This window comes from Castor canadensis, chromosome X (assembly GCF_047511655.1).
Source record: "Castor canadensis chromosome X, mCasCan1.hap1v2, whole genome shotgun sequence".
Lineage (NCBI taxonomy): Eukaryota > Metazoa > Chordata > Mammalia > Rodentia > Castoridae > Castor > Castor canadensis.
In genome coordinates this window covers 93,159,374-93,262,542 of record NC_133405.1, presented here as the reverse complement: position 1 = coordinate 93,262,542, position 103,169 = coordinate 93,159,374, and the positions used below count along the sequence as shown (strand labels likewise).

The window sequence follows — 103,169 nt, the reverse complement described above, 5'->3', positions numbered from 1 at the left end:
ACAAATAACTAAAACCAGTAATGAAAGTGAGAAACTACTTTGAACCTTACAAAAATAAAAACGATTATAAAAGATTACTATGAACAATTGTATGTCACACTAGATAATGTCAATGAAATGGAAATTTCTGGATACACAAATTACATAAAGTGATTCAAGAAAAAAATAGAAGGGCCAGTTGTGGTGGTACACACTTGTAATCCCAGTTACTCTGAAGGTGTTTGTAGGAGGATCGAAGTCCAATGTTGGCCCTAGACAAAAAAACACAAGACTGGGGGGCTGGTGGAGTGGCTCAAGTGGTAGAGTGCCTGCCTAACAATCGGGAGGTCCCTGAGTTCAAACCCCAATCTCAGCAAAAAAAAAAAAAAAAAGGAGATTAAATTAGTAATTAAAAGCATTCCAAAAAAGAAAAGTCCAGGAGTAAATGGCTTTCATGGTGAATCCTACAAAAACATTCAAGGTAAAATTCACATGAAATCTTTCTCGAACTCTTCCAAAAATAGAAAAGCAGGGAAAACTTAAGTTGTTCTATGAGGCCAGCATTAACGTGACACCAAAGACACCTAAAGACATATAAGAAAACTACAAAGCAATATTCCTTGCACTTAAGAGAGCAGTAACAAATTGAATCCAATAGCATATTGAAAGGAACATACACCATGTCCAAGTGGAATTTATCCTGGGAATGCAAGGGATGTTGAACACAAAATCAGTCAACATTGATGTTGAATACCACATTTATAGAACAAAGAAAAAACTACATGATCATCTCAATTGATGCAAAAAGGCCTCGGACAAAATCCAACACCCTTTCAAGATAAAAACACTCGCCGCACAAGAAATAGAAGAGAACGTCCTTAACATGATAAAGGGCATTTAAGAAAAACCCAGAGCTAACATCAGACTCAGTGATGAAACACTGGGAGGTTTCCTTCTAAGATGAGTAACAAGACAAGAATGACCTCTTTCACAACTGTTCTTCGACTTTGTACTGAAGTTCTAGTCAGAGCAACTGACAAGAACAATAAATAAATGGAATTCAAAGTGGAAAGTGTTAAGGACTCAGTTGTGTCTCCCCCAAATTCATATGTTGAATTCTCACTCCCGAGTACCTTAGGATAAACCCTATTTAGAGATAGGGCCATTAAAGAAGTAAATAAAGTTAAAATGAGGTCGCTAAGGTAGACCCTAATCCAATATGGCTAGTGTCCTTACCAGAAAATATTAGAACACAGACACACACAGAAAGGAAAGACCATGCAAAGACACAGGGAGAAGATGACCAAAGAAAGAAACCTCAGAAGAAATCATCCCTGATGACATCTTGACCTTGGACAGCTAGCCTTCAGAATTTTGAGAAAACAAATTCTTGTTCTTTAAGCCATCAAGCCTGTGATATGTTATTATGGCAACCTTAGGAAACTAAGGCACAAAAGAAGTAAAACTATTTGCAGACTGCATGATTCTCTGTATAGAAAATTCCAAATAATCCACAGGAAAGCTACTGAAGTGGGTAAACAAATTCATCAAAGTTACTAAGTACAAGATCAACACATTACTACAAAAGAAAAAAAAAAGCAACATACCACACTCACATATTTTGTTTCTTCAATGGACAATCCAAAACAGAAATTAAGAAAAACAATTCCATTTACAACAGCATCTAAAAGTCAGAAATAAATGTAACCAAGGATATGAAAGACTGGTGTACTGAAAACTGGAAAGCATTACTGAAAGAAATGAAAAAAAAATCCCATGCTAATGAGTAAGACTTACTATTCTTAAGATGCTAACATTATCCAAAGAAATGTACAGATTCAACAATTCCCATCAAAATTCCAACAGCGTAGTATTATAGCTATAATAGATCTCTTTGAGGGAAATCATCTCAAGAAAGAGCTTTCCCAGCATAGAAATTTGAATTAACTGTTCTACCACAACAAGAGCACTCTAAGGCCAGGCCTGGTGGTACATGCCTGTGATCCCAGCTACACGAAAGGTACAGATAGAAGGATCATTGTCCAAGGCTGGTCCTGGTCAAAAAAAGCACAAGACTGACTGAAAAATAACTAAAGCAAAAAGGGTTGGGGATGTGGCCCAAGTAAGCAAGCACAAGGCCCTGGGTTCTAACCCCAGTACCTCCAAAACAAAGGAGCACTTTAGGCAGAGAGAGCACAAGTCCAGAAGTGAGGGTGCATCAGGCCTGTTTCAGGATCAGTGAGGAGGCCAGAGTAGCTGAACAGAAAAAGAGAAGAGGAAAATAGGAAGAAAAGTCAGAGACAACAGTTTGTGGGCTGTAGTGAGGACTTTGTCTTTTAAAATGAGTGAGGTGGGAGACAGAAAATGGTTTGCAAGAGAGGAGGGATGGGTTTTGAAGAGAAAGAAAGGGATTTGATTCCGGTTTCACCAGGACTTTGAGGAGGAGAACACAAGAAATACAAGTGAAATAGTTACTGCAGCCATCTAGGTGCAAAATGATGGGGGTTTGACCAAAGCAGTAGTGAGGAATGTGGTGAGAAAGGGTCAGATTTGGGATTTTTTTAAGGCCAAGGGATGCAGATATTTGAGTGCCGCTGACTTAAAGGCAGAGGTTGAGGGGAAGGGAGAGATGAGGCTGGAGAAGTTATCAGAATTGGTAATGACAGACATTAAATTTTAACCCCAGAAAGTTGGTCTTTATCTAACAGGCGATAGGGAATATCTGGATATTAGATTGCCTTACCAGCTCATATGGACGGTAGACGGGAGATCCAAGCTACAGATAAATGATATGGCCTAAGCTGGATAGGGATATGAGGTTGAATGAAACAGGAACAATTGGCATGCTCTTTAGTGTGTAGAAACCACACTTGATGGTAGTTATATGTGAATAAAGATTCAGTGATTTTTTTAAAAATTTATTTAACACACTCATTCAAATACCCTACTTAAAATAGGGTACTTAAAATAGTGTATATACTACCTTCTAGCTCCTTAACCTACATAATTTTTATCCATAGCAATCACCACTGCCTGACAGTCTATTACACACAGTTAACCCTCTCTATCTGCATATTCTGCATCCACAGAGTCAACCAACCACAGACTGAAAACATTTGAAAAAAAAGTTGCATCTATACTGAACATGTGCAGACTTTTTTCTTGTTGTTAATGCCTAAATGATACAGTAAAACAACTATTTACATATCATTTACATTGCCTTAAGTATCATAAGTAATCTAGAAATGATTTAAGGTATATGGGAGAGCCAGGTGGGGTAACACACCCCTGTAGTCCCAGCTACTTAGGAGGCAAACATGGGAGCATCACTCAAACCCAAGAGTTTGAGACTACCTGCGCAATGTAGACAGATCCTGTCTCAAAAAAAATAGATAAAATATGCAGGAGGACCTGCATAGGCTATGTGCAAACCCGTTTTATGTAAGAAACTTGAGCATCTGCAGATTTTGGTAATTGCAGGGAGCTCTGGAATCAATTCTCCATGGATACAACTACAGTTGTCCTTTGACAATTGCCCCTCTCAAATATAAACTCTACAAGAACAAGCAATCTGTCTATCTTGTTCACCATTTTCTCCTCAGTGGTCAGAATAGTGCCCAGCAGGTAGGAGGCACTTGGAAAGGTTGAACAACCAAATGAGGACTCCAAGATTTTTTCTGACATCCCTGAACCTGTGAGTGACCAATGGTCATATGATTAATCAACGTAATGTCATTCTGAAAGTCACTGGAGTAAAAGTCTAGCTGTATGTTTTGCTGTTGTTCCTGCTCTTACTGTCTGCTATTCTGGGGATGGAACCCAAGGGCACGTGCTAAGCAAACACTCTGCCACTGATTTCTCCTTGAATGTTTTACATGTCGAAATTCTATCAGTCAGTTAAAGTATAAATGTATACCTATGCCCACAAAAGAAAAGGAACCAAACAAGAATGCAAGAATTTCTTACATGGTTCCTGTCATCTTACTCCAGGGCACATAATGTAATTGGTGTGCATGTGATTAAAAACTGGAATGTGGATGGAAATCCACGATTTTCCTACAATTTTTTTTCTCGAAGGCAAGTTGCACCACTCCATTGCCACATTCCCACATCCAAGGTTTAAGGGTAAACTTTTTTCACTTGATTGTGTGAAAGTCAATGCATATAAACACATTAGAAATAAAAATCTTCAGTATACTTCTGAAAGTCTTCAGAGAGCATCTTTTTTTTTTTTTTTTTTTTTGCAGCACTGGGGTTTGAACACTTGCTAGGCAGGAACTCTTACTTCCTTGAGTCACTCTGCCAGCCCTATTTTTGTGACAGGTTTTTTTGAACTATTTGCCTGGAGATGGCTTTGAACCATGATCCTCCTGATCTCTGCCTCCTGAGAAGCTAGAATTACAGGCATGAGACACAGGCACCTGGCCAGAGGGCATCTTCTTCTAGAAGAACCCAAAACTATTGTGTGTGGCATTGCTTCAATAAAATTTCACCAGTGCCTCTGGCCAAATCCTCAAGTCAGAGAGTTTAAAAGGAGATACACCTTTAAGTTTTACAATACAGAGGAAGAAAATCTTCATAATTTGGTGACATCAACTTCATCATCAGTCCTCTACACTGGCAGAACAAGCCAAAAACTATCTGCTTAGCATGAAGCCCAAAAGATGGAATGTGGAGCAAATGAGACGCAGCCTGCCCTCCATAAACTCTTGAGCCCCGTGGCCTCTTTAGTGGACAATGTTTGTCATCTTTCCAATAGCCTTTTCCTTCTTCCTAACAGAATCTGACTTTGTTAGTCTCCTGCCTCTGTTCTATCAGAGTTTTACATAGAGAAAACAAGGCCCAGTTTACACTTTTGGACATAGCTTTCTGCATGTGTTACCTGGAACTGTCACAGCCATTGTAAGACCATGAGGAAACCCACCTAAAATAGGCAGACACATGCCAGATCATGAACTGGAAAGGTTGAAAGAATCTGGGCCTAAATGTTGTCATTAAACCTCTAAATCAACTAACCCTGAAGCTGCACTGCCTCCAATTCTTTGTTTTGTGAGACTCTTTCCTTATTGTTAAACAATGTTGTGTTGGTGTTTGTTTCTGCCAGTCAACAGCATCCCAAATAATCTAGCCTCTTTGATCAGTTCCTAATTCACTGTGATCTACTTCTTCTAACAATTCTTATGGTTATCTCAGTCTTGCTGTTGAACTCCCAGATCATGACTGGCACCGAGAAACATGAATATCTCTAGACCTGTCTCCCACCTAACCCCATCCCCATATCATAATTCCTCACCTCAGAAAATAAACATCCTAGATTGGTATTGTGGGCTGAATTGTGTCCCTCCAAAATTCATATGTTGAACCCCAGTACACCCAGTACCTCAGAATGTGGTTGTATTTAGAGACAGGGCCTTAGATGATGTGATTAAATTAATCTCAACTGAGATTATGGAGAGAGAAAACAGTGAAAAGTCACTGGATTTGACAAGTTAGAGTAGTTGGTCGGTGTTGGTAGAAGCAATTATAGTAAAGAGGTAGGGGGAGAAGCCAAATTACAGTGGCTTGAGGGGTGGAAACAAGGTGAGGAAGTACAAGTATAGACAGTCCATTGAAGAAATTGTTTTGTGAAAAGAAGCAGACACATGGGAAAATAGTCAAAGGACTGTGGGCTTCCTTTTTTCAATTGGAGAATCTTAAATATCTTCAATGCTAATAGAAGGATGCTGAGGAAGAGAGAGAGAGAGAGAGCAACTTCTTCAGAGAAAGGGAAAATTTATGGAGTGAAGTACCTAGAGAAGCAAAAGAAACTGGGATCCAAGCATAGATACAGAACTTGCCTCTTCCCCAGATTCTTGGTATTTGAATTGAGGTATAAATAACAGTCTCTCTCTTAGTTACGAATGAACTTTTCCCCTTTCCACACAAATAATGAGCTAGGTTAATTAGTGAACCAGTTATGCAGCTGCCTGAAATACCACTATACAAAGGAAAATTTAAATATCAAGGGATTAAATCTGTGCCAGTTAACTTAGATTTCCATAAAAAACTTCTCAACTAACTAGTAAAACAAAAATTAGTTCAAGCCTCTAGATAATGAAGTTAACTGCACCTTGGAGTGAAAATAAGCACAATAGTAACAAACCTCCTTGCAAATCCATACTGTTTATGGGGTATTGTTGGCAAATGTGAGTACCCACACCCTCCAGGCTCTGAGGCTAACACCATCCAATTGATTTGAGAGGAAGGGGTTAAGATCAGCAGTAGCCCTAGTCTGAGTCTAAAACAATATATGGTAGTCCCCGTGTGCTAATCCATGGTTTTGATTTCTGTGGTTTCAATTACCCATGGCCAACTATAGTTTGAAAGTATTAAATGGAAAATTCCAGAAATGACAATAAGTTTTAAATTGTACATCATTCTCAGTAGTAAAATCTTGTGCTGTCCTGGTCCATCCTGCCTGAAACATGAATCACTCCATTGCCCAGCATCTACAAACTGTATCTGCTACCTATCCATTAGTCATTCAGTAGGTGTCTCGGTTATAAGATTGACTACTACAGTATTCAGATTAATTCTGCTACTGTGTGGCAATGCCACAAGACATAGAGGAAAAAAACATAGCTTATGTAGGTTAGGTATTATCCATGGTTTCAGGCATAAAGTGGGGTCTTGGAACATATCCCCTCTAGATAAAGAGGACTTCAGTAACGCATAGTATAACTGTCTACAATAAATCATCAAGTTCATTATCAAAATTGAAATCCTTTAATGTGCCTTTTAAGAAGTTGCTAGACCCAACCTCAACACACCCAATTTCATCAAACATACCCTGAAGGACCTAAAAGCATTTATTAACTCCAACACAGTGGTTGTGGGAGACTTTAACACCCCATTATCATCAATAGATAGGTCATCCAAACAAAAAATCAATAAAGAAATCCAAGATCTAAAATATACAGTAGATCAAATGGACCTACTTGTGTCTACAGAACATTTCATCCAACTCCTACATAATATACATTTTTCTCAGCAGCCCAGGGAACCTTCTCCAAAATACATCATATCCTAGGGCACAAAGCAAGCCTCAGCAAATATAAGAAAATAGAAATTATACCGTGCATACTATCTGATCACAATGCAATAAAACTAGAACTCAAAGACAAAAGTAAAGACAAAAAACATGCAAACAGCTGGAAACTGAATAACTCATTACTTAATAAACAATGGGTCATTGATGAAATAAAAGAGGAAATTAAAAAGTTCCTGGAAGTCAATGAAAATGAAAACACAACCTACTAGAACCTATGGGACACAGCAAAGGCAGTCCTGAGAGGAAAGTTTATAGCCATGAGTGCATATACTAAAAAGGCTGAAAGATCCCAAATCAATGACCTAATGATACATCTCAAATTCCTAGAAAACAAGAACAAGCAAATCCCAAAACAAATAGAAGGAGTGAAATAATAAAAATAGGAGCTGAAATCAATGAAATAGTAAACAAAAAAACCATACAAAGAATTAATGAAACAAAAAGTTGGTTCTTTGAAAAAATAAACAAGATCGACAGACCCCTGGCAACCCTGACTAAAATGAGGAGAGAAAAAACCCAAATTAGTAGAATCAGGAATGCAAAATCAGAGATAACAACAAACACCATCAAGCTCCAGGAAATCATCAGAGACTACTTTGAGAACCTATATTCAAATAAATTCAAAAATCTTAAAGAAACGAACAGATTTCTAGATACATATGATCATCCAAAACTGAACCAAGAAAATATTAATAAACTGAATAGATCTATAACACAAAATGAAATTGAAGCAGCAATCAAGAGTCTCCCCAAAAAGAAAAGTCCAGGACCTGATGGATTCTCTGCTGAATTCTATCAGACCTTTAAAGAAGAACTGACATCAACCCTCCTTAAACTGTTCCACGAAATAGAGAGGGAAGGAAAACTGCCTAACACATTCTAAGAAGCCAGTATTACACTTATCCCAAAACCAGGCAAAGACACCTCCAAAAAGGAGAACTATAGGCCAATCTCTTTAATGAACATTCCACAATAAAATAATGGCAAACCGAATTCAACAACACATCAAAAAGATCATTCACCACGACCAAGTAGGCTTCACCCCAGGAATGTAGGGGTGGTTCAACATACAAAAAGCAATAAATGTAATAAACCACATTAGCAGAAGCAAAGACAAAAACCACTTGATCATCTCAATAGATGCAGAAAAAGCCTTTGATAAGATCCAACACCATTTCATGATAAAATCGCTAAGAAAACTAGTAATAGAAGGAAAGTACCTCAACATTATAAAAGCTATATATGACAAACCTACAGCCAGCATTATACTTAATGGAGAGAAACTGAAACCATTCCCTCTAAAATCAGGAACTAGACAAGGATGCCCACTATCTCCACTCTTACTCAACATAGTACTGGAATTCCTAGCCAGAGCAATTAGGCAAGAAGAAGGAATAAAAGGAATACAAATAGGTAAAGAAATGGTCAAAATATCCCTATTTGCAGATGACATGATCCTATACCTTAAAGACCCAAAAAACTCTACTCAGAAGCTCCTAGACACCATCAATAGCTATAGCAAGGTAGCAGGATATAAAATCAACATAGAAAAATCATTAGCATTTCTATACACTAATAATGAACAAACTGAAAAAGAATATATGAAAACAATTCCATTTACAATAGCCTCAAAAAAAAATCAAATACCTAGGTGTAAACCTAACAAAGGATGTGAATGAACTCTACATGGAAAACTATAAACTTCTGAAGAAAGAGATTGAGGAAGACTATAGAAAGTGGAGAGATCTCCCATGCTCATGGATTGGTAGAGTCAACATAGTAAAAATGTCTATACTCCCAAAAGTAATCTACATGTTTAATGCAATTCCCATCAAAATTCCAATGACATTCATTAAAGAGATTGAAAAATCTACCATTAAATTTATATGGAAACACAAGAGGCCATGAATAGCCAAGGCAATACTCAGTCAAAAGAACAATGCAGGAGGTATCACAATACCTGACTTCAAACTATATTACAAAGCAATAACAATAAAAACAGCATGGTACTGGCACAAAAACAGACATGAAGACCAGTGGAACAGAATAGAGGACCCAGATATGAAGCCACACAACTATAACCAACTTGTCTTTGACAAAAGCGCTAAAAATATACTATGGAGAAAAGACAGCCTCTTCAACAAAAACTGCAGGGAAAACTGGTTAGCAGTCTGCAAAAAACTGAAACTAGATCCATGTATATCACCCTATACCAATATTAACTCAAAATGGATCAAGGATCTTAATATCAGACCCCAAACTCTAAAGTTGATACAGGAAAGAGTAGGAAATACTCTGGAATTAATAGGTATAGGCAAGAACTTTCTCAATGGAACCCCAGCAGCACAGCAACTAAGAGATAGCATAGATAAATGGGACTTCATAAAACTAAAAAGCTTCTGCTCAACAAAAGAACTGGTCTCTAAACTGAAGAGAACACCCACAGAATGGGAGAAAATATTTGCCAGCTACACATCAGACAAAGAACTGATAACCAGAATATATAGGGAACTTAAAAAACTAAATTCTCCCAAAACTAATGAACCAATAAAGAAATGGGCAACTGATCTAAACAGAACTTTCTCAAAAGAAGAAATTCAAATGGCCAAAAACCACATGAAAAAATGCTCACCATCTCTAGCAATAAGGAAATGCAAATTAAAACCACACTAAGATTCCACCTCACCCCTGTTAGAATAGCCATCATTAGCAACACCACCAACAATAGGTGTTGGTGAGGATGCGGGTGAGGGGGGGAAGGAACCCTCTTACACTGTTGGTGGGAATGCAAACTAGTACAACCACTCTGAAAAAAATTTGGAAGCTACTTAAAAATCTAAACATCGATCTACCATATGATCCAGCAATACCACTCTTGGGGATATACCCAAAAGACTGTGACACAGGTTACTCCAAAGGCACCTGCACACCCATGTTTATTGCGGCACTATTCACAATAGCCAAGTTATGGAAACAGCCAAGATGCCCCACCACTGACAAATGGATTAAGAAAATGTGGTATCTATACACAATGGAATTTTATGCAGCCATGAAGAAGAATGATATGTTATCATTCGCTGGTAAATGGATGGAATTGGAGAACATCATTCTGAGTGAGGTCAGCCTGGCCCAAAAGACCAAAAATCATATGTTCTCCCTCATATGCGGACATTAGATCAAGGGCAAACACAACAAGGGGATTGGACTTTGATCACAGGATAAAGCGAGAGCACACAAGGGAGGTATGAGGATAGGTAAACACCTAAAAAACTAGATAACATTTGTTGCCCTCAATGCAGAGAAACTAAAGCAGATACCTTAAAAGCAACTGAGGCCAATAGGAGAAGGGGACCAGGAACTAGAGAAAAGATTAGTTCGAGAAGAATTAACCTAGAAGGTAACACACATGCACAGGAAATCAATGCAAGTCAACTCCCTGTGTAGCTATCCTTATCTCAACTAGCAAAAACCCTTGTTCCTTCCTATTATTCTTATACTCTCTCTTCAACAAAATTAGAGATAAGGGCAAAATAATTTCTGCCGGGTATCGAGGGGGTGGGAGGAGAGGGAGAGGGGCAGAGTGGGTGGTAAGGGAGGGGGTGGGGGGAGGGTGTGGGGGGAGAGGGTAGAAATGACCCAAACATTGTATGCACGTATGAATAAAAAAAGAAAAGAAGCAGCCTGTGCTTTGGAACCAGATGCCTGGGTGACATTGGGTGAGTGACATCACCTCAGGCCCCAGTGATGTCATTTGTATAATGGGTCCAAAAAAAAATAAAAATAATTTTTTGGCAGAACTGGGAAAAAAAAAAAAGAAACACTCTTGGCAAGCAAGGACTCACCCCTTTCAAATGTCTGTACGGCAAGCCCTTCCTAACCAATGACCTCCTTCTTGACCAAGAAACAGCTCAGTTAATCTCCCATGTCACTCAACTTACTAAATTCCAACAAACACTCTCAGAGATCAAACAAGCTACCCCAGGGAGGATAAAAAGGGACCCCCTCTCTTTTGCCCTGGTGACCTAGTCCTAATAAAGTCTCCAAATCCAACCTGGAACTTAAATACCCTTCCTTGAGAGGGGCCATACCAGTTATTCTGTCTACCCCAACAGCAATGCAAGTGGCTGGCCTGGATTCCTGGATCCATCACTCAAGAGTCAAGGGTTGGCCTTGTTCCTTCCTATTATTGCTTATACTCTGTCTTCAACAAAATTAGAGATAAGGGCAAAATAGTTTCTGCCGGGTAGAGAGGGGGTAGGGGGGGAGAAGGAGGAGGCGGGAGAGTAAGGGAGGGGGTGGAGGAAGGGGGGAGAAATGACCCAAACATTGTATGCACATATGAATAAAATAAAAATTAAAAAAAGAAGAAGAGAGTTCTAGTACTCATAAAAAAAAATAGAGTCAAGAGTTGGAATCCCCATGTGAACATCACATCTCCATCTCTGGACCCAGAATTGGAGCCTGCCTCCTTCTCATGAGAACCTTTGGATGGATTAAAACGCTGTTCAAAAAAAAAAAGCCTACAGATGCAGATAAGTCACCTCCATGAGCCTTCTTGACCCAAACCTCCAATATCTCCTAATCAGTCTATTCATTCTTCTTGTAATTATTTGGGAAGAGGACTAGCTGGTACAGCTCCTTCTAGTTGGACTGTAACTTAAAAGGAACTTATGTTCCTTTTATTTGCTAACTATATTGCTATGGGGCTTGGTCTTCTGGGTATGCCAGTGTCCCTATATGGAAAGAGCTACAGGCCTTCATGGAAGACCAATGGGTTTTTAAACCTCTCTCGAGCATCTGTCCTTCCAAGATCCCCACTACAGGACTCCTGAGTTTGCTATGAGAGACCAACAGCTGCTCACCTGCCAGCATGGGCCTTATTAAATTTTACTCAGCGTCCTTTCCTTTCTTTGATATTCAGGCCAGATAACTTCTCCTATGCCATGGTTCCTCTTACAGGGGTCCCATGGAAGAACCAGCCTACTATGTCTTACTCTTGGCTTAAGTTCATCTCTCAGACAAAAACTTGGATGTTTAATGTTTCTGTCCTCGACAGCTATACACCAGTTTGTCATCCATCAATAGAGGGCCTAGGGCCTACATACCGAAGAAAGGACATAGTTGACTTCACCACCTTTAAAGGAGACTATCATCTGATAACCAGCTGGTGCTGTATGAATAACTCTAAGGGCCCCACTTTTATGGGTCCCCGTGTGATTAGGGCTATTGCTTGTAATGGGAGCCTTGTTTCCAAGCTGACCAAGTCCTCAAACCTCACTGGTAAAAACTCTTATTGCATACTTACTACTGGTCATCACAAGTGTATCTTAACAAATATACAAAAGGGTTTTAAAAAACTGTATAACTCTACTTTTCCACCCCCTGTGCCTCCATCTTTTACAAGCAGCCTTAATGTTCCTGACTACCTGTTTCCAGGAGATACCTCTCAGTCCCAGGCTAACAACACCCAAGGTATTTTATGCCTTGAGGAAGGATATCTCTTTGTAGGGTGGTCATGGAAAAAGAACCGGATATGGGGGCTGCTATGTCTGCACCCAAACCATACTCGAGGAAATTGGGCAGTTGCCCAACTTATACCTAATCCTGAACATATCATTTTTGGAATAATACTATAATACAACAGACTGAATTTTCCCAACAAACAGGAATGACTTCCCATAGGGACAAAAGGGAGGTTACTTTAATAGTTTTAGGGATAACAGCACTAGTTACAGCCCTTGCTGGAATCAGCTGTGGGGTGATTGCCAATCATGTAACTGCAAAAAACCTAACCAAAGTGGTAGAGGGCACCTCAGACCAGGTAGGCCTTGCTATTAAGGACATGCAAAGGTCTTTGTCATCCCTTGCCTGTATGGTCATGGACCACTGCCTGGCCCTAGATTTTCTTTTGGCTAAACAAAGGCGGGTGGTATGGGCCATCACCAATACCTCCTGTTGCACACATATAAATACTTAAGGCATTGGAGAGGAACATGCAGATTACATTCTCCAAAAGGCTAAGTGGCTCTGAAACAGTCCCTTGAAACTCAGGTTTTTACAGAGGTATGGAACCAATAAAACCCTGGTTCCCCTCCAGGACATGGTTCCTACCCTTTCTGAGCCTATAGTTGCCATTATTCTCTTGCTTGGGTTTGGGCCTTGCATTTTAAACTTACTTGTCAAGTTTGTTTCCTCCCATGTAGAATCCATCAAACTACAGATGACCCTGATGGAGATGAAAATGACCTACTATTGTGGTCCCCTTGACAACCCCTCTCATGGTCAGCTCTGATGCTACCGCCCCTTCATCGCCCCCTGTCAGCAGGAAGCAGTCACTGAATAGATTTTGTTGTCCCTATTCCTAACAGCAGTTAGGGCAATCCTTGAGAGGGGGAACTTGAAGGACTTACTGCAGGAGGTCCCAAAAGGTGATAATTGGCCAAGGAGACACTTCTTCCCAGGAAACATCTGTTTGCACCTGAGAGACATCTCTGCCCTCAGGCAATACAAAAAAGGCTATAAAACCCAATTTCCAACCTGACCCACGTGACCACCGGTTTCTGGGTCCCACTGCATTCCCCCATGCAGTCTTTCTCTTCTCTTCTCTACAAATAAAATCTTTCTGACCTCTGCTGTGGGAGTCCACCCTTGCTTTCAATCTCAGGGTGGACCCAAGAACCCTCAACAGCTGAAAATTCCTGTGTATCACTGAGGCCATGGTAACATTGAAATCACATGAGAATTGAGAAGTTTCAAAGTGATGAAATCCATGAAACATCTAACAGACTACCTGGCACATAACAAATACTTACTGGAAATTTTTTTTACTTATTAATTTATATTCCCTAAGTTTCAGAAAAACCATTGCAACAGATTTTCCCTGGGACTCAAAAGAATTGGCTTCTGAGAAAACTCTCTTCATCTGCTTTTCAAGATAAAGGATTTTCTTTTACTAGAAAACAACCCCTACCTACAGGAAATGCACAGGAGGGATGAAAAGCAAATGTGGAAATAACTAGTGAACACATTAAGGGGAAGGTTTAGTCTCCAACGAAGTCTTTTAATATATGCAGCATTTATTAACACTTTTAACATTTTTTGGCCGTAGGGAGGTTTGAACACAGGGCCTCACGCTCAGTAAAATTTCTTATTATAAAGTATTATACGTAGACACTACTGATGAAAACAGTTTGACAGTCGTCTAAAAGTTAAACATGGAGTTACCATAGTTGCAGCAATTGCACTCCTAGGTATTTACCCAAAGGAAATGAAACCTGGAAATCAAATACATGTACATGTATGTACGCACAGTATTATCCACAATAGCCAAAAGGTAGAAAGAGCCCCGATGTCTATGAACAGATGAATAGATAACAAATTGTGCTATATATACACACAATGGAATATTACTTAACCACTAAAGGGAATGAAAAACTGATGAGTGCTACAACATAGAGGAAACTCAAAATCATCATACTGAGTAAGAGATGACAAACACAAAAGTTGCCGGGAGCTGGGGGGTTTAAGCAATGAAAATCAATTTCTTAATGGAAACAAGGCTTTCTTCTAGGGTAATGGAAATGTTTTGGAACTAGATAGAGGCAGTGGTTGCACAGTATTGTGAATATACTAAATGCTACTTTAACATGGTTAGGTTTGTGTGTGTGTGTGTGTGTGTGTGTGTGTGTGTGTGTGTGTCTGGTACTGAGGTTTGAACTCAGGGCCTCCACCTTGAGCCACTCCACCAGCTCTCTTTTTGTGTTGGATTTTTTCAAGATAGGGTCTCGAGAACTATTTGCCTGTGTTGGCTTTGAACCGTGATCCTCCTGATTTCTGCCTCCTGAGTAGCTAGGATTATAGGCGTGAGCCACTGGCACCTGCCTAACACGGTTAGTTTTGTGTTATATAAAATTCACCTAAACAAAAAATTTTTAATTTTAAATTAAATGTAGTTAATCAAGTAAATTAATTTAATTACAACTTAAAAGCTACAGAATATAATTTTCAATTTAAAATTTGTAAGTGTAAAAGCTATTAAAATCATGACATGACTACCCAGAAACTCAACTTCATATTACCTTGGAAATCCATCCAAAATCACACACCACTCCCCACTACCCTGAATTTTATATAGTTTCTTGATTTTATTTAATTTTCCAGTTGTAGTTGTATCTCTACATATTTCGTTTTACCTGGCTTTGAATTTTATATAAAAGATTATTTTATATATTCTTCTATGACTTCTTTTATATACTTAACATTAGGTTTCTGAGAGTCATCCATGTTGGTTCATGTAACAATAAATCATTCATTTCATTGTCATATGTGTTCGCACCATTTTTCCACTCTACTTCTGATGGACACGGGTTGCTTTTTAATTTTCTGCTATTACCAACAATGCTACAAGGAACACTTTTACACATGAGTCCTCATGTTAATAGGTGAGAGATTTTCCAAATCCATGCTGTCCAATGTAGTAGAACTTGAATTGTGGTTACTGTGAAATGAGATGCAAATGTGAAATACAAGCCTGATTTTGGAGATTCAGTATGGAAAAAGAAAAATATAAAGTACTTTATTGGTAATTTATATATTGATTATACATTGCAATTATATAGTTTTGCTATAGTGGGTTAAATAATATATATATATATAATAATATGTAATTAAAATTGACTTCAGCCAGGTGTGGTGGCACCTGCCTATAAAATCCAGCATTCAGGAGGCCAAGACAGGAGGATCCTGAGTTTAAGGCCAGGCTAGGCTACACAGTCGGACCCTATCTAAAAAAAGTGAACTTCAGCTGTCTATTTTTAACTGTTTTAATATGACTGCTAGGAGCATTCCTCATTTTATTTTATTGACATCTCTTCATTTTTCATCACTTTAAAGCATATTTTTCCAAATATATAATTCTGGGTTGACAACATTTTTCCCATATCAGGACATTAAGGATATTGTTACACTTTAGTTCTCCTTCACTGTCTCTAATGAGGAGTTTGCAGTCATCCAAATTATCTTTATCCTATATTTGATGTGTAATTTTCCTCTAGCTACTTTCAGAATTTTCTCTTTAATTTAGCTTTTAGAAGACTGACTATGGTGTGGCAATGTGTAGTTTCTCTTTGTTTTTAATCCTGTTTGGAATTTACTAAGCTTTTTGAACCTGTAAATTGTTTTGGGGTTTTTTGTTTGTTTTATTTTTTTGTGTGTGTGTGGGACTGGTGTTTGAACTCAGGGCTTCATGCTTGCAAAGCAGGCACTCTACCACTTGAGCCATACCTCCAGTCCATTTTGCTCTGATATTTTGGAGATGGGATATCAAGAACTATTTTCCAGGGTTTGGATTGGCCTCAAACCCCAATCCTCCCAATCTCAGCCTCCCAAGTAGCTAAGAATATAGGCTACTTGGGAGCCCAGTTTGAACCTGGAAATTTTTTTGGAGGTCCTGGAGTTTGAACTCAGGGCCTCATGCTTGCTAGGCAGGTTCTCTACCACTTGAGTCACTCCACCAGCCCTGTTTTGTGTTGGGTATTTTCGAGGTAGGGTCTCATGAACTATTTGCCTGGGCTGACTTCAAACCGTCATCCTCCTGATCTCTGCCTCCTGGGTAGCTAGGATTACAGGCGTGAGCCACCAGTGCCCCACAAACCTGTAAATTTTTGTCTTTTCACAAAATTTTTAAGAAAATTTTGACCATTCAAATATGTTTCTGCCTCATTATTTCTCTCCTCCTTTTCTGATACTCCAGTTACACATATATTAGATCATTTTGTATTCCATAAGTCTCCAAGAATCTGTTTTTTTTTTTAAGTTGGATTGGAGTTTGAACTCAGGGCTTTTTAAAATTTTTTTTTGGTGGTACTGGAGCTTGAACTCAGAGCCTACACCTTGAGCCACACTACCAGCCCTTTTTTTGATGGTTTTTTTGAGATAAGGTCTTGCAAACTATTTGCCCAGGCTCGCTTTGAAGCTTGATCCTCCTGATCTCTGCCTCCTGAGTACCTAGGATTACAGGCACGAGCCACCAACACCTACAAGCAGTAGAGTGCAAAGCAAGCACTCTACTGCTTGAACCACACCTCCAGTCCATTTTGCTCTGGTTGTCTTTGGAGATGGGATCTTATGAACTATTTGCTCAGGCTGGCCTTCAACCACAATCCTCCTCTTTCTGGTATTAATCCCATCCAGTGGCTTTTTTATTCACATTTTGTCTTTATTTCAGATTTTGTGTTCTTCCATGTTCTGGAATCTCCACTGATTTTTAAATTTTTATATTTCCTATTTCTCAGCTAAGATTTCCTATTTCTTCATTCCTTTACATCCTTAAGTAACATGTATGTGATGGCTAATTTGTAACCCTTTGCATCTAATTCCAGCAGCTGGGCCAGTCTCCCATTATCATCTCTTTGCTTGAATATGAATCATATTTTCCTGTGTCACTGTATGTCAAATAATTTCATCCTGGGGACAAGGAGACTCTGCCAGCTGAAGGAGAAGGCTCCGAGGCCCCCATTGCCAAGAAGATCACCCTGCCCATCCTCTGCTACACCTCCAACAGCAACACCCTGGGTGTCCCTGAGAGGACTGTGTCCAAGCTGGCCTAGGGCTCTCCAGCTATGGCCAGAAACACCCCTCAGAGGGCCCAGATCAGCTCCCCAAGCCCCAGGACAAGACCACCACCATGCAGAGAATCCAACCTCAACCACCAGAGCCCCCTTCTGTTGAGGTAGAGAACTACACCATTGCCAAGTTCCAGTCATTTCTGATCAGCTTCTGGAGTCATTGATAAGAAAGAATTCTGGTGGTTGGTGGTAAGTGCAGATTGGTCAAAAGAAAGGCTGGGCCCCTGCATCCTACATCGATAAACACAAGAAAGCCCAACCTGAGCTGCTGCACCAGACACTGACCCAGCCCAAGGTGCCCCCGCCTACCCCCCCCAGCATGCCCAAGGAAGCCCCTAGGAGGGTCCTGCAGGTGCCAGTGAGAGCCAGGCCTCCCCGCTGAAACTCAAGTACAAAGAGCCTGAGTATGACATCCCTGGCCTTTGGCTTTGACGGGGAACCAGAGCTGAGTGAGGAGCCTGCAGAAGACAGAGGCTCAGGGGACAGGAGGCCACCCAGCCCCACAGGCCCTCCCCTGCCTTCTCCCTGCAGCAGTCTGCTTCAAGGTGGGTGAGTCTTCTGAGGACGTGGCTCTGGAAGAGGAGAATGAGAATGAGGGCTTCGGGCAATGTGCAGAGGATGGTCTCTCAGCCAGAGGTTCCTCCAGGGACAGCAACTCCTCCCAAAGAGGGGTCTTCTCTGTCTTTTGCAAGAAAACTCCCCCAAATTCAGCTCCCCCAAGTCATCATAGCTCCTAAAGCTTAAGGCAGAGAAGAATGTCCAGGCAGAAGGGGAAGAACCCCCCCCTCCCCCTTCCCCCTTTGCCCTCCCTCTCCAGGGCATTCCCAAGATTGGAGCCAAAAAGGATGCAGACCTGAAGGCTGGGCTGACTTCCTGTGCTCAACCCAAGCCATCCCTCCAGTCCAAGCCGTTCCTGAACCAAGCCGAATCACACAGCCAAAAGAAAATGTGTATCAGCACTTTATAGTGCCAGCTGAGACCCACAGGACAGCTGGGGATGGGGGCTTAAGGGCTCTAGGAGAGAGGATTCAGAGCTGTCCCCACACACAGCCTCTGAGGGGCCCTATGAGGGATCCAGGAGGGGCTCAGCCGATGTCATCAGCCTCCCGGTCACCACTCTCCCATGTCCTAAGAAGGACTGGGAAGGGCAGGTTTTCTCCTATGTAACATGTAGCTCCTATCAGAAGGTCCAGGACTCAGAGATCAGCGGCGCAGAAGTACAGGTACTGGAGAAACTGGAAAGCAGGTGATGGTACGTGAGGTTTGGGGAGCTGGAGGGCTGGGTCCCTTCTCAATGTTTGGTGCCCGACCACTCTGGCAAAGAGGCAGCAAAGAGCAAGCAGAATGAGGGCAAGTCAGACAGCCTGGAAAACATCAAGAAACGGGTGCAAGCGCTGAACACCGTGAACCAGAGCAACAGCACCACGCCGACTATCACCTCCAAGCTCCCCAGGGGCTTCGGCAATGAAGATGAGGAATGGAGTGCAGCAGGTGGCAGTCAGGCCCCAGTCTGACTTGGGTGCCCCCACCACCCAAGGACAACAACCAGTCCCACGCCTTTCAGAGGATGACCGAGTCACTCGCAGCCACTGACAACCTCTGAGAGGTCCGCTGGAACTCCTCTTTTAGCACTGCGCACTCAGCGGCCTCGAGGCCAAGGGCCGCCGGGCAGAGCAGGCTCAGATTCTCCCCTGCTGCCTGCTCAGCTCAACGGTATTCCTGCGTCCCCTATGTGCCCCAAATCCATTGAGAAATCCCAGCTCATCCACAATAATCTCAAAGATATGAGGGGATATGACAGCGGGATCTCCAGGAGGGGGTGTCCATGGAGATGCCGGAGAGGAACCCCAGTGGATGGTGCTACTGCCAGATCCTAGACGAGGTGAAGCCCTTCAAAAGCTGGGTGCCCTCCAACTACCTTGAGAAGAAGAACTAACAGTGGGCCTGGGGTCCTTCTAGCTTCTGTGTGCCACCATGGCCACCACTGGGTGAACCGTGGCATGCACACAAGGGGAAAGACAAAATGAGAGGGGGCGAGGAAGGGCAACATTTTACGGTGAGAATGTGTGACCTCAAAGATGTCCCCCAGCTGGAAGGGAGGGTCTGATGAGGACCCAGATTAAGTAGGAAATAACCCGGTTGTCCTGGGACCCATGTGTGCACCTTGGTGACTTTGCTGATGGACTTGGGACAGGCTATGTGGGAAACCCCAATCGTGCCTTTGCTGCAAATCTGGGAAAGATGTGGTCCTGGGGGCCTCCAGTGTCCTGCCCCTGCTTGGCCATTGTGGTGGCTGGCTTCCTGCCACCAGAGGTAGCCCTTGTATTGTGCTACTATATGTTTGTGATTGTGTTGTTTCCAGGAATTGCCACCACCTGCCACTGATGGGTGCAGTAGTGGCTCCGGAGCTGAGTGGGATCTCATGTGTGCTCAGTCCTTCCCTGGGCCAGGCCAGTGTCCATGCCTTGTAGTTAAAGAAAAAAAAAACACCTTTCTTCACTGTCACTGTCCTGGCCTTAAGAAGAGAGCCCACCTCCTCAGGGTCCCGTGGAGGACACAGAGCTCACAGAAAGGTGGGTGATGTCGTTGGGCTCCTCACGATCTGCACAGATTACTTTAGGTGTTTCTGGGTGAGCAGTTCCTTTGCATGTTTTGGGAGAGGTTTATTGGTTTGAGAGTTATATGTTAGGTCTTTGGGCTTATTTTTGGAGTTGTTTGGGGGCCCAAGGTGGTTGTCCTCACATGGAAAAGGGGTGGTGATGGATGGGCTTTTCTGTTGTATTCCATGGAGGGGTACTTTGTTTTGATTGGGGTTTCACATTCTTACCATTCCATAAGCCAAGTCGTTTCGTTTGGTTTCCACTATGTAAACAGTGCCCGAGCATGGCACTTGCCAGAGGGATTTGGGGCTGGGTAAGTAAGACCAGGTCCTGGGCTCAGTGAAACAGAAAAACTGTTCTGGATCCTGTACAATCTTGGTGGGACAAAAACCTCCCCGAGAGGAGAGTGTGTTAGGAGCCAGATCTCTGGAGAGATGGCAGCTCCCACGAAGCTGGGGGACCACCATTCTGTGTATGTTCCCCCCTGGGTGAGGCCAAAAGAAAGCCTTACATAGGAACTATGAAGAAGCAGTCATGGTCTTGCTGTGAGTCACACTGGAGCAGACATCGCCTGCTGCCTCCTTCGGCCTGCTGGCAATGTCTGAGAAGATGGAGGACCCTGGTGTCAGGAGCTGGCCTGGTCCTCCTAAGGGGCAGTGCCCCAGTGAAGAGAGAAGTGAGAGAATGAAGTTTCCTGCAGGTCCTCTGTCAACTTTGGGTTGTGTTTTCCAATGGCTGACATTTCAGAGGGGACCTTCCAGAAAGAAACCCAGTCGGCTTCCCCTAGGACTCACCCTTTGCTGGGAGTGGATTCCCACATGTGCCTTTGATTTCAAAAGCCCAGGCCTCCAAGCCACTAACACAGAACTTCCAGAACCACTGGACTGAGGGCGGCATCTTTCTCCCCAACCTTGCCCTTCCCCAGGCAGGCCAGCCAGGACCCTTGTCTTGCAAACCCCCTTTCCCTGCCTCCTGGATCTCAGAGGCCTTGCTTGGATCACCAAGTCCCTGTCCCTTGCCACACACTGATGCCTGGGAGCTATAGCAAATAGCTTGCCTTCTTTGTCAAAGGGCAGCGATGAGATTGGTTTCCTTTTCTTTGTTCATGAGTTTGTATTAAAATTGAAATTAGTTTTTTTTCTTTTTCTGGACTGTATTAAGTGGAGCAGTATGTTGAATTAATCTGCTAAAAAAAAAAAGTAATACCTAACACAAAATAGGGCTGGTGGAGTGGTTCAAGTGGTACAGCACCTACCTAGCAAGTGTGAAGACCTGGAGTCCAAGCCCCAGTACCACCAAAAAACAAAAAGCATATTATACTTTCTCACACTATTAATTCACAATCTCTCTTTCACAAGTTCTATCTATTTCTCTGGACCATACTCTGGATAATTTTTTGGATCTATCATCCAGTTTATTAATTTCCTCTTTTTTTTTTTGAGACAAGTCCTCACTACGTAGTCCAGGCTGGCCTCAGACTTACAATCCTCTTGCTTCAGCTTACTGAGTGCTGGGATTACATACAGGCATGCACCTCTGCTCCTGGTAACTAATTTACTCTGCAACAAGGTTAATTTGCTCAAGGTTTAAATCTTTGAGTTTTCATTTTCAATTATTATCTTTTTTCATATACAACAGTCTCACTTGGTTCTTTTTTCAAATCTAATTGACTATTTTTCTTCTATGTACTCCTTATATCTTTAATCTCTTCTTTTATTTCTTTAAACCTATTATTAGTTTCTTTCTACATTTAATATTTTTGACATTTATATGTAGTTTGAATTTAATAATTATATATATTCTGGCCTTTTATGTTCATTATCACTCATGGTGTCTAATTTCCTTGCATGTGTTATGATTCTTTAATGGTAGATGTTTATTTTCCTGGGAGCTACCTCTGTGAAAATTCTTTGAGACTTGAAATAAAGTTGAGTTCTTTTTAGAGAAGTTCTGTACTTCTGACTGTCAAGTGGGATCCGTTTAAATTAAATTCTCTGAGATTTTTTGAAATACAAAATAAATGTAAATTCAGGACAGATGTATCAGGGATATATAGTCTATGGCTATGAATTATTTTGAGAGATGTTTTTAAAATTATTTCAAATTTACTTAAAAGTTGAGAGAATAGTACAGAGAATTCTCATACACCTTTTATTCACATTCATCCATTTTTGACCATGTATCGCATTTGCTCAGTCATTTGCATTCTATCTATCTATCTTTCTTTGTTTTTTACCCTTACACTAAGAACATGGTTCTTTGAAATTCCAGCTCATTTCCAGGCTCTTCCTATTACATTGACTACTTAGATTAGGTTCTACATTTTATCTTCAGTCCTCATGCCTTGTGAAGCCACCAAAACTTGAGATCTGCAAAGTTCAACAAAAACTCTCCGTGAAAAAAATTAGTGCTAATATTTCCATTGCTTCCTCTTTTTTAAAGTATTACATACATAAAAAATATTTCCCAATTGCTTAATTATCTTTGAAACATTTGAGAGTAGGTTGCATGTAAACTCATTTTACTCCATCCTAAAACAAGGATATTACCCTATATGGCCACAGTAGTTACCAAATTCATAAAATTTAACATGGACACATCTCTCTAATCTACAGTCCATATTTCAATTCAGTCAATTGTTCCAATAATGACCTTTATGTCATTTCTATTTCTCTTGGTATAAGATCAAAACCAAAACCACAATTAAATTTAATTTTCATGACTCTTCAGTCACCTGTAATCTATATCTATTCCTCTGCCTTCATCTTTCAAGATATTTTTTGGACAAGTATAGGACAGTTGTCTTCTGAATATCTCTCTTGGGTTTATTTGATGTTTGCTCATTATTAAATTCCAGTAATGCATCCTGAGTTGGAATATTACAAACATGCCTCTGTGTCCTCAGGCTATCACATCCAGAGGCTCACAATATTCATCTGTCTTTCTTGGTGATGTTAACTTTGATCATTTTATCAAAGTATCATCCATTTTCTCTACTGTTTTGTTACCATTTTCACTCTTGAAACTAATAAGTAATCTAAGGGGAGACCATTTGATACCATGTAAACATGTTGTGCTTCATCAAACTTTACCCACTGGACTAAGAACAAATTGCTGTTCTTGCCTTACTGAAGTAATTGCAAAATAATGATTTTTCAGGGCTGGCAGAGTGGCTCAAGTGGTATGGTGCCTGCCTGGCAAGTACAAGGCCCTGAGTTCAACCCCTAGCATCTGCCAAAAAAAAAAAAATGATGATTTTACAATTCCATTCCCTCCATATTTTTTTTTCATTTTTCTTTTATTATTCATATGTGCATACAAGGCTTGGTTTATTTCTCCCCCCTGCCCCCACCCCCTCCCTTACCACCCACTCCACCCCCTCCCGCTCCCCCCCTCAATACCCAGCAGAAACTATTTTGCCCTTATCTCTAATTTTGTTGTAGAGAGAGTATAAGCAATAATAGGAAGGAACAAGGGGTTTTGCTGGTTGAGATAAGGATAGCTATACAGGGCATTGACTCACATTGATTTCCTGTGCATGGGTGTTACCTTCTAGGTTAATTCTTTTTGATCTAACCTTTTCTCTAGTTCCTGGTCCCCTTTTCCTATTGGCCTCAGTTGCTTTAAGGTATCTGCTTTAGTTTCTCTGCATTAAGGGCAACAAATGCTAGCTAGTTTTTTAGGTGTCTTACCTATCCTCACCCCTCCCTTGTGTGCTCTCACTTTTATCATGTGCTCATAGTCCAATCCCCTTGTTGTGTTTGCCCTTGATCTAATGTCCACATATGAGGGAGAACATACGATTTTTGGTCTTTTGAGCCAGGCTAACCTCACTCAGAATGATGTTCTCCAATTCCATCCATTTACCAGCGAATGATAACATTTCGTTCTTCTCCATGGCTGCATAAAATTCCATTGTGTATAGATACCACATTTTCTTAATCCATTCGTCAGTGCTGGGGCATCTTGGCTGTTTCCATAACTTGGCTATTGTGAATAGTGCCGCAATAAACATGGATGTGCAGGTGCCTCTGGAGTAACAGTCTTTTGGGTATATCCCCAAGAGTGGTATTGCTGGATCAAATGGTAGATCGATGTCCAGCTTTTTAAGTAGCCTCCAAATTTTTTTCCAGAGTGGTTGTACTAGTCTACATTCCCACCAACAGTGTAAGAGGGTTCCTTTTTCCCCGCATCCTCGCCAACACCTGTTGTTGGGGGTGTTGCTGATGATGGCTATTCTAACAGGGGTGAGGTGGAATCTTAGTGTGGTTTTAATTTGCATTTCCTTTATTGCTAGAGATGGTGAGCATTTTTTCATGTGTTTTCTGGCCATTTGAATTTCTTCTTTTGAGAAAGTTCTGTTTAGTTCACGTGCCCATTTCTTTATTGGTTCATTAGTTTTGGGAGAATTTAGTTTTTTAAGTTCCCTGTATATTCTGGTTATCAGTCCTTTGTCTGATGTATAGTTGGCAAATATTTTCTCCCACTCTGTGGGTGTTCTCTTCAGTTTAGAGACCATTTCTTTTGATGAACAGAAGCTTTTTAGTTTTATGAGGTCCCATTTATCTATGCTATCTCTTAGTTGCTGTGCTGCTGGGGTTTCATTGAGAAAGTTCTTACCTATACCTACTAACTCCAGAGTATTTCCTACTCTTTCTTGTATCAACTTAAGAGTTTGGGGTCTGATATTAAGATCCTTGATCCATTTTGAGTTAATCTTGGTATAGGGTGATATACATGGATCTAGTTTCAGTTTTTTGCAGACTGCTAACCAGTTTTCCCAGCAGTTTTTGTTGAAGAGGCTGCTATTTCTCCATCGTATATTTTTAGCTCCTTTGTCAAAGATAAGTTGCTTATAGTTGTGTGGCTTCATATCTGGATCCTCTATTCTGTTCCACTGGTCTTCATGTCTGTTTTTGTGCCAGTACCATGCTGTTTTTATTATTATTGCTTTGTAATATAGTTTGAAGTCAGGTATTGTGATACCTCCTGCATTGTTCTTTTGACTGAGTATTGCCTTGGCTATTCGTGGCCTCTTGTGTTTCCATATAAATTTAACAGTAGATTTTTCAATCTCTTTGATGAATGTCATTGGAATTTTGATGTATTCCCTCCATATTTATCAACCAACATACTACAAAAAAGAACATTTACTTATTTATTAGATCCAAATATTTATATTTTATTTAATGATTAAATTTATTAATGTTTTTATTTATTATAATGGTCAAATTTTCTAAGATATGGCCAGTGAGAACGCCTTCAAGATAGTTCCTACATCCTTCTGACATGCCCCATAATTTGGAAGACATTTTCTTACTTCCTTGCATACTAAGGTGCTCCAAGATTATACATCCTCTGACCAAGTCCTGGAATCAGCTAGTCATCCAAGGTGACTTTGGCTCCTTTTTAGTAAGAAATGATGTTTAGAATTCACAATCTGGGTACTAGATGTGTTCTTTGCTACTGTGGGGATATTTTTTACTTCCATCCATCAACAAAGTCAAGATGAGCAATTTTTCTTTCTGTCCTTCTATTTTTTTTCTTTTATTTATACGTGCATACAATGTTTGGGTCATTTCTCCCCCCTCTGTCCTTCTATTAAGCAGTGTTTATTTCTACTTTACCTTACACTACAGTGCATTCTTTTGAAATTTCAGCTTTTTCCCACCCAGGGTTTCTCCAATTAGATGTCCCAGTTTGGGCAGACTCTAAGCACAAATAGTAACGACTCTATGAAACTGCTCATTAGATAGATAGATAGATAGATAGATAGATAGATAGATAGATGATAGATAGATAGTCCTTCACAACTCATACCAAGGTATAAAACATTTCCATCTTCCAAGAAGTTTCTCTCATCACCCTTCCCAGTCTTACTCCTTAAATGTAGATATTACATGACTTCTAATACCAGAATTTACTTTTGCCTGGTTTTTTAAGTTCATTTAAATGGAACCATATAGTATATATGCTTCTGTATCTGCATTCTTTCACTTAAAATTATGTTTCTGAGATTCATCCATGATATAATATGTTTCCATCTTTTATCCTTTTTAAATTCTCAGTGGTATCACATCGTATGATATACTCAATATTGCTTGGGGTTTTTTTTTTTGTTTAGAGTTTTGTTTGTTTGTTTGTTTTGCAGTACAGGGTTTGAACTTAGTGCCTACACCTTGAGCCACTCCACCAGCCCTTTGTGAAGGGTTTTTTGAGATTGAGTCTCACGAACTATTTGCCAGGGCTAGTTTCAAACCACAATCTTCCTGATCTCTGCCTCCTGAGTAGCTAGGATTACAAGTGTGATCCACTGGCCCCCAGCTCCATCTTATTTTGAAGATTTATCTATTGCTTATTCTGATGCTAGTTCAACAGAACATTTTAAGCTATCTAATTTTATTTCTATCCAAAATTTAATATTTTTTTGGGTGGGGCTGGGGTTCAAACTCAAAGCTTCACACTTGCAAAGCAGGTACTCTACCTCCTAAGACACACCTCCCGTCCTAAAATTTTACTTTTTTACATATCAGGAAAGTCATGCAGGTTATCATACTGTCAACAATGGAAGCCAGCCATACAATTATTTGATTATAAAGTTTATTTTCTCCATTTCAGGTAAAGTACTATTCAAATGTAATTTTAAGCCACCATTGAATCGGAATGCCAATGTTGAGCCCCTCCACTATAAAAAGTGCCCACTAGAAAGAATATCAAATGAAGTGTAAGGACAAGTTCAGAAGGCATTGGCATGGAATGCACTGGTGCAGAAACATGTCCTCAGGGAAGGACAGTATGAGCTGATCCTTGTCAGGTTTGGGGAGGTGATCAGGAGGAGGAGGCATTATAGATAAAGAGAAGCACACAAGGAAAGACAAAGAAGAACATCACATTGAGGTGAGAAGTGGGGAGTACTAATAAATGAGGGTCAGGCTAAGGAAAATTGTGAAAGCAGCATCCAAGATAATTTCATTCATCCCAACACTATGTTTCCTCTTTAAGATGTTAGGGACAAAAGGCGGGAAACTGAATGCTTCATAAGAAATGCTTCTGAATCCAGAATGACATCAAAACTGAAACTAGAACGGAGTGGGCCCTGTGTCAAGACCAAGGAACAGATTATGTAAGGATACACAGACCCCCAAAAAAGCTAAGTTTAGGCTTATTGGAATAAAATTCAGAGCTGAGCCAGCTCTGGTTCCAGCAGGAGATCTCAGATTGGTGGATTGGTCAGGATTGGTCAAGATTCAGGATTTCATTCGTATTTGGGACAGGGGTTAGGATTGGCTTTTATTTAGAAGGGCTCAAACAGGAGCTGGATTTGGGGCTTCCAGGATAAGGTGGTAGAATAGAAGAATCCTATGTGTGACTCTGCAAGTGAGAAGTGTCAAGATAACACAGGAGAGGAAGAGCTCTGGGAATCAAGAAAGAGGTGTCACAATGAAACTCCCTGTATAGCTATTTTAAATAAACAAAATTGGTTTTTTTTCAAAAATGGAGAACAGGAAGGTAAATAGGTCCTGTCGGGGGGTTGGCACCAGTGGGAGGGGTAAGGCTATAAGGAAAGGGTGTGGGAGGAGAATATGGTGGAAGTTTGATGTACTCATGTATGAAAATTGAAATATGAGACCTGCTGAAACTATCCCAGGAATGGGGGGGCGTCTTTAAGGAGAATACTGAGGGTATGAATTCAGCTATGATATATTGTAAGAACTTTTGTAAATGTCACAATGTACCCCAGGACAACCATAGTTTTTTTAAAAGGAAAAAAAAGAGAAAGAGGTGACAGGAAAATTGAAATGCACAGAGAAAAAGAGCAAAGTATAAAGAAAGCCACAACTCTAATCCCACAGGTGGAGATGGAACTTAATATGGCAAGCACAAGATAAGCTGGAGAATTTGGCAGCTCCAATGATAACAGCAGACTGGCCATCATACCCTCTAGACTAACCCGTATTTTACAAGCTTAAAATCCAGTATGGGGAGAGCGGGGGGAGGGGAATGGAAATATAATGGAAGAGGCAAAGGTATTCAAGGTATACTGTACTCATGTATAAATTTTCACAATGAAATGCCCTCATATTATTAGTGTATGAAAATTTAAAATAAAAATTTAAAACTCTCTGTGAGGGTTTGGTCTGAAAAATGACTCCTGCATAATAAGCTAGATTTAGAGAATAAATGCATTACATCACTCCCCACCTCTCAAAATCTTACGACTAAGAACTGTCTTCATAAGAGTCCTATTGATAGGGACTAAACTGCTCTGGGGATCAGAACAACCTCAGTTCAGTGCCTGGAAACACTCTGCTGTGGTGACAGTGAGAGAGAAGGTCATGACAGACAGTCATGGAAAGGGGGAGGGTCTGTCACAAACTGACTCAAAAGCTTAAGCCACAGGGAGTGTGGGCTATGGAGGGACAGTGGTCAGTGGTCCCATCCTCTGTGGCAAGGAGTGAGACCAGTCCTGTGTGGTTTAGTGTGGAGGGCTGAGTCTGAGAGTGCCATCTAATACAGTTCCTCCGCCTCCAGCCCAGAACTTAATGATTTGTTTGCTTCCCACACTCCTTTGCGCTATTTGGAGATATTCCACGGTTTGGATGTTTGTCGCACACACAAATATATAGGTGCACAAAAACATCTGGAGTGAGGAAGCATCCACCCAGTGCACAAACCACCAAAGTTCCTTTGCTCCAGATGTCCATACCAAAGGCCTCTAGAGTGAATACAGGCTGACCTTGGATAGCATATCCTCAACTGGTCTGCCGAGAACCATGAGGCAGGGCTCAGCCTACACTCAGGACCAACCTGATTGGTGGGAGCTAAGAAGAATTACATTACAACAAGCCTCAGCTGTGTCCCACTTGCCCCTCACACCTGAAAGATTCCAATATTAGAGGACGCAGAAAAAAGCTGCTCCAATACAAGTACCTTGACTAGGAGCAATATTTTGCTTTGTTTTGTTTTTTTATTTTATTTTCTCTTTTTTTCTTCTTCTGTGGTACTGGGATTTGAACTCAGGTCATCAACTTGCAAAGCAGATGCTCTACCATTTAAGCCACACCTCTAGTCCATTTTGCTCGTTATTTTTTGGAGATGGGGTTTCCGTAAATATTTGCCTAGGCTGACCTCAAACTGTGAGCCTCCAGATCTCAGCCTCTCAAGTAGCTAGGATTATAGGTGTCAGGCACTCAGCTCTCATTTTTTTTCTTTTATTGAGTTTTATTACCTTATTTTCTGTTCTATAATTGGATTTTTATTTCTTTTCCCTAATTTCTCACTTTTGCTTTTTTCTTTCTTTTTTTCCTCTTGTTTATTTTTCCCTTTCTCCAGCCAATTTTTATTATTTTATTGTTAATTTTGCTTTTACTAAAAAAAAGAAATATATTCCTAAATCTTGTGTTTGAAAATAAATTTTACTTTTACTAATGGTTATCTTTCTAGCTTATTGCATATTACTTTTGTCCTTTTCTGTTCTGTCGCTATTGGTGGTACAGTTGTTCTTTTAAATTGGCTTTTACTATATTATTACATCTGTTCTAGTATTTTTGCTGCTTAGGCTGTTGTTTTATCCTCTGAATGGTACTAGAGATCAAGACCTCAAGAGGAACAACTGATTTGAATGGATTAAGAAAATGCGGTATATATATATATGTATATATATACAGAGAGAGAGAGAGAAAGAAAGAGAGAGAGAGATAATGGAGTTTCATTCAGCCATAAGGAAGAATGAAACCATGTGGTTTGAAGGTAAATGGACGCAATTGGAGGACATCAAGTGAAGTTAACCAGGCCAGACTGAGAAAGATAAGTATTGCTAGTTCTCCCGCATATGAGGAATCTAGTCTTTAAAAATTAATAACCAAAATGTAAAACAGTTTCTGTTTGGAATGGGTCTCCATTCACTCTCTCATTTTGTCATCCCCTCCTGCTGGTACCCATTCATATGTGGAATACAGGTCCAATACAAACACAAGCAATATTATGACAAACAGATCATGCTGGTTGATGTACTTCCTATACAAGAATGAATATAGAAATTTTAAACCTGTTGAATTCACCATAAGAAAGGGACTAAGGTAGAAAGGAGAAAAATGGAGAAGATGGACCAATTTGGGAAATATATATATGTGGAAATGTCATAATGAAACTCTCTATATAGATATGTTAAACAAGCAAAAATGTCTTTTTTCAAAAACAAAGGACAGGAAAATAAAACAGGTCCTATCTAGGGGTTGGTACCAGTGTGGGGAGGATATAAGGAAAGGGCGTAGGAGGGAGAATGTGGTGGAAATTCTATGTACTCATGTTTGAAAATGGAAAAATAAGACCTGTTGAAACTATTCCAGGAATGAGGGGATAGGGGATAAAGGAGAATGAGGGAGGGGTGAATTCAATATGACATATTGTAAGAACATTTGTAAATGTCTCAATGTACCCCCAGTACAACAATAATATGATAATAAATAAATATAATTAAAAATTAAACAAAAAAAACAGAATCTGCCTCCTGGCCAGGCAAGGCTAAGATCTCTGAGCACAGGCTCCATGAATCCCTAGCCTCCCCAACCCCACAGGGTTTTTAACTGCAGGGTAGGTTCTGAAAGCACGGAGACTGGCAAGCAAGCACTGGCTCCCTTTAATCCACCCCTCGTGTGCAGAACTCAGCACTCTGTTTGCTTATCTCACACTCTGGCACATTCAGGAGACACTCCTGTGTGTGGATGCTTGCTATCCTTGGAGGGACAAATAGGGTGCCTTGTGGAGTAAGAGGGAACCTGCCCAGAGCACAGACACCAAAGCTCCTTGTGGCCACAGCAGCTTCCCAGACACAAAGAAGTGAAGCTTCCAAAGTGAATGCAGCTCTGGAGCTGACAACTGACATTTGAATGGCTCCATCCTCAGCCTACATGGAGCACTAACTTGTACACTAGAAATTCCATGACATTCTAGCTAATATTCTAATCTCTAAGTCATGCTGGGGATTGGGTGTGGTTCTGTGAGCGTGTGGGCAAATATGTGGCTACTGAGCTATACTTCCAGTCCAGTGGTGAGAAATTTCACCACAACCATGCTCTACATACTCTGCCTAAACAATGAAAATACTTCAATGGAAAGAATATAAGTGATTAAAACACCCTAAATAGCCCAAACAATCCTGAACAAAAAGAGCAATGCTGGAAACATCACAATACCTGACTTCAAATTATACTACAGAACATGTAGTAACAAAAACAGTATGGTACTACAGACCCATAGCAACTAAAACAACATAGTACCAGCACAAAAAAGACATGCTGATTAATGGAATAGAATAGGAGAGACAGAAATAAGGCCACACAGCAACAGACATCTGATTTTTGACAAAGATACCAAAAAACCTACATTGGAGAAAAGATAGTCTCTTCAGCTGGATGCTGGTGGCTCACACCTGTAATCCTAGCTACTTGGGATGCAGAGATCAGGAGGATCATGGTCCAAGACCAGCCCAGGCAAATAGTTCATGAAACCCTATCTTGAAAAAAAAAAACACAAAAAAGAGCTGGTGGAGTGGCTCAAGCGGTAAGAGCTCCTGCCTAGCTAAGCATGAGGTCCTGAGTTCAAACCCCAGTGCCACCAAAAAACAAGGTAGCCCCATTCAACAAATGAGGTTGGAAAAATATATTCATATGTAGAAGACTGAAACTCTGCTGGGTGCCAGTGGCTTATGCCTGTAATCCTAGCTACTCATGGTTAGAAGCCAGCTGGGCCAAATAGTTCATGAGACCCTATCTTGAAAAACCTACCACAAAAAAAAGGGCTGGTGGAGTGACTCAAGGTGAAGGCCCTGAGTTCAAACCCCAATAGTGCAAAAAAGGAAGACTGAAACTAGACCTCTATTTCTCACCCAGTACAGAAATGGATCAAAGATCTTAATGGAAGACCAAAATCTTTGAAATTGCTAAAGGAAATATATAATAAAGCGCTTGACGGGACTCAGGGCATTGCCCAAGTGGTAGAGTGCCTGCCTAGCAAGTATGAGGCCCTGAGTTCAAACACCAGTTCGGACAAATAAAATAAACACTTGAAAATTTAGGCATAGGTAACACTTTTCTGAATAAATCCCAATTGCTCAGAAAATAAGAACAAGAATTGAAAAATGAGATTGCATCAAATTAAATAGCTTCTGCAATCAAAGGAAAGAATTAATAGAATCAAAAGAAAACCCACATGTTGGATAAAGGATTACTATCCAGAATATATAAAGAGCTCCAAAAATTAAATAACAAAAGAACAAATAATCCAATTTGTAAGCCAATAAAACAAAAAACAAATTCTGAAGAGGATGTGGGGAAAAGAGAACCCTTAAAACAATGTTGGTGGGAATATAAATTCCTCAGAAAACTAAAAGTATGATCCTGCTATAGCACTTGTGGGCATACATCCTAAGGAATGTAAGTTAACACAGAGTCAAGATACCTGTACACCCATGTTTGTAGTGGCACTATTCACAATAGCCAAAGTATGGAACCAGCCTAGATGTCCATCAACCAATGGAGTACTATTCTTCTTAAAGAAGAATGAGATTATGTCATCTGCAGGAAAGACCATCATGTTAAGCAAAATAAGCCAGACTGAGAAAGATAAGTATTGCTAGTTCTCCCGCATATGAGGAATCCCGTCTTTAAAAATTAATAACCAAAATGTAAAACAGTTTCTGTTTGGAATGGGTACCAGCAGGAGGGGATGACAAAATGAGAGTGTGAATGGAGACTGAGTATGAGCAAAGTACTTTATATACATGATTGAAAATAGAAAATGATGGGCTGGTGGAGTAGCTCAAGTGGTAGAGTGCCTGCCTAGCAAGCAAAAGGCCCTGAGTTCAAATCCCAGCACTGCCAAAAAGAAAATAGAACAATTAAACCTGTTGAAATTGTTTCAAGAAGGAGGCAAAGGGATTAAGAGGTCAAATGGGGGTTGAGTTTAATTGGAATAGGACTCTAACAGCTCAGGAAATAAGAGCAAGAATTGACAAATGGATTACATTAAAATGCTTCTTCACTTGTATGCACATATGAATAATAAAAGAAAAAAATGCTTCTTCACAGCAAAAGAAACAATCAACAAAATGAAAGGACAGCCTATAGAATGGGAAAAAAATAATTGCCAACAGACAGTTAATATTCAGAATATATAAAGGACTCAAAAAATTAAACACAAAAAAAAATAATTTAAACAATAAGTGGGCAAATGAACTGAACAGTTTGGGAAATGCAAATCAAAACCACATTGACATCCTACCTCACCTCACTCCACTCAGAGTGGTTATCATAAAGAAAACAAGTAATAACAAATACTGGAAAGGATGCGGGAGGGGGAGAAAGGAACTCTTAATCACTGTTGGCGGGCATGTAAATTAGTGTGGTCACTATGCAAATCAGTATGGAAGTTCCTCAACAAGGTAAAAACCCAACACCCATATGATCCAGCTATACCACTTCTGGGTATATGCCCGTAAGAATCAAAGTCAATGTACTATAAAGATAGCTGTGGTACTGGAGTTTTAATGAAGGGCTTCATGCTTGTTAGGCAGGTACTCTAGCACTTGAATCACACCTCCAGCCCGACCCATGTTTCTTGTGGCACTATTCACAATAGCCAAATTATGGCATCAACCTCAGTGCCCATCAATGGATGAATGGAAAAAGAAAATGTGGTATATACACAATGGAGTTTTACTCAGCCATTAAGAAGAGTGAAATTGTCACTGGCTGGAAAACCTTTATTGTGTACAATATATGCTAGCAAACAAAAATAAAAAGCAGAGAAATTTCAAATAAATAACCTACTGATACATCTCAAGGTCTTAAAGAACAAGAACAAACCAATCCCAAAATTAGTAGGATGAAAGCAATAATAAAAAGCAGAGCAGAAATAAATTAAATAGAAACTAAAAGAACAATACAGAGGGTCAGCAAAAAAAAGAGTTTGTTCTTTGAAAAGAAAAACAAAATTGACCAATCTAACCAAAAGAAAGATACCAATATTCCCTACTATTCCATAAAACGGAACAGGAAGGAATGCCTCCAAACTCATTCTACAAGCCAGTATTACCCTGATACAAAAATCTGACAAGAGCACAATAAAAAAAACTGTAAGCCAATTTCTCTGATGGACATAAATTTAAAAAATGCTCAATAAAATTGAATTCAACAACACATTAAAGTGATAATATATCACAATTAAATTCATTTCATTCCATGCATACAAGGATGATTCAATATATGAAAATCAGTAACATACACTACTGCACATACACAGATTCAAGGATAAAAATCATCGCAATAGAGGTAGAAAAAAGCCTTTTATAAACCAGGCATAGTGATGCACACGTGTAATCCCAGCATTCCGGAGGTAGAGGCAGGAGGATTGCCAATTTGAGACCAGCCTGAACTACATAGCAAGACTCTGTCTCAAAAAATATAAAGCATTTGATAAAATTTAACATTCCTTTATGAGAAAAACCCTGAATAAACTAGGTGTAGAAAGATCATAGCTCAACATAATAAAGGCAATATAGGGGAAATCCCTAGCCAATGTCATATTGAATGGGGAAAACTGAAAGCATTTCCTGCAATATCATGAACAAGACAAGGGTGTCCACTCTCACCATTTGTATTCAATATCATTTACTTCAAATTTAGCCAGAGCAATCAGAAAAGAAAAAAAATTTAAAAGAGTACAATTAGGAAAAACTAGGAAAGAAGGAAGTCACGTTACCACTCTTTGCAGATAATATGATTCTCTATTTAGAAAACTCTTAAGACCTCACCAAAAGACCCTGAGAAGTGATAAATTCCACAAAGTAGCAGGATTCAAAATCAATATACAAAATCAGTATCTTTCTTATACACCAATAATGAATTCACTGAGAGAATTCAGGAAAATGATCTCGTTCATGATAGTCTCAAAAACAGGAATAAAGATAACCTAATAGAGCCGATCTAGAGAGTGAAAGGTCTCTACAATGAAAACTATAAAACACTGAAGAAAGATACTGAAGAAGACACTAGAAGATGGAAAGACCTTCCATGTTCAGGACCCTGTTATACCTTTCATGGTAACTCCTGGCATGAAGGAATGTGAGTCAGCATACAATGGAGATACCTGCACACCCATGTTTACAACAGCACAATTCACTATAGCCAAGTTATAGAATCAGCCTAGGTGTCCATTGATGAACGAATGAATACTGAAAATGGGGTGTATATACACAATGGAGTGTTATTCAGCCATAAAAAACTAGGGGATGGAATCGAGGGCCTTGCACATATTAAGAAGGTCTCTACCACTGAGTTATACCCTCAGCCCCATTCGTTATTTTTAATTAACAAATGAAAATTCTATGTTTGTGGTACACAGCATGATGTTCTGATATGCATACAGGGTAGAACAGCCAAATCTAGCTGATTGACATGTGTTCCCTCACATGTTTTTTGAGGCAGAATCTCCCTAGGTAACCCCGTCTGGTACTTGTGAGTCTTCTGCCTCAGCTTCCAGTTGCTGTACTTATCATTTTTTTGTGGTAAAAACATTTAAATCCCACTCTCTTAGTAGTTCTCAAATACATAGTACATTGCTCATTTGTGACCACATGTATGAACTTGCAGGACATTATGCTAGGTGAAACAAACCAGGCACGGAAAGATATGCACTCACAGAGGAATCTAAAAGGGTCATCTTCAGAAGCAGGGGTAGAATGGTGCTTACCAGGGGCTGGACTAAGGAGTCATTGGTCAAAGGGTACAAAATTCCAGTAAGACAGGAGATCTAATGTACAACACGATGACAAAATGCCTTTAATGTATAGTTATTGTTGATTGGTTTCTTTTTTTTTTTTTGAGACAGGGTCTTGCTATGTAGTCCAGGCTGAGCAGGTACTCTACCACTTGAGCCATGCCCCCACTCCATATAGTTTTTAAGTAAATGCTTACAAGGACTGTATAACATGCATACAGACAAATTCACACTTTCTAAATGTGTGTAGCAATGTAACTAGTACATAGAGGAAGAAATAAAATATCAGATTTTGCCTAATCTGTTAAAATCCAGAGATTATCAGACGTGGTGAAAGTTCAGGCTTCAACTACAAAAGAAGGAGGAGGAGAAGAAGGAGCAAAATGAAATTATGTCATTTGCAGGGAAATGGATGGAACTACAAATCATCATGTTAAGCAAATAAACTAGAGACAGAAAGACAAACATTGCATGTTTTCTCTTATATGTGGAATGTATATTTTTGGGGGGTGGGACTGGGGGTTTGAAATCAGGGCTTTGATGATGGTGAGTATAAGCTGGGCAGGCCAGGAAGAGCAGAGAGGGCGTGTCCAGTGTGTGTGCAACTGAGGAAGGGGCAGACCCATATCCCAGTACATGAGGGACTTGTGGGCCACAGAAAGCCACTGAGGAGTCTCATGGAGGGGAATGGTATGGTCCAGCTTACTTTGGGAAGATTAATGGGTGAACTGGGGGAAGGGGCCCGGCCTGAGGGAAAAGGGAAGTGATGGATGGTGGCCTCTACTAGGCCCAATCCTGGTGTCTAAGTGGAGCAGGCATAGGCCATTACAGAATCACAAGGACTTGCTCAAAGATGGCACTTGGGAAAAGAGAATGGCTGTCAAGCAGTAGGCCAGGATTTTGGTTTTGATAGCTGAGAGGATGGGAGCCCCAAGGATGAGTGGGATGGGGAAGGGAGTCCCCAGGGACTTGCTGAGGGTGTGATGTGCAGAGTTCCCAAGAGGAAGGGAGACGTTTGGGAAGAATTTCAGCCACATGTGGCTGGTGAGAAGAGGGAGGCAGCCCCACCGCCATCCAAGGAGAAAAGACGAAACACCTGGAGCTGGGATCAGCAACTCCCTGGTTTAATTCCCATAACAATCTGAGGAGGCATCAATTGATAATCATTCCCTCGGTACAGATGAGAAACTGAGGCTCAGAGAAGACAGAGATGTTCCCATCTCAGAGGTTCCATGATGTGGTGCGGGCCAAATGTCAGTGTTCCCTCCATGGGAAGATGGATGGCTCAGAAGGTTGCTGTCTTCTCTCTTCTCCTAGGTGGCTAGCTTGAGGGGGAGGAGGCATGGCTCTCCTCTGCACTCAGCTGATGGCCTGAAAAGGGAAGCTCCTGGAGGGAGGTCAGGCACTACTCTGGGCTGAACAAGCTGATCTGTGGCCTGGGCAAGTCTCCTTGCACCCTGGAACCCAGTCCACCCCTGCAGCAGCTTCATGGGTGGGAGAACCTCCAATGCCCCAACAACCGAAAGGCTCAGAGCAATGTACAATTGCAGCTGCCTTCCTCTGTGTCCACCAGCAGACCCTCAGGTTGTGCAGCAAGTAAGGCAGGTAGCAGATATTAGATGTCAATGCAGGAGAAGATGTCAAAGGAGAACTTGCTATGTTACCTGCCCATCCTGCTGGCCCCTGTACGGTAGAATAGAACACAGGTGATCAGGCCCTCATTGGTCTGCTAAGGATATGTCAGGCAGACTCAAGTTCTGATAGGTGGGCTATTTCACCCCCTCGGTTTCCTCATCTGTCCAGTTGCTAATCATGAGGCACTGTGGGTAAAGGGCTGAGCCCCTATCCCGGCACCAGCTCAGTAAGTACTGGGGACACTGGGTGCTGGAGCCAGATAGGCAGACAGTGATCAAGGGTGTGTATTCTGGAGCCAGAGTGCCCAGGATTGAATCCCAGCTCTGCCATGAATAACAGTGTTACTTGGGCAAGTGACTTTGCCTCAGTCTCCTCCTCTATGACTAGTATCCTAGTGGCACCCTAGGGTTGTGGTGGGAACTGAGTGTTCAAACCCATGGATTCGGGAAGCACTGTATCATTATGAGTTCCCAGTGTTGGGCTGGTGTAGTAACTCAAGTGGTAGAGCGCCTGCCTAGCCAGCATGAGGCCCTGAGTTCAAACCCCAGTGCCGCCAAAAAAAAAAAATTGCAAAAAAAAAAAGAAAAGAGAAAGAATTTGCTGAGGATTTGGCTCAAGTGGTAGAGCACCTGCCTAGCAAGTACAAGGCCCTGAGTTCATTTCCCAGCACTGCAAAAAAAAAAAAGAGTTCCCAGTGTCTTAGGAAGTGGGGTAGACAAGGACCCAGGCCAGGGAAGTCCAGGGGACACACCCTGGGTAGCATTAGGGGGTAATGAATGTGGGTTTCCTGGAATGAGTGAGGCCATAGTGTTGTAAAGTGGGTGAAGAAGGTGGACAGGGATGAAAAATTTGGGGGTTACCTCAGAGTGCTTTGAAAGTGGGGACATGTAGCATATTAGGACCACACTCAGTGGCTGGAACCGCAGCCAGGAAGGTGCGGAAAGGAGGCCAGAACAAGACCCTTCTGGCCAGACCGGGAAGGGCTGGCCTCAAGATGCTACAAATTAGGCCAGACTTGATTCTGGGGACATGGGGTCTTCAGGGGAGGAGCAAGATCAAATTTTCCCACAAGCAGGAGACAGATGCCCATTCTTTCTGGGGCAGAGGAAGTGGATGAGGGCCTGGGACTGAAGAGGGACCGTTAGGTGGGGACTGGCAATGGCCAGGTGAGAACTGAGGCTAGAAGAGGCTAGAAGGGGGAGAGGGGTCCAGAACCAGGGAGGCAGTGAGTGGGCCTACCCAGCTAGACCTGCACTGCCACAAAGTTGGCTCTCAGCCCCTTGTGTACTGCTGTGGTACCTGGTGCCCTTCAGGGAGTGTCCAGGCTCCATCAGGTCCTTGCTAGGCCCTGTTGTCACTCTGGTGCTGACTATGAACAGGTAGAGGGACCTTGAGTTACTGGCTCTGACTCCACACTTTCACTGACAAATTGGGCTCAGAGACAGGAATTGCCCTGGGTCATACAGCTGTCAGGGGCTTTCTGGGGTTTTCTGACTCAGAGGCCAGTTGTGTTGGGGGCAGGCAGGGCATCCCCATGTCCCTGGCCTAGTGGCAACAGAGGTCCCAGGGTTAGACTTTGAGGACCTGGCAGGTGGTGAAGGAGTAGTGTGCAGCTGTGCCGTGGAATGTGGGGATGTATGGGTAGACACCAAGTCATGCTATTGGGAGAAAGACAGGGAGCAGGTTGTGAACAGGTGACCACAATTATGACAGGCTGGGATGGGACATGGTCAGTGGAGATGGCCTCCTTGTCGGCCCCTCTGCACTGAGGTTGGGCTCAGGTGTATTGCAGCAAGAATGTAGTCAGTTAATACCATTGAGACACAATGAAGTAACAGCAAAGGGCAGAGCTCTGCCAGCATTTATCCACTCCTATGAAAGGCAGGCTGGCCAGGGTCATGTTCATGAAGCCATTGTTACCGCAGAAGCTCTTTGTGCTGGGCTAGTCCCTGATTGATCACCTGAGAGAAAGCAAGAAATATGCAAGGCCAAACTTTATTACATCCATCTTGTTTCAGAAAGGGTGGGAGGGAACTATTAGCTGAGGGTCAGTGTGGTGGGACAGGCAGGGCATGTGGCTGTGAAGCAGCCTTTTATGAAGCTCCCACACTCTGGACTTGTTTTCTAAGTGTGTGTTCATGTGTGGGCCATGTGGGGTGCTGGGACACATGCTCAGGCCTGAGAGGCAAGCAGAAGACCCTATGTCACCCAAGGATGTGCAGAGTGGGGTGGAAGCAGTGAGGTGCCTGGGAGGCATCCAAGAAGAAAGGGCATGTACCTGACAAGTCTCAGTCAGGGGTCAGGAGTCATACAAGCAGGGAGGGCATCCCAGGCAGAAGGTAGAAGCAAAAATGCTGTGTGAGGTGAGTACAAGGACACTAAGACGTGACATGCAGTCATATTTGTATTTAGAATCATAAGCTTGGTCCTTGCTTGACTTAGTGAGCACATTCTTCTTTGGTCTGTGGGTTCTCAGTATGGCCCTGAGTTGATGGCTGGGTCAGGGATTATCTGATGATGGGTAGAGTGGATCCTCACCAGTGATTCAACCATTGCTTTTATCACTTTGAGCTCAGCAGTAACAACAATGGCTACACTGGAAGATGAGCAGAGAGCACCAAGTGCTTCTAGAGCAGTAAAGTTCATTCCGTGTTCTAGGATCATTGCTAGATGGTCAGGTAAGCTTGAGGGCCAGCTGACCCACTGCCAAAAAGACCATGCATGGTTTTCAAAAGGTAAAAGAATCCTGATAAACAGGACTCCATGGAGGAATGGCTAGTTCTAGAGTAGGGGCATGGGAAGTACAAGATGAACCTGGAGCTTTTTGTAGAATCAAAGATGTCTCAGAGTCAAGACTGGCCATGTTGCAGGGACAAAGGCACTCACACTACCCAAGCCTGGGGAAAAGGACACAGCCCACAGAATTGAATAAATACAAGAGTCCATTCTAATCTGAGAGACAAATCTTTCTTGAAGAGTTCCAAATAGGGGGTTGGTGGAGTGGCTCAAGTGGTAGAGCACCTGCCTAGCAAGCGTGAATTCCTGAGTTCAAACCCCAGTACCACAAAAAAAAAATTCATTGTTTTACATTTGGTATATCAGTGTCTACTAGTACAGTTAGCATTCTCATTTTTCTGCTTGTTTGCTCAGTCTGAATTAAAATTAGACTTTGAAAATTAAAAAAAAGCAAAAGACTGAGGGCATGACTCAAATGGTAGAGTGCATTCCTAACAAGAACAAGGACCTGAGTTCAAACCCCAGCACTGCCAAAAAAATGGTATCATATTTTACTCTTGCTCAAGAATTGAATAGCTTAAATTGTTGGGCTGCACTTGCTCTTCATTTACTGGCATAACTCCCCCTATCCTTCAGTTCTCAACTCGCAAGGGTCCTCCTCTGCAAAACCTTTCTTTGCCAAATTAGGCCTTCTTTACCCTTGGTTCTTTGTGCAAGCCTCTTCTGTAGCAGTGACCTTATTGGAATTGTTACTGTAGGTTTGTCTCCCCATTTAGACCAGGAGCTCCTTGAGGGTAGGGACCTTCTCTTTTCATCTTTGTGTTCAAAGTGTGAGCCCAGTGCTAGGATCATAGTAAGTGCTTTATAAATTTTTGTTGGGTGAAGGAAAAGAAATACAACAGGCATATGAAAAGTGCTCAAACTCACTGTCAGTGAAACGTAAATTAAAACAAAATGACATACCACATCACATCTATTAGGATGACTACTATAAAAAAGCCAACGAAGCAAAGACAAAAACCACTTGACCAGCGGGCGCCAGTGGCTCACGCCTGTAATCCTAGTTACTCAGGAGGCAGAGATCAGGAGGATTGCGGTTCAAAGCCATCCCTGAGCAATTAATTCCATGAGACCCTATCTCGAAAATACCTAACACAAAAAAGGGCTGGTGGAGTGGCTCAAGGTGTAGGCCCTGAGTTCAAACCCCAGTACTGCAAAAGCAAACAAACAAACACTTGATCATCTCAATAGATGCAGAAAAAGCCTTTGATAAGATTCAACACCACTTCATGATAAAAGCTCTAAGAAAACTAGGAATAGAAGGAAAGTACCTCAACATTATAAAGGCTATATACGGCAGACCTATAGCCAACATCACACTTAATGGAGAAAAACTGAAACCATTTCCCCTAAAGTCAGGAATGAGAAAAGGGTACCTACTATCCCCACTCCTATTCAACACAGTCCTGGAATTCCTAGCCAGAGCAATTAGGCAAGAAGAAGAAATAAAAGGAATACAAATAGGTAAAGAAAATGTCAAAGTATCCTTATTTGCAGATGACATGATCCTATACCTCAAAGACCCAAAAACTCCTAGACACCATAAACAGCTTCAGCAATGTGGCAGGATTCAAAATCAACTTTCAAAAGTCAGTAGCCTTTCTATACACCAACAATGAACAAATTGAGAAAGAATACAGGAAAACAATTCCATTTACAATAGCCTCAGAAAAAAATCAAATACCTAGGAATAAACTTAAACTTAACAAATGATGTAAATAACCACTATAAGGAGAACTACAAACCACTGAAGAAGGAGATCCAAGACTACGGAAGGTGGAGAGATCTCCCGTGCTCATGGATTAGAAGAATCAACATAGTAAAAATGGCTATACTACCAAAAAGCAATCTACATGTTCAACATAATTCCCATCAAAATCCTAATAACATTCATCACAGAGGTTGAGAAGTCTACCCTAAAGTTCATTTGGAAACACAAAAGACTGCAAATAGCCAAGGCAATACTCAACAAAAAGAGCAATGCTAGAGGTATTACAATACCCGACTTCAAACTGTATTACAAAGCCACAGCAGTAAAAACAGCATGGTACTGGCACAAAAAGAGATATGAAGACCAGTGGAACAGAACAGAGGACCCAGATATGAATCCACACAGCTACATCCACCTTATTTTTGACAAAGGCGCCAAAAACATACGATGGAGAATAGACAGCCTCTTCAACAAATGTTGCTGGGAAAAGTGGTTATCTGCCTGCAGAAAACTGAAACTAGATACTTGTTTGTCACCTGTACTAATATCAACTCAAAGTGGATTAAAGACCTTAATATCAGACCCAAAACCTTTCAGTTAGTACAGGAAAGAGCAGGGAATACTCTGGAAGCAACAGATACAGGCAAGGACTTCCTCAGTAGAACTCCATCAGCCCGGCAACAAAGAGAAAGGGTAGACAAATGGAACTACAGGGAATTAAAAAGCTTCTGCACAACAAAAAAAATGGTCTCTAAACTGAAGCAGACCACCCACAGAGTGGGAAAAAATATTTGCTAGCTATACATCAAAGGACTGATAACCAGAATATACAGGAAGCTTAATTCCCCAAGAATCAATGAACCAATAAAGAAGTGGGCAACTGAACTATACAGAATATTTTCAAAGGAAGAAGTCCAAATGACCAAAAAAACACATGAAAAAATGCTCACCATCCCTGGCCATAAAGGAAATGCAAATCAAAACCACACTAAGATTCCACCTCACCCCTGTTAGAATACCTATCATCAAAAACACCGAGAACAACAAATGTTGGTGAGGATGCGGGGGAAAAGGAACCTTCATACACTGCTGGTGGGAATGTAGGCTAGTACAACCACTTTGAAAAACAATATGGAGGCTCCTTAAAAAACTAAACATAGATCTGCCATATGATCCAGCAATACCACTCCTAGGGATATACCCAAAGGAATGTGATTCAGGTTATTCCAGAGGCACCTGCACACCCATGTTTATTACAGCACTATTCACAATAGCCAAGCTATGGAAACAGCAAAGATGCCTCACTAGTAACAAATGGATTGAGAAAATGTATTTATACACAATGGAATTTTACTCACCCACAGAGAAGAATGAATTTTGTCATTCATAAGTAAATGGATGGAAATGGAGAACATTATCTTAAGCGAAGTTAGCCAGGCTCAGAAGGCCAAAAATCTTATGTTCTCCCTCATATGCAGACTATAGACCTAAAACAAATGCAGTTATATTATTGGACATGGGTCACACACTAAGGGGAGAACACGCATGGGAGGAATAGGGAAAGGGAAAATAACCTAAAACTTGAATGTGGTTGATGTGTTCACGTAGAGGATTGAATATAGTGATCTTAAACTGGCAGAGGTCACTATGGGAAGGGGACTAGGAAGTAGTGAAGAGGTCTGGCAGAGATAAACCAACGTGGGTTGCAATACACAAGTGCGTGGAAGCAAAGCTAGGAATCTCTCTATATAGCCATCTTTATCTCAAACTAGCAAAATGCTGTATCTTTCTTATCTCTTGTGTTTTCTCTTCAACAAAATCGAAAAACAAGAGGGCAGAACAGGTTGTGCCTGGGAGCAGGGGGTGGGGGTGAGGGAGGGGAGGTGGCCTAAACAATGTATACACATGCAAGTAAATGCAAAAACAATAAAATAAAATAGAGCCAGAGACCAATTTTAGAGAGGATGCAGAGAAAGAGGAACTCTTTTATTTTGGCAGTACTGGGGTTCGAACTCAGGGCCTCATGCTTACTAAGCAGGTGTTCTACCACTTGAGCCACACTCCAACCCCTAAGAGGAACTCTTATACACTGCTGGTGGGAATGTAAATTAGTACAGCTATTATGGAAAACAGAATGGAGATTCCCCCAAAAAATAGAGTTATCGTGTGGTTCCAGGTATATGTCCACAGGAAGTATAATCCCTAAGAGATATCTGCACTTTCACATTCATTGCATTGTTATTCACAACAGCCAAAATATTAAAACAATCTGATTTCCTGTAGATAGATGAATGGATAAAAAAATATGGTTGGTGCATGTATATATGTGCATGTGTATACATGAATATTCTGCCATTCATGACAACATAAGTGAGCCTGGACAAGATTATGCCAAGTGAAATAAGCCAGACACAGAAAGATAAATATTGCAGGATCTCACTTATATGTTGAGTCCTAAAATATTGAACTCTTACGGGCTAGAAATGTAGCTCAGTGGTAGAGTGCTTGCTTAGCATGCATGAGTTCTAGTTTCATCCCCAGCACCACTTAAATAAAGCAATCACATCATAGGTCTTAAATATATATTTGTAAACTATACCTTGGAAGCTGAACAAGGTGATATACATACAATGAAATATTATTCAGCCTTAAGAAGGGAGTAAATTGGCTGGCAGAGTGGCTCAAGCAGTAAGATCACCTGCCTAGCAAGCATGAGGCCCTGAGTTCAAGCCCCAGTAATGCGCCACCCCCCAGAAAAAAAAAACTACAAAAAAAAAACTTCTTATAAGCCAGTGCCAAGGGCTCATGCCTGTAATCCTATTTGGGAGGCCAAGATCAGGAGGCTTGCAGTTTGAGGCCAGCCAGAGCAAATAATTTGAGAAGTCTTATCTCCAAAAGAACCAGAGGTGGGGGGGGGGACATGAATAGGAGGTATGGTTCAAGTGGTAGAGCACCAGCTTTGTAAACACGAAGGGCTGAGTTCAAACTCGAGTACACCAAAAAACAAGGGAGGAAATTATGACATAGATTATATGGATGAACTTTGAAGACATTATGCTAACTGAAATGTGCCAGTCACACAAAGACAAATATTATACGATTGCACTTATGTAAGGTTCCTAGTGTAATCAAATGCAGAGACAGAAAGTTGCTAGGGGTTGAGTGGAAGGAAAGTGAGGTCATTATTTAATGGGCACAGATTTCGGCTATGTAAGATGAAGAGTTCTAGAGATGGATGCTGGAGATGGTTGCACCGTAACATGGGTTCACTTCAGTCACTGAGCACTTAAAATGGTTAAGATGGTAACTTTTATGTTTTGTATATTTTGCCACAATTTTAAAAAATAAATGTCAATAAAGCTTTTCCATAATGAAAAAAGAAAGTTTAAAGAATGAAAAGATAAGCCACACAAAAAAGGTAAGCCACAGACTGGGAAAAAATATTAAAAAACATGTTATCTGATAAAGAACTTTATCCAGCATAGAATCTTCAAAACGCAACAGTAATAAAACAATCCAATAGAAAATAGGCAAGAGAGGGGTAGGTGGTGTTGCTCAGTGGTATAGCACTTGAAAAAGGACCTTGGGTTTGATCCTCAGCACTGAAAAAAATAAATGTGCAAGAGATTTGAACATTTCACAAAAGAAGACAGATATCTGGATGGTAAATAAGCACATGAAATGTGCTCAGTATCATTTATCGTTAGGGAAATGCAAATCAAAACCACCATGAGGGCTGGTGGAGTGGCTCGGGGGTAGAGTGCCTACCTAGCAAGTGTGAGACCATGAGATCAAACCCCAGTACCACTGCAAAAAAAAAAAAAAGAAAACCACAATGAGATACCACTGCATGCCCATTAGAATAGCTAATACCAAAAACTGACAATAGAGCCGGGCACCAGTGGCTCATGCATATAATCCTAGCTACTTGGGAGGTAGAGATCAGGAGGATTGTGGCTCCAGTCCAGCCTGAGCAAATAGTTTGTGAGACTCCCACCTCTAAAATAACCAGAGCAAAATGGACTGGAGGTGTGGCTCAAACAGTAGAGCACCTGCTATCTAAGTGCAAAGCCCTGAGTTCAAGTTCCAGTCCCACACAAAAAAAAACCTGGGGATGTAGCATGCTCAAATTCCTGAGTTTCATTCCCAGCACTAAAAAAAATGAAACAACCTGAGGATATGGAACTGAAATGTTCATACCCTAATGTCTCAGCAATTCAGCACTAGGTAGTTACTCTAGAGAAATGAAAACACAGAAAGTCATAAGTAAATATTTATAGCAGCTTTATTCATAATCTCCCCAAACTCAAAAGAACCAAAATGTCCTTCAATTCGGGAATGGATAAATGGTAGTATGTTCACACAATAGGGTAAGACTCAGAAATACAAATTATTGGTACAACTAACAGCATGGATAAATCTCAAATACATTATTCATAGCAACTTATTCTCAAAAAGTTACATACTATATAATTCCACTTATAGGACATTCTTCAAAACAAACTACAAAGTCAAAGAACAAATCAGTGATCGTCAGAGGTTAGGTGGAGGGAAATGGATTTGACTAGAAAGTAGCAAGAAATTAATTTGGTGTGATTGGGTTAATAGAACTGTTCTGTTCCTTGACAGTGTTAGTGGTTACACAGCTAGAACTATACACCACAGGAGATTTTACTCAAATGTGTATTTTAAAATAAAAGTTTAAAAACCTACTGATATCAAGTAAGCTTACCTGACCATGATTCTATTTATATGCCATTTATGCTAAAGCAAAACCATGGGGACAGAAAACAGTAACTGCCAGGATTTGAGGATAGGAGGAAGGGTTGACTACAAAGGGGTCCATAGAGTTTTGGGTGGTGATGCAAATACTCTGTATCTTGATTGTGGTGGCAGTTTACCACTGAATACATATGTCCAAACCTACAGAACTTAAAGGATGAACTTTACTATATGTAAAGTATACCTTAATTAAAAAAAAAAGACTGAAAAACTGCTTTTTTTTAAACTTGAGGGCTGACAGTGTAGCTGTGGTAGAATGTGCACATTCTAGGGTTCAATCCCCATCACTGGGGGTAGGGAGTGAGTGGGAGGAAGTATGAGATTTAGCCAGATGTGGTGGGATACACTTGTAATCCTAGCACTTGGGAGGCTGTAGTAGGCCAGCCTAAGCTATAGAGACCCTTGAAATAAAACGTTAAAACGTGAGATATGCTGTAGATAGAACGTCTGGAGTCCCAAATTCTTATCCTGCCATAACTACTTTAGTTCTTGTTTGATTTTGGCCAAATCCCATGCTGTATCTTACTCATCTACACACTTCTGTTAGTGGTATTTATTAATACTACTTAATCATAGAAAATTGTATGTTGAGATGTAATCTCACCAACTTTTTGCCCAGTCTGTCATCAAACCATGATCCTTCTGAACAACGCCTCCTGAATCACTAGGATTAGACCCAGAAGCCTCCATGCCTGGCCCCAGTAGTAGAAAATATTTTAAGTCTTAAATTAGGATACTCCATACAGTTGCAAAGTGGCCTTGGCTTTCCTGGTATCCAACTGTTCATTTTAACACTATTAGCCACCAGGAGATTTTGATGATATAGTGTAATATAAGTTTGATCCCATTCAAGGAGACTCTTGAGAGCACAGCTCTAGCAAGACACTACTAGTTTTTTAAAAAAAAATCAAGAAAGAGAAAATGCATTTAAAGGACTCAATAACAGGGGCTGACACACAGATAATTAATCAACATGCCTTTGTTTAGAAGGTAGTACAAAGCAGAAGAAAATGCTGGCATAGGATTTTAATTAATTTGTGTTCCAAACCTGGCACCACCGCTTAATGTTGTCTTGAGAATATTCTGTCAACTTTCTGAGCCTAATCCTTTACTGGCAGAACTGTACGATGGGTTAATGGAGGTACCGAAATCCTGGCGCTCCATGGTTTGTGCTCAATCAGTACACAATTTTCCTTTGGCTGCCCCTGAATGCAGAAGTGGTTTGCACTTCCCTGCCTGAACATCCTACAGCCAATGGCTTCCTAGTTCCTGTCACATTTGTCCTCATAAGATCTGGTTAGATAAATTAGGAGGTGTCAGCCTGAGAAACAAAGGCAAGGCCAAAACTAAAGTGTATGCATGGGTCCAAGAGTGGTATGAAAGTCTGGGGTAGGTGGCAAAGACTGGAGTAATGTAATGCCCACCTCCTTCAAATGTGTCAACTCTGAAGAGAAGCTGTGTACATGAAACAAAAATCCCTAGTGAAGTGGGACTGTTATTACAAAACAATCTCATGCCTTGCTAGAGTTCGGATCTCAAGTGTTCCCCAAAGACCCATGTGTTAAAGGGTTGCACCCAGGGTAGCACTAGTGGGAGGTGCAGGAAATTAAGAGGTGAGGGCCTGGCAAGAGACCCTTAGGTCACTGGGGACATGTCCTTGATGTGGTACCCCAGGCCTTTTTTTTCTATGCTTCCTGGTCATGAGGTAAGGGAGTCTGCTGTACCACACACTGCCTTATCACAGGATCAAACCAATGGAGCCAATCAATCATGGACTGGAACTTCTAAAGCTGTAAGCCAAAATCAACCTTTTCTCTTTATAAGTTGGTTACTTCCAAGTATTTCGTACAGATGACAAGCTAATACAAGGCCCCTAGTACTGCAAAGACCTGCTGCCCCTTCCTGATGGGGTAAGATCTCCCAGAGTTGGTAGCTTATACTCCAATGGGATGGCTTGCAGACACTTGGAAGAAGAGTTGGCTCATACACTCCCAACTATAGCAACTCTCTTGAAGACCACTCTGAATAAATGGTACCAGAACCCTCTTGAATCATGGAATTCAAAATGCTGGCATTGGATGAGACAAGGTCACATAAAGATGAGGCCCAGCCAGATTACTTCAGTTAAAGGGATTCCTCCAAATTCACACAAATGACAATATGGGACTTGCCCCTAAAGCACCCAGTCTCCCTTCCAACAGGTGCCTTGTTTTTTAACACATACAGCAGCATTCTCTTCTTTCCCTCTATTCTATCCCCAGACCTGCCAAAGAAAGAAGGCTCATCACTGTTCTCCTCTTCCCCCAACTGCCACCCAGGTAAGGACCTGTGGACCTGGAAAGAGATACATGGCCAGACCATTGCAGAAAGGCTTGGCACTGAGCTCGCTTGTCAAATAGTAAAAAAAAAAAAAAAAAAATCTTCCCAGGGATGCCCAGGTCTATCAGCAGTCTAGTCTCTAGTTTGTACATACACCTGTCCAAGATGGTTATGGGAGGTCAGCCCTTAGATCAAGCTACAGAGTGGGACACTGGGATTGAGGGTAGGGCTACATTGTAAGCGCTTGGGTTCTACTGATGTTTCTCTTGGAAAACACAACAGGAATTAAATACAGGGTACTGGGTCTGGCAGCTCCAGCCTCTGGGAACACTTTTTACTGGAGATAATAATGGGAACAGTGGTGTGGGAGATGTGGGAGAACCAGTCCCCTTCATCTGAATTCCCCCATACCACAGGAACCCTTGCTTGGAGGGAGGGGAAAGATCAGCCATTCAGTCACCAGCACTGTCATCACCATTGCCAGAAAGGTCGAGGGCAGACATCATGGAATCAGACAGCTTGCTGGCAATTTTATCTGCAGATGGAGAAATACAAGCAATCTTTTAGTGACTAGTTTGCCAAAAGAAGGCCTTACACAACTGCCCTACAACTAGCTTGGTCTACACAAAGCTCCCAAACTGGCTCAAGTACCCCCAAACACTAAACAAAACAACTAGTGGGCTGTGGGCATTCAACTTCACAGGAAGATACATTTGTCTATCTGTGAATTGATCACATAGCTTCTAACTCAGGATTTCAAACCCCTAGTGCTACAAGTACTTTTGTGCCTTCCAAGTAACAAAATAGTAGTTTTCCTCTACCATATGAACTTGGCACTCCACCATTATCCCCCAAAGCTCTCACAGCAAAGGAGCAGCACTGCAGTACTGGCTTTGAACCTGAATGTTCACGCACTCACACATCCCATTCTCTAGACACACCTGTTATTCCTCAAGATTCCCTAAGACTACCCTCTCCAGGAAATCTTTTCTGATCACTCCTACCTAACCACCACCCAAGGCTAAGTTAGGTTCCCTCACACTGCCTCCTGTGTCTTCAGAGTAACCACTCTGCACTGTCAATGTCTGTTCTGTCTCCTCCCCACTTCCTAACAAGAGAGTAGGAGTTAAAGGGCAATTCATCCCTGGATTCCCAAAATTCAGTGTGGAGTCAGGCCACAAGTAAATGTTTAGTTATGAAATATGGCCTAGTTAAACATATATAAGGTTGACAGGGTCAATCAGTCCTACCTAGGTATGCATTTTGTCTTCCATCAATTACTAGTTATCTTACCTTGAATTTGTCACTTAATGTGTGTGGGCCTCAGTTTCCTCACTTGCCAAATGAGGTTAACATTTTTGCAATGAGTTAGTGAAGATAAGTACAATCATCACTCAGGATCCATGGGGAATTTAGAGGGTAACAAATGCACAGATTCAGTATAAAATGGCAAAGTATCTGCGTATAACCTGCACACACTCTCCTGTATACATTTCTAGATTACTTCCGATATCTAATACAACGTAAATACTTGTTACACTGTGTTGTTTAGGGAATAATGACAAGAAATATATTCTGTATATATTCAGTACAGATGCAATTTTTAAAAATATTTTTGACTTTCAGTTGGTTGAAGCTGTGATACAGAAGTCAGGCATATGGAGGACCAATTACATAGTATAAAGACCCTGAATGGGCCAAGTATATAACTGATCTCCATTAAAATGAAGGGGGAAAGTTTTCCTGTGTATTAACGTGGAAATAATCCTAAGACAAATTGAAATGATGAGGCAAAACTGTGCTCAGTGGACTAGAATATATAGGTATTTGTTTATGCATCTATTTCGGGAAAGTGATACAAGAAACTAACTGGTTGCCTAAGAGGGGAGGCCTGGAGAGAGATTTTAGTGTATATCCTTTAAGATTTTGAGTGTACTACCTATTAGTACAGCAAAAATTATATATAGGCTGTTACTACCTAACACATAGAAAGCACCTGATAAACGTGGCTATATGACATGGCTAGTGGTTCTCTAACTGTGGTCCCCAGAAATCTGTGGAGTATTTTAGTTGGTTGTTTTGTTTTATTTATTTGTTTGTTTGGGCTGGGGATCAAACCATTCACATGCGAGAGGCAAGCACTCTACCACTGAGCTACATCCCTGGCCCTTGAAATCTGTTTTACCAAACCCTCCTCCTGGTGATTCTGATGCAAGCTTAAGTTTGAGAACCACTTGCTAGTAGTTGAGCATTCCTGCACCCTAACCTAAGCCTGGAACTGGACACACAGAGATGCTTATTCAGGAACCTCTAATCCAAGCCCCAGGTAGCCCTTTCCAGAGCATAGGAGTGGTCAGGTACTCCCACCTGTACGCTTCTGCATCTTCTTCTTATTCTTCAGGGCGGATGCTAGAGCCTGGCCTTGTTGCAGTGGGTCTGTCTCCATGATCCTCTGCAGCATCGGGCGGCGGTCCACTGAGCTGACATTTACCACACCATTATTCTTGGGGCAGTGGTAGTCTACATTACGTTTAGCCCACCCTAACTGTTGACGGTTTGGATTTGTGCAATACCCAGTAAGGTCTCCAATCTGGGGAGAGAAAGAGTATAATGGTGAGGTCTTGATTTCCAGAAGACATGCAAAGACTTCTGCAGAGGAGGCAGGGGAAGGCTTGGATAAAAAGAGGGAACCTAGAGCCATACAGAAAATAGGTTCCAATTCTGGCTCCACCACATACTAGTAGGTTCTTAGTTCACCTCTCAGCCTCAGTGTGTTCAACTATCAAATGGGGGTGGGTGCTGGGTGCTGGTGACTTACACCTATAATCCTAGCTACTTGGCAGGGTGAGATCAGGAGGATCACAGTTCAAGGCCAGCCTGGGCAAGTAGTTTGCAAGACCCCACCTCCAAATTAACCACAGCAAAATGGACTGGAGGTGTGGCTCAAGTGGTAGAGCACCTGCTTTGCAAGCACAAAGCCCTGAGTTCAAACCCCAGCCCCCTTCCACACAAAAAAACTGGGGTAGATAATGGATAGCTTACATGGCTTTTACAAGAATAAAATTTTTAAAGTAGAGTTGCTTAATCAATGACAACTGGTTATTAAATGATCCTTTGCTAAGTGACCCTTCAAGGTCTTACTCAACAAATATTTTCTGACACTTATTTTATGCCCAGCTCTATGGGGACAATGTTGGAGGTGGAGAAATGAGTCAGACTCAGTTCTACCTTTAGGGAGCAACCACACTAAGGAGGATGCAACTACAATCATACAAGTCAGAGTATACTATTTGCCCATTAGGGACATGAAAGATGAGTGACTAAGAGGCTGGGGGCAATGGTGGTGGTCAACATAGTGGTAACTGGATGAGGAGGGTCACTCCTGACTGAACACTGGGAAAACACAGGGTATCCATGGACACCAAAAAGGGTATCTGTGTGGCAGGAGTCAGAGGAACATATGAGTAGTAAAAGCCAGTATTAACAGGAAGCTTAGTATGTACCAGGTACCATTCTATGCATCTACATACATAAGTACATATGTAGTCATGTGCCATATAAAGATGGTTCAGGCAACAATGGGCTACATATACAATGGTAGTCCCATGAGATTATACTGCCTGTTATAGCTGTCTTACTTTGTGCAAGTACACGCAAAGATATGTGCACAGTAACGAAATCACCTAACAATGCACCTTTCAACATATTCTCATTGTTAAGCATTGTGTGACTGTATTAACTCCTTCGTGCATAGGTATTAATTAATTTAATCCTTGTAAGAATGCTATGACAAACAAGACATCTGAGGTCACACAGCTGGTAAGCAGTGGAATAAATTAGAACCCAAGCAGTTGGGCTCCCAAAGCCTATGTGTATGACCACCCAATACCCTGTAGTAGGGAAAAGACAATATGGGTGTGTCTGAGCAAAACTACCACACTGTACCACATTGGGGTTGGTAGCATTGACACCATTCACAACACAGTATACCTAAACAGTATCGTGGAGTTGTGCAATGAGTGGCCCTGTTGAGGGACCTAGACTAAGCCTAGGATTTGTAGTATATAAAAGAGGAAACCACTTACTGGTTTATGAGATATAATGATACATTCTCGGTGAAAAATATTAACCATAAAACACAACTTCACACTTGTTTTCCTCTGAGCAGTGGAGAAACCTCTGAAATTATGTGAGGATGGGAATGTTGTGATTTCTGTCACTGCTCAAGTTCAGACTTCACCTTCTCTTATGGACTGAGGAGGGGCTAGCTTCCTTCCTGAACTCACTGACCCCACCCCAGCCCTCCTCTTTCTAAGTTATTGTTCTAATATACAAGCCTGACCTTATTACTTCCTTGCTTAAGAAAGCCTTCCAGATATCATGTAGCCATGAAAAACAAAGGACAGTTCTTAATGTAATCATGTGGAACAATCTCCAAGATGAAATAAGCGAAGTGCAGAACAACAAGAATCCCATGCTACCATTTTGTGTCCTTTTTTTCCCTCCCACCTCAGAAGCTTTACCATTTGAGCCACAACTCCAGTCCAGGATGCCACCATTATAATTAAAAGTTATCTGGTGCAGGGGATGTAGCCTGGTGGCACAGCATTTGTCTTAGGTTCCATCCCAGCATGGCCAAAGCAGTAAAATAAAATAGTTATCTGCAGCTACTTTTATGTGCATATAAGTATGGAACTGCACTGAAAGGACATCCAAAAGCCTGCTAATAGTGACTGTCTCTAAGGAGGGCACAAGAAGTAGGATGAAAACTTACTTTTCACTATCCACCCTTTAGTACACATATTACCCAGTTAAAAAAGAAAAAGAAAAAAACAATAACCAAAATGGGGAAAAAACTGTGACCCAGAAAAAAATAACTTTTAGTGTTTTCCTGCTGCCTGTGGTGTAGTCAAAGTCAAGGCATTCTGTAATCGGACCCCAGACTCCGCGTTCCCATTTCCCATTCCAGCCACTTCATAGCACCAGTCATTTCCTTAAAACCCCACACTCTCATCCATTTGGGCCAATGCATAAGCATGGTCTAACCCCCTGCCCAGAGAACTCAGCCTTCAAAATGTGGCTCAAGGAGACTTCCCTGACCCCCAGGTATTGTATCAGAGCCCTTAGATCCATGCTGTCCTAACATCCACCCCCACAGCTGCCACCACCCCAAGTGCATCAGAGTGCGGATGTCTGTATCTAAAATCTACTAAAACCTGAACTTTGGAAGGGCAGAGATGAGGGGGGACTGTCAGAAGTAATGGCTACAAAAAAAAAGCCTGGAGTCACATACAGGTCTTGAAGAGTAGGCCTCAGACATAAGGACTTGATTATGTAGGTACTGGGGAGCCAGGAAAGAAGTTTAAATAGGTGAGGTAACATGGCCAGTTTGGGCCATTGGAAACCACGGGGCAGCCAGGACACAGTGACTCACACCAACTATGTGGAAGGCAGAGACTACAGTTTGAGGCCAGCCTGGGCAAAAAGTCAGCAAGACCCCATTTCAACAAACAAGCCAGGCATAGCAGTCCACTTCTGTAATCCCAGCTATACAAAAAGTGGAGGTAGAAGGATTGTGGTTAGAGGCTGGTGCTGGCAAAAAGTATGAGACCCAACCTGAAAAGTAAAACTAAAGCAAAAAGGGATGGATTTGTGGCTCAAGTGGTAGAGTGCCTACCTACAAGTCTCTGGGTTCAAACGCCAATATCACCAAAAAAAAGAGAGAGAGACAGAGACACCAAAAATCCAGGTAAGCTGAAGACTAGAAGCTTATTCTATGGTTATAGGAATGGCAGAGATGAAAAGGAACTGACAGATTCTCAAGAGCTTAGGGAGGGAGAAGCCATGGGACTTGGTGACTAACAATGTATGGGATCTTAGGATACCAGGTGAACAACTGGGTGATGAGATAGTGTTACCTGTTCTATGGGCTGCAACCAGCACTGAGGGAGTTGGCACCACTCATACCTCACTAACTCGTAGCTCAGTGGAAGGGACTAACCACCTCCCAGAACCCCAGGTAGAGGGCTATCATGAAGAAGCAGACAGGTACCTTGTAGACAGTGGTTTTATTTTCAAGGGCATCTGCTATTTTCACCATCGGGGAATGGAGCCACTTGATTTCCATTTCGAGAGGATCTGTGTCACCCAACAGCTCATCAGATTCTCCTGTGGCCAAACCTTTAACACAACCAACATCATTGTCAGGGACCTTGCTGCAAGCCCTCTGGTCAGGCCTCAGCAAAAAGGATATGTGGGTGCTGATCAGTTGGGTGGGCAGCCCCATTTGTTCCTGCTCAGAGGCTACATGACAAAGGATTAAAAACGTGAGTTTTGTAATGGACACATGCCTGCTGGGAGCTGGTCCCAGATCCTCAGCTTGCTCATGCAAAAAATGGGAGTTCCAATGCTGGGCACTGGTGGCTCACGCCTATAATCCTAGCTACTCAGGAGGCAGAAATCAGGAGGATCATGGTTCAAAGCCAGCCTGGGCAAATAGTTCGTGAGACCCTATCTCCAAAGAAAACCCATCACAAAAAAGGGCTGGTGGAGTGGCTCAAGGTGTAGGCTTTGAGTTCAAACCCCAGTACCACAAAAAGGTGGGGGGTGGAGTTCCACAAGCCCTATTCACAAGACTGCTGTGAGACTCAGCAGAAAACACCTGAAATACTCTGGCCCAATAGCAATGCTGCTCTGTAAATGGCAGCCAATGAGATTCTCTTCCTAGGACCAAAAAAGACTCCTCCTCCCTTTGGCCTCTTGCAGAGAGTGGGCCTCCATCACAACCCTCAGATATGCCTGCTGCCTTGTGCCACACTAGCTATCCTCACACCTGCTTTAGCTTTACAACCTTGACCCCAATCGACTCCCTGAGTCTACTCACCCTTCAAGATCCAGTGCTAGTACCAACTCCTCCCAAAACCTTTCACCACTAACCTCTTCCCCACCTTCTCAATTCCCCACACCTCAATCTTTTGGTAAAACATGTTCTCAGTGATAGAGTCCCTCTTGCCCTTACGTTCAGGGTCAAGCTTCAAAAGAACATGAGCTCTAATCTCTCTCAACTGTCCACTTGATAAAAGCAGAAACAAAAGTTCAGCAAGGGGCTGACTTGCCCGAGGCCACAGAAGCAATAAACTAGGAAGCAGGCAAGTCCTCTTAAACTTATTAGTAATCCAACGACACAAGAAGACTCAGAGAAGGAAAATGGCTGGCCCTTAAGAGAAACAGAAACCAGAAGCCAGGCCTTTCTCAACCACCACAGAGTGTCTACACATAGGCCCAGGGAACAATGGGTACCTTTCTTGGACAGGGTAGAGAAAGAAGCAGGAGCCATATGCCAGAGCTGCAGGGGTAGTGCCTGAAGAGAAGAAACTTTCTCACAAGTTTCTATATACTCCAGCAAATAACAGCTAACATTTACGAACATTTCTTTACTTTACGCCAGACTGTTGTTCTACATTTTTTTTTTTGGTGCCAAGGTTCAAATCCCGGGCCTTGTACATGCTAAGCATGAATTGTACCACTGAGCTATGCCCTTTGCCCCTCTTTTACACATTAAATAAATCTTCAAGACGACTTATACAGTAGGTTCTATTGCCCCTATTTTATAAATGATGTCACTGAGACAGGGAAAAGTGAAATACTTTGTTCAACATCACATAGCTAATACAGAGCAAAGCTTGGATTTGAATGCAGGCAGTCCATACTTTTAACCACATAGCTACTCTGAGCTAGGAGTCTTAAGACAACGGGGCAGAAGAGCTGGTTCCAAAGCTAACCCTGCCTGCCACTATCTATGTGCCTTTTGGCCAATGCAACCTTTCTGTGACTTGGAGACTTCACTGACCAGTACGGATAAGAAGGAAAATCTAGGAATGCATCTGAAGTGATTGTGAAGAAGCCTAGGGCAACAGTAGAAAAAAGGAGTTTTCTGTTTGGTTGGTTTTGGAGACAGACTCTCACTATGCAACAAGGGTGGCTTGAACTTGGATCTTCCCACCTCTGTCTCCTGGGTGCTGAGATTATAGGCAGGAACCCATGCCTGCAAAAGGGGGCTATTGAAAGGAATATTTTGGCTGGGGGCATAGCTCAAGTGGTAGAGCACCTACCTAGCAAGCATGAAGCCCTGAGTTCAAACCCCAGTACCACAAAAAAAAGGGGGGTAGGAATGTTTAAATCCACTCCAGGTCCCAAGAGACTGGAATGGAGCCTCTTATTTCCAGAGCACCTTAAGGGGTTAACCAGATACTTTGTGGACTTTCCTATCTACCAAAAGCTTACAACCATCACCACCAACAACTCCTCATGGCTCAGATTAGAACACTCTACCTTACAGGAGATTAAATTAATCCTAAAGCTGGTTAAACCTATCCAGAGCCCAAGTAGGGATAAGGGAGGGGAGATCAAATGTGGGATCAGTCATCAGGTCTAGGTGGTTCCACTAGGATAAGACCAAGTGCACCTAGCCATTCACACTTACATTCCATTGTGTCTTCATTGGCCTGCTCGGTGTCCTCTATGTCAAAGACCTCAGTCATCTCCTTAACAATCTCAGCACTGAGATGGGCGGGCAGAGTGTGGGTAGGTGGTGGTGGTATATAGAAGCTGATCTTCCCACTGCATTAGGAGGTGGTGGGAGAGTGTTGGTGATATCATTAAAAGAACAAATGACCAATCAAAAAGAGGATGAATGTGCAAAACAGAAAACACTAAGGAACAAGAAAACACAGACAGTGGCTTATGAACAATAATGGGCTTAGTTGCTGGATAATCAATCACTGAGTATAAAGCCCCGAGCGAGACATGTGCTAGTGCCTCAGCTGTCTCTGACCACTGGACCCTGGAAGTCAGGCAGCCCCACTGGCAGCAATGAACACATATAAGCCCTGGTAGAGCCAGCCTCCCAACAAGCCTCATGCTAGCCCCTTCCTCACCTCACCCAGTCAGCCAGGACAGCTTTGGCAGCCTGCTCCTGACTATATATTCCTCCCTTCTTCTTCTTCCCCAAGCGGTGAGCTACTGCAGTCAGAAAGTGCTCAGTGGTCTGGAACCCAGATACACCATAATAGTTGGAAATCTGGTAAAGGGAGGAAGGAGAGAAGTCATGAGGAACAGTGGAGTGCTATAAGGCATGGTGGTGCATGCCTGTAATCCTAGCTACTCAGAAGGATCCCAGTCTGAGGCCAGCCTGGGCCAAAGCACAAGACCCTATCTGAAGAACAAAAAGCAAAAGGACTGGGGACATGGCTCAAGTGGTAGAGCACTTGCCTAGTGAGCTTGAGGCCCTGACTTCAATCCCCAGTACTGCCACAAAAATTTTTTAAAAAAGAATAGAAAAGAAAGAAAGAAAAAGAAAAGTGGAGTTCTCTGGGAACAGTAAGAAAGGACATCCACCAGGGGCCCTGCTGCATACCTCCTCTAAGTTGCAGCGTTGCAGGATGGTCTCCACCGGGGTCACAGGGTCCGCCAGCTTCTGCACATGTATACAATTGCGCAGGATAGCGCCCACCTCTGAGTTGGGTCCTGGGACAATGCCTGGAGCATCCAGCAGCCTGATGAACTTGTCCAGGTGAACTTCCTGCATGAACCTGGGAGTAAGAGAGAAGAAAGGAGGCCTGGATGTTTCTGGCATCCAGCCACAAAGGATGGACCTGGGGAGGTTGGGGGAAGGTAAAGGAGTGAGGGGAGAGAGCCTTACAGATGAGGTAGAGAGAAATAGAACCAGGGAGTTCTGGGGCCCCACAGACCTAGGACTAATTCTAAAATCTAGCCTCTGCCATTGAGGACTAAGCTGTGGGAGCTTGGGAACTCTTCTGACTCTCTGGGCCTCAGCTGCTTCATCTAAGCAATATAGCTATGCACGAGTGGTCCAATCTTGCACAGTGCTTAGGGGGCTTCAAGAAGCTAATGAGGAACCAGGAGCCAGTGGCTCAAGCCTATAACCCTAGCTACTTGGCAGGCAGAGATCAGGAGGATTGGGGTTTGAAGCCATCCCAGGCAAATACTTTGCAAGACCCTATCTCTAAAAATATCCAACAAAAAAAGGGCTGGTGGAGTGGCGTGGTAGGGTGCCTGCCTAGCAAGTGTGAGACACTGAGTTCAAATCCCATCATTGAAAAAAAAGAAGCTAATGAGGAAGCACCCAGTGGGGAGCCAGTACCTACCACCACTAGGAGGTGTCAGGTACATGAGGACTTTTAGTGGGATTACCATGCCAGGGGAAGAATCAGAAAATGGTCCAAAATTAGCAAAGTAATGGGAGCTGAAGACATGAGGGATGGGAGAAATGGTAATTATCAAGGAGTTGTATAGTAGGGAAGTAGCAGGTGTTTACTTGGTGATGCCAGGAACAGCTCCCACACTGCATGCACGGCTGCGCTTCAGACTATTGATCAGACTGCTTTTGCCAACATTGGGAAGACCTGCAAAGTAGCAGCAGATAGCTCAGGGCAGAAAGAACCCCCAGGAACATTCAGGCCAGCCTGTGTGAGTAAGGCCCTGGCAGGGGCAGTGACCAGGCCATGAACAAGTCAAAAATAGAGCCTGGCTTCTGCCTTCCATCCCAGGCCCTGCCCAAGCCCCTACAGGATCATTCTAGCTCTTTCCTCTTTTAGTGAACAGCTAACTGAGTAGACCTGTCCCTCTAAATGTGACACTGACCTCCCACCAACAACCAGCCTGGAGAAATGTTCAATACAAGGTCTCACAAACATGATCCAATAGAAGGTAGACTTCAGGAAGAGTCTATGAAAAAGAAAACCATCTGTTCTGGTGCGTACTCCCCCTGGGGAGAAGGGATTCATGTCCAGATGCTGGTCTCTCTGTGCAGCTGTCTTTGCCTATGGTCTGTTTTTGTATTTAGGCACCTATGAGCTGCTTTCAGCCCATGATATCTTTATGTGTTTCTCCCTCAATGGATCTCTCATTCTCATTGTTTTCAATGTGAATGAGAATTTAACAGTGTCTACTACTACTACTCTCTCATATATGTGCCTGGAGTTACCCATCCCCAACCTGGAAGTCTCTCTACACCTCTCTCTTTCAGTGTGTCTCTTGGTCATTCTCATTTCAAATATGATGGCTTTTATGTCTCTAGCAACTCTATTTCTCTGTGTATGTCTTATCTAAGCATCTCTTTCTCATTCTGGCCATTGTCCTTTCTTGCCACCCCAATTCTGCCTTTTTTGTAATTCTTTCTATGCTAACTCCTGTCAGTCTCTTGCTAACCACGTTCCTCCTCTCTGGGGCCCATCTCTCTGTGTGTATACTCCCTATACCTGTGTCACTGAGGCTCTTTTTCTCTTTGTGTCTTCCTATCCCTCTCTCTCTGTGCCTCAATCTCTCTCTACACAAGTACATTCATCTGTCTTATCATAGACATGTGTATTTGTATCTCTGTGACTCTGGGTTGTGTCAGAGGATAATAGTGTATCTGGGCACATGTGTGGCTCTGTTTGCTTTGGTGAAGCAGAGCTAGGATGAGTATTGTGGATAGGACTTGATGTGCATGCATTTTGCCTCTGAGTCTGTATCTTCACATGTGCCTCCTCTGGTTCTGTACATGATGCTACGTGTGTGTTTGTGGATCCGTATGTGTATTTAGTCTACTTTTATGTGTTCTTCTACATCTATGTCTACCTCTCTCAAATCTCAATCTGTGTCTAAGTTCTTTCTTTGGGTACATATGCCTGCACATCTATATACACAGGTTGTCTCTATCCTTCTTATGTCCCTGCAGGTCTCCATGCATGCGCCTTTCAATGTCCCTTCTAGCATTTTTTTGGGTTGTATCTCCTCCCCTCTCTCTCCATGACTCTGTAACTTGAATTTGTCTCTACTTTCCATTCCCCCGCCAACCCTGCCATCTGGCTTCCCTGTTCTTTTTCTGCCTTCCTGTGTGTCTATTCAAGTATGCATATCTATGTATTCCCAGTGTCCAACTCTCTCTCTGATGTGTCCCTCTCTTAGCTTCACTTTCCCTGATAATGCCTCTGCCTCTCTCAATTTCCTTATTCCCCTCTCATGATCCCTCTCTTGGTATCATGGATTTCAGAAAGGCCCAGATTTGAGCCTCAGCTCTACCTTGTCTCACATAGTGCTGAGCTCCACAAGTCCCTTTTTCCTTCTCTTGGCCTCAGTGTTCATATCTGTGCAAGGAAGATGGTCATGCTTCCCTCCCATTAACTCTGACAGGATGAGACAGTACCAACTCCAAACCTGGCACTATGTATTTGGCCCATGGTTCTAACACTCAATACACAGTGATGATTCTAAGTATGCCTTCCCATGCCCCCCTATCCAAATTATAAATCACAAAACCCTCCTAGAACCACTCCCTTCTTCCATAAAGAGGCAACACACAGTTTCCAGGATCCTTTCCCCCAATAAAGTATATGCTGAAGAAGGAGAACAGGCCCCGTGACTGTTTTTACTAGGCCTTACCCACGACACCCACACGGATGTGGGTTCGTACTTCACCCAGGCGGCAATAGTTCCCCAGAACCCTCATGAGGTTCTCAGCTCCAAAGCAGGCTTTGCTTTTCAGCAGTGACTCAGAGGCCTGCCCCACTGGCACAGTGGACTGGTTCTGGAAAACAAGAGATAGTACAGAACAGGCATCTGAGCCCAGATTTCTCCTGCAGGGAAACACTCAGGATCTCCTGGCCTCGGTACCCTCATGTGCACAACAGGAATGCCTGCCCTCCCTCCTACTTCAGCAGGGATGAGATGGTACTCAGCTTACAGGCTACTTTCCCTGACTCCTCACACAGTACAAAACCATCCCAGTCTCCGTATTTTTATTCCTAATGTGACCTCCTCTGCCCAGGCTGCCCTTCCTCTTCCTTTATCCTCCACAGCATTGTTTCTAATATCACAAAATTGAAATTAACCTAAATATCCATCAATAAGAAACAGGCTCAAAAGGCATACCCTTAAGGAACACAAATGGAATACAGTTGTTCGAAAAGGATGTTTACAACATGTTTGCAATCAAAAGGGCCAAAAAATTAGGCTGGGGTGTGTAGCTTGGAGATAGAACACTTGCCTGAGCATACACAAGACCCAAATTTGATCCCTGACACTGCAGAGAAAAGGCCAAAAATTTATAAATGATATATTGTGTTTCTCAAAGACTTAAAAGTTTCATGCCACTGGGCGCCAGCGGCTCAGGCCTATAATCCCAGCTACCCAGGGGACGGAGATCAGAAGGATCATGGCTCAAGGCCAGCCCAAGCAAACGGTTTGCGAGACCCTATCTAGAAAATACCTGACACAAAAAAAAAGGACTGGCAGAGTGGCTCAAGTGGTACAGCACCTGCCAAACAACTATGAGGCCCTGAGTTCAAGCCCCAGTGCTGCCAAAAAAAAAAGTTCCATGCCATCTAAATAAATTCAATGTAGACTGACCCTGTTTATATGGAAATTTCTGTCTGGAAAATGTTGATTTGAGAGAGAACCAATCACATGACCCTGGGAATAAAAAGGTATGTGCTATAAAAGTAAAAAGTTTAGGGACTCAGTCTTTCTGTGACCCCTCCCATACAGGGCTTTTCTTCTCTTTTCCTCTCTGTGTGAGCAAGGGTGTAGGGAAGAGAGGCCCTCTCATACATTCATCTACCCACTGATGGAAGAACAAACTGTACAGCCATTATGAAGAACAATTTATCAGTCTAGAAAAGTGTAAAATGCATAAAGCCTATGGATGACCCAGTTGTACCATCTCTCAGTACCTAACCAACACCAACACTTGCCCACATGCCAAGGACATATGCAAGGATATTTGTAGAAGCGAAGCCCTGGTTATAATGATGAAAAATTAGAAACTAGGGGTTGAAGAATAGCTCAGTGGTACAGCACTTGCCTAGCATACAGAAGCCCTGGGTTCCATCCCCAGCACTGCAAGAAGTAAGTTTAATACCTAGTACAAAATTGAAACGTGTCACCCAACACCCAATTTCTCTCCCTAGAAGCAACCAATATTTCTGCAACACTGAAATATTTTATAATGAAAATGTATTTCTATAGTAATGATATCATTAGGAAGTATTATAATCTATTCTCAAAAGAAAAATAAACAGAAGTATGTATTTTCAGAAAAACTAACAAGTACTTAACTATATTTTCCAAATTTCCTAAGATAGGATGTATTATCCTTACAGCTGGGGAAAAAAACATACTTCCTAAAGGGCAATGATACAGGAAGAAAAGAAATTAAAATGAAGACACAAAAAGCTCAAAATTGAAGCCCAATTCAATTACTACAGAGCTGGAGGGCCCATTCCAAGTCATAACCCCCTTCCCCCCAACCCTGGCCCCAGGCTACATTGAAAGAGGTTACATGCCCCTGACCCCAAGCTTACCAGGTTTTTAACCTGATGCTGGGTGCTAGCCTTGAAAGCCACAGTTGGCAGCTCATTTCGAAGGTAATCCAGCCACTTCTCCACAATGTCCTTGGGAACCAGGTCTGGGGAAAACAGGAACATGTGGGACTGTTAAGGAGGACAGCCCCTCCATGGTTCGCTCTAAAACACAGGAGGCCAGGCCCACCTCCTGCCAACTGGTTTCTCCACTGGCCCTTTCACTCCCCAGCCAGTTCCTATGCTGGAGTTACAAAAGGACAGTCTTATCTATGGGAAGTTGGCTCTCCCTGAGGTGGCTTATTCTCTCAGGGAAAATGCACAAACTAGCTATTTGGTCCCAGATGTCTTCCTTCCAAGTTAGTGTGCCAGAGACCTCCCAAAGACTGTATTTCCCATCCTCTCTCTGGATCACTCTAGGTTGGGCCAAATGTCAAGAATAATCATCACAGAATGGCTATTGTTTGTGAAGTATTGACCACATACCAAGCACTTTGTCATTAATTTTCACAACAAATCTATGAGCTGAGACCATTTACAATTAGAGAAAACAGGAGCTCTCAGAAATGACACGACTTGTCCAATGTTAGAGAAAATAGCACAAGTATGAAAAGACCCAGACCTCAGTTACTCCCAAGTCCATATTCTTTTTTGCACCAGTCTTTGGGTTCTAGCTTAGGAGGAGACAGGAGGCCACTGGGATTGTCCAGTCACAGGAATGGCTCAATGCCAAGAAGAGGGAACTGAAAGGCAGACAGGCTTCAAGCCCACCTTGTGCCGAACTCTATGTGTCTTCAAATATTCCGGGCTTTGAAAACTTGAACAAGAATTCCTACCTTACGTGACTATTATGAATACTACTAAGTTTCTGGGTCTCAGTGTCTGGTCCAAGCTACTCTTTTGAGAATGTTTGGCCCCTTTGCTGCCTTATCCATACCTGCCCAACACCTACCAATTTTGTTCAAAACCAGGACGAGCTTCTTGTTGCCTTCTGCCCGCAGGACAGCCTCCTCCATTTGGAAACAGCGGCAGCCCAAAGGATCTCTGGCATCCAGAACTTCCAGAATCACATCAGAGTATTCCACCACCTGCAGGGCAGAGGATGGGGTGGGGAAGAGACAGCAGACAGGGGAGATAAAGGCAGGAAAAAGACTGGGTAGCAGTCACACAAGACCATGAAAAAAAAAAGGTCCATCTCAGTCAGTAAAAAAGAAACGGAAAGGAAGTGAAAATAGATTGGGATCCTGTACCTTTCGGAATTCCTTGTAATAAGCTTTCCTTGTGGCTTCATCATCCAGCTGAGGAAACATATTTAATTCCTGCAAAACTTCCTCCTAAAGGAGAAAAGAAAATGATCAACAGGAAGAAGGAGAGCATGGGAAGAGAGGTAACATAAGCAAGGAAGGACAGAGAGGAAGAGGAAGAGGAAGAGAGAGAGAGAGAGAGAATATACCCTGATTTTGAAAACCACAGGAGTCTCAGTCCACCTAAAAGTAACTTTGACCACCAAAAAAAGCTGGAATCTGGGTCGGGAAAGGTGGTTCAAGCCTATAATCCTAGCTACTCAGGAGGCAGAGATTAGGAGGATCTTGGTTTGAGACCAGTCCAAGCAAAAAGACTGCAAGATTCCCCCATTTCAACCAATGGCTGGGCACAATGTCACATGTGCTTGCCATCCCAGCTATGGGAGGGGGTCGGGGGTGGAGGGGATGGGGGTGGTGGGCACGAATAGGAAGATCATAGTCTAGACCAGCCCCAGCATAAAGCTAGAGCCTATCTCAAAAATAACACAAAAGGGGCTAGTGGAGTGGCTCAAGAGGTAGATTGCTTACCCGAGCAAGTGTGAGGCCCTGAATTCAACCCCCAGTATGGCCAAAAGAGAAAAAAAAGCTGGGATCTAAAACAGGAGTATATAGACCCACATGGTGCACAGACATATGTGAGAGAAGGGTGTGAGAAAAACAATCTATGGGGAACATGGGATGGGAGAGGCAAATCTGTACTGTAAATCAGAGAAGGGAATCTGAATTGGCAAGTGCATATTTTGTGTGTGAGACAAGAACAGATGCCAAAAGGCAGCAAGAAGGCCCAGAAGGAAGGTGAAATCCCTCACACATGTTCCTCTGTTTCTCAATCCTCCCTTCATACTCTCACTCCTTCTCCCCAACAACCTCCCCTGGTCATACTTCTCCTGGCCACCGACTCCACTGCCACTCCTAGTCTTTAGGTTCTAGTTTGGGAGAGGCAGTCTCGAGGGATATTCAGTCCCAGGTAAGGCTCAGAATAACCCTTTATCTCCCTGTCATCCACCCCTGCCTCCCAGTGTCCCCAGTGTTTTCTTCTTCTCTTCACTCATTCTTTCCTTTCCCTCCACGAACCTCACACTCTTTCTTTTCATTTAGCATTACAACAAACTCATACTAATCCCACCCAGGCGCAAGGTTGCTCTCCTTACCTTGCGTTCAAACTCCTCCTGGCGTTTCAGGACATCATGACAGTAGCTCTCAATGGTCCTATGTCTATGCCTCTCTTGTTCCCGCGCAGCTTGCTGCTTCTCCCTCATCTCCTCAACCTAAAAAGTGAACACACACACAGACTGTAGCTGACTGGGTCTGCAGCCTAAGGAATGAATGGGTGACATGGCAGAGGTAGGAGGAGCAGGAGTACAAGGCAGGACAGCAAGAGACAAGAGTATTTGAGAAGAAGAAAAAGAGATGAAGGAAGGGAGGGAGTTTCAGAAAAAAAAAATAAAAAGAGGATGTGCAAAGCAGAAGAATGCATTCTAGGTGGAGAGAACCACTTGAGGGATGCAGAAAGAGGACAAGGTCCTGAGATGTTCCATCATTTTAAAAGCAAGAAGAAGCCAGATGCAGTGGCCTACACCTGTAGTCCCAGCTACTCAGGAGGCTGAGGTGAAAGGATCACTAGAGTCCAGGAATTCAAGACCAACCTGAGCAACATAGTGAGAGCCTACCTCAACAAACAAACAAAAACAGGAAGGGGAAAGAGCAGCAAGAGACTAAAACAGGCTGGTGAAGGAGAGAGGAGACATCCAGAAGCATGACATGACAAAAGTCAAAAAATCCAAGCCTCAGAGAAAGCATGTTCTCAAACGTTGAGAATTCCACTAAAATGAGTAAAAGAAAAGTATGTACTAATGTGATACAAGGGGTGGCGGTGGAGAGGCCAGGAGGGATGTTTGCAGTGCATCAGTGGGAACAGAAGCCAAACAGCAGTGGATAGGGAGTTGAAGGGGAGGGGAGCAAATGGAGACAGAAATCTAGAATCAAGGTGATCTCCCTCCCTCCCTCCCTTCCATCATCCACAAACTGCCTATAGAATCCTAATGACTCTGGCCTCTGCCCGTCTAGCAGTCTAGCCAACACTTCTGCAGACCCAACTTTCAAGCTAGGTCCTCTCTCTCCCCCCCAAGGTAAAGGGCTCACCCTCTTCTTCTTCAACTCAGCCTCCCGACTGGCATGATCATTGCCATGAACGAAGTGGAGAGCAGAGGACACTTTGGAGGTTGCTTTCTTCCCATTTTGCTTTGCAGGCTGGTCACCATGCAAGAGAAGAAAATCAGAATTAATGAACTCATGGAAATCACGCCACCCCCTCCTCCCCAGTGGTTAAACCTGCCAGAGAAGTATAGTTGTAGGGAGGAGGGGAAGAAGTAGGCAAAAAGGGCTATGTCCCCAGAGATCTGCTTGTCTGGCTGGAGAGTGACCTTCTTTCCACAGCAAGGGACTAACTGAAGAACTCCAGGAAAGTGGTGTGGGCAGGGGCAGCTTGGGAAGGTTTCAGAAAGCCAAAGGAAAAGCCCTCTAAACATATAGCTCCCAAAATGTGATCCTTGGACCTAGGAACTTGCTAGAAATACAAATTATTTGGTTGAGGGGTGTAGCTCAGTGGTACAACACTGTCTAGCATGGGCAAAGCCCTGGATTTGATCAGCACTGGGGGAAAAATGGGATGACAATAATCCCTACCAAGATAAATCAAGCACAAAGAAACAAATGGCTTGTACGGGGAACTTAATATATGCTGCTGACTCTGCTTTGGTCACTCAGAGAGGGAGAAAAGGCCAGATGTACTAACTACAGTGTGGTGCTCTGCCCAGAGTGACCCAATATCTACTGACCTGACCCCCAATAATGGGCATACCTCATCTGAAGGTAGAGCCAACTTACCTTCTTGCAGACTTTGGAGCCTTTACCTGTCTTTTTATTTTCTACAAAAAAAAGAAAAAAACAAAAAAGAGCCATCACCCATCTATCCAATGTTTGTTGACACCTTAATCAAGGCCATGCCACACTGGAAACACCTAAGAATCCTCAGACAAGGTACCTGTCTGGATCCAGCACAAGAGACATAGATGGCAACACCAGCAGCAAAGGAAATGCTGGATACAATTTAGAGAATTATTTCAATGTAAACTCAAACAATTCTAGAGGGAATTGTATAGAATGGCCTGAATATGTGCTTATGACTCTCTTTCTCCCACCTCCAAATTCCTACTCTGGGCTCCTCAAACAATTTCAGTGCCAGGTTGAGGTGAGGAGCTGGCAGCATAGGAAGGTGATCTGAGGAGTTCTAGGCTAAGCCTGGGTAGATGCTCTCAGAACATGCAGGAAGAACTACCCCTCCTCAGGCCACTGCTTCCAAAGGATCTTGACCTACTTAGCTCAACTGCTGCCTCCCTTGGACCCAAGGCAGAGAGAGCTGCCTCTTCTACAATCATGCCCTAACAAAGCCCAGGAACTCAGGCATTTCCCTGCTTGAAAGAGAAGTCTCATCTGTCATTCCCTTCACAGCTGGCCTCCTGGGGAAGAATGGTTTCCCTCAATTCTCCCACCCTTCCAGGGGGCTAAAGGAGGAGGGAGGTTCTAAAAGGACAAGATATACACAAACAAGTACATGTGCAGCTTGAGATTACCATACACACAAAAAAGACTCCCACAATCACATCAAAGCACCAAAGCAGAGTTAACATAGGAAACAGAACTCAAGTACTACTGCAAATTCTTGAGGAAACTCAAGAAGATATGTCAAAGAAACTGTGGGAGAAAAAGATTCCCAAAACTTACAGCTGTACTTATAGGGATCATTCCTATATTCTATTACTACAGAAGTTTCTCTGAATGTACAGCAGTCTTAACAAATAAAAGACCACAAAACTTGATACTGAATAAAAAAGCAATAGATGAAGTGAAAAACAGAACAGATGCCACTAACAACTAAATTAATAAGCTTGAAGACCAAGGGAAGGAGTTTACTTGGAACAAAAATCCAAAGAAATAGAAATTATGAATGAAAATAGAAAACTTTAAAGTAGAGAATAAAGTTAGTATCTAAATAACAAGAATTCTTGAAAGAGAAAAATGTACAGATGAAGAAGCAATAATTAAGACAGGCAGGAAATTTCAGATTGGAAAGGTGCACAGAGCATCAAGATTAACCCAGGGATGGGAATGTAGCTCAGAGGTAGAACACATGCCTAACATGCACAAGGCCCTGGGTTCGATCTCCAGCACTACCAAAAATTGAACAAAAAAAATATATCCAAAGCATCTCCTGATAAAACTTCTGAACTTCATGGATAAAGGAAAACATTTTAAATGCTTTCAAACAAGAGTTTCCAAGAAACAAAAGAAAAGCAAACAGCATTCTGAAATCTACAACTCTGAATACTTATTCCTTATGTAAAATAGTTGGGATCAGAAGTGTCTCGGATTTGTTTTTGTTTTTTTTTTTTTTTTTTACGGATTTTGGAATACTTACATACACACAATGAGGTATCTTAGGGAAGGAACCCAAGCTGAAACATGAAATTCATTTATGTTCACATATATCTTATACACACAGCCTTATGGTAAATTTTATATAGTATTTTTCAGTAACTTTGTGTATAAGACAATTTCGCAGTGTAGAATTTTCTACTTGTAGCATCATGCTGGAATTCAAAAAGTTTCAGATTTTGGAGCATCAGATCAGGGATGCTCAGCTTGTACAAAGTTCTAAGAAAAGGAACTATTCTCAAGCCAAATCTTTCTATCTGACCAATGATCACTTTTTTTTTTTGACAGTACTGGGATTCGAACTAAGGGTTTTGCACTTCTTATGCAGGTGTTCTACCACATGAGTCACATCCCCAGTCCCTAGATCACTCTTATGTGAAACTGAAAGAGAATCTTTAGATGTGCAAAGATTACCACTTGTGTTTCCTCTCTGGTAAAATTACTGGGAAAAAAATAAGGGCTGGGGATGTAGCTACAGCTTAGTAGTAGAGTGTGTGCTTAGCATACACAAGGGCCTGGGTTCACTATACAGCACTAAAAGTGAGGGCCGGGGATGTAGCTCAGTAGTTTAGTGTTTGCCCAGCATGCACGAGGCCCTGGGTTTAATCCCCAGTACCATAAAAATGATAATAGTAAGACAAAAGTAAAAATTAAAGACTGCAAGGTAAAGGAAACAAATAGTGGTAGGCAGGAAATCTATTAAAATTTATCAATAAAACAAAGAAAGCAAGCTGGTGTGTTAAGAGAGTACTCTTAAAATCCAGGAAGCATATCTAAGGGAATAGCTCCAAACTAAAACACCAATTTCAGCAAACTCCACGAATCAAGCTATGGGCATAGGAAAAGCAAAAGCATGCTAAAGGTTTCACTCCGGAAGGCTAGGACCAAAATAGCTGGTACTTAACTTTGGTAACATGATACAGAAATACAGGTTTAATTAAGTGTGACACATAAATGAATCTAATTCCTAATGTGACTTTAATTACTGGTAGAGGATTATTTGAAATTTTTTTCAGCTTAACAAAAATAAGAGAATAAGAGGAAACAAACAACAAATATAAAATAAGATGTAGAAATTTAATCAGACAAAAATAGAAATTTGACACACATATTAGTTACCATAACGAATACGAATGTGTCAAATTTCCTTGCTTCAAAAAACAGACCCCAAGTTTCCTTTTCTTTCAAAGTACTCATGTTGCAACAAAAAGGAATGGGCCTACGTCTGGCCATTTAATTCAACAATTTCCATATGCCGAACTTCCCTGGAAACTGAGCCCCTGCACCGGACACAGGCACACAATGAAAGAAAATACATCACTCAGAGAGGGGGGTTAAGCATCTGCTTCAGAAGGAAGAAAGGAAGGGGGGAGGAGAGAAGGGGAGGAAAGAAGAAGAGAGATGCAGTCAGTCAGTCATCACTCACAGCACTGTAGTACTCAGGAGTCTCTGATCATTGGCTTTTCAAAAGCTTCAAAAAGAATACAGCTACCTATCTATACGACCTTGAAGAATTTTTTTTTACATGAGGTTCTGTGTGGCCCAGGAAGGCCTTAAACTCCTGAGCTCAAGTGATCCTCCTGCCTCAGCCTCTGGAATAGCCAGAACTACAGATGCATGCTACTACACTGGGCTGAACAAATGTTTAATCTCCTGAGCCTCAATATCGGTCTTTATCAATATCCAGACCTAAAATCACCAACTTACATCAATACTCAAAGGCAGATTTCACCATTCATTCATCCCTCAGCCCCATACTCTCATCTCCATGTCCCTGGCTACCCATAGTTGCACTGTGTGTATCTGCCCATACCCCCTGGGCCCTGGCATCATACTTCCTGTCTGATCCTCTGAAACTCCCACACGGGTGACCAGCATACCCCTAATTCTTTAACCTCTCCTTGGAAACAATTTCTCAACTTCCTGCCTTCAGTCTTGGCTCTCCCAAGAACAATGCTTCACTTACACGCCTCTCAAAGGGTGGTTGTTCTGTCTTGGGCCAGTAGGTAGAGGAGGTATCCTCCAAATTCACCACTGTCAGACTGGACCTATTTCTCCTTCTTGTTAAAAAGTGAAAAAAGAAAAAGAAAAAAACTAATGTGTGTGAGTGTGTTTTTTTTAACTGTTGCTCTTTTGAGGCCCTTGCCATGCTGTAGTGTCTGTTGCCTAGGTTATCTCACTTCCTTGATATCTTCACTTCTAGGGATCCCCATTCCATCTCAAGTCACCCAACCATTCATTCAAATGGCTGCATCACACCTAACTGCTCAATCTTCTGAAAGCAGTCTCAAACACCCCTCTCGTATCTTCGAACTCATCTGTCCAACCTCCTGGAGACCCAAATCCATTACTCAGTTCCTTATTCACCAGCCACTCCCACCCCTCCCTGTCCAGTTAACATTCTACAGTTTGTCATTAACAATACACTCTTGCACAAAGCCTACATTCCCTGCCCTTCTCACCCCACTAGGATAATTGACTGACCAGTGTTTGTCAATCAACTGGCAAGCAGGCCAGGATGATAAACCTGTGCCACCAACACTGATAGTTGTAAGCTTTTGTGGAGGGGGCTTCTTTTTTTAAGACAGAGTCTCACTACATAGCCCAGGATGGCCTCAAACTCACGATTTTCCTGCCTCAGCCTCCTGGAGTGTTGAATGTGCTGGGATTACAGGCATGTGCCACCACACCCAGTGGTCTTAAGATTTTTAAGTGATAAAACACTCCCCCTTTAACACTCAAAACTGTTCAATAACTAAAATTGTATTTAGGGGGGGTCTGGGAATATAGCTCAGTGGTAGGAAACTTGCCTAATATGCCTAAGCAAAACCCCAGCACTCCAAAAAAAAAATACATTTGAACACTTTGCAAGACTACCCAATTACCTTCACAGATTTAGTCATTATCATTATTTGGGCCCTAGGTATCCCCAACCCAGGGGACAGCTGTACTCCCACAACAGTGCCACATAGCACCTCTCTCCATCTTCCCCAGCAATTGTCCCAGATAGTCTGGTCATTACTTTAGTTGCAATTTACCAGTAATGGTCTTCATTTTGTGTGGACCTATAAAATTTTTCTACTTAATTTTTCCACTAATGTAGGTATATAATACTTCATTTTGTTGTTTTGTTTAATTTTGCAGTACTGGGGTTCAAACCCAGGGCCTTGCACATGCTAGGTAACTATTATCTTTAACAGATCACAATCATATCAAAATCAATCAAGTGTTTTTTTGTTATTGCTGCATTTTTCTGGCAGCACTGGGGTTTGAACTCAGGGCCTCACACTTGCTAGGCAGGCTCTCTTACTGCTTGAGCCACTCCACCAGCAAAAACAAGTATGTGTTTTTGAGGCTGAAGACATAGCTCAGTGGTACAAGGCTTTTTCAGCACAAGGCACTGGGTTCAGACCCCCAACACCAGAAAAAACAAAGTGTATTTTGAGAGGTCTCCCTCCCACACTGCCACAAAAAACATTCTTTTGTTTGAGTACCATTCAGTTTGTTTTATGCAAATTCAAATATATATTCTAACTTCCCCCTATTTTCTCCCATAAACGGTGACATAATGTAGTCCTGTTGGCAACTGGCTTTTTTTCATTTAACAAATCCTGGAACTCTTTCTATCTAATGGTCTTTCCATACAGCACAGTTTTTCCAAATTGTCTTTCCATACATTACTTCCTCATGTATATGTGGGTGTACATATGTATAAGTGTATGTGTGTCCTACTTTAACAAGTGAATTATTGTTTTTTCCATCATTATTAGTAATTTCTTTTTTTTTCAGTTTTTCTGTCTATTCCAGGTTTATCCTTATTCCCAAAAAAATTAACTAAAGAGAGCACAACTGAAAAAAATATATAATTCTTTGGAAATGGTCCCTGATTTTTACACAAGTGATATGCTCCCACTGCATTTCAGAAATATCCATGTTGAAACCTGTCTGTTCTTTATGCGTTGCTCAAGTTGGTGATGCTCTGCGGGCGGATGTTCCTAAATAAAGTACAACTGATTTTGTTTTTCTCGTTACTTGTAAAAATGATTATTTGCTTTTGTTATTAACATAGTTTTCTTTTTTTTTTTTCCTTGGTGGCCCTGGGGTTTGCTTAGGTCTTTGTGCTGGCAAAGCAGGCGCTCTACCACACGAGCCACACCTCCAGTCCATTTTGCTCTGGTTATTTTGGAGATGGGGATCTCACGAACTATTTGCCTGGGCTGGCCTCAAACCATGATCCTCCCAATTATCAGCCTTCCAAGTAGCTAGGATTACAGGTGTGAGGCACTGGTGCCCAGTTAGTTTTATTACTTGATGAAATTTTTTTGGCAGTACTGGGGTTTGAATTCAGAGCCTTACACTTGCCAGGCAGGTGTTCTACCACTTGAGCCATGCCCTCAGCTCTTGATGAAATTTTTTAATTATTATATAAAGCAAATGTATTGTATTTCCTTTTTACTAAGCTCTACAGAAGCCCTACCATTCACACAAAATACAGGGTTACTGAGTTGTGCAATTCTCATTCATTCTAACAAGCATGCTACTCAAGTGTTATTGTTTTTTTTGTTGTTGTTAACCATGTTAGGATAAAGATAAAGAAGCCCAGATGTAGAACTGTCCTAACATAGTTGCCTTCCCTTTTATAAGGAAGAGTCTTTGAGTCATGTTTGTCTTTTTCTAGGCTGCATGCATCATAGTGGAAGGAGGAAAAACTGTGTCGGCACTACTAACTTAGATTCTCCACTGCTTGGCATACAGTAAGTACCAAAAAACTGCCTGGTTAAGCTGGGCCCTTGGGACACAATGATGAATCAGATGTGGACAAGAAGTTCATGGCGTAGTAATAGAGACAGATTTAATCATGCAGAGTCAAGAGCCGCAGTTTCTGTGGGTGCACAGAGTGGAAACCCCAGTTTCTGTGGGTGCACAGAGTGGAAACCAAGGAAGTAGTTTAACAGGAATTCCCAGAACAAACAATGTGTAAGTTGAAATCAGAAAAGCAAACGTTATTCAGTTGAAGAATAAGGGGAAGGAAAGAGTCATAAAGGCAAAAAGAACACCAATTCACCTACGTGATTTGTTTTATAGTTAAGAAAAATCCAAAGCTCAGAAGAGATCAGACAAGTTGGTAGCAGCACATTAAAACTCCAAAGAGAGATAAAAAGACTGACTTTTTTTGTCTTTTCATTTTTGATGCTGGAGATTGAACCCAGGGCCTCAAGCACACTAGACAAGCACTCTACCACTGAGCTACATTCCAGCTCAAGACACCGAATTTTTTTTTTCTTAAATTATCCTCTCGTGCCTTTAAGAGCTAGCCCTATTCTTGGGAATACCCTCCTAGTAGGAGTGGGAAATTGCTGTGTGTCCTGCCAGACTACCCTGTTAGAGCTGAGCCAAGGGAGCAGACAAAGCACAGACAAAGACAAAGGACACTGCATTTCTTTTACAACATTCCAGCAACTTTATCAAAAAGGAACATAATGAACAGTGTCTTCTGTTACTATCTTCTGAAATTTCTTTGAGTCTCCTTGATTGATAGCTTTACATATTTCCTTGTTTATAACTAGGGGCATACACTGTTCTGGCTCCTGCTTTTTAATCCCTTAACATGATTTCATGCTTAAATTTTCATATATTGACACAATCTACATCCCTGTGGTTTTTGATAGCAATACAGTTTTCCCTGGTGTTGATAAGGACACTGCATTTTTTTAAGCCAATATTTGCAACACAGTTGGCCCTCCATATCCATGAACTCAACCAACTTCAAATAAAAAATATTTTAAAAAGTCTCATCTGTACTGAACAGATTCCCTAAACAACATGGCATAACAACTACTTCCACAGTTTACATTGTATTAGATATAGTAAGTAATGGAGAAATTATTTAAAATATAGAGGAGAATGTGTGTAGGCTATATGGAAATACTATGCCATTTTATATAAGGGACTTGAGCGCCCACTGATTTTAGTATCTGCTGGGCACCCTGGAACCGGTTTCCAAAGGATGCGAGGGGATGACTGGACTTACAGAGAGCGCTTACAATGTGCCAGGCACTGTTACAAGCATTTTACCTGTTTGAACTCATTAAATTCTCACAACTTCAGCTACTCAGGGGCTGAGGTAGAAGTTTGAGACCGCCTAGACAACACAGTTTGTTTTTGTCTCAAAAAACAAACAAAAATCCTCACAACAATGCTATTAGATAGATGTAATAATTTGTATATAAGGAAAATGGAGTTAAATAACTTCCCCAAGGCCACAGTGAGGGGGAAAGCTGAGATTCAAACCCAGTGTGGTTCCAGAGTACAACTGGTACAACTTTTTTTTTTTTTTTTTGGTAGTGGTACTGGGGCTTGAACTCAGGACCTCACACTTGCTAGACAGATGCTTTAGCACTTGAAGCCATACTTCCTGCCCTTTTTTGTGTTGGGTATTTTCAAGATAGGCTCTGAAGAAGTATTTGCCGTGGCTGGTCTCTAACCGTGATCCTCCTCATCTCTACCTCCCAAATAGCTAGGATTACAGGCATGAACCATCAGCGCCCAGTTCAACTGGTACACCTTATGATACCAACTTAAGCATAAAGGAAAATGTTAGGGCATATTAGGTAGCATCACATAGTATTTACTACTATTCACCTCAGATCAATTTCTCATCTGTAAAATGGGAATAGGGATAATGGGAACATTACCTTATAAGGAAGTCAGGACAACAATAACAATAACATCCGTAACAGGCCCAGACTGAGAGATCTGGAACATACTCAGCCATCTTTAAAAATTGTTATGATTGAGCCGGGCACCAGTGGCTCACACCTGTAGTCCTAGCTACTCAGGAGGCAGAGATAAGGAGATTGCTGTTCAGCCAGCCTGGGCAAATAGTTCCGCAAGACCCTATCTCGAAAAATCCTTCACAAAAATAGGACTGGTGGAGTGGCTCAAGGTGAAGGCCCTGAGTTCAAGCCCCAGTATTGCAAAAAAAATTGTTATGTTTGCAAATTGATCATGTGGTTAAAAAAATTATTGTGAGACTGGAAGTGTGGCTCAAGCTATAGAGTGCCTGCTTTGCAAGTGTGAAGCCTTGACTTCAAACCCCAGTCTTACCAAAATAAAACTGTTGTGAGCCAGGTGTGGTGGTACATGCCTATAAACCCAGCACTTGGGAGACTGGGGCAGAAAGATCATCGGTTGGAGGCCCGCGTAGGCTACCCAGTGAAACCCTGTCTCAAAAATACAAAAATCAAAGTTGTTGTAAAATACTATGAACAGCCACTGAAAGTAGAGGATTAGGAAGGGGAGGGGGTAAAGGAAACTCACTGTGTCTAAGCTTCATCATGACGACCAATCAGTTTGGAAATAGGTATGTTCAAATCAGCCCACTTTCTTCCTGTTATAATGGGAGAAGCAGCAATTTTAGGACAAATCTGGAAACCACAATGCCCTTTTACACCCCCTAAAGGCAAAATAAAATGTCAAAGAACATGATGAGGAAGGCCTAGCAATTAGTTACACTAAGAACTGGCTATAAGGAGCTAGGGCCTGGTATGGCTGATGCACACAGAGAAGGTAGTGTCACATTGCCCAAAGGAAGGAGTAGATTTGAACCTCTCTTTTTGGGTGGTGTTGGTGCCTCAGTGTATTGAGTGGGGTCCTTGATCCTTATTCCTCTACATTGTAGTGTTATATTCTAGGTAAGGGACTAGTGCTAAATCCATCCACACATGAGGGGAGAAGAGCATACAAGGATGGTCTGTTTCTTCATGGGCGGGGTGATAATAGCGTCTCTTTTCCCAAGTAGGGGGTCCTATGTGCCATCTACTCTGGGAGGAGGGGAGAAATCCCAAGAGTCTACCCTAGGTAAGAAGCCTCAGAACAGGGCTTTTTACCTGGGAATGTATGTGGACTGAAGTCAGTGCAAAATGAGGTGGGTGGGGGAAATCTGTGCCTGCATATGTGGCTGCACCTTGACAAGGGGGGGGCAAGAGATTTTCCATCTGTCGTATTCTGGGGTGCAGAGTAACTGGGGGAAAGAGTATAATGGCTGTGTACATCTCTGCTGCATGAGAAACACAGGTTTATATAGCTCTAACTGTTGGGAAGGGGTCCTAGGTCTCTACCCTGAAAGAACTGTGAGACAGGGCTACTATGCCTGATTCCATGAAAGGGTGACCTAAGTGCCATACAAATAAAGAGGGAAACTGTGCACCTTTGAATGAATAGGGGGGAGCTGTTCTGAACAGTTCTGTAGGCGTTAGGCTGGGATGGGATGGTATATGTACCTTTTTTCTTTTTCTTTTTTTTCTTTGAGACATTGTCTCACTATGCAACATGAGCTGGCATGTAATTTGAGATCATCCTGCTTCAGCCTCCCAAATGCTGAGATTACAGATGTGCACCACCACACCTGGCCAATACATGTATCTTTTATGTGGGCTGAAGTCAGCAGCACACTTAACATTGAAGGGAATGGAGCCTCTGTTCTCTGCGTGGGTAGGGGATGAAGACAAGGGCAATACAACATAAACTCAATAAATTTTCAACTACATGGGATGGGGAACAGCTGCCATTTTACCCTGGGTAGGAAGAAACAATCTGAACTCCCCTACCTTGGATAAGGAGAGAGTTCATAAGTACTGCAAGGTAGCGCTATCAGTGACGTCACTGCCTCTTACCGAGGTCTCCGCCTTGGCTAATTTGGAGGTCTGGGTCTACCTCAAAAGGAGAATAAATCTGAGTCCCTCTATCCTAGGGACTCCTTGAGAGGTAGATCTGATCCTCTCTTCTCCCTATTTTCTCTGAGGCACTTTTGCAGAGGGCCTTTACAAATTCAGTAAAATAGTCCTTCTTCATGGGGTAGAAAATTCTCCCAATAGTAACACTCTAGCCCAGGAAGAGGAGTAAATCTGAGTGGTTCTCCATAGGCAGCAGTCTGTGCCTCTAATCATTTACTGTGAGGGTGATCAGCCCCTTTACCAGTTGGGGTAGAGCTTCCAACAGTTAGTTTCTCTGCTGGAGTGGGAGAGACATGGGGAGAGCTCTAGGTCCCTACTTCAGGGAAGAAGGTTCCCTCCCTCCTGATATTACACGTTTCTGGGCTCCTTTATACTGGTATGGGGGTGGGGGGATATAGCGAAGCCTCTGTCCTGAGGGAAAAGGTGCCTCGATGCGGATCTGTGAGTCTTAAATCGGGATAGGCCTGTACCTCTGAGCTTGTGTTGGAGATTATGTCCCCAAAGGGTGGGGACCATGTCACCACATCTTTCGTGAGTTGTCACCTGTCTTACACCATAGGGAGTAACGCGAAAACGGAATATCTCGACACAAGTGTTGTCTGTCTCGCTACAATGTGTTCGGGGCCTACACCTTTCTGGGAGCCTTGTGATCATACTCCTCAACCCCGCGAGAGTGCAGTTCCGCGCATCTCCACGTGAGGAACTATCTCTGCCTCTCTTCCGAGCCTTTGTACCCAGGAAGGGAGCCAGCTGTTTACTTCACTATTCCAGGCTGGCAGTCATAAAGGTTTCACCTCAAAAAGATGATCCTTGCTGCACGGCCAGCTGGGCGAAAGCTCACCAGGAGAAAAGAGGAGAGTAGTCTCTTACCTACACTTCCGGCGGGGATCAGAAAAGACAGGATGGCTCCACAAGGCTGGCAGAGGAGGCGCGCTCGTGCAGCTAGGCTCCCCTTCCGGATCCCAGCCTCGCGGCGTATGGCCCCTCCCGCTGCACGCCCCGCGCGGGGGGCGGGGATTTTGATTGACGTCTCTCGCCTGCAGCTCCCTTCCTCGCTCCCACGCCCGCCCCGCCTCCTGGTTGCGGGATAGGCGAAGAAATAGAGGAGGTGGGAGGAGGAAAGCGGGAAGTGGTAAGAGGAAGCGGCTTGTGTACTCGTGTAGCCGTGTAACCTACTTGTAGGATGAAATCTTGTGTGCGGGCCTCTGTCCGGGAGTAAATGTGCATGTTCTCAAATGTTAATGACCAGGCGATCACTCTGCCTGCATCAGACGACGGTGGGATTTGGTGTCTTTGTCTGCCTGGAAGATGGCGACAGACAGGGTGTGAGAAAATGGCTGCCTGGATCACATGTCTGGCCGAGTATTTACCACCTAAAGCGAATATGTTAGCTGTTCCCAAAAACCTACCCGCTCGTGGGGCCCCAAAGCGTAAGGCAGCCACTCACAGCACTTCCTGCAAAAGCTCAGATCCACGGCCAGGCCCAGGGAGAGCAGGAGCATAAACAACTGGAAATCTCACGCACCCGTTTGCCCTCTTCCCCACCTCTTTTTCCCTGATGCCGAGGGCAGCGTCAACCATATATGTAGGCCAAAGTGCCTCCACATAGGGAATTAATTTCTATCTCTGAAGTAGGATCAAGTAAGGGTTTTCTGGATACCATCACGAGGAGCTCCTGACTTGGCTAGGGAGCGAGGTGTATCCCTAAAAACAGTAGATGTTTGTCTGAAAATTTTCTGATTGTGTTAATTCCACGCCTTTTCTTCCGCAAGCCTAAACCTTGGGGGGTGGGCTACTGAGTAGGTGGAGCTGCACCCTGAGGTTATGTACTTAAAGCACGCCCAGGCTAAAAATGACTCCCTCTTCTTGCCTTCCCTTTACACATACAGTGCTCACTACTCTATCTGTGAAGTGCGTAGACCTAACTCCTGTCATTTCTTTTATTTTTTATTTTATTTTTTTCTTGGCGGTACTGGGGTTTGAACTCGGCTTCGAGCTTCTAGACAGGTGTTCTGCCACTTGAGCCTCTCCGCCCACGGGCCTCCTGTCATTGCTATGAACTTTCCTTGAAACTCTCCCTGACTCAGCTGAATAAGAAAACCAGAGCACCTTGTCTATACAGATACGTAGAACTTAACCACTTAATACTCTAGTGTAGTTCTTTATGTTGCTGTATCTCCACAAAGTGGATTCCTGAGAGCAGGGGCTATATGTCCTTGACCATATACAACCAGCTGGCTTCAAGCAGATTTGTTACTGGGTGAATTTCAGGCCTGTAGCACAAGTATTGACAGTCTATCAGATAGCTTTGGGAAATTTGGCTCACCACAAAGAGAAAAATAAGACTGGATCCCTACTTATTCTACATAAGAAGATGGACTGTGATTGTGAAAGGTAAAACTATAAAACTAATGTAAAATTTGCAGGAAAAATACCTTTTTGAGCTATAACTGGGAAAGGATTTTTTAAACGAAGTTCTTAATGCACAGAGAAAATAAATAAAGGAAAAAATGTAATTAAATCTTTAACAGGAATGATAATTGGTACCCTACTTTGGGAAACAATTACAATTACAAAGTCTCCAGAAAATGGGCTTACGACCAAGCAGTTCTACTGTTGGAGATAGAGATCTTTCCTAGATAATAAGTCCTAGAGAAATTCTTACACATGTGCTCAAGGAGACCTGTACAAGAATATTCATTGCAGAATTGTTTGTAATAGAAAAATTTGAGCAACCTGAAAGTCCACCAGTAGGACAACGAATAAATAGTAGTATAGCCATACAACAGAATACATCATTGAAAAAGAATGAATCAGAGTTGTATGCATGAACCCAAATAAATTTCAAAAACACAATGCTAAGATAACAATTAGAGGCAAGATAGATTGATGAGAAATCAGGGAAATTGTATTTGTTTCTAATAAATATAAAAAGGGCTAGACTCAGACATTGGAATAAGGAAGTTAAAACTGAAATGACAGAACAAGTAGACCCCCTCCCACCTCCTTTTTTAGATGGTATAAGAACAGGATGACAGCCAGGGCACTGGTGGCTCACCCTGTAATCCTAGCTACTTGGGAGGCTGAAATTGGGAGGATCATGGTTCAAGGCCAGCCTGGCAAAATAGTTTGGGAGACTCTGTCTCAAAAATATCCAACACAAAAAAGGGTTGGCAGTGGCTCAAGTGGTAGAGCCACCTACTTGGCAAGTGTGAGACCCTGAGTCCAAACCACAGTACCACATAGGTAAGTAAATAAATAAATAAATAAATTGATCCTACAGATAACCATCATTTTGAGTCTTTACACCCATTTCCTGCCGAGGGAACAGTAAATGTTTCTCCCATTTTTCCCCACTGCTCTCTACTTTATCCTGTCATGCTAAAATAAATCCTTGTGAGGAACTTTAAAATGCTTTTCACTTGTGGATCTCAAGTACCTGTGATTTGGGGTGGCAACTGGGAAACTGGGAGCCACCTCATCGCTCATCAGGTAGCACAAGTTGCAGGGCATGTTAAATATGGGACCATTTTAAAATCTAGAAAACATTTTTATAGATTATATAGATACACAAGCAATATTTTTAAAAGTACCAAATACAGAATGGTGATTACCTCTGGAGAAGAAAATAAAGGAAGAGAAAGAGATACACAGGAACTTCAACTGTTTGTCTAATACTTTATCTTCTAAGCTGGATAGTAGTTACATGGGTGTTTGTTATGTTACTCTCTACACTTATTTGTGGGTCTGAAATACTACATAATTTTTTTAAAAACAAGGTTCTACAACAAAATATTAATAACAGTTAAATACAGATCACTGGTTCTCTGACTTTGACCAACATCAAAGTCACAGGGAGAGCTTGTTAAAATAGCAATTCCTGGGCCCCATTCCCATAGTTTTGATTCAGTAAGTCCAGTTTAGGGCCCAGAAATTTGCATTTCCAACAAGTTGTCAAATGACCATGATCATGATGAAGCTGTTACTGCTGCTTGTCCTGGTACCACATTTTGAGAACTACTGATGGAGAAAATGAGATTATCAGTAAATTTAATTTTCTTTCTTGTGCTTTTCTATGGTTTCCATGGATTCGATGAATATGTATTACTTTAAGAAAGGTTTTTGTTGTTTTAAAACTCACTTTCATCTATACATCCCACTTTAATTTCCGTCCTGTAGACAGCCATTTTTAGGTGTTTTTTTTTTTTAGACAGTACTAGGGTTTGAACTCAGGGGCATGCTCTTCCATATGAGCCACACCTCCAGCCTTCTAAGGTGTTTTATGTGTATCTTGCAAAATATGTACTTTTTTGTGTGTGTGGTTCTGGGGCTTGAACTCAGGGCCTTCACTTGAGCCACTCGGCCATCCCTTTTTTTTGTGATGAGTATTTTCAAGATAGGGTCTCGCAAACGGTTTCCCCAAGCTGGCTTCGAACCTAGATCCTCCTGATCTCTGCTTCCTGAGTAGCTAGAATTACAGATGTGACCCACCAGCACCTGGCATTAACCTGTTTTAATCTAGAATTTGTGCCCCTATATGTTTGGGGGGGGGATTGTGTTTTGTTCTCTTAGTTCTTGTATCTCTCCCATATTTTTGTGTGTCTCAAACACATTGATAATTCTGAAGAGTACTGGCTAGTTGTCTTATAAAATGTCCCACATTCTGGATTTATCTTTTTCTTCACATGATTAGATTCAGATCAAACATTTTCAACAGAAACAGTGCATAAAGGAATATCATTTACTTCATACTGTATCACCTCAGGAGGCACATAACATCAAGTAGTCTCATTACTGAGGATACTCTGTGTATTTTTATTTAATATAAATGATATCTCATTCTGTTTTTTTTATTTAGCCTTCTGATTTTTGTTGTTGTTTTGGTGAGACTGGAGTTTGAACTCAGGACCTCATGCTTGCTAGGCTGGCACACTACCACTTGAGCCACTCTACCAACCCTGTTTTGTGTTGGGTATTTTTGAGATAAGGTCTCACTTTTGTTGCCCGGGCTGGCCTTGAATTGCAATCCTCCTGATCTTTGCCTCCCAAGTTGCTAGGATTAGTTACTGGTGAACCACCAGTGCCTGGCTCTCACTAATTCTTGATATTCTAACTTTCTAATTTCTCCAGTCTAACAGGTATAAATCGATATTTTATTTAGCTTGTATTTCTCAGATTACTAATGAATTTTTAGCATCACTTCATATATTTGTTAAACATCTCTTCTGTAAAGCATTTGCTTTTATAGTTTAGTTTCCTTACTTTTTCAATTGGGGTTCCTATCTTTCCTGTTGACTTGCTATTGATTTGCTGCTGTTCCTTAGAGTCTAGCTATTAGGTCAGTTTCAGATATTGTAATTATTCTCTTTCTGTTTTAACCTTGCCCATGATGGCCTTCTTTGAAGAGAATTGTCAATTCTGATTAAATCAAATTCATTAATTTTTTACTTTGTAGTACTTATTTATTTGTTTAGGTGGTACTGGAATTTGAACTTGGCTGCATACTTGCTAGGCAGGCACTCTACTACTTGAGCCACACACCTCCAGCCCTTGGGGATTCTATTTTTTTTATTGGCAGTACTGACATTTGAACTCAAGGCCTCATGCTTGCTAGATAACCACTTTTCCCGCTTGAGCCACTCCACCAGCCCTGTGTTGGGTATTTTTGAGACAGGGTCTTGCTTTTATTGCCCAGGCCAGCTTCAAACTGTGACCTTCAACTTCATAGTTTTACCCTTAAAATTAAGAGGTTTTTCCATGTAGAATCACTCTTATAAGTGGTAATAGGTAGGGGTGCAGTTTTATTTCTTTTCACATAGTGAGCCAGATTCCCCATCATCAAATACTAACCAATTCCTCATTTCTCATTGAGTCACCATACCAACCTCTGTCATATACATATTGATATACACATATGCATAGATCTCTTTCTGCTTTTGCACTGCTGCCACTTGGTTTTAGTACTTTGCAATGTATTTTAATATTTCATAGGGCATTTCCTCCTCTTTAGCCTTCTTTTAAGGTTTACTTAGCTGTATCACCACATAAATTTATGTATATATAAATATATGTGATATATATAATTTCACATATGTATGTATGCATACAACACTGGGGTTTGAACTCAGGGCCTCACACTTGATAGGTAGGTACTCTACTACTTGAGCCACTCTGCCACCCCATTTTTGCATTGGGTATTTTCTCAATAGAGTTTCTCGAGCTATTTGCCTGGGGCTGGCTTCTAGCCAAGATCCACCTTATCTTTGCCAAGTAGCTAGGATTACAGGTGTGAGCCACCAGCGCCCTGCTAACCACATAAATTTTTGAATAAATGTATCAGGGTCTTCAAAAATCCAACTGAGATTTTTATGGGAGCTTATAAATTAATTTGTGGGAGCTTACATTATAACAATAGCTCATTCAATTGAAGAGCACAGAATATATAATTTGTTCCTTATTAAAGTTTGAAGTTTTCTTGTTAGAATTGTTGTATATTAATTTATATTTGCTTTAGAGTTTTTATTACTATTGTATTTTGGTTTTAGTTACCTTCTAATAGCTAATACACATGTATTGTAAATGTAAAAACTATTTAAAATTATACTTTGAAGGAAAGGGGATGAAGGAGAATGATGGACAGGGTGAATTTAACTACGATATTCTGTAAGAACTTTTGTAAATGTCACAAAGTACTCTCAGTACAATAATGATAAAAATTAAATAAATAAAATTATACTTTAAGACATTTTACTCACCTCTGTCCACTCTACCCAGTTGACACCCCCCTATACACATATCCTTCCACAAGTATTGGTTTTGTAAATTTATTTTGTATGCTTCCAATGTTTCTTTTCTTTTAATTTATTGTTGTACTGGGGGTACATTGTGACATTTACCTAAGTTCTTACAATGTATCATAGTATTCCAATGTTTCTTTATGCTGATATAATCTAATCCATAACATATATAAACATTATATATAACAGGTATAAACAGATTATAAATAATATAGCCTATTCCACCTCCCCCTTTTCTTACACAAACATTACCACATTATACATGTATACATATACCTATATGTGTTGCATTTTCACATAATAAAACACCATGGAAGTCTTTCCATATCAGAGCGTCGGAGAGTTTCCAGTACTTAGAAAGCAACTATATAAAAGCACATAGAGTACTGCCTCCAAGTGTTAAATTATGTGTACAGTCTTTTATTTAATGACTATAGTTCCCTATTGATGGACATTTGAGGTGTTTTTAGTCTTTGGCATTCCAAATAGTGCCACAGTGTATAGATATCTCATACATATGCAGATATTTCTAAGAATGAACTCTAAGAATTACATTTGTCGCTTTTGTTAGATGGCTGCAAAAACCAACCTCCATAGTTGTTTTTGTCATTTTGTGTTTCTGCCAGCAAACTGTGAGTGTATCTGTTTCATCACAGCTTCACAAGCAACAAAGTATATTGTTAGTATTTGATTTTTGACAATGTGACAAGTGAGAAATACCATCTCAATGTACTTTTAATTTATATTTCTCTTACTGTGAATGACATAGTATTTTTCTTCTGTTTAAGATTCATCTTTATATTTCTTCTATTAACTATTTGTATCCTCTCTCCCTTTTTCTGTTGGGTTGTTGGCCTTTGATTTCTAGAATGTTGTTATATACTGAGAAAGATCACACCTTTTGTCACTGATACCATAAATGTCAATTTTTTTTGAGTTTGTCATCTGTTTGACTTAATTAATGGATTTTCCAATAAAATCTTATATTTATGAAAACAAATTAATCTATGTTTTCCTTCTTTTATTTTTTCTGAATTGGACTATGTTGCCCAGACTAGTGTTGAACAACGGGGCTCAAGGATCCTCTTGCCTCAACCTCCTGAGGCAAGATTACATATGCTCAGATTACAGGACTATGCTACTGTGTTTCCTTTTATGGATTCTAGATTTTGAGTCATAAATTTTAGGATATATTTCATTAGTGACCCCTTATGTCTATATCCATGTCTTTGGTAGTACCCTCCCACGTGACTTGATTTTACTATTGGGATAGTAGCAAACTTGATATAAACTGCAATTTGAAAAAGCTCTTTCATATTCCCCTTTCTCCTTTGACTCTCCACCTCAGCTATAACAGCATACCCAGGCTAGCCTGCTGGAGGGCTGTGAGAGACATTTAGAAGTAAGCTTGATCATCCCAACTGATACATCCTATAGCAGCCAACCACCAGCCAAGCCACCAACTGAGTGCAGACATCTGAGCTAGCCCAGTTGACATGAACAGAGCCTGGGCCAGATCACAGAAACTCCCAGCTGACTCATAAACTCTAAGTTTTGGTACCTAAATACTCATTTTATTTTTTTTTTTTTTACAAAACATTAACATAGCAAGAGTCCCCTATTCATGTACTTCCTCTTCAGAGATATAATGGCTGTACTTGTTTACTATTTTTTCATATGAACTTGAGAATTAGCTTGTCTAATTTCAGACAAAGAAATACTGGTATTTTAATGGGCTTGCACTAAATTTATAAATTTGAAAGGCAAGTACAACAGTGTACACCTATAATCCCAGCTCCTTGGGAGGTTGAGGCAGGAGGATTGCTTGAACCCAAGGAGTTCAAGACCAGCCTGGGAAACATACTGAGAACTCCATCTCAAAAAAATTGATTTGAAATATTTATAATTTTGAGTCTTCCTATCTAAGAATAAGGTCTTTCCATTTGTTCCTTCAGGGTGTTATAAATGTTTCTTATAAAGGTTTTGGACATTTCTTTTTAAAGTTCTTTCCAGGTGTTTTATCTTTTTTGTTGCTGTAATAAATAGAGCCTTTTCTTCTATATATCTTCTAACTGAATGATTTCTATAAATTTTATATCCTGCCACCATACTGAATTTTCTCATTTCTATTGGTTTGTTTGGGCTTTCTGGCTACATAATCTTATCATCTATAAACTGTGATGGCTTTACCTCTTGCATTCCAATTGTATACTTCTAATTTATTTCTCTTTTCTAATTGCAGTGATTTCTACCTCCCATATAATGTTAAATTATAGTGGGGAGAGTAGACACCCCTACCTGTTTTCTGATATGTTGCTAGTAATTCCTGGTTAAATAAAATGCTGGATTTTGACAATCTATTCATCTATCTAGAGAAAAAAATCATATCAATGAAGAAACCTTATGTTTTACTTTTATTGAGCGTTTGTATAAAGAATAGGCATTGAGGGTTTTTTTTTTTTTTGAGTCTTACTGTGTAGCCCAGACTGACCTCTAATTTGTGATCCTCCTGCCTCAGCCTCCCAAGTGCTGGGAATACATGGATGTTGAATTTTGTCAAACACTTCTTTCGCATGATTGGAGATGCTGATATGATTTTTCTACCTAGATTAAATAATATGATATATTCTATTAGTTGACTTCTTAAAATTGAATGATCCTTTCATTCCTGGAATAAATCCCACAGAGTCAAGGATTCTGCTTGTTAATATTGTTATTTAGGATTTTGCATTGGTATTCATAAGTAAATATTACTGTATATGATTTACTTTTGCTTGTGGAATCTTTGTCAGATCTTGGCATCAGTGTTATGCTCCCTTCATAAAAATATTTGAAAGTGGACTGGAGGTGTGACTGAAGCAGTAGAGTGCCTGCTTTGCAAGCACAAAGCCCTGAGTTTAAACCACCACCCCCAGTCCCACCTCCCTCCAAAAATTCCAGGGCTAGCAGAGTGGCTCAAGTGGTAGAGTGCCTGCCTAGCAAGCATGAGACCCTGAGTTCAAACCCCAGTACTGCCACAAAAGTATATTTAAAAGTGTTCCTTGGGCCAGGTGCTGATGGCTCCTGCCTGTAATCCTAGCTACTCAGGAGGCAGAGATCAGGAGGATCACGGTTCAAAGCCAGCCAGGGCAAATAGTTCTCGAGCCCCTATCTCGAAAAAAACCATCACAAAAAAGGGCTGATGGAGTGGCTCAAGGTGTAGGCCCTGAGTTGAAACTCCAGTACTGCAAAAAAAAAAAAAGAGAGAGAGACAGAAACCATTTGCATAGAGTTGTGTGAAGCAGTTTTTTGTGTCTGGGCATGGTGGCAAACACCTGAAATCCCAGCACTCAGGAAGCAGAGACAGGAGGACTGAAAGTTCAAACCCAGCCTGGACTACATAGCAAGACCCTGTCTCAAAAAAAAAAAAAGAATCTTTAATGATGTTTAAAATGCCCTTTTATTATAGTTATGTGCAACTTTTCATTTCTTATTTTGTATATTTGTGCTGTTTTCTTTTTCTTGATCACATGATCTAATAGCTTATATAATTGTTTTTCATCAGTTCTTTTACTTATTTATTAGTCCTACTATTATCTGGGACTTTATTTAAACTTTTATGTAAACCCAGCACCAGTGCATAATACCCATTATCCTAGCTACTTGGGAGGCTGAGATCAAGAGGATCGCAGTTCGAGACCAGCCTGGGCATAAAGTTCAAGAGACTCCCATATCAACAGAGAGTAACTGGGTGTGGTGGCATGCTCCTATGGTACCAGTTATGGTGGGAAGCATAAAATAGGAGGATTGCAGTCCAGGCCAGCCTGGGCAAAAAAGCAAGACTTTATCTCCAAAATAACCAAAGCAAAAAGGGCTGGAGGCATGGCTCACACAGTAGAACACCTGAAGTGTGATATCCTGAGTTTTATCTCTGTTAATTCTTTCCTCCCACTCTCCTTGAACTTATTTTGTTTTTCTTTCTTTAACTTTTTGAGTTCAGTGCTTAAACACTTACTTTTTTCTTGTTTTCAATATAATATTTTAAGGCTACAAACTTTCCTCTGATTACTGCTATGTCTGTATGCACAGATTTTGATATGTAGTTTTCACTACCATTATTGTCTAGAAGTCTGGCAGTTTGGGTTTGAATTTCTCCTTTGGCCCAAGAGTTGAGAATTTTTGCATATTCAGATAGAAGATCCATTTTATATTGACTTCTAGTTTCATCCTGTTGTGAACAGAGGAAATTGTATTAGTTTTACATTTTGGAATTTATTGAGATTTTCTTTATGGCCTAATACTGATTTTGTTGTTTAGGTTTTCTATATTGCTACCAGAGCGGTTGTTCTTTTTTTTTTTTGTACCTGGAATGAGAAAGGTGACTTAAATGTCTTCTGTTTGTATGATTCCAATCTGCTATCTGTTACTCCCTATGTCTGATTCTTTCAGCTTCATGAAAACTGCTATTATTTGGTACAAAAATATTCAAAACTTAGTATGTTCATCGAGAACCATGGCCTTCTTTGTTTCAGTGCTTTTTATAATAAACTTTTTATTTATATATATTGGTGGTACTAGGGTTTAAACTCAGGGCTTTGTGCTTGCTAGGCAGGCACTCTACCACTTGAGCCACACCGCCAGCTCCATAAACTTTTTATTTTGAAATACTTTTAGATTTACAGAAAGTTGCAATATAGTACAGACTTTCCATATACCCTTCACCTAGTTATCACACACACACACACACACACACACACACACACACACACACACACACGTTTTTTTTTTTTTCTTTTTTTTTTGGTTTTGGTGGTACTGGAGTTTGAACTCAGAGCCTCATGCTTACTAAGCAGGCACTCTTTGTCACTTGAGCCACACCCAAGCCTAGTTCCTGTGTTAACATTTTTTCTAACTACATTTATCAAAACTAAGACATTAACATTGGTGCGTTGCTATCAATTAAACTCAGACTTCACCAGTTTTTCCACTAGTATCCTTTTTCTATCCGAAACTCCAATTCAAGATACCATGTTCCATTTAGTCATCATGTCAGCTCCCGTATGACAGCCCCAGCCTTGTTTTTCATGACTTTAACAGTCAATTAATACATTTGGTGGGGGGGTCACTGGAGTTTGAACTCAGGGCCTCATGTTTGCAAGCCAGGTACTCTTACCGTTTGAGTCACTCCACCAACCCTTTTCTGTGATTATTTTTTTTGAGATAGGGTCTCACAAACTATTTGCCCAGGGCTGGCTTCAAACCATGATCCTCCTGATCTCTGCCTCCTGAGTAGCTAGGATTACAGGCATGAGCCACCAGCGCCTGGCTTCGATTAATACTTTTCTGAGTTGCTAACTTATTTGATATTAAGATTACTGTTGGTGGGGATGTAGACTAGTACAACCACTCTAGAAAAAAATTTGGAGGCTACTTAAAAAGCTAGACATTGATCTACCATTTGATCCAGCAATACCACTCTTGGGGATATACCCAAAAGACTGTGACACAGGTTACTCCAGAGGCACCTGCACACCCATGTTTACTGCGGCACTATTCACAATAGCCAAGTTATGGAAACAGCCAAGATGCCCCACCACTGACAAATGGATTAAGAAAATGTGGTATCTATACACAATGGAATTTTATGCAGCCATGAAGAAGAACGAAATGTTATCATTCGCTGGTAAATGGATGGAATTGGAGAACATCATTCTGAGTGAGGTTAGCCTGGCCCAAAAGACCAAAAATTGTATGTTCTCCCTCATATGTGGACATTAGATCAAGGGCAAACACAACAATGGGATTAGACTATGAGCACATGATAAAAGCGAGAGCACACAAGGGAGGGGTGAGGATAGGTAAGACACCTAAAAAATTAGCTAGCATTTGTTGCCCTTAACGCAGAGAAACTAAAGCAGATACCTTAAATGCAACTGAGGCCAATAGGAAAAGGGGAACAGGTACTAGAGAAAAGGTTAGATCAAAAAGAATTAACCTAGAAGGTAACACCCACGCACAGGAAATCAATGTGAGTCAATACCCTGTATAGCTATCCTTATCTCAACCAGCAAAAACCCTTGTCCCTTCCTGTTATTGCTTATACTCTCTCTACAACAAAATTAGAAATAAGGGCAAAATAGTTTCTGCTGGGTATTGAGGGGGTGGGGGGGAGAGGGAGGTGGTGGAGTGGGTGGTAAGGGAGGGGGTGGGGGCAGGGGGGAGAAATGAACCAAGCCTTGTATGCACATATGAATAATAAAAGAAAAAAAAAAGATTGCAACCTTTGCCTTCTTTATTTTCATTTGACTGGTATATCTTTGCCTATTCTTATATTTTTAACCTTTCTGAATTGATTTGCTTTAACTGTTTCTCTCTCTCCCTCTCTCTCTCTCTCTCTCTCTCTCTCTCTCATACTGGGCATGGAACCCAGGCCCTGGAATAACCTAGGCAGTTGCCCTACCAATGAACTATATCCCCAGCACCCAGTTGAGTCTCTTGAATATAGCAGTCGGATGATACAGTGGGAAAATATTTTTCTTTAAACATGTGAGCCAAGACCATTTATATAGTCTAGTACTTAACCATGCCTCCAGCCCTTTTAGTTTTAGGTTATTTTTCAGATGGGGTCTCAAGCTTTTCGCCCAGGGCTAGCCTCTGAACATTATCCTCCTACCTATAACTCCCACATAGTGTTGGTATTGTCATATTATTTTATTTTTATATTGTTTATCTATTAAAAGCATTTCACTCTGTAGTCACTTTTTTTTTTTTGCAGTACTGGGGCTTGAACTCAGAGCCTTCACCTTGAGCCACTCCACCAGCCCTTTTTGTGATGGGTATTTTCAGGATAGGGTCTCAAAAACTATTTGCCCAGGCTGGCTTCGAACCACAATCTTCCTGATCTCTGCCTCCTGGGTAGCTAGGATTACAGGGGTGAGCCACCAGTGCCCAGCTGTAGTCACTTTTTGGTTTTTATATAAAGGTTTAGGGCTGGGGGTGTAGCTCAGTGGTGAATGCTTGACTAGCATGTGCAAGGCCTTAGGTTCAATCCCAGTACCCCACACAAAATAAGAAAAGATAAAAAGTTTAGATTTTATAATAGTGATTATTTTAAGTGTCTTTTTATTACCTTTATCTAATTGTTTATTGCTAAGATAAAGAAATGTTACTGATTTTTTTTTTTTGCCGTGTTAGGCATTAAACCTAGGGCCGGGCTGGAAGCCTGGCTCAAGCAGTAGAGCGCCTGCCTTGCAAGCTTGAAGCCCTGAGTTCAAACTCCAGTACCACAAATTAACAGCAACAACAACAACAAAAAAAAACCCTACAGCCTTGTGCATGCTAGGCGTGTGTTCTACCACTAAACTATACCTTCAGCCCCTGTTATTGACTTTCTTTTTTGGTGGGACTAGGATTTGAACTCAGGGCTTCATGCTTGCAAAGCATGTACTCTACCACTTGAGCTTCACTTCCAGTCCATTTTGCTCTGATTATTTTGGAGATGGGGGTCTCACAAACTATTTGCCTGGGCTGCCTTGAACCACAGTCCTCCCAGTCTCAGCCTCCCAAGTAGCTGGGACTACAGGTATGAATCACCAGCACCCAGCTCAAGTCTATTTTTAATCTTTTCTGGGGGGGGGACAACTGGGGTTTGAACTCAGAGCTTTGAGCTTGCAAAGCAGGCTATATCTCTTGAGCCATACCTCCAAGTCCATTTTGCTTTGGTTATTTTGGAGATGGGGGGGGTCTCACATCAAGGCCTGGACTGGCCTTGAATTACGATCCTCCCAATCTCAGCCTAGGTTTACAGGCATGAGCCACAAGTGCCCAGCTATTCTTAATCTTAAAGTAAAAACAGCTTATATTCTCCATTTAGTATAAAATATGCTGTAAGTGTTTGGTCTGTGACCTTATCCAAGTTAAGAAATACTCATCCAGTGGGGTGCAATGGTGAAAACCTATAATCCCAGCTACTCAAGAGAATGAGGCAGGAGGATCCAGAGTTTGAGATCAGCCTGGACAACATAACTGTGTCAAAAAAAGAAGAAATTACATCCTATTCACAGGTTGCTAAGAGTTTTAATTGTTTGTAGGTGTATAGCATTCTTTTTCTAGATTAATTGAGATGATTAATATCCTTTTGTCTATTAATATGATGAATTACATTGATAGACTTTCTAAAATTGAACTAGTTTTCTGTTATTTTGCAACAAATTCCATTTTGTAATGATGTATTTTAACATACTGTTGAATTCTACTAGCTAATATTTTATTTAAGATTTTTCAGTTACTTAGGTCAGGCAGTACAATTCCAAGTTCAAGGCCAACCTGAATAGCATAGTAACACCTTGTCTCAAAAAAAAAAAAAAAGATTTTTGCATCTATATTTGTATGTGAAATGAGCCTATAATTTTCTTGTCTTGAATTATTCTTATCTGGTTTTAGAATCAAGATTTTGATATCGTACTAGATTAATAAAATAAGAGAGCTTTCTCTCCTGTTTCCTTATTTTTTTTTTCTTGGTGGGACTGGGGTTTGGACTCAGGGCTTCATGCTTGCAAAGTAGGTACTCTACTGCTTGAACCAGAGCAATAACTGCTTGCTCTGGTTATTTTGGAAATGATGTCTCACGAACTATTTCCCCAGGCCAGCCTCGAACCTCGACTCTTCTAATCTCAACCTCCCAAGTAGCTAGGATTACAGGCATGAGCCTCTGGCACCCAGTCTTTTCTGTTTTCTTGAATAACTTGTATAAAAGAATTGGCTGGGCGTGTAGCACAGTGATAGAGTTCTTGCTTAGCATGCATGAGGCTCTGGGTTCTATCTCTAGCACCACAAAAATATAAATAAATAAAAATTTTAAAGAAGATAATTAACTTTCTTGAGAGCCTGGCACAGTACTCCTGTAAAACTATCTGGGCCTAAAATGGAGGGAAGACGGGGGTCCCTGACGACCATTTCAATTTCACTAATACTTAGTGGTCTATTCAAGTTTTATACTTCTTTCTATACCATTTTTGCTATTTTATATTTCTCTAGGAAAAAATCTTATCCAAATTTTCAGGGTATTTCTGTCTAGTTCCTAACAGTCAGGTTTCTGGCTTGAGTGCCTGGCAGTGCCTTCACAGAGAAGGGGCCGCCAGAGGAGCGGCCTGCCTGTCATTTGGGGGCCAGAGGGAGTTTGGCTCCTCTTTCACTTCTAGCAAAAAAAAAAAAAAGGCTATGTGTGATTCTCTGGCTTTGAATATTTGTGCTTGTGTACACTTCTGTGAATGTGCATTTATACATGATGCGCTGCTGAGCTTCTGTTTATACAAAAATATAAGACTGAAAGAGAACAAGTTTTCAAAGGGAAACTGGCTAGATGACTCTGTGTAGCTTTTCTCCTATATCTGTCTGCATAGGTCTCTGAGCTGCAAGGGGATAGTTCCATGGGCCTCTTAATGTCCCTGTGTATGCTTGCTTCTCTGCCAGTGGCCCTGTGTGCTTTTCCATGTCTGTGAGTACGTGCATCTGTGAGAGTCAGTGATTCTGTGTATCTTTATGTCTCTGCATGTGTGTGGGTCTCTAAGGGCAGGAGATTCTGTATGTATATGTGAGTTTCACTGTAGCAGTGTATATGTATGGAGTATACATGCTACGTGGCAAATTCAGACTCTCCAAGTCTGGAAGAAACATTACAACAGGAAATGCTCTGGATTCCAGCTTCCGGATGGAATTTCACTCAGAAAAATACCCCTTCCTGGTCCTCCCAATAAAAGCAACATTCTTTGTCTTTCTTCAAGAGGCTGAGTTGAGGGGGTTTATGCTAACCTTGACCTTAGAGGCCACGTCTTTCAGGAGGTTTTGGCAGAGCCATGAAATTCCACACCCTGCCACTCACCTCTTGCCAGGCCTCCTTCTTCCTCCTGAACCCTTTTATAAATCCACATTATCTACCAGGCCAATTCCAATCTAAATTGTTCAGAGTGGCCAGTGGAAGACACGGGGAGATGGGGACAAAGAAACAATATAATTTTTAAGCAATTAAATAAAGATAGATACGGGGACAGGGGAACAGATAGTTAAAGACACAGAGACCAAAAATAGGGTTTCAAAGGTAGGAGCAGTCAGTCAAAAATGGAGATTAAGCTGGGTTAGTGTCCCACACCTGTAATCCCAGCACTTTTGGGAGGCTGAGGCAGAAGAATTGGTGAGTTCAAGGCCAACCTGGGCTACATAGAGGAACTCTATCCCCAAAACAAAAATTTTTTTTAATTGAGTGGAGATTAAAGCAAGAAACAAAATGGAGAAAAATATCCAGAGAGCTGAAATGAGTGGAGTAGAAAAAGAGAGACTAGCCTAAATGAGGCAGGAATGTAGGGAAAGATACATTTAACGAGATGAAAGAGCTAGAGGCATGGCTCGAGGGGTAGAGGGCCTGCCTAGCAAGCATGAAGCCCTTAGTTCAAACCTAATGCCACCAAAAAAAAAAAAAAGATAGTGACAGATTGGGGTCAGAGAAGCAGATACATTGAAAATGAGGGGGCAAAGGAGTTTAAACTGGGTGTCTGTGGCTCACACCTATAATCCTAGCTACTTGGGAGGCTGAGATCAAGAGGATCATGGTTTGAAACCAACCCAGACAAATAATATGAGAACCCTCCATCTTCAAAATAACAAGAGCAAAATGAACTGGAGGTGTGGCTCAATTGATAAGAGTGCCTGCTTTGTAAGCACAAAGCCCTGAGTTCAAACCCATCCCACCAAAGAGACAAGTAAATGAGGGCAGCAAGAGACATATGAATAACAGAACTAGATAGATAGGAAGGAATGATGAATTAGGTCAACAAAGACGGAAACAGACCCAGTGATGACAATGAAAGGAAGATGTTGATATTGAAGCTAACATTTTTGATCATTTGTTCTGTTCACTGAGGTGTCATTCCACAAGCTGTTTGTGTATTAACACATTTAATCCTTACCATAACACTGAAGCACAAGGACTGTCATCATCCGTCTTATTCTACAGATGAGGACACTGAGGCACAGAAAGTCAGTGGCACTGCTAGGATTGAAGTCAGTCTAACATCAAGAGACCATATGCTTAATTGTTTTGTCAGTGACAGAGAGATAGTCACAAAGAATGTGAATGGGGGCTGAAGATGAAGACAAAGATACAGAGATTGGAACAGAAAGGTAAGAACAGAGAAAGACAGGTGGGAAGCAGAGACAGAAGAATCTAGCAACACAATTAGAAAGATGAGAAGTTGGAGATAGCCAGAGATGAAATAAATAAGGACAGAGTGATAGGGATGCAGGGACAGAAATGATGCCAAGGAGCGAGGTGAATTGAAAGAGAAACAGAAAAAGACAGAAATTCTGGCAGAGAAATTCAGAAACAGATGAGGTCTAGCAACATGGTCATGTCTAAGGACAGTCACACAGACCAAATTGAGGAGCATGAGTTAGAGACAGGATACAGACAGGGTGGCCCCCAACATAACTAATAGAGAGTGAGGGAGCAAGAGCAAGAAGGGGGAGAGTTTGAGAAAGAGAATAGGAGCGGGCTGGGTATGTAGCTCAATTGTAGAGGGTTTGCCTAGCATGTGCAAAGTCCTGGGTGCCATCATCAGCACTGAAAAAGAAGAAAAAGAAGAAAAAGAAAAGTCCAGATAGGTGTTAATAGAAAGATAAGAGAAAGCAAAATAGAGACAGATGGAGGATACTAAGTGGTGACAGTGATAGCGAACTGAGAAGGGAGAGGGAGAGACAAGCAAGAAAGAGAAATGGAGACAAAAGGATGAAGTCATTCAATCCATCAGCCATTTCCAAGTGTGTGAGCTATATCAGGGTCAGTACTGGGCTGTATGAAACCATTAGTCCATGAGCTCGGGACCAGGCCTTTGTTAGTCACCACTATATCTTACACCCATAATGAGTGGCAGTCATAGGGAGGACTTTCATTTATTAAGCACTAGGTACCAGGGACTGTGCATGCATTCAGGTGGATTAAATCATTAACTGCTCATAACACTGAATAGTAGATGTTATTATCATCTGCAGTTTACAGATGGGGAAACTGCCATTCTGGGCAATGAGTAATTTACACAAGGTCACACAGAAGAATTAGGAGTGTAGCCCCAGCCCGGACCAGTGGCGAGAGTATATCAAATGAAGCAGTGATTAGTATGATTCCTGTTTCACTCACCCAAGGTATGGAAATCAAAATTCTAGTCCACCTGCCTCCAAGGCCTACATGTTTACCACCATGCAGTACTACTCCCATGAATGCTTGCTGACAGACTAATGGAGACTGCAGAGCCTCTAGGGTAAGTTTCCTGAGTCCTATCCTCTGAAGTTCCCACCATCTAGTAGAAGAGATAGACCTAATTAGCACAGAGAAAATGGAAAAGTCCTATGAATGGCAGAAATAAAGCACTGTGGAAGAACCTTGGCCTGGGGAAAGCAAAGAAAACTTCCTGGAGGAGGAGGTAGTTCAAAGAAGCCAAAGGCAGATTTACATAAAAGTCAATGAAGCTTAAGCTTCAGGACCTTTCAATTTGCATAGGTCCCTTCAAGGCTATGATTAATGAACAGTGAAAAATCAGAGTACTGAAGACTTGTCCTTGTACAAGAAAACTGAAATGCCCCAAAAGCTTACAACTCATATATTAAAGAAATTAGATAGACCTTCTCCTAAATTTGACAGCATTCCTAAAGTATATTATTGTGAAGCTGAAACTTTCCTAAGCTATCAGTAGTAAAGAGAAATTATTAATAATGCTATTAAGAAACACTGACTAAAATTCCTCTTCCTGTCTATAGAAAATGACTTTACCTCATGCTTCCATGACAAAGGCACCTAATATTGAGAATTGTTACAGGACCCTCACCTTCCCACCACTGAATCTCTAAACCTATCAGCATCTGTGTTCATCATTTTGTGGGACTAGGGCAAGGCAAGGCAGAGGGCAGCTCTCCTCCTTGCTGAGGCCCTGTTCCCCACCTCTCCACCCCTCCTTTCCCTTGTGTTATTACCTTTCTCTTTGCTGGATCATTCCTAGCAGCAAACATAGTCCAGTATTTCCCATCTTTTAAAAAATCATGCTTTGACACCCCCCCACCATCTCCCTGTCTCCCTGGGCCATGTGCCCCCCTCATAGCCAAGTTTCTCCAGAGATTTGTCTACACACCTAGCTGCACTTCAGTGGAGAGGGGGAGGTATTCTGTTCCCTGTGACCTTGGTGAGGGTCCTATAACAATCTACACATCCACCAGCATTCTAGGCAATTAGTCCTGTTTATTAAAAATCAATTAATGTATTTGTTTTTCATGATACACATCATACACTTTAGAATATACATTATCTCTTCAGTTTGAATAAATAATAAATCAAATACTCTATCACCCAGCTTTGAAACACAGAGTATTTACTAGTGACAAAAGCACTGTGGTACCCTCCCCACTCATACCCTTTTCTTGTCCCTGAGTGGGAGCCACTTCCCTGAATTTTCCCTTTTTCATTGCATTTCTGTATGATTTTATACCATATGACTGCATTCATATATTATTTAATTTTGCATGTTAATATAAACATGTTTCCAGTGACTGTCTTGACTCAGCATTAGGTGTCCCAAGTCTCATCAATGTTGATACAATTCATTTTTAAATTTTTCTTGTAGCATTCCATTGTATAAAAATGTTTCAGTATATTCAGCCCATGCTCTTGATTCCAGTTCTTGCTGTTATAAGCAGGTTTTTGTGAACCTTGCTGTAGTGTCTCAGTACTTATATGTAAGGATTGTTCTAGGGCACAGTTCTCAAACTTTTGGCTTCCAAGACCCCTCCTCCCTTATTTGAGACAGGGCCTCTTTCACTTTGTTGCCCAGGCTGGCCTTGAACTCCTAGGCTTAAGCTATCCTTCCTGCCTCAGATCCCAAGTAGCTAGGACTACAGGTGCCCACCATCATGAGTGGCTTATACTTTTAAAAAGTGTTGCAGACCCAAGGAAATTTGGTTTTATGTAGGATCTAATATAGTTGGCTGAGTGCCCCAAGTGGTAAGAGCACCTGCCTACCAAGTGTGAAGCCCTGAGTTCAAATCCCAGTACCACAAAAAGAAAAGAAAATTGATAGTTGCTATACTAGAAATTAAAAGTGAAAAGGTTTGAATATGTTGATTTTTAAAATTAACAATATGCTGGGTGCTGGTGGCTCATACTTGTAATCCTAGCTACACAGGAGGCAGAGATCAGGAGGATCATGATTCAAAGCCAGCCCCAGGCAAACAGTTCTTGAGATGCTATCTCAAAAAAAAAAATCACAGAAAAGGGCTGGTGGAGTGGCTCAAGGTATAGGCCCTGAGTTCAAATCTCAGTGCTGCAACAACAAAAAAGTGATAAATCCACTACATTTAACACAATATAATCTTATGAAAAATAACTATTTTCCATAACCAAAATAATTGAGTGAGAAGAATGGCACTGTTTTACATTCTTGTAAGTCTCTTTACTGTATGGGTTAAGAGAAGTCAGCTGGATTTTCATATTTGCTTCTGCATTCAATCTGTTGTGATATCATGTCATGTTGCCTGCAGAAAACTCCACTCTACATTCTTGAGAGAATGAAAGAAAAAAAGTGAATAATATCTTACTAATATTATGCACCACCCCCCTCCCTGACTCCACTGGCTCTCTAGACCACACTATGAGAACCACTGCTCTGGGATACATACCTAGAACTGCTGTGTCATAGGGTACATGCATCATTCAGTTTTACTAGAAAATGCCCAACTTTTTCTAGAGTGGGCGTATCATTTACACTCTCACCAATGACTTATCCATTCACTCTTCACTCCAACACTCCTCCTTATCAAAGTCCCTGGTGATACTCATGTTGCTGTACCCAGTGGACCCTTTTTATTCCTTAGCTGCCTCAACTCCTCAGCACTCTCAGAACATCCCAGACACACTCCTAGTTAGGACCTTACCTCTTTACCTCTTTCTTGGTCTCTTTGGCCAACTCCTGCTCCTTCACCCAACTTGCAAAGCTTGAGTTCTTTAGAGCTCAATCATGGATTCTCTTCCATTCTCACTCTGCTATCTCAGCCTGATTTTTTCTAGTCTCATGAATTTTAGTGCCATCTCTGTGCTGATGGCTCTCATATCCCACACCCAGGGCTCTTCCCCTGGATTATATATACCACCACCTACTTGACTTCTCTATTTGGGTATTAAAAGGGTATGTCCAACTTAATATATCCAAAACTGAACTCTTTATCTTTCCCTGAAACTCATTCCTCTTTCTGTCTTTCTCATTTCAATGAGTGACTGGCTCCACATCACCTGAGAGTCATCCTTGATTCCTCCCTCCCCCTCCACCACCCAAGCCTCCGCACCAACCCTTTAATTCTCCATCTCCACTGCTGCCACACTAGTAGACTCAACCCTCATCTCTGACTGCAGTAAGTTTCTAATCTTGTCCCCTCCAGCTGAATCCACAGAAACCAAAATTATCTTTTTTAAAATGTCAAATATATCATGTCAACCCTAAAGCTTAAAAACCTTGCATACAATGTGTATTTCAGCATTTTTGAATGTGAAGTATCTATTGTAAAAGACATACCATTTCTTCACGATCCAGTCTACATATGATACAAGCTGAAAGGTTTCATGAGACATATGTACTTTTCCTACATGATCCTGTGATGCACTCTGATATTTTGTATTCTTTTCTCAAATTGGCTTTAGTATCTTCCCCAGTTTGACCCACATCTAAAATAACTGCTTCAATTACTTTCCAATGCTTGTAAAATAAAATCCATTAGCCTTACCCATGGCCTAGAAAGTCCTACAGAATCTGGCACCTACCTCTTTGACCGTATACCCCACCCTTCTTGCCACTGAGTCACTATGTTCTAGCTATACTAGCCTTCCTATAGCTCCTAAATACAATTTTCCTTAGTATTCTTGGGGAATTGGTTCTTGGGGAATCGGACTCCTACCCTTGGATACCAAAATGCACAGGTGTTCAAGCCCCTTATATAAAATGGCATAGCATGAGCAAAACATAGCAAGTCTCCATCTAAAAAACTGGTATAGTGCTTGCAAATAACATATGTACATTATCCTGCGTATTGTAAATCATCCCGTATATTGTAAATCATCTCTGGGTTATTTATAACACCTACTGCATGTAATGCTATGTAAATAGTTCTTACAACATATTGTTTAGGGAATAATGACAAGAAAGAGTCTCTACATGTTCAGTACAGGCACAGTTTTTTTTCAGATATCTTTTTATCTGAGGTTGGTTAAATCAATGGATGCAGCAGAGAGCCAACTGTATGCTACTTCCCTTTTTCCTCAGGGCTTTTCCACTGCTGTGTCTTCTGCCTGGAACACTTTTACCTCCACTCCTCATCAGCTGATTCCCACTCCTTCAGTCTCAGTTTAAATTTCTCAGGCTAAATCACCCCAACCCAGTGATACCCTGTTCTGTCCCCTTATAGGCTTATCATACTTTATAGTTATGCATTCATTTGTTGTAATTATGTGTTTATTTCACATGCCTTCCAGTACCAGATTCTGAGGGCAGCGTTCATTAACAGCTATCTTCTTCGTGTCTATCTTACATCTTACGGTGTTAATGTCTCACATAGAGCTGGCCATAGTGTGGACTCAAAAGACATTCATTAAATGAACTGAGATTTGGAAAACAAATGGAATGGAATTGGGGAAAGGTTGTTTCCTGCAGGGGCAACAGCATATGCAAATAGTCAGAGGCTAGAGAGACCAAAAACAGTCTAACAATTTCAGTTTTGACTCAAACATGGAGTCTGGAAAGGCTGGCAGGGGGCAGATCAAGAAGGGCTCAGCTTAGCCTTCACTGTTAAGAAAGGTAGTTTTCCTTTTGAGCCACACAGACTCAATGAGGATTCTAAACAAGGTAGTGATTTGTTTACTTTTTCTAACGATACACACTGCCTACAATGTAGAGAATAGATTCCAGGGCTGGTGCTGTGTGCAGTGGTAGAGCACTTGCCTAGCATGCACAAGAACCTGGGTTCTATACCCAATACTGCAAAACTAAATTGAGGGTAGATTCTAAGAAAAAGACTGAAACAGGGAGGCTGTGAAGGTATTCAAAGTTAGAAATGGTGCTGGCCTAAACCAGGGTAGTGGCAGTAGAAATGAAGAGACTGCATAAATGTATTTGAGAGCTACTCAGGAGATAAATGATAGGACTTGGCAAGTGAGTGGGGGGGCAGAGGATAGACATGAGCCAAGGGTATAGCTCATGTTTCTGCTTTGACCAGGGTCATTCACTAAGGTAAGACACAAGGAAGGACAAACCAGTTGGAAGAGGGTGCCTTGAATTGGGGAAAAGTTGAGATATTAGGTTTCTGTGGGATATTCAGGTAAATCGAATAACCTGCTAAATGTATGGGTCAGGAGAAACATCTGGACTTGAGGTATCAGTTTGGGGGTCATCTGCACAAAGGCACAAAGCTGATAACTGAAGCCATGGGAGTGAATGAGACAACTGGAGAGAGAGAGAGAGAGAGAGAGAGAGAGAGAAGAGTGAAGAGCTCAGGCCAAAGACTAAGGATGAGCCCAAAAAGTAAAGTAAAAAGCAATTACCAAGGAAGTAAGAGAAAACAAGAGAATGTGATGTCATGGAAGTGATATAAGGAGGGAGGAGTGGTCATGAATGTCAAATGCTACCTAGAAGCCTACGTCAGAGGATGACCTCTGAAAAGATTTTCTTGGATTTAGTGACATAAGTCATGGTGGATCTTGATAAGACAAACAGTTTTAGGCAAGTAGCAGAGGCAGGTCGGAGTGGATTGAAAAGATAAGTGGGAGGTGGGAAAATGAAGACAGTTGAATTAGAGAAGTCTGTGGAAAGGAGAAGAGGGAGGAGGTTGCATAGGAAGAATTTTTGGTAATTGTTTATTTGTTTTAGATAGAACAGAACTAAGCATGTTCAGATTCTGATGGGAAGGAGCAAGGGACAAATTCCTAGACTTGGTATCAAGAAGTCAAGTGCTTCCTTTTTGGAAGGAAAGTGGCTTGTTTGCTCTGTGGAGTAGGAGATGGGGTCATCCGTTTAGGGTTAGGGGGCAGATGAAGATAGGGGAGCCAAGGGTTGGTGGAGGGGCTGAAGTGGTAGGATACCTACCTTGCAAGCATGGGGCCATGAGTTC

General features: G+C 41.6%; 1 protein-coding gene, 1 non-coding gene and 1 pseudogene across 2 annotated transcripts; 1 reads left to right on the top strand and 2 right to left on the bottom strand.

The window, feature by feature from the left end:
* The first annotated feature begins 17,532 nt into the window (after positions 1-17,532).
* On the top strand, positions 17,533-19,630 carry LOC141419480 (SH3 and PX domain-containing protein 2A pseudogene; annotated as a pseudogene).
* Positions 19,631-46,480: 26,850 nt separating this feature from the next.
* On the bottom strand, positions 46,481-79,232 carry Gnl3l (G protein nucleolar 3 like). The gene is made up of 16 exons (XM_074063961.1): positions 79,078-79,232; positions 76,793-76,862; positions 67,865-67,905; positions 67,121-67,228; positions 66,130-66,246; positions 64,925-65,008; positions 64,627-64,762; positions 63,678-63,781; positions 61,759-61,903; positions 59,651-59,738; positions 58,730-58,904; positions 58,251-58,393; positions 57,797-57,933; positions 55,367-55,494; positions 51,682-51,904; positions 46,481-49,849 (listed from the first exon to the last, which is right to left on the bottom strand). Exons 2-16 carry the CDS (start codon positions 76,809-76,811, stop codon positions 49,767-49,769), a joined length of 1,731 nt encoding a protein of 576 aa, XP_073920062.1. The 5' UTR covers positions 76,812-76,862; positions 79,078-79,232; the 3' UTR covers positions 46,481-49,766.
* On the bottom strand, positions 74,760-74,898 carry LOC141420179 (small Cajal body-specific RNA 11). The gene has a single exon (XR_012444849.1).
* Positions 79,233-103,169: the final 23,937 nt, after the last annotated feature.

Coding starts and splice junctions, on each gene's coding strand:
- Gnl3l (XM_074063961.1), bottom strand. Junction 63,782..64,626: donor CCTGGTTTTGAACAAAATTG/GTAGGTGTTGGG, acceptor TGTTTTCCCCAG/ACCTGGTTCCCAAGGACATT. Junction 55,495..57,796: donor CAATGAAGACACAATGGAAT/GTAAGTGTGAAT, acceptor GTTGTGTTAAAG/GTTTGGCCACAGGAGAATCT.